Below are 133,937 nucleotides of genomic sequence, written 5' to 3' on the forward strand. Positions count from 1 at the left end.
AGACCATTACTAAGGGTCGCTTGTTATTTTTATGTATTAGGGACAAGTCTAATTGTTAGGACATTTCCCCTGTGATATTAAGCCTTAATCTGTCTCTCTTGATTTTTTCCTATTAGTTAAGTAAAGTTAATTAGCATGGATTAAGCATTAAAATGATATATCACAACTGGTTCAGCCATTCTCCAATTGATAGACATCCCCTCAATTTCCAACTCTTTGCTACCATAAATATTTTTGTACAATAGTTCCTGTTCCTTTTCCTTTGATCTCTTTGGGTACAGACCTAGTGGTGCTATTGCTGGATTAAAAGGCATACATGGTTTTTAGCATAGCTCCAAATTGCTCTCCAGAATTTTTGGATAAGTTCTGAAGACCTTTTAAACAACCTTTCCAAAATCTAACTCCTTTTCAAAATTAAGAAATCAAAGATGAACTCTGTTCTTCCTGAAGGTAAGATGAGAATGATAAAGTCTGAGAATTCACCTTAATCTAATTAAAGTCATTACCTCTCACCAGAGGATCTTACCTGTCGTGGCCAGTGCTTTTGGGGGTGGGAGGGGGAGACTCTCCAGGATATATTTACATTTTTAGTGACTGTTGTTCCATTTGGTAAATCATTATTATAACTGAACTTTCATCTGACTTGTGCAACTATGTTCTATGTGGTATTAAAAACTTTTCAAAGATGGAATGGAGCTTTGATCCTTCTGTTGGAAGGGGAGGAGAGAGGGAGGAATAAGAGATAAGGTAAGGAAGAGAGAAGAGGGGAAGAAGAAAGAGAGCTGGAGAAACAGATCTTTGTATAAAGAGAGAGAAAAAAAACAAAAAATGAAAGAGCGGAGAGAGAAAAAAAGAGATAGAGAGAGAGAAAAAAAGAAAGAGAGGGAGGGAAAAAGAGAGATGGAGAGAGGCAGAGAGACAGAGATGGACAGAGAAACAAAGAGACAGAAAGACAGAAAGACAGACAGACACATACACACACAGCACCAAAAAGACAGAAGACCAAAGAAGAGTAACATTAAAGAATCTAATCAAAAGTTATACAACAAAAAAGAGAAGATGGAGTTGTTCACACAATAAGAGAAAAAGAATGACAGAGGGAAAGTCAGAGGCTTCAGTGGTCCATTGCTGCATGGGGAGAAGGCAAGAAAGGCCTTCAGCACATGGGTGTGGACTTGTAGTGAAGAGTTCTTGGGACAACAAAAGTTGTCCATGATGAATGGGCAAGCACATATGGGTTATGGAAGGAACTCCTGAATTTATGAGATCACAGATCTATTGGGATATTTAGAATATAATATAAAGCAGGTACCATGTTAGGTGCTAGAGAGGCAAAAACAAATACAAAAACAACAAAAGTTTTTTCCCTCAAGCAAATTGTTCCATGGAGGGAGATAAGTATAACAGATGATTGGGGGAATTCCTTAATTTTCTAGTCTGGGGAACTCCTGTGGAGCCAGGCTTTGGTGAGTTGGGTGACATCATAAGGGGAAGGATACTTGGTTCTCTTGCTACAATTCCTAGACTTGACATTGGCCAAATCCTTCACAAAGATGAGCTCAAAGGAAACTGGAAGCTGGCTCTCCTAATCCTTGTAGCCTACAGAATAAGTAATCCTAGCTCAGTTGCCAATTCTTTTTGGTACAGTCTACAGTCATGGAGCCACAAGAAGGCCATCCAAGACCTATTAATTGTTCATGTTCTTAAGCAAGGGATCAGAACACACATGGTCTTCCCCATGGAACAAAAGCATGTTTACCCAGCTCCATGGGAAGTACCCCAGTCCATCATCCCCGTTACATTATTTTTAAAGACAAGTTTATACAAAATACAGACAATATAAACCAGGAGAGGAGAGGCACTAATAGTAGTAACACCTTAGTTTTCCTCCTCTCTACCCTCTCCCTATTACATTTTTCTCAGATTCTAGAATTCCTGGTTTGACGAGGTCTGCATTCTGGGATTCTCTTAGTTGGGGTCCCTTCTTCAGTTTCTGCTCCTCAGTGGTCCTAAATGATAAAACTTCTCATGCTAGGCTAAGTTTTATATCTAAAATCTGTGGGGTAGCAGGTTTTCCCTATTCTTATAGAAGTGGCAGCCTTTCCCCTTTTCTGTCTACCACTTTTTTTCTGACTTAAACTCCCAATGGACTCATAGGATGCTACATTGTCTATTCTTTATTACTAGTTTTTAGGAGCAGAGCCTCCAAGAGCAGAAAAGACAAGTTTTTGAAATCTGGTTCTTACTGATTGCTAGCTTGCTAATAAAGCCCTGCCTCCTCAGCCTTCCATCCCCACACCCAAGTAAGTGTTTCCAGGGCATCCAAGGAGCTGCAAACAGGTGAAGGTCATCTATTACTCACAGATGCACACAAACATCTTCTAAATATTATAAAGATGAAAACTATCTCTCAATGAGAATAGAAAGTCACTGAAGCTTTTTGAGCAGAGGATTATCATGACTAGTCAACAAACAAGAATTTATGCAGTATCTTCAGTGTGCCAGATACTGTGCCAGGTGCTGGGAATAAAAAGATGAAAGTGAAATTTGTCTTTCTCTGTCTCTATCTTTGTCTCTCTCTGCTTATTTCTGTTTCTGTTTCTCTTTCCTTCCTCCTCCCCCCCCTCATTTCTATCTCTCTCTGCCTATTTCTGTCTCTCTTGCCTCTTTATATCTCTCTCTGTCTGTCTCTGTCTCTGTCTCTGTCTCTGTCTCTGTCTCTCTCTCTCTTTCTCTCTCTCGTACCTCCCTCCTTTGCCTATCTCTGTCTCTTTTCTCTCCCTATCTCTCTCTGTCTCTCTTTCTTGACCTCCTCCCTCTTTTCCTCCCTCTCTCCTTTCTTCCCTCCCTTTCTCCCTTCCTCCCCTCTTCTCTTTCCTTCCCTCCCTCCCCTTCTCTGTGTCTGTCTCTCTCTGTCCTCTGTTTATCTGTCTGTCCTGTCTGTCTCCTCTTTATCTACAATGAGACCTTCAATTTATGTCTTTGAGGGGAAGAGAAGAAAGGCCATTGCTGTGTTTATTGTTTCCCTTATCTTTCCAATCTCCAAGAGAAAATATTTTTGTTTACAATTATATTTTATTGACTCAAACTCACCTTGAATGTTTACAAGTCTAGAGGTGTAGGCCCTATAGGAGAGTTTTAGGATACAGACTACCTTCTCTGATCATTCTCAAGAGGAAGATAGGTTTTGCTTAATATAAACTGGCTTTTGTTCCTTTTCCTTTAAATGCTGATTACACAAAAGACCATCACAAATAGTGAATAAAGTCATTGATCCAAGGAAAACAGTGAACAGAAACCAGGGATATTATATAGATTAGAACAAACCAAAAAATACACAATTGTAAAGGAGCTGTTCAACAGGGTGTGATATAAAAAACTTTAACTCAATCACTGAGTGGTTGATCTCACTAAGATGCAATCATTCTCTGTTTTCTTTTCTTTTTTGTATTTCTAAGTTTTCAAAGATTTAATCAGGGAAATGATGGGTCTCCCTTTATAAGTCTACAACTCTGGAGGTTCTCATAGTTATTAAAAATTTGATGTTTTCTTCTCATTACTATCCACAGGGTGTCTTCCAACTATCTCCCTCATGAAGATTTACTGCAGGATTCTCTCAGTCAATGAGGAATTATATTTCCCTACACAAAGTACAAGGCCAACCTTCAGGAAAAACCATCCTGGGTATAGGTGGAAGCACAGTTGTATAGACTTGTACAAAACAGGTACAAAGTAATTTTCAGGTAGAAAGACATTAACGACTGGGGGGGGGCAGTTGCTATCAAAATGGCTTGGTTATAGAAGGTAGTCTTTGGGCTGAATCTTGAAGGAAAGGAGGGATTCTGTGGGAGGAAATGCATTTCACACATAAAGGACAGCCCATACAAAGGGATAGAGATGTAGTGTCATGCATAAGGAACCATCAGAAGAACAGTTTAATTGGACTTTAGAGTATACATAAAAGAATAATGTGTAAAAAGATTAGAAAAGTAGAAGTGGTCAATTTGTGAAGAACTTTAAATGCCAAATGGAGGAATTTATATTTGGTTTTCAAGGTAAAAGAAAGTCACTGAATTTTAGAAAAATTCTTTGGCTCTTTTTTTCTTCTGAGGTAATTGGGGTTAAGTGACTTTCCTAGGGTCACACAGCCAGGATAAGTTAAATGCATGAGGCCACATTTGAACTTAGGTCCTCTTGACTTTAGGGCTGGTGCTATATTCACTGTACCAACTAGCTGCCCCATCTTTGGCTCTTTTATGAAAGATAGATTCAAGAAGGAGAAATTTGAGCAGGATCATCAATTAGAAGGCTATTCTAATGGTACTGTACTAAGATAGTGGCTGTGTGAATGGAGAAAATGAGAGATCTTGCGAAAGAAATAATGACAATCTCTGACAACAGACTGGTTATGTAGGATCAGTGTTAGCGAGGAGTCAAGGATGACAATGAGTCTGGATGACAGAGAGGACGTTGGTGCTCTTGATAGTAACACAAAAGTTGGGATGGGGTCAGACTTTTAGGACAAGGATGGTGAGTTTCATTTTAGGCATGTTGGGTTTGATGCTTATGGAGCATTCACTTCAAGATGTTTCAAATGGTGACATGGATCTGGCGTTCAGGAGAGAGATAAAGTTTAGATAATCATTTGCATAGAGATGAATTGAACTCATGGATGCTAGTGAGATTATCATAGATTATTATATAAAAAAGAGAGCCTAGGAGAGAGCCTTGTGTAACATCTACAACAAATTGGCTTGACCTAGATCAATGGAAGCAAACTCAAATAAAAATTGAATCCCTATGGGTCCCATATTGACTTGGAAAACCACAAATGAATATTATCCACATTTTACTGTATTTTTATTTATTTTGTTAATTACATTTTAATCTGGTTTTGGCCCAATTTTGGAATGGAATGCAGGACAAGGCCTTGAGTTTGACACCTCTGATCTAGGAGATTCTTTTTGTCTCTGTATCCACAGAACTTAGAGTAATGCTTTGAAAATGTTTATTGATTGTGATATTTCATGACAAGAAATCATATAAGATCACTGGAAGAATAGTTATTATTCAGTTTGTCTGATTTTTCATGACTACGTTGAGTTGTCTTGTCAGAAGTACTGGAGCAATTTACCATTTCCTTTTCCAGCTCATTTTACATATGAGGAAACTGAGGCAAATAAGATCAAAGGACTTGTGTGAGGTCAGATTTGAACTCATAAAGATGAGTCTTCCTGATTCAAGACCTGGCACTCTTTTCCCTATTCCATGAAGAATACTTGTGTTAAAAAGATAGGGTTTTGTTTCAGGGAGAAAAATGGACTCATTAAAAGAACTTTTTAATTTCACAAAGACAGTTATCTCATTCTCCTCATCCTTTTAAATTCTGAGCTCAATTTACAGTTTATTGACAATGTTTACCCAAGGCAAAAATACTGATGGAGGAGTTCTACAGTTTGTCCATCCAACTGCATTTTAGACAAGAGATGTTCTTCATTCATTGAGTTTTTTATTCATTCAATTCAATTCAATAATGTATTATGGACTAAGAACTGTGGATAAAAGTCTGATATCTCTGGTGGACAGTTTGTGGTCTTTTGAGTGGTTATGGTATGCTGAGTCTTGAAATAATAAGCAAGATTTTGGCTTTAATCAGAATCATCTGGAGGATCTCATCACTACCAAGGTTAAAGAAGAGATTTTCTGTTGACATCAGTTCATAGCGTGGTATCATCCAGTGCCTCAAATGTAATGTAAGCTCACTTTATATATCTATATCTATATCTATATATGTACATATATATGTATATATATAGATATAGATATATAGATATAGATGTATAGATGAGGTATAGTCTTTTTTCATCTACTTGGTTTTCCCAGTATGACTTGCTAGGTCAATCTCTTTTGAGTCATGTGAATTTCATTAAAAAGACCCTGTAGGGTTCCAGGCTTAAAATTCATGTAGGTTCATCTATAAATAAGATAATCATGGAATCCAATAAGCATCTACCATCTAGCCTATTATATAAAAAGCATGGTTCTAGATGTTGAGGATTCGAAGATAAAAAGGAAATAGTCCCTGCCCTTGAGGAAGTTCCATTCCACTGGGGATTAGGGGAAAGAAAAAGATGACACAATACATATATAAATAATACATTTGTAAGTTTATTCATAAATACAAAGTATACTGAGGACCAAAAGATTAATAAGTGGGAAGCCTTTGCTTAAAAGAAGATAAAGTTCTTGAGATGTAGATATAAGGAAAGAGTATCTTCTAGACCCAGTGAATGGCTTGTACAGATGCACATATGTGGGAAATGGAAAATCAAATTCTGGAAACAGTCAGCAATACAATTTGGCTGGAAAGTAGAATGTGTGAAAGGGAGTAATTTGAGAAGATGCTAGTAAAGTAGGTTGGAACCAGACCGTGAATGGCTTTAAACACCAGACTGAGGAATTTGTGTTTTCTTTTAGAGTCAATAGGTAGCCACTTAGGTTTTTTTGAGCAGAGTAACATGGACAGATCTGTGTCTTTGGAAATGAATCTTAGTATCTGTAAGAAGGATGAATTAGAGAAGGGGGAGAGGAAAAGAAGAGAGATGAATCTGGGGGCTTATTAAAGTACTCCAGACAAGAGATAATAAGTCTTTGAATTAGGGTAGTGGCTGTGACCGGGTGAAGAAGAAAGGAAGAGGGAAAGGAGAGATTGCCAAGATTGAATCGGCAAGTCTAGACAAGTTAGTCAATAAGCCTTTATTAAACTTCTAGGTGCTAAGCACTGTGTTAAGTGCAGCAATTGAAAGCAAGAGAGGAAAGGTTCCTATATTTCCATATTCCAAAATTATAAACTTATATGATTTGAGTGCTTTCAGCAGAAATGGGATGATTAAGAGGGACCCCTTTTGGACATGGTTTTGAGATGCCTGGTGGGACACAGGCTGATTTGAACAAAATTATCTTTGTGATTACTTCTGTTGTAGACTCTTATTTGACATCAATATATGTATGAGAAACATTGTTTGAACATAACATGTAATGGGAAAGCTATTGGGTTTGTTTTTTTTTTTTTTTTTTTTTGGTTTGTTTTTATTCACTCCAGTTGCACAAAAAATGATTTTTTTGGTAATACATGTACTTTTTAAACATATTTTTGTATGATTTATATTGGAAGAGAAAAATCAAAACAAAAGGGAAAAACCATTGACAGAAAAGAAGTGAACATAGCATGTATTGATTTGCATTTAGTCTCCACAGTTCTCTTTCTGGATGAGGATGGTATTTTCCTTCCAAAGTTTATTGCGATTGCCTTGGATTATTGTACCATCATAGAAGTCATCACAATGGCTCCTGGAGAGTTAAGAGTCCAAATGCAGTGATTCCATTGTTGTTATTGATGGGTCTAGATTTCTAAACACAGTCACAGATCCGTCCCATTTCATATTAGTTTGTTGCCAGGTTAATCTACAAATGTTCTTGAAATAATCTGGTTTAGTTGGGTCTCATGTCACGCTTTCCTCAGATTTGTAGCTTTTTACTATTTTGTGGGATAATTCTATTCATGAACTTCTACCATATTACTATTTTGATGGTAATAGTTGAGAGAAAAAGATCAGGCAATGATGTGTTGATGTGCGGAAGTAGACAAAGATCAACACCCTTTCAGAATTCTTTCACCAACACAGTTGATGCTATTTATAGAGGGATTGATAGATGAAATTAAAACAGTTTCTTTACCAGTGTCATTCAAAATTTTTTTTCCATTTGGGGAAGTAGAGCCCTGGGGAGATATTCATCAGCCAGGGTGTATAATGAGTCTCCAAAACTATAATGGATTTCTATCCATAAAGTCTGTGACAGTTGACTCAGTAAGGGAGATAGAAGGCAGATGAAAGAAAATAGTTAATCAGTTAGCAGAAGAATTAAAACTGAAGAATCTTACAAGTTTAAAAGATAGATCTTATCTCAGCTCAAATCTCTGTGCCTTCTGATACAGTCTGGCAGAGAAGTGAATTTCATACCCATTGTCTGAGAAGCCTGAAGCTTTATAGAAACTTTTATATTTTAGATGTCTGCTGTGGTTTTCCACTTGGCAAGGAGATCAAGTATATTCTAGTTAATGCAGTTTGGGAGCTCTTTTGGTTTCCTTCTTGTAATGAGTGTACTGGCTGTATCTTTCCAAGAAGGGGTGATAGAATCAGTATCTTTACATTTATACATTTTCTATTTTTCACAGTTAATAACTTGTTTCACCAATTGTAACTATGGTGAGTCTTCTCATAATTCTATTAATCAGCCTTAATTAAATGCCTACTATGTGCAAGACACTGTGCTAAGCACAGAAAATACAAAGGCAATGCATGAACAATCCCTTTTTTCAATAGGGAATTTACTTTCTACAATTTATTTCAATTTTATATTGCTTTTGACCTTTGTTCTTCCCAATCAATGATCTGATTGCACAAAGGAGCTGATATTGAAGCAACTCCTACATCAAAAGCCAGTTTTTTTTCCCCTGAATGTTAAATAGCCAATTTAAATTTTCTTGAATGGTGTTTATGGCACTTAGCATGCTGACCATTTCCTATTCTCTTCTTAAGGATGGCATACATTACACACTGATGTTAGTCTTGAGGGCATTTTATAAACTTTTAACCACTTTCATTTCTTAACCTTGAATAATATTTTCCACCATATATACATATATTTTTTGCTGCCTTTCAATAGATCCTTCTTCACATTGAAGCAACATGATTTGGAGAATCTTGTCAAGTACCTCCTAAAATTTTTCTACTCTCATCTTCTATAAAAGATGTTGCAACAAAATCTGTTTCATGGTCTCCTTGCCATGTTCATGGGAGTACTGCAAGGCAAGATGACCCAAGTGAGTCACAACATAACATTTTTATTCTTTTGTTCGCTTGCATTTTGTTTTCTTACTCATTTTCTTTCCTTTTTGATCTGATTTTCCTTATTCAGCAAGATAATTGTATAAATGTGTTTATATGTGTTGGATTTAACATATATTTTAACATGTATAACATATATTGGATTGCTTGCCATCTAGGGGAGGGAGTGGAGGAAAGGAGAGGAAAATTTGGAACACAAGGCTATGCGGAGTCAATGGTGAAGGATTATCTGTCCATATATTTTGAAAATAAAAATAACATTTTTTTATTTTTTTTAAATTTTATTTATAAATTTTTTTACAGTACATATGCATGAGTATTTTTTTTTATAACATTATCCCTTGTATTCATTTTTCCACATTATCCCCTTCCTCCCTCTACTCCCTCCCCTAGATGACAGGCAATCCCATACATTTTACATGTGTTACAGTATAACCTAGATACAATATATGTGTGTAAATCCAATTTTCTTGTTGCACATTAAGTATTAGATTCCGAAGGTATAAGTAACCTGGATAGATAGACAGTAGTGCTAACAATTTATACTCATTTCCCAAAATTCCTTCTCTGGGTGTAGCTGATTGTATTCATCATTGATCAACTGGAAGTGAGTTGGATCTTCTTTATGTTGAAGATATCCACTTCCATCAGAATACATCCTCATACAGTATTGTTGTTGAAGTGTATAATGATCTCCTAGTTCTGCTCATTTCACTCAGCATCAGTTGATGTAAGTCTCTCCAAGCCTCTTTGTATTCCTCCTGCTGGTCATTTCTTACAGAGCAATAATATTCCATAACCTTCATATACCATAATTTACCCAACCATTCTCCAATTGATGGACATCCATTCATCTTCCAGTTTCTAGCTACAACAAAAAGGGCTGCCACAAACATTTTAGCATATACAGGTCCCTTTCCCTTCTTTAGTATTTCTTTGGGATATAAGCCCAATAGCAGCAATGCTGGATCAAAGGGTATGCACAGTTTGATAACTTTTTGGGGCATAATTCCAGATTGCTCTCCAGAATGGCTGGATTCTTTCACAACTCCACCAACAATGTATTAGTGTCCAGTTTTCCCACATCCCCTCCAACATTCATCATTATTTGTTCCTGTCATCTTAGCCAATCTGACAGGTGTGCAGTGATATCTTACAGTTATCTTAATTTGCATTTCTCTGATCAGTAGTGATTTGGAACACTCTTTTTTTTAAATTTAATTTTTATTTTATTTTATAATTATAACTTTTTTTTGACAATACATATGCATGGGTAATTTTTTACAACATTATCCCTTGCACTTACTTCTATTCAGATTTTTTCCCTTCCTCCCCCAACCCCCTCCCCCAGATGGCAGGCAGTCTTATACATGTTAAATATATTACAGTATATTCTAGATACAATATATGTGTGTAGAACCGAATTTCTTGTTGCACAGGAAGAATTGGATTCAGAAGGTAAAAATAACAGTTTACACTCATTTCCCAGTGTTCCTTTTCTGGATGTAGCTGATTCTGTCCATCATTAATCAATTGGAATTGGATTAGCTCTTCTCTATGTTGAAGATATCCACTTCCATCAGAACACATCCTCATACAGTATCATTATTGAAGTGCATAATGATCTCCTAGTTCTGCTCATTTCACTCGGCATCAGTTGATGTAAGTCTCTCCAAGCCTCTCTGTATTTCTCCTGTTGGTCATTTCTTACAGAACAATAATATTCCATAACATTCATATACCATAATTTACCCAACCATTCTCCAATTGATGGACATCCATTCATCTTCCAGCTTCTAGCCACTATGAAAAGGGCTGCCACAAACATTTTGGCACATACAGGTCCCTTTCCGCTCTTTAGTATTTCCTTGGGATATAAGCCCAGTAATAGCACTGCTGGGTCAAAGGGTATGCACATTTTGATAACTTTTTGGGCATAGTTCCAGATTGCTCTCCAGAATGGTTGGATTCTTTCACAATTCCACCAACAATGTATCAGTGTCCCAGTTTTCCCACAGCCCCTCCAACATTCATCATTATTTGTTCCTGTCATCTTAGCCAATCTGACAGGTGTGTAATGATATCTCAGAGTTGTCTTAATTTGCATTTCTCTGATCAATAGTGATTTGGAACACTCTTTCATATGAGTGGAAATAGTTTTAATTTCATCATCTGAAAATTGTCTGTTCATATCCTTGACCATTTATCAATTGGAGAATGGCTTGATTTCTTATAAATTAAAGTCAATTCTCTGTATATTTTGGAGATGAGGCCTTTATAAGAACCTTTAACTGTAAAGATGTTTTCCCAATTTGTTACATCCCTTCTAATCTTGTTTGCATTAGTTTTGTTTGTGCAGAAACTTTTTAATTTGGCGTAATCAAAATTTTCTATTTTGTGATCAATAATGGTCTCTAGTTCTCCCTTGGACACAAACTCCTTCCTCCTCCACAGGTCTGAGAGGTAAACCATCCCATGTGGAACACTCTTTCATATGAGTGGATATAATTTCAATTTCATCATCTGAGAATTGCCTGTTCATATCCTTTGACCATAACATTTTTTAAATAAAAAAAATTAAATTTGTTTTAAAAAAAGAGATAATAGGGAGCCAGAAAGATCCCATCCAGCACTCAGTATGTGAAACAAACTTAGCATCAAAGAAAAAAAAAAAGAAAAGATTACCCAAGTGCAGAACAGTGGAAAAAGCATTGGCTCTGGAGTCTGAGAACCTGTGTTCAAATCCTACTTCTGATGCTATGGTAGCTTCATCTGTTAAATAGACCACATGGCCTCTAAGGTTTCTTTCAATCCTAGATCTATGATTTTTTTTTTTTTTTGCTGAGGCAGTTGGGGTTAAGTGACTTTCCCAGGGTCACACAGCTAAGATCTGAGATCACATTTGAACTCGGGGCCTCCTGACTTCAAGGCTGGTGCTCCATCCACTGCGCCACCTAGCCGCCCCATCCTAGATCTATGATTGATGCTCTGTACACATGATAAAATCAACATCTCTATTTACTTATCAAAGGAAAAGCTGAGAACCACCCCCTCCATTTAGTCACAGTGTTTTTAAGACTTCCTAGCTGATCTTTTCCAAACCCTGCTACCTACACTTTGGCCAGCTTCCTCAGCCCTATTCCATTAGCAACTAGATTCTTCTCTAGGGGCCCTGACTTTTGATAGGTAAATTTTTGACCTTATCTTACCAGGAACCAGGCTTCCATATCCTTTCTAGCCATTTCCGAGCTATGTAGCTATGTGTGTACACAACTTCTTCCTGCCCCACTCCAGTTCCCCTTTATATGTTGTTTTTCTCCACTATTACGTAATCTCTTGAAGTTAAAGACGTTCTTTCTTCCTTGTCTTTGCATCCCATGTGCTTGGCGTAATGCCTGGCATTATAATAATAAACTCAGTAAATGATTTTTCACTTCATCCATTCAGTCATAGTGAGATTTTGTTATAGATTTGGTCTGTTTCCTCAGGTTCTGCATTATTTCTTCGGCTATTGTCACTGAGCTGTGCTACTCCAATGGATTTGTGATTTCATTGATTTGGACATTCCCTCAAGTGATACAGATTGCAAAGTATTCATGCTTCATCACCTTAGTCAATAAACACTTATTAAGCACTTAATACATACTAGGTACAGTGCTAAATTCTGAGATACAAAAAAGAAGCAAAAGACAGTTCCTGCCTTCAAGGAGATTTTAATCTAATATAAAGAGGGAGACAGCAGGCAATTGTGTACAAGCTACGCATAGGAAAGCCACAAAAGAGGCAACTAGGTGGTACAGGGGATAGAGGTTGGGTCTGGAATCAAGAAGGCTTGAGTTTAAATCTGACTTCAGACAATTATTAGCTGTGTGATCCTGAGCAAGTTTCTTACTGTTATGTGCCTCAGTTCCCTCATCTATAAAATGGAGATAATAATAGAATCTATCCTCCTAGGACTGTTGAAAGGCTCAATGAAATAATATTTGTAAAATGTTTAGAATAGTGCTTGCCATGGAGTAGGTACAGATAGATAGGATAAATAGATTATATCTATTTATCTATCTCTTTATTATAGTCATCCTCATCTACGACATTTATACAGTACCTACTGTATGCTTGCCACTGTGCTGAGAACTTTAAATATATATAAAGTATTAGAATTAAGAGGAGTTAAGAAAGGCTTCCTTTAGAAGGTGGGATTTTAACTGAGACTTAAAGGAATCCTGGGAAGCCAGGAGGTGGAGATGAAGAAGGAATGTTCTAGGCTTAGGGAATAGTCAGAAAGAATGCCCAGAAAGGAGTTAGGGGGTCTCATTTGTGGAACAACCGGGACTCCAGTCACTAGATTGAAGAGCATGTAGCTGGGAATAAAGATGTAAGAAAACTGGAAATGTAGGAGGGGGCTAAGTTATGAAGGGCTTTGAATGCCAAATGAAATAGTTTATATTTGATCTTGGGAGTAATAAGGGAGCTATTGGGGTGTGGGGGTGAGTGTGATAGAGACAGACAGACAGAGAGACAGAGACAGACAGAGACAGAGAGACACAGTCAGACCTTTACTTTAGATAAAAATCCCTTTGGTGGGTGACTGGAGGATGGAATGGAAGATAGACTTGAGGTAGGCAGACTCACCAGCAGCTATTGCAAGACTCCAGACATGGGCTGCATCAGAGAGTTACAGTATCAGAGAAGAGATGGGGGCACATTGGAGAGATTGTTGAAAATATAAAATCATTAGACCTTGGCAACAGACTGGACATAGGAAGTAAGAGATAGTGAGGAATCCAAGATGACACCTTGGATGGGAACCTGACAAACTAGAAGGATAGTATCCCAACAATAATTGGGAAATTAAAAGGAAAATTCGACTTGGGGGAAAGATAATGAGTTTAAGATGTCTATTGGAATCCAGTTTGAGATGTCTAAAAGGCAGAGATGTGAAGTTGGAGGTCAACAGAGAGAGTGCAACAGAATAGGTAGATATGAGAATCATCAACCCAGAGATAGTAATTAAATCCATGGGTGCCAATAAAATCACCAAGTGAAGTAGTATAGAGTGAGAAGAGGATCCAGGCTGGAACCCTGGGGGGGCACCTTGGGGAGGGACGTTGCTTTCTCCTAACATCATGAGGGTAGCCATAGTGCTTCCAGGCTGCCCATCCATCATCCTTTGTTCCCATCACATGGTCGGCCCACCTGTCTTGTTTGCTCATACATTTTCTGATGACAGATAAAGTAATATTTGCAGATAATATGAAAACATTGGCATTCTTAGCATCCTCTTCCCTTTACTCACTGCTCTGCTACTATCACTGTGGAAATTTAATGAGGTTGCATGGGTATGTGGGATATTTTTCCTCATTTGTTTTGCTTTGATTGCCATGATCAAAGAACTTATCTCTTATCTCTTAGCAGCTCACGTCATGATGATGCTCTCCTAGATGGCACCTAGATGGCATTAAGTCATATTTGGTGGTCATCGTGTGGGAGTCCATTATCCCAGTGCCCTATGTCTTGGTTATATCACATTTTGAAGGGAAGCTAACAAGCTGGAGTATGTTTGGAAATCATGTCACAGAATAATAGCTTTAAAGCTGGAATCCTTCATCTGCAGAAGAGAAGTTTGAGATATGTGTGTGCTAGTCAATGTTTAACAACCAGCTTTCTGGAATAATGTTCCCACAACACACTTAAATTTATTTTGTATTTTTCTTAACATTTTCTCTTTTTCTTTCTTGAATCTAGACAATCAAGAAAATAATCAACCAATGAATGATTTGTGTCATTTGCTGATTTCTGAGGTGTAAATGCTCACATTGAAAATTTAACAATGATTCCCAGTGCCTAGGAAAGAGCTGGCTCCAGTATACCCCTAGATGCAGGGGGAGACATGACAGCCGTCATCCAATAGTTAGGATCAACACACTTGGAACTCAAAAGGAAATCTGAAAGCATCCAGCCCAATCCCGATGCTTCTTAGATGAGGAAAGTGAGCCCAAGTTTTTTTTTTTTTTTTCCTGAAGCAATTGGGGATAAGTGACTTGCCCAGGGTCACCCAGCTAGGAAGTGTTTAGTGTCTGAGGTCAGATTGGAACTCAGATCCTCCTGCCTTCAGGGCTGGTGCTCTACCCACTGCATCACCTTGCTGCCCCTGAGCACAAGGTTTTAAAAGTAATGTGTAACAGAGCTCACATCCCAATTCAGGATGCCTGGCTCCCAGTCCTTGAGGCTCTCTAAACCTTTTTCATATTATTTCTAAACCATTGTCACATCAAAGGTCTGGCAGAAGTAGAAAATCCCTAGGCCTGGGGAGGACCTTAGGATAAGCAGTAAAGTAGGTGATATTTGTCTTTGATGTCCAGTGCTACAAATTATCTCTTGCTAATCTTTCACTTCCAACCTGATGCCTAAAGACTTCATGCTGTTTCTCCTCCTCCTACATCACAGTTTTAACACTTTAAAATAGATGTTGCTCTTTCATCTATTGTATAGATCGAAAGTATAAGAAAATAAAAGTGACTTAGTTAGCCATAAATCAAATTTTCATCTAACAAGGAAACCCCTTTGCAACATTTTCCTACAAATGTTTATTTGGTATTTGCTCAAAGACGACTAGTTTTGGGGAACTCACTCCCTATCTGTAACAGCAATTGGTTTGTCTAATTTTTAGGATTTTCTTTCCATTGAATGCTAAGATAAACCTCTCTGTGCCTCCTACCTATTGCTCCTGATTCTATCTTCTGGGTCAAGAAAACTATGTTCTACCCTTCTATTACATGATAGCCTTTCAAGAGCTTGAAGACAGCTATCATCATCATCATCATCATCATCATCATCATCATCATTCCTATCATTCCCATCACCACCACCACCACCATTACTATTATAATCATCATCTTCATCATCATGTTACTATCAGAACCATAACCACCACCATTATCACCATCATCACTGGCAATACCATCCTCACTGTGATCATCACCATTGTTATCATCACCATTACCATTACTATCATCGTCATAACCATAATGATCATCACCACCACCACTACCATCATCACAGCTAGCATTTAAAGACCTTTGCTTTAGGGAAATCCCTTTGGTGGATGAGCGGAGGATGGAAAGCTACTACTTTAAGATAAGCAAAATGTTTTTACAATTATCATTTTATTTGGTCCTCTCAAAAACCCTGGGAGATGTTAATATGATCCTGACTTGACAGTTGTGGATACTGAGGCACAGAGAGGGTAACTTCCTTGCCTAGGGTTACATACTGTCCCTCCATCATATCTTCTCTCTTTTGCACTAAATATTTCTAGGTCCCTCATTTGCTCTCGGTGTGGCTTGTAACTTGCTCTCCTTCTCATCTTGGTCTTCCTCTTCCTGATGTGTTCCAGTTTGTTGATGTCTTCTTGGAAATGTGACATATAGCCCAAATATATTACTTCATGATGATCTGACCACTAACACAGTGGTATTAATATTTCCTTCATTTTGAATCCTACGATTCTTTGGGTGACTTTTTGTGGTTGTTAGGAAGTTGTCAATATATTGACTCATGTTGGCTTTAAAGCTAGTAAGTGCTTGAGACCCAAATCTTCCTGACTCTGAGTCTAGCACTTACAGATATGTTTTATCCGTGTGTGAAAATCTATCAATCATCAATTGCTAGGAGACACTGAGAGGTAGAACGACTTGCTCAGCAGGTGTCAAAGGAAGAACTGACTCTTTGTGTTCCTGACTCCAAGGCCTTCCCTAGAACTACTCTAAGATGCATCTCATTTTTCACCAAGTAGGTCTTTGGGCAGTCAATCAGCACTGGATGTGCCACAGTGAAGAAGTGCTAGAAACAAAAAGGCAGGCAAAAGCATCTCCATATTCTAAGGGGAAGGTAAGAGACCAAGATCAGGTGATTAAGAGGTCTGAGGCAACACAGAGGAGGATCTTAGGATAACTATATCTATGGCTGGAAGGAACTTCAGATCATCTCGTCCAACTTCTTAATTTAACATAGTGGGAAACTGTCTAGGGAGGTTGTGATTTGTCCTAGATCACATAAGTAGGAAAGCATAAGGCTCTTTGACTTCAGTGCCAATGATTTTCTCACTGTGTTAGGATGCTCTAGGAGGAGACTTAAATGGTGGGAAATTCTAGAGAAGTCTAGGAATATGGGAAGGCCTGAGAATCTAGGGAGCAGGGAGGTAATAGGAAACATAAGGAAGCTGGAGGGATAGAGAAGCAGGAGGAAGACCTTGAAGTATAGAGAGGCTGACATAGTGGTGGGCCTGTTGACATAGGAGAAGCTAGAGAGGGATGACGAGGTTTCAAGAAATAGGCAGGCTGGGGAGATGGAAAAGTTGGGAAAGAGGCTTGAGTAGAATTATTGAGAGACTAAGTGGTGCTACGGAGATCCGGTTTCCTCTCACCCAATCCTAGTGATATCTGGGTATGCATGGTGGTAGAGCCATTAGCTGCTCAAGTTCTTGGGAGACACAGAAATCTAGTTCCTGAGGAAGTGGGTAATGGGGTGGAGAAGGGAAGTTCTGGAAGGAAGAGTATTAGGGGTGGGGAGTAGAAGGGAGTCCAGTGAAAGTATAGTGCAGTCAGTAAGTCAACAAATATTAAGCATCTACTCTGTGCCAGGTACTGTGTTAAGTTCTGAGCATACAAAGAAAGCTAAGAAATACTCCCTGCTCTCAAGGACGTCACAGTCTAATGAGACAGACAACATATAAACAACCATGTAGCACAAGTGATAGGATGAATCGGGTGATCATTGACAGAGAGAAGGCATGAGAATTAAGGGAGATTGGGAAAGGTTTCTTGGGAAGATGGAATTTTAGCTGGCACTTGAAGGAATCCAGGACATGAAGATGAGGGGGGAGAACAAGCCAGGCACGGGGGCAGCTAGAGAAAATGCACAGAATTCAGGGATAGTGTTTTGTGTGAGGAATAGGAGAGGCTAGAACCACTGGATTATGGGGAATGTGGAGGAAGGAAGCCGACTGCAAAGATAGGGGGGCAGATTATGAAAGGCTTTGAATATCAAACAGTAGTTTATATTAGATGCTGGAGTTTATTGAGTAGGACCTGTGTTTTAAGAAGATCCTTTTGACATTTGAGCGCAGGATGGATCGGAATGGGGCCGGCAGCTCAGTAGCAGGCTATTGTCATAGCCCCGGTGTGAGGTGATGAGAAGCTATACCACGGAGGCAGAGAGAAAGGGACATGCTGGATTGGGAATCAGAGAACAGAACCACAGAATCACAAAACCGCAGAGCTGGGAGGGACCTCGGTGGCCGTGTGGTCTAATCTATTCACAAAAGGCAACATCATTATCACATATGTGACAAGTGATCATGCAGTTTCTGCTTGAAGACCTCCAGGAATGGGGAACCCATGACACATCTCTCATTGTTGGGAAGTTTTTTTCTGATGTGGAGCCTAAATTTTCTTTTCTGTTACCTCCACTAATTGATCTCCCTTTCCCAAGTCTCACCTCCCCTTTTTGTGACAGTCCTTCAAATTCTTTTATCTGAGATCATAAGGTCTCCCGAGTCTTCTTGTTTTTGTTAGATTCCCGATTTCTTCCCCCTCAGATGTCATGAACCCAAGCTCCTTCACCATCCTGATCCCTCTCCTTTGGCTGATCTCCATCATATTAATGATCTTCCTACACCCTGTGGCCAGAGCTGGACACAATACTCCATGTGAGATCTGACAAGGGCAGAGCGCAGGGAAATTATCATCTAGGAGTTATGCCCTAGATTCAAATCTTGGCTTTGTCAATTACTACATGTACAACCTCGAGCAAGTCATTAAATTCATTTCTCAGTTGTTAAATGAGAGGATTGGGCTAGATGGTCCCTGAAGTCCTTTCCAGCTACAAATCTATGCTCCTCTTTAAGGGGCGGCTAGGTGCAATAGTAGATAGAATGCCACAGCTTAGTGAGTTCAAATCCAGCCTCAGACATTTACTAGCAGAATGACCCTGGATAAGTGATTTGACTCTGCCTCAGTTTCCTTATCTGTAAAATTAGCTGGAGAAGGAAATGGCAAACTTCCCCAGTATCTTTGCCAAGGAAATTCCAAAATGGGGTCATGGAGAGGCAGACATGACTGAAATGACTCAATAAGCCTTTTTGAATTAACTTTGGAGCTGTAGGCAAGGACCTAGATGGCCAGCAGATGGTGCTCTCCTCTTCCAGTCCACTCTACAGCCTGACCTCTGGAGCAGCCACTGGAGTGATGGAGGGCCAGGGTTTGACCCTCTGGAACCCAAAGGTAGAAAACCACATCTCAGAGCTAGAAAGGACCTTGAAGATCATCCAGCCCAAACTCCCACCGTATTCAACTGAACTGCATTTAAATACAGGAATCCCGATTTTTTGGTCTACTCCCTTTCTTTCCCCTACTTTTTGTGTTAGGTAGCCAGTTACCCACCTTTGTTCTCTGGGGAGCTCACTACCTTAAGAAGCATTTATGGGGTTATGCCCCAGATTCAAATCTTGGCTTTGTCAATTACTACATGTACAACCTCAAGCAAGTCACTAAATTTATTTCTCAGTTGTTAAATGAGAGGATTGGGCTACATGATCCCTGAAGTCCTTTCCAGCCATAAATCCATGCTTCTTCTGATCAAAAGGAAATTTTCCTGGTCAATCTCTCAGAAGGCGGAAATCTACCTCTCAGGGATTTTGGAATGCAACCTCAGGCGAAGTTCCACAGGAAGGAAATTGTACACGAGACTTGAAATGACCTTCCTCCTTGGACCTCACTCGCTTTGTTTTGCTTGCTTATCCTGTGATACTGACTTTAGCAATCTCTGGGGTTGTGCCTTTATTCAACTACAACCTTGATGAGGGTAGGAACTATATCACAGGTATAGTTGCCCCAGCATCTAATGCTACAGCTTTGCATGCGGCTAATGAGTATTCATTGGATGAATAAATTCAGAGCTGGGAGCAAGGCCAGTCTTGTTGCCACTTCTAACACCATCTTCTAGGTAGTGGTGGGATGTGGTACGGTGGACAGAGAAGTGGCTCTGCAAAACTCTTTGATGCATATTAACCTGGGTCACTGTGTCTCCCTTTCCTCATCTATACAATGAAAGATTGAAATGAATGGCTTCTGGGTCCCTTCCTGCTTCAGGACCCTGAAGTAGGGTTCCAGGTGCCTCAATAAGTGTAGCAAAATAAAGATATGTGGACCTGAAATTCCTTTCCCTCTATGGATAAAACCCCTCCAGTCTCTATGTGAGCTTTGGATGCCACATGCCTGTCTTTCTTTCTTGTTGCTGTTGGATGGTCCTCTTGGGATTTATGACGAAGCTTCCAGACACTGAGTTGAGGTCATTTCAGGTAAGTTGCTGATTTGGTCCAGAGGTTGGCTGCTAAGACTTCTACTGACTATTTCTATTATAACTTGGATTCATACAAGTGGCTGTGTGTGTGTGTGTGTGTGTGTGTGTGTGTGTGTGTGTGTGTGTGTGAAGCCTTTCCCCCTAAAGACAGTTCTAAACTCAGTATAGGGCAAAGTGAGCAAAGTCCAGAGGGATTTCTCCAAAAGGAACCCCTTCTGCTTGGGGATCTTGCTAAGTTTATAGTGTGCTCCTGAGCCCATGAATGTAATTGAAATAATTTCATTCCATTAAAGCATGTATTGAGCCCCTGTGTGTTGTCGGGCCCCTGTGCTAAGTGATGGGGACACAAAGAGAGGCTCTCGAGTAGTTTATAATCTGGGACATAAGAATTCCTTGGTGGAGATATCATTGGCAAAGGGAGGTTGATGGAGTAGAAGAATTTGAGCTGATGATGGAGGAGATAGAATCAGGAAGGTGATGGGGGGGTTGGAATTGGTGGGGGGAGATGTGGGAAGGCTTGGGTGGAGGAGTTCCAGGAGAGTAGAGAGAGAAGTCCTCCCAACCTCCCTCAGGGGACTTGATGGCTCTACCAGTAAAAGCTCTCTGTGACAGGGAAGAAGACTAGAACCTGGAGGACTTTGTGGATGTTGCAAAGAGAAAATTTTGGCTCAGTAATGTCAGGAAAATGTCTTAAGGGGCAGAAAAATGGAATGTCCAGCATTGAGAGGGTAGGCCCCAACACTAAGTGATGACTTGTCTCACATGGGTACTGCATAGACCAAGTACAGGGCAGGCTTTTGAGGCCTATCCCAAAAGGGGATCCTTGGCCTCCTGGGCCATCAGTGCTGCAATCCCCCCACACGGGGACTTTTCAATAACCGAGGTACCCGAATTTTCCCTCACTTTCTGAGAAGATTCCAGCTTTTCTAGACGTGAAGTACCACCCATCTTAAGCCATTTGGACACCAGAATTCCCCGGGAAGCCAACTGTAGTATTTCCAGTAATGAGAGAACCAGGATTCCCTGAGACTTGGGGATCAAAATTTCAGAAAGAAATGGCCGTCAACATTTTCAGGGAAGTGCACGTCGCTCACGTTCCTAGAGACAAGAAACCGCCGACTAGATCTGAAACCCCAGGACCTGGGTTGGGACGCCGGGTTCTGACCTTGGCAAAGCCCCTTCCCCTCCGGGTCCCGGTTTCACTCTCCAGAGTGCTCGGGCTGCTCCGGCTGGTCTCTGAGGTGCCTTCCAGGTCCCCGCTGCGTGGAAGTCAGCTCCTTGGGGCACAGCACTGCGTGACTCGGGTCTCGTCGCCCCGGGCCTGGCGGGGGCTGCAGCCGGCACATTGAGTGACAGGTTCTAGCCCTAACTCCAGCGCTGCCCGGGTCCAGCACTCCCAGAGGAGGCGAAGCCCGACAGCTCCTGGCTCCGGGGCGCAGGGCGGGCTGCGCGGCCGGCTGGGAGGGCCGCGCTGCCCGCAGCTCTCGGCAGGGGGCCGCGCTCCCTCATCCATCCCCCTCCTTGGCGTTCCCGCGCTCCCCGCGCTCCCCTCGCTCCCCCCGGCTCTCCCGCCCGCCAACTCGGCTCCTCCCCGGCGGTGGGGGCGGCCCCGGGCCGGCGGCGGCGGCGGCGCACGCTTCCTGCGGGGCGGCGGCTGAGGCTGAAGCTGGCTCTGGGGCTGAGCAAACGACGCGGAGCCCGAACGGGAGCCCGAGCGCAGAGGAGCCCGAGCCGGAGCGGGAGCCGGAGCCGGAGCCGGAGCCGGAGCGCAGCGGATCCCGAGCCCGAGCCCGAGCCCGAGCGCAGCGGAACCCCAGTCGGGAGCCTGAGCCCCCGGAGCCGGGAGCGCGAGCCGAGCCCGCCGCGGCCCCGATCGCGGGCGCCGTAGCCCCCCGCAGCCCCCACGGGCGCCGAGCCGGCCCGCCCTTCCTGCCCGGGCTCTCCCCGCGCGCTCCGCCCCGGGCCGCCCCCGGAGGCGCCTCGGGAACAAAGGCGCCGGACCCGCCCCCGGCCCCCAGCCCCTAGCCCCCGCCCCGCCCCGCCGGGCCCCTAGTCTGCAGCCATGAAGCCGGGGCCGCCGCACCGAGCAGGGGCCGGGGCCGGGGCCGGGGCCGGGAGCGGGAGCGGGAGCGGGGCCGGGGCTGGGACCGGCGCGGGAGCGGGGGCTGGGGCCGGGGCCCGCGGGATGCTGCTGCCGCCGCTGCTGCTGCTGCTCTTGGCGGGACGCGCCGCCGGGGTGAGTGAGAGATGGGAGACCCCTCCCCAGAGTCCCCTCTCCGCCCTCCAAGTGTCTCCCCTCCCCCCTTTCCCTAGTGACTCCCCCTTTTCCCTTCCTCTCGAATCCTCCCCTTCCCCAAATTTCTTCCCTTCCCCCCATCGCAGGTGTCCCCCACCCCCTCTCCCTAAACCTCTGTCCCCGCCTCCCTGTGTCCCCCTTCCTTGTGTCCACCCTTCTCCTCTCCCCAAGTGACGGCTCCCCAAAGGATATCCTCGTCCCTCGCCCCTTCCCCAAATGCCTCGCCTCTGTCGCCCTCTGCCCTGTTCTCTGTCCCCACTCCTCAAGACTCCCTTCTCTCCTCTTCAAATATCCGCTTCCTCCTCCTCATGGTTTCTCCCTGACCCTCTCCCCAGCCCTAGGTCTCCAGTATCCTTTTCTCTGACTGACCCTCTCCCCAGCCTTAGATCTCCAGTATCCTTTTCCCTGACTGACCCCTCCCCAGCCAGCTTCCTTCCTTTCCTTCTCCTCCCCTTCTTCTCCCTCTCCTCCTCCGTGCTCTTCCCCTGCTCTTGACCCTTCTCCCACCTTCCCTCCTGCTGTTCCCCAACCCTTCTTCCTTAGGGCCTCCTCCCCTCTCCTTCCCATCCCCAGATTAGGGCCTGTCTAACACAGTCCTTCCCTCTGGTCCCCCTGCTCTGCTCCCCTTTAGGCATCTGCTCCAGGTGCTTCTGCTTTTGATGAAGGGGACCATTATGACCCTCATTGGTGCCCCTTTTATGCCCCCTCTCCATTCCCCTGTGCCCCTCAAATAGAGGCCCCGCTGGGAGCCAGACCCTGTCCCTGTTTTAGCCACAGCTCTAGGCTTACCAGGGGGGAGAAGGCTGCTGGTGGGTGTGACCACAGTGTTTGGGGAGAGGGGCATCTGGTATTGCTGCTGAGGAGAGTGCCTCTGAATTATGGGTGTGTCCTGGTATCTGTGCCTCTCTGGTCACTGTCCACTTCAGGTGAACAGAAAACACTGGCCTCCGGGGATTTCTTTGTGTTCTCCTTTGGACAAGCTGGTTGCTCACTCTTTGAGGGTCACTTGTGTGACAGCGTTGGGGCATACAGGGTTACTAGGGTCAGATATGAGTGTGATGGTGATGGGCATGTGGGAGATTATAGGAGATGGGGAGCTAGGCAGGGGCGACCCAAGTCTCAGTGATGGTGATTAAGGTGTGTGTGTGTGTGTGTGTGTGTGTGTGTGTGTGTGTGTGTGTGTGTGTGTGAAGGTGACCTGGATGCATGATGGTGAAGGGTGTATGTGTGTAATTGGGCTGTGTGCAAGAGAGTGACGTGAGTATGTAATGTGTATGTATGAGACTATGTCTATATGTGAATGAGAGACTGATGGATGGGTGTGGGTGCCAGTGGCTGTATGGGTGACCACGAGGGATGTGTGTATATGTTGGGGACCTCGGTATGTGTAACTGTGAAGGCTGTGTGTATGCTAGTGCCTGATTGCATGTGCCTGTGAGGGGGGGTACCATGATGGGGGGTGTGAGAGGGACCTGAGTTTATAGGACTGTTCGGGTGATTGTGTCATGTATGCCCACGCATGTGGGCCTGTGAAGCCCAGACTTAGGAGCTTTGTTGGAGGTACAGAGAGAGGTGGCTGAAAACGTCCTGGCCATCGTCTTGGGCCATCTCTTCATTGGGGTAGAGGAGGCTTTGGGGGTGTGGTGGTCCAAGGTCAATCCATCAGAAGGGGCTAGAGACCATAGGTCTCTTTGCTGGACTGTGTATGACTTTTGATATGGGATGGCTTGGAGCTATAAGATCCCCTTGGAGTAAGAGTTAAGATTCACTTTCCCCTCCTCCTCCTCCTCCTCCTTTCCCCCAATTCCAAAGTTATGAAATGCTTTGGGGGGATGGGGCTGACAGTAGTTGCGGGTGTGCTCACACTTCCTTGTGGAGTAAGGAAGGAGGAGTTGAATGGCCTGGGGGATTAGATCTTGTGGAGGCTGTGAAGATGGATGTGTGTTGGTAACTGTGTACGTGTGACCACGAGGGATGTGTGTATATGTTGGTGACCTCGATATAGGTAACTCTGAGGGGTGTGTGTATGATAGTGTCTGGTTGCCCTGGTGGAACAGGCCCACCCGTATGTGGCCGTCCAGATCCTCTTCCCTGACTCCTAAGGGAGGTCAGGGCCATAGGTGGGAGAGGGGGCAGCAATAGGAACAATCCTGTACAAATAAGGGGTACCTAGGAGTTTCAGAAGATCCGGGAGCTACTGTCTGGAGGGACTAAGCAGGAAGGGTCTCGTATTGGTTTAATCCTTGGAAACTGCAATCACTCACTCTCTCCTGTTGGACACTGAGGGCTCATGTCATTTCTTATGACATAGCTGTGAAGTAGGTGGGGCAAGCATTATTAGTAATCTGTGTGGAGAACAGAGACAGCAGGGCACTGTACGTATTGGGCAGATTACTAGAGTCGGAGTCAGGAAGACCTGCCTGACTCATTAGCTGTGGGATCCTAGGCAAGGCAGTTAATACCTCCCCAGCCTCAGTTTGCTCATCTCTAAAATAGGGATAGTAATAGCACCCACTTCCCAGGTAGTTCTGAGAATAAATGAGATAATGTTTGGAAAGCCCTTTGCAAACCTTAAATATTAACTATAATGAGCATGATGTTCTCGGAGTCAGGAAGCTTGAATTCTATACTGATCCAGGGCAAAATCTTTTCTCTTTCCAATTTGGTTTGCTACAGTAAGTATTATGGAGAGCTTCCTGTGTGAGTTGCTGGGACATCCAATATTTAATAATTCGGAGAAGAAATGTGTTTTAGGGAAGTGTTGTTTGGAGTCAGATCTTGGGTTCCGGTCCCAGCCTTGTAACTTATTAATTGTATGAAGTCTCATTAGCTCGGTGGGTTTCTTCTATCTCTAAAATCAGGGGCTTAGGCAAGGTCATCCCCAAGTTTCTTTGAAGCTCTAACTTTGTGACCTCTGGAGGCATCAGGAAAGGTTTCTCACAGAAGGGGGATCTAAAGGACCTTTTAAAGAAGGTAAGGATTCTCAGAGCTGAGAGCCTTATTTCTTCAACCAATAAAAAGAGATACTTATTGGGATTGCTGAGTGATGTGTGGTAGTGGATAGAGCACCAGGTCTTGAGTTCAAATGTGTCTCATGTATTTACTAGCAAGTCAGTTAACCCTGTTTTGCCTCGGTTTCCTCATCTATAAAATGACCTGGAGAAGGAAATAGCAAACCACTCCAGTATCTTTGACAAGAAAACCTTAAATGGGGTCACTAAGGCTCAGGACTGAACCCTAACAAATATTTGCATTCCCTTCCTAGAAGGGCACTTTGCACATATGAAGCTCCTTTGAGTGTGTGCTGTCTCCCTATTTCATAGATGGAAGGGATTTAAGATGGGGCTAGCAGAGAGGGAGCAGGGCTTGCTTTTCCCCTGGGATGCAGATAAGCCTGTATAAGAGGAAGTAAGCCACAGGCAGGATTGCTGTTTGCTTGAAAAAGCACCCTAGCTCAGAGAAAGCTGTAGAATGAATCCTTTCCTTGGGCTTCGTTTAAAGCCTGCATTGGTTTGTATTGATCAGATTTAGGGATCTAAATCTAGATCGCTGGCTGGGTGAGCGAGGAACAGGGTAACTCCTCTGTGCTCCTGGAAGTGGAAGGCAGGCTGGGCTGCCCAGGTGCGTCGTGGTCTCCTACCTGCCTTGGAGGATTGCTCTCAGTGATGAGGGAGAGGAGGTTAGAATTACCGCATCATAGTCTTAGAGTGGGAAGGGAACTGGGAGATCTGAGAGTCCACTGTCTCACCGATATAGGAACCCTTTCTATAGTATCACAGAAAATTGGTTAGCCAGTCAACTAGTATTAAGTGCCTGCTGTGTGCTAGGCACTGTGCTTAGCAATAGGGAAACGGAGTTTCTGCTCTTGGTCTTAGTTTAATGATCATTCTGGCTGTGCTTGAACATTCCAGTGACAGGAAGCTCATTACCTTACAAAACACACAATTCCATTGTTACATAGTTATGATTCAGAAAAGCACTGAGGAGGGAGGGGGGGGGGATTGGTGAATCAGTGGATATTCATAAAGGCATGTTCACAGGATCACAATATTAGGGCTGGAAGGGATACAAGGGTACAGTAAATTAGAATTATGGAGCCATTGGATGATAGATTTAGAGATGGAGTAGAACTCAAAGGTCACCTAAGACTCGAGCTTCTTATGTGGGTCATGACCCATATGGGGTCTTGTAACTGAATGTGGGGAGTTGGGAAATGATGATAATTTATTATCGGTAAATGTGTGGTTTTTATACCTATTTTGTAGACCTCTATGCCTTGGCTCATGTAAAAATTTGTTAGGCAGAAAAAGGGTCGAAAGTGGAAGAAGTTTAAGAAGTCCTGCTCTAGTCCAGTCCCTTCATTTTGCCAATGAGAAAACTCACCTTTGCCGACTTGATACCCAGGTGATTGTAAGCAGCTCACTGGGGGTTTGAACCCAGTGCTCAGTTTCCTTTCCGGCATAGTACCTTACACTGACTTCCCTCACAGAGAGCATTGTCAGAGCTGGAAAGGGCCTCAAAAGTCACCTAACAGTACTCTCATTTTACAGGGGAATAGGAGACCCAGATAAGTGAAGTGACTGGTCAGAGGTCACCCAGGCGTGAAGCAGCAGATCTGGGATTTCTGGGACCATCAGTGGGCTCACCAACCGGTTGGTCAGGAAGTTAGATCAAGGCCAGTTTGGGGATAATAGCTCTCCAGTCCTAGACTCTCTGACCAACAGGCTAGCTCCTCATTCTCCGAAGTGTGAATATCAAAGCTACAAACACATGAAAAGATACCAGGCAACATATTCTAAGTGCTAAAGATGGGAGAGGGGGAGAGGAAGGAGACAGAGACAGAGACAGAGAGACACAAACACATAGAGGCAGAGATAGAGGGAGAAATAGGGAGAGAGACAGAGACAGAAATAGACATACACAGAGATGGAGAGTGTAAAATAGCAGACAGTCATAGAGATAGAAAAAAATAGAGAGACACAGAGACAGACACAGAGACAGAGGGAAAATAGGGAGAGAGAGAGACAAACAGAGAGACACAGAGACAGAGAGAAATAGGGGGAGACAAAGAAAAGAGATACAGAGAGATAGAACGATAGAGATGAAGACAGAAGCAGAGACAGACAGACAGACAGACACACACACACACACAAGAGAAACAGAGCAAACTGGATTAGGAGTCAGTTGACTGATTTAAATCCTGATGTGGGGCAAATCCCTTCTCTCTGGGCCTCAGTTTCCTCATCTGTAAAATAAAGGTTGGGCTTGGCTGCCTTTGAGAGATCAAGCTGGTCAAGGAAAACTTCCTAGAAGAGAAGGAATGAAAAGGACACATCAGCTGAAGCTAGCCAGAGATGAAGGGGAAGGGCTAACAGCTACAAGGGATCCTAGAAGCCATCTAATAATCCAGTCTCTTTCTCCCTATAGATTAGGAAACTCAGGCCCAGCTTTGGGAAAAGGACTTACCTAAGGTCACCCCATCTCAGGCTGGGACCCAGGTCTTCTCAGACCAGATCTGAGGCATTGTGCTAGAAGCGACACAATTCTGGTCGTGGAGTCTGCAAAACCCTGTTTTAAATCCCAAATCTAAGACCACGTGACACTGGGCAGATCCCTGCCTCTCAGAGTCTTTGTCCTACACTGTGAAAAGAAGGAGGCTTGACCAGATGACCTTTAAGATCCTTTCGCCTCCCTGTGATTCTTTGATTTCACCACTCCATCTGCATCCTCCCTACAGCCCTTGCTCACATCCTGCCTGAATGCTTGAATTCTGGAGGCACTTAGAGAGGGGCTGGACTAGTGGCCCCTAAGGTCCTTCCCAGCATGCATTTTCTGTGGTAGAGCTAGCGACTGAAAGGATGGGAACCAATGAGCTCTCCATCACTTGGCTGTGTATTTTTGGAAGAAGTTCCATTACTTCTTGGATGTTTTAGAGAGGATTCATGCAAAAGGTATGGGATGGATTGATATTTCTTACATTTCTAAGATTTTGTGATTCTGTATTAGAACATTCTGTGTTCAAATGACCCTCTCAGTTCTGACATCCCATGTTCTAAGGGCCCTCCCAGCTCTGACCTCCTGGGTTCTAAGGGCCCTCCCAGCTCTGACCTCCCGGGTTCTAAGGGCCCTCCCAGCTCTGACCTCCCGGGTTCTAAGGGCCCTCCCAGCTCTGACCTCCCGGGTTCTAAGGCCCTCCCAGCTCTGACCTCCTGGGTTCTAAGGGCCCTCCCAGCTCTGTCCTCCTGGGTTCTAAGGGCCCTCCCAGCTCTGACCTCCTGGGTTCTAAGGGCCCTCCCAGCTCTGACCTCCTGGGTTCTAAGGGCCCTCCCAGCTCTGACCTCCCGGGTTCTAAGGGTCCTCCCAGCTCTGACCTCCTGGGTTCTAAGGGCCCTCCCAGCTCTGACCTCCTGGGTTCTAAGGGCCCTCCCAGCTCTGACCTCCTGGGTTCCAAGGGCTCTCCCAGCTCTGACCTCCTGGGTTCTAAGGGCCCTCCCAGCTCTGACCTCCTGGGTTCTAAGGGCCCTCCCAGCTCTGACCTCCCGGGTTCTAAGGGCCCTCCCAGCTCTGACCTCCTGGGTTCTAAGGGCCCTCCCAGCTCTGACATCCCGGGTTCTAAGGGCCCTCCCAGCTCTGACATTCTATATTTTTCAAGGCTTCTTCTAAGTGGATAGTCTTTTTATCTCTTAAAATATCTCCAACTTTTGAGAGTTTGTGTTCTAAGATTCCTTCAAGCTCAGTGTTCTATCTTCTGTGGTCCCCTCCCAGCTCATATTTTCCACGTCCCAGCTTTGATAATTATTCTAAGGCCTCTTCTAGGTCTGACGATCTTTTATCTCCTCGAGTCCTCCCCAGCTCAGATTTTCTCTATTTCAAGGGCTCTCTCAGAGGTCTGACTTTCTGTATTTTAAGATTCCTAAGGTTTTTTTTTTCCTGTGTCTACACAAATTCCACTTGTCCTACAAAATCCAACAGTCCATTTATTTCTTGTTTGCTTGCTTGGTCTCTCTGTCAGCCTGCCGGGTCCCAATGAGGTGAGAACTGCGGGATGTCAGGTCTTCTAACTCCAACCTTTCTCAGAACTCACCCAGCACCCTCAGAGTGAGTCACTGAGAGCTCTGTGGGATGGGAAACTTTTGGCTCTTGCTCTGGAAAAACCTGGTAGTTGATGTGTGTATATATGTGTGAATGAATGCTAGGTTGTGTTTGGGAGCCAACCTGGAGGAGGGAAAGGGGTCTTTGGGTTCTGGACCTGGCCCGTCTTTGCTGCGAGGTCACTCTGGGCCTTTGGATCCCTTTGAACTATGAAATCCTCTCTCCCTCTGGGATTCCCAAGCCTTAACCCAACTTTGGATTGCTGCACCTCTCGACCCTCTGCTGTCCAGATTAGGGGGCTTGACTCACACATTACTGAGGACTCATTCCTGGCACCCATGGATTAGGGGGGCTGCTTTTAGAGGGGATAAAGGGAAGATAGACAGAGTCTGGGCCTCTCTCTGGGTTCTAGAAGATGTAGAATGTCCCAAGAGCTTGAGTGGGAGCATCTCTAGTTGCTGTATGTAATTCTTATTCTTTTTTCTTTAAAAGCTTTTATAATTTTAGCCACAACCTATTTTTCTTTTAAAAACTTTTTTATTGATGCTTTAAAAATATCACTGCCTGAATTACGACTTTTCACAACCCTTTTGCCTCCCTGGCAAAAACCAGAATCTGCCCCTCATAACAGATAAGTATAGTCACATGAAACAAATCCATCTGTCTGAAAATGTATACCACATTCTGCACCTGTAGTCTACCACCTCTTTGTTGAGACCTCAAAGGACATTTCACCATCAAGCTTCTGATTGGTCAATGCTTCAATCAGAATTCTGAAGTTTTTCAACTTCCAACTTTATTTTACTTTATTATTTTTTATTTATTTATTACTTTGTTACTTCCTGTTCTTCTCCCTCATGTACTCTTGTGTTCGAGCCCAAACCGGCCTGCTTGCCTACAATATAAACAACATTCCTTCCCCTGCCTCCATGTTTTGTTCCCGGAATGCTCCCCCACGTCCCTTTTGCTTCTTGGAAGCTTCTCCCTGGCTTTCTTCAAGGTCTGTCTCAAGTGCTGCCTCCTATAGGCAGCCTTTCCTGATTTCCCTCAGAAATCAGCAATTTCTACCATTCCTCTTGCCCTGTTATTTTGTGCTGGTTTTGTCTAAATCATGTATGTTTATTCCTCTGTGTACATGCTGTGGAGTGTTTTCATTAGTTCCTTGAGGGCACGGATAGTTTGTTTTTGCATGCTTGGCACACAATAGGTGCTCAATATATGCTTTTTTATATTTATTAAGCATTGCATGTAGGATGAGCTAGGAACTTGGATCTGTTAGTACAGAAGGACTCAAAACAAGTTTCCATTGATCCCAAAGTCAAGCTTACTTTGGCTCTGAGAGTATGTCCAGGGCTCTCTGCCCTATTTCCCCCACCCCTCCCCAATTCCTGTCCCACGTTAAATATTTATTTTCTGTCTGCTGGATGGCCTGCTCCAGGCCAGGGAAGATATTGGCACTATATTCAGGGATCTGTAGGACAGGGGAGTCGATATGCATGAGTGACATGTTACAAGGACAAAAAGTAATCTTTAGCTTCCTCATTGAGGAACAAAGCTCGGGAAGGACGGACGGGGCCTCCTGAAGGCTCCTTCTGAGGGTCAGAGAACTGGGGACAATCAGGCCCTTTAGAGACCAGCTAGACTATCCCCCTGCATCCAGGCAGGATGGTTCCATAGTCAGGGCTTTGGACTGGCTTCAGTTTCCTGCTGCAGGTCAGCCCAGGGGATGCAGCTAGGGGTGCTGGTGCTGGTCTGCTAAGTCAGCCTGGTTTCTAGCTGCATCTAGCTGAATGCTGGGAGGCAAGGAAAGGAAAGAGATGGGCCAAAATGGTTAAAGTAGGCTCTTGGAGGGATGGGAGGTGAGGTGGGGCAGAAAGTGGCTGGCAGGATAGCTTGAGCAAAGTGTGTGTGTGTGTGTGTGTGTGTGTGTGAGAGAGAGATCAGGAGGCTGGTTTGACTGGAGTCCTGAGTTTGAGTAGGAGGAAGAGGATTGGAAGAGAAAGTTGTAGAGAATTTCAGAGATGGAAGTGACCTTAGAACACAGAGCTGGTAGGGCCAGAGTATTAGAGCTGGGAGGGCCCTTAGAACCCAGGAGGTCAGAGCTGGGAGGGCCCTTAGAACCCAGGAGGTCAGAGCTGGGAGGGCCCTTAGAACCCAGGAGGTCAGAGCTGGGAGGGCCCTTAGAACTCAGGAGGTCAGAGCTGGGAGGGCCCTTAGAACCCGGGAGGTCAGAGCTGGGAGGGCCCTTAGAACTCGGGAGGTCAGAGCTGGGAGGGCCCTTAGAACTCGGGAGGTCAGAGCTGGGAGGGCCCTTAGAACCCGGGAGGTCAGAGCTGGGAGGGCCCTTAGAACCCGGGAGGTCAGAGCTGGGAGGGCTCTTAGAACCCGGGAGGTCAGAGCTGGGAGGGCCCTTAGAACCCGGGAGGTCAGAGCTGGGAGGGCCCTTAGAACCCGGGAGGTCAGAGCTGGGAGGGCCCTTAGAACCCGGGATGTCAGAGCTGGGAGGGCCCTTAGAACCCGGGAGGTCAGAGCTGGGAGGGCTCTTAGAACCCGGGAGGTCAGAGCTGGGAGGGCTCTTAGAACCCGGGAGGTCAGAGCTGGGAGGGCCCTTAGAACCCGGGAGGTCAGAGCTGGGAGGGCCCTTAGAACCCGGGAGGTCAGAGCTGGGAGGGCCCTTAGAACCCGGGAGGTCAGAGCTGGGAGGGCCCTTAGAACCCGGGATGTCAGAGCTGGGAGGGCCCTTAGAACCCGGGAGGTCAGAGCTGGGAGGGCCCTTAGAACCCGGGAGGTCAGAGCTGGGAGGGCCCTTAGAACCCGGGAGGTCAGAGCTGGGAGGGCCCTTAGAACCCGGGAGGTCAGAGCTGGGAGGGCCCTTAGAACCCGGGAGGTCAGAGCTGGGAGGGCCCTTAGAACCCGGGAGGTCAGAGCTGGGAGGGCCCTTAGAACCCAGGAGGTCAGAGCTGGGAGGGCCCTTAGAACCCAGGAGGTCAGAGCTGGGAGGGTCCATAAAACCCAGGAAGTCAGAGCTGGGAGGGCCCTTAGAACCCAGGAGGTCAGAATTGGGAGGGCTCTTAGAGCCCAGGATGTCAGAGCTGGGAGGGCCCTTAGAACCCGGGATGTCAGAGCTGGGAGGGCCCTTAGAACCCAGGAGGTCAGAGCTGGGAGGGCCCTTAGAACCCAGGAGGTCAGAGCTGGGAGGGCCCTTAGAACCCAGGAGGTCAGAGCTGGGAGGGCCCTTAGAACCCAGGAGGTCAGAGCTGGGAGGGTCCATAAAACCCAGGAAGTCAGAGCTGGGAGGGCCCTTAGAACCCAGGATGTCAGAATTGGGAGGGCTCTTAGAGCCCAGGATGTCAGAGCTGGGAGGGCCCTTAGAACCCGGGATGTCAGAGCTGGGAAGGCCCTTAGAACCCAGGATGTCAGAATTGGGAGGGCCCTTAGAACCCGGGATGTCAGAGCTGGGAAGGCCCTTAGAACCCAGGATGTCAGAATTGGGAGGGCCCTTAGAGCCCAGGAGGTCAGAGCTGGGAAGGCCCTTAGAACCCAGGATGTCAGAGCTGGGAGGGCCCTTAGAACCCGGGAGGTCAGAGCTGGGAGGGCCCTTAGAACCCAGGAGGTCAGAGCTGGGAAGGCCCTTAGAACCCAGGATGTCAGAGCTGGGAGGGCCCTTAGAACCCGGGAGGTCAGAGCTGGGAGGGCCCTTAGAACCCAGGAGGTCAGAATTGGGAGGGCTCTTAGAGCCCAGGAGGTCAGAGCTGGGAGGGCCCTTAGAACCCGGGAGGTCAGAGCTGGGAGGGCCCTTAGAACCCAGGAGGTCAGAGCTGGGAGGGCCCTTAGAACCCAGGAGGTCAGAGCTGGGAGGGCCCTTAGAACCCAGGAGGTCAGAGCTGGGAGGGTCCATAAAACCCAGGAAGTCAGAGCTGGGAGGGCCCTTAGAACCCAGGATGTCAGAATTGGGAGGGCTCTTAGAGCCCAGGATGTCAGAGCTGGGAGGGCCCTTAGAACCCGGGATGTCAGAGCTGGGAAGGCCCTTAGAACCCAGGATGTCAGAATTGGGAGGGCCCTTAGAACCCGGGATGTCAGAGCTGGGAAGGCCCTTAGAACCCAGGATGTCAGAATTGGGAGGGCCCTTAGAGCCCAGGAGGTCAGAGCTGGGAAGGCCCTTAGAACCCAGGATGTCAGAGCTGGGAGGGCCCTTAGAACCCGGGAGGTCAGAGCTGGGAGGGCCCTTAGAACCCAGGAGGTCAGAGCTGGGAAGGCCCTTAGAACCCAGGATGTCAGAGCTGGGAGGGCCCTTAGAACCCAGGAGGTCAGAATTGGGAGGGCTCTTAGAGCCCAGGATGTCAGAGCTGGGAGGGCTCTTAGAGCCCAGGATGTCAGAGCTGGGAGGGCCTCAGAATGCAGGATGTCAGACTTGGAAGAGATGTTTAGTCTAACCCCCTAATTTTATAGGGTTTTATGATCTAGAGTGGGAAGGACCTTTCTAAGCCACTGAGTCAAGTCCTCTCCTTTTGAATGGGGCTGAGCCTGGTGGGGTTGTAAAGGGCTCCTCATGGCAGCCTGAGTAGTTGGCGTGCCCCTGGGGTGCCTTAGCAGGGGCAGAGGCTGTTCTGGAGGCAGGCTTCTGGGAGGATTTGCTAGGATTCTGGGTAGGTCTGGACTTGTCCTTTTTGCTGCAGGGAGCAGAGTCAAAGGCCGAGGCCCAAGCCACATCTGAGTCCTGCTCGGAGGTCGGCGCCACATGGCCGGGTGGGTGGGGGGTCTGTGGTCTGATGCTCCACTGCCACCTGAGCTCCAGGCTTTCACCCAGAGGTTCTCTTCCCTCTAATTACATGTCTAGAAATGGCTACCCTGGGCCACCCCACACAGGGGAAGGGAATAGTGAGGGGGCAGGGCACCGGGGACCCCAGGCTAGACTGGCTTTAGAGCTACCTCCGGGATGGCGGGTTGTGATACACACAGGAGGGAATCTGGGACTTTGCTCGGAATCTGGAATGAGAGGAGCCAGTTTCTCCCTTGGGAATTTGGTGTTTAATGTCCCTTTTAATTCCTTGGACGTCCTTCTCCAGAAGCTCACCTCTTTCCCTTGTAGCTCCAGCAGCTCTTCTCTGCCCCCTCCCCCACGTGGCCTTGCTGCTTTAGGCCGGGGAAGCCTTCTCCCATTGCAGCTTCACCCCCATAACATTCCTCCCCACATTCTTGGGCTCCACCATTTGAATAATGTTCTCTCTACATTCTCCATCTCTCTGGCAGAGATAAAGCTTCTCCACCCCCCACATTCCCAGACCTTCCCACAGGGAGATCGGGCCCCCAGCTTTTCAGGCTCTCCCACACGGACAATAATATCTCCTCACCCAGCAGCCTCCCTCGCCCACTTCCATGTCCTCCCCTCATTTCCTCTCATTATCCTTCCACCTTACCCAGACCCTTCCTCATTTATAATATGACCCACAAGGACCAGCAGCATGACCCAGTGAGTTGGATGCTAGACTTGGGAGTCAGGACTTGTGTTCAAATCCTGCCTCTGATTCCAAGAAGGTCCTTGGGCCTGGATGGAATGCTCAATGAATGTAAAGCTCTGAACCATCCGAGCTTTAGGTTAATCATATGTAGAAAGAGGATAATAATACTCACAGTGTCTGCCTCCCAGAGGTGTTGGGAGGATAAAATGAGATACTGTTAAAACACTCTGTGAACTTTGACGGGCTCTGGAAATGTCATGCCTTTTTTCAACAAGAGGCAGTGTGGCCCCGATAGAGTTAGGAGGCCCTCGGGGTCACATCTTAGCTTTGAGGCCAGTTGTTGGGGAACTTTTTCACCTCCTGTGTTCTCATCTATAATATGGAGATAATAAGGTGAATACTTGACTCACAGGGTTCTTATGCCTCATTCCGTCAACCAGGATTTATAAGCACCTACTATGTGCCAGGCATTGTATTAGGTTTTGGGACGTGCATATTGATCAGAAAACATTTATAAGGTTTCTACTGTATGTTAATTATTATGTTAGATTTTGGGGGCTGCATATTAATCAGGAAGTATATATATAAGGCACCTACTGTGTTCCAGGTACTGTGCTTGGTTTTGAGTGATACATATCAATCAGGAAGCAGTATAAGGTTTCTACTGTATGTCGATCATTGTGCTAGGTTTTAGAGGATGCATATTAATCAGCAAGGATTTATAAGGCACCTACTATGTTCCAGGTACTGTGCTTGGTTTTGGGTGATACATATCAATCAGAAAGCATTTATAAAGCTTCTACTGTGTGTCAGCCACTGTGCTGGGTTTTGAGGGGGATGCCTATTAATTAGCAAGCATTTATAAGGCACCTGCTGTATGTCAATCATTATTCTGGGGAGAGACATAGCACACATCCTACTCTGTACTAAGTTTGGAGGATACATATCAATCAGCAAGGATTTTTTGGTGCCTACTGTAGGGCACTGTGCTGGAGATGAGGAGAGCACATATCCTTCTGTGTGCCAAGTTTGGGCGATACATTAATCAGCAAGCGTTTATAAGGCACCTAATGTATGTCTGACACTGTGCTGGGAGATGTGGAACATCCTACCATGAGCCTGGGGATAAGCTGGGTGTAAAACTATGACAGGCCAGACTTGGGTTCTACCAGAACAAAGCCTTGCTGACTTCTGAGATGGATGGTACTCTCTGTTGAGACGCTGGGGTCTATGGGTGCCCTATATGACAAGCACATAGCTTTAGGACCAGAAGGGATCTTGAAGACCATGGAGACCAACCATCTCATTCTATAGAGGGAGAAACCGAGGCACAGAGAGTGTATTTGTTTGGGGTTACACAGAAAGATACCCCAGTATCCGGGGTGGGATTGGCCCCCAGATCTGCTTCTCCTGGGCTACCCATCCTCAAAGACCTGGGCTAACTGCCTGGAGCCAGGAGACTAAACTAGTAACTTCTTAGAAGCTTGAAGAAAGCCCCTTTATTATCTTCTAGGTCATCTCTCTGTAGTCTCGAGTTGAAAGATGGGAGAGGGAAGGGACATCTTTGGGTGTTTGGCTTCCCCTGTGTCAACCCCACTTTTCCATTCCTAACTCTCTTAATTACACTCAGAACCTAAAGATAGCATGTTGGGATTATTGGGGGGGGGAAGCCCCTCCCAACAGGAGAACCAGCTGTGTGCATCCCTTTAGGGGAGATAGCCCACAGGGCAGATCCCTTCCCCCAAACCTATAAATATCTCCCAATGTTACCACATTCCTCTTCTTCCCTCAACCCAGAGGGCTAAGCAGAGAACGGCCTGAAACACAGCCTTCTGTAGGCTGGGAGGTGGGGCCTGGTCTTGACCATCAGGGACCTAATCATAGACTATTGGAAAACCACAGGCCCAAGGGATGCTGGGGCTGGTCTGCTCGCTGGACCACAAATGTCAAGGAAAAACAGCTACCACATTAAGGTCTCAATGAGCACCTCCCACACAGTAACCCTGTGTATAGACAAAGAATTACACTGAAGGAAACCGAGGCTCAGAGACGTGATTTGCCCATTGGTCCCACAGCCAGTATTTTTAGGAAAAGTGTTTGACCCCAGGTTTCCTGAAGCTGACTAGTGCTTTTTTGGGGGCACTAGGAAATCTCTGTCCCCACAGACTGGGGGCCTTAGTTTTCTTCCCTCAAGTTGCTTTTGGCTTGATTTTTCACCCAGGACAATCAGGGAGGAGAGAGCACTAGGTTGAAGGCCCTCTCCTCCTCCGCTTCAATCTTTCCGGCCTAGCGTGACGGTTGAGATCTTGGTCCCTTCTTCATTGCCTGAACTGGTTGGGCACCCCAAGCTCCCCTCTCTCCCCTCCGGAGCCTTTGGCCCCGACTGCCAGGCTGGGCCTTAATGAGGGTAATTTAAAAGCAATCAGCTAGGGCAGGAGGGATGTGGAAAATCTAATTGCAAAGCTCTACATAATAGAGATTCTCAGCTTCACATGCAATCTTCCCTCCCTTCTCCTCTACCACGTGTATGGAAATGATCATTTTATTTGGTGTTTATTAAGTCTAAAAAAAATAAAAATAAAAATTCAGTATAAAGTCATTGCAACAAGATGATTGCCAATTCAATTGAGGCTGCCAGGGGGCCAGCGAGTGTTTTTTTCTTTCTAGCCTCCCCTCCCCTCCTCAAGTCCAAGGGCCTGGTTAACTGATCCTAGGGTAGAATGGTGCAGCATGGGGGCTGGGTAGGAAGCAGGGCTCTGGTCCTGGGGGAATTCAAAGCTTCTCTGCTTCCCTTTGGAAACCCAGAGGGAGTGGGCCGTGCCCAGTTCAGGAGCTCTCCCCACCTAGTCTGTCTTCCATTCAGCTACCAAAGTGATCTTCCTACAGTAACCTGAGTGCATCCTTCCCTACTCACTAACCTCTGATGGCTCCCTATTAGCAGCAGCATCAAATGAAAAATCTCCTGGCTTTTAAAGCCAGCTTTTCACAATCCATATGCTCTGGGATCCAGTGACATCAGCTTCCTTGCTGTTCTACACCCAGGATCCTTCACCTCCAGGCTCCAGGCATTGGGACTGGTTTTCCCAGGTCCTGGAATTCTCTCCCACCTTGACTCTGCCCCTGGGTTCCCCGACTTCCTTCAGGTGTCAGCAGAAGCCCCCCCTTCTGCCTGAAGCCTCTCCTCATCTCCCATAATACTGTCTTCTTGTCAGGATTACTTCCAATTTCTATCCCCACTCCCACTCCCACACACTCTGTATGTGTGTATGTGTATATGTATATATATAAACATGTAATATTATATCTACTCCAACATAGTAACTATAACAATAATGATACATAGATTTATATTAATATGTACACACCATATACATGATATATGTATATATAATCATGTAACACTATATATATACATACTATGCACATCTCAGATTATTTTATGTAAATGCATGATAATATAGTGTGAAATATACACAATAAACATGTACATACCATATATAAATATATATGTATATATTATGTATATATATACACATCCGTCTAGCTGTCCATCTCTATCTACCTCTACCTTTCTATATCTATAGCATACAATGTCTTTGGGATTATTTTCAATTTGTTTTACATATATATATATATATATACATGCATAAATAACAAACCACTCCAATATCTTTGCCAAGCAAACCCTATAAGGGGTCAGTATGTGACTGAACAATACTATGATATATATATATAATCATGTAATATGTATGTATACATGTGTTTACACACAACCATTTACATACCATGCGTATGTGTCTGTATGTTATGTATAGTTCTTTATTTTTATATTGTCTCATTCAAATAAGAGTTCCTTTAGAAAGTTCTTTGGGACCTCCTGTTGAAAGGCATTCAGAGCAAGGAGGGGAAGGGATGGGCGTACACTCACTCCTAGATTCGTAGAGTTGGAAGTCACCTCAGAGGGCATCTGATCCTGACACCCTCCAGCCTGTATTTGACCACTTCCAAGAAGGGGAACCCACCCCTCCTTCAATCCTTGAAGGAGCTCACAACTGTTAGGAAGTTCTTCATGACATTAAGTTGCAATCCCCCTTTCTACCATTACAACCCATTGCTTCAAGTTCTGGCCGCAGAAGCTGGGAAGACCAGTCTGAATCCCTTTAGTCCAGAACGTGACAGTGGGGTCAGGTGCCCAACAAGATGAAAGGCTGGATGTAGAACATCATTTCACATTGGATAGATCTTCAGATATTTGAAGGCGGCTCCGCTGGCGTCTCTCTGAAGCTCAGCTCATCTTTTTCCTGGTTAAGCATCCCCCATCTTTTCAGCCAGCCCTCCTGGTCTCCATCCTTACTGTCACAGCTAGCCCTGTTTTCCAGTTTCTGCAACCTGCTCAACAGGCATTGCTTAGAGGGCAACATAGTATTCTGCATGATGTCTTGCCTTCATCCTTCATTTGGAACATTGTTTTTATTAATACCCCTCTGATGAAGTTAGTTTTTGGGCTTCTCTGCTCCATCATTGACTCAATGAGCTTGTGGCTCTCGGGTTTTTTTTTTTCCTCATACGAGCCATTGTCTAGCTATGCTCCCCCCCTTTGTGCTTTACATAGTTGATACTTTGAATGCAGCTGTTTGGTTGATCCAACTTTGTGATCCCATTTGGGGTTTTCTTGACAAAGATACTGAAGTGAGGGCAGCTAGGTGGCCCAGTGGATAGAGCCTTAGCCCTGAAGTCAGAAGGACCTGAATTCAAATTTGGTCTCAGAAATGTAACACTTCCTGTCTGTGTGACCTAGGGCAAGTCACTTAGCCCCAATTGCCTCAGCAAAAAAGAAAAAAAAAAAAGGTACTGAAGTGGTTTGTCATTTCCCTCTCCAGCTTATTTTACAGACGAGGAAAATGAGGCAAACAGAGTAAATGTACATAGGTAGGGAGTACATAAATTCCTAGGGTGACACAGTAAGTGTTTGAAGCCGGATTTGAACTCAGATTCTCCTGACTCCAGGTCAGGCACGCTATGTGCTATAGTATCACCTAATGGCCCCTTACTTACAAAGTAGGTGACCTAGAGGAGGGGAAAAGGAGATTGCTCCCTATAGATGCAATCAGTGCAGAACTCAATATCAGAAAGACCTGAGTTCAAATCTAGCTGTAGTTGCTTAGCTATATGACCCTGAGCAAATTTAACTTTTCTGAGTCTGTTTCTTCATCTATAAAAGGGGGATGAGAACACCATGCATCTTATAGAGATTGTTGTGAGATCCAAATGAGATTATATATCCAAAAGGATTTATAAAACTAGAAGTGCTATGTAAATATTGGTTCTTATCATTAGCCAGAGGAAAGTACTCGAATCATAGAATGTTTGAGCTTGGGAGGGCTCTTAGAATCCAGGATGTCAGAGCTGGGAGGACCCTTAGAACCCAGGAGGTCAGAGCTGGGAGGGCCCTTAGAACCCAGGAGGTCAGAGCTGGGAGGGCCCTTAGAACCCAGGATGTCAGAGCTGGGAGGGCCCTTAGAACCCAGGAGGTCAGAGCTGGGAGGGCCCTTAGAACCCGGGAGGTTAGAACTGGGAGAGCCCTTAGAACCCAGGGGGTCAGAGCTGGGAGAGCCCTTAGAACATGGGATGTCAGAGCTGGGAGGGCCCTTAGAACCCAGGAGGTTAGAGCTGGGAGAGCCCTTAGAACCCAGGAGGTCAGAGCTGGGAGGGCCCTTAGAACCCAGGAGGTCAGAGAGGAGAGGGCCCTTAGAACCCAGGAGGTCAGAGCTGGAGGGGCCTTAGAACTCAGGAGGTCAGAGCTGGGAGGGCCCTTAGAACCCAGGATGTCAGAGCTGGGAGGGCCCTTAGAACCCAGGAGGTCAGAGCTGGGAGGGCCTTAGAACCCAGAGGTCAGAGTTGGGAGGGCCCTTAGAACCCAGAGGTCAGAGTTGGGAGGGCCCTTAGAACCCAGAGGTCAGAGTTGGGAGGGCCTTAGAACCCAGAGGTCAGAGTTGGGAGGGCCCTTAGAACCCAGAGGTCAGAGTTGGGAGGGCCCTTAGAACCCAGAGGTCAGAGCTGGGAGGGCCTTAGAACCCAGAGGTCAGAGTTGGGAGGGCCCTTAGAACCCAGAGGTCAGAGTTGGGAGGGCCCTTAGAACCCAGAGGTCAGAGCTGGGAGGGCCTTAGAACCCAGAGGTCAGAGTTGGGAGGGCCCTTAGAACCCAGAGGTCAGAGTTGGGAGGGCCCTTAGAACCCAGAGGTCAGAGCTGGGAGGGCCTTAGAACCCAGAGGTCAGAGTTGGGAGGGCCCTTAGAACCCAGAGGTCAGAGTTGGGAGGGCCCTTAGAACCCAGAGGTCAGAGTTGGGAGGGCCCTTAGAACTCAGGATATCAGAGCTGGGAGGGCCCTTAGAACCCAGGATGTCAGAACATAGAATGTCATAGATAGAATTTCAGAGAGCATTTTACCCATTCCTTTTCATTTGGCAGCTGAGTTATTTGAGAAGGGAAAAAGGGACTTGTGCAAGATGGCCCAGTGAGAGAGCTGGGATTAGGACTCAGGTTTCTTGATTCCCAGTCTGGAGCATTTAAGGAAGCCTCTTTCATCACCTGGAGCAGATCAGGCCTGAGCTCAGTAGGATTTGGGTAGAAGCCTAAAAAAGCCCGGGGTGGGAGTGGGAGGGGTAAGCAGGAATTTGTATGAGCTCCTTAGGGATGGCCCAGCACCTGACATGAGCTATAGGAAAGCTCATCTTTTTTTTTTTTTTTTCCCCTCTCTGGAGGGAGTCAAGGCCCACAAAGACGATTTCTCCACGGAAGCCTTTGTGTGTGGGAGGGGCAAGAATGTTGGGGGGAGGCAGGGCCCGCCAGGGCTTGGAATTTGTCATCCTCCTGTCTTCCCACCACCTGTTGGACCTCCCTAGAATTTGGCCTTTAGTCACTGTGGAACATGTGGTACTAGCACTGAGAGTGGGCTGGGGGTATACAGCAAATAAATAAGCTGTGGTTTTAGTCCCGGGGGAGCTCCCGGTACGCTGTAAAGTAGAAGGATGAGACCTCTCCCCGTACCGTGGGGCACTCTGGGACCCGAGCATGCCGTGACTTCATTGCTCCTGGGACCAGGCAGGCTTGGTGACACTGCCATTACATCATGCTGTGTTTTCTCAGCTTCTCCTCAGAGCCCACACTCGGGATGCCCTTTGCTCTCCATGCTCCCTGCATGCCTTCTGCTTCCTTCTAGGCCTGGTGCAAACTACCCCCCCTTCAGAAAGCCTTTCCTAACTGTTCCAGTCTTCTCCTGTGTCTCCATCCTGGGCCACTAACACCGACTATGGGTAATTCTCTGGAGCTGGGACTGCCTTATACTTCTTGCTTTATTTTTTTGCCAAGAATTGTGCCCTGAACAGAATATATGCTCAATCAGTATTCCTTTATTTTCCATCATTTTCCCCTTCACTTATTCCTTCTTCCTTCTTCCTCTCCCTTCTCTTTCTCCTCCTTTTCCCTCCTGCTTTGCTCTTCCTTTCTTTTATCCTCTCTTCTTCTTCCCCTCTTTTCCTTCTCCCTCTTCCTCTTCCTTTCATCTCCCCTCCCCCCCCTTTTTAATGAGGCAATTGGGGTTAAGTGACTTGCCCAGAGTCACACAGCTAGGAGGTAATTAAGTATCGAGGCCAGATTTTAACTTGGGTCCTCCTGACTTCAGGGCTGGTGCTCTATCCACTGTGCCACCTAGCCGCTGTTCTCCTTTTTTCCTCTCACCTCCTTCTTTCTCCCTTCTCTCTGTCTCTTTTCCTTTTCTTCCTCTTCTTCCTTTCTCTTCTCCATTCTTCCTCATTTTTCTTCTTTCCTCCTGCTTCTCTCCTTCCCTCTTCCTCTTCTTTCCTCCTTACCTCCTTTTCCTTTTCTCTTTTCTTTTCCCTCTCTCCTCCTTTCCCCCTCCCTCTCTCTTCCCTTTTTTTCTCTCATTTCCCTCCACCTTCTTGCTTTTACCTTCTTCCCCTTCTTCCCTCTTCCTTTCACATCCCCTCTTTCTCTCTCCTCCCTCTTCCTTTCACCTTTTTCCTCTTTCCCTCCCTCCTCTCCCCTTTTCCTTGCCCCCTCCTATTCCTTTTTCTTCTTTTCCTCTTTCACCATCTCTTCCTCCTTCCCAAGCCATTTTCTTGTTTTCCTTCTCCCTCTCGTTCCTCTCTCTTATCAATTTCAATTCAACAGATCCACTAAATTTATATTAGGTACATTGTGTCCTGTGCTAATTGTCGTGAATCTGAAGATAAAAATGTCTTTAATGTCTTAGACTCTTCTAGTCTAGTGGGTGAGGGGAAGAAAAGGAGAGAAGGTGGCGTATGTGCAAATAACTCAGAAGTTAGAAGATGATTATAGCATAGGAAAGACCAAAGAGGTTCCAGAGCTTTGGGAGAGCAGGTTTGCTTCCATTTGGGAGAAGGCAGCATGTCTCCAGCTAACAAATGCAGGGTCAGAAGAACTAGAGTTAAGTCCCAATTTGTTATGTGTGTGATCTTGGGCATATCCCAACCTCCCCGAGCCTTGGTTTCCTCAGATATAAAATGCAGCCCTTAGAATGGTTGACCAGGAAGCCCCCTTCCACAATCCCTCTGATTCTCTGGTCAAGGGAAGGCTTTGTGGAGGTTGGGCCAGATGTGGGCCTTGGCCAAAGGGACCGACTTCCCAGGTTAAGCTGTGGTGTGTGTGTGGGTGTGGGTGCCTTGAGAGGTGATTTGCACAGATGCACACAGTTGGGAAGCTAATGCAGGATGGGACAGTCATCAGCAGGACAGTTTGTCTGGGGTGTAGAGTATTTGAGGGGGATTGGGGGGGGGGGGAGAATGAGACAAGAAAGCAGACTGGAGATGTATATGAAAACCCTTAAAGAGCAAAGGAAGGCGTTTGAACTTGATCCCAGAGGCTGTGGGGAGCCACAGAAGATTTTGGAGCAGGAGACCAACTTAGATTTCAAAAAGACTTGCAAAGAAGGCAGAAACAAAGGGAGCAGGATGATTACAAAAGAATGCCGCAGTCCCGCAAAGCATCCAATAGGCCAAGGCTGTCATAATTTCCAAGGACAACCAAGAGGGCTTCTTCAAAAAGCTGCATTGGAAGTGAAAGACCAAGGAATGGGACCATGAACATGGATGGCAGAGAGGGAAAGGTACTCCAGCTTCCTTTACTGTGCTCTCTCTTTCCATCTTTAGAGAGGCAGAATATTAGAGTGGGTAGAGAGCTGACCTCAGAGCCAAGCCAGGAAGTCCTGAGTCCAAATTTTGACTTTTTTAAGGGTGCAGGAGGCAATCAGAGTTAAATTGCTTTACCTAGGGTCACACAGCTAGTAAGTATCTGAAGCCAGATTTGAACTCCTGGCTTCTGGGATGGTGCTCTATCCACTGTGCCACCTAGCTGCCTCCAAACCGTGACTCTTAACTTACACATTGGCCATGTGACACCTCACAGAGCTTGGAGCAACTTTCTAAGGTTCTTAAGTTGTAGAGCAAATGCCGACTTCATTTTGTCACTGGAATCTCTCTACACAAGTGAAAACACAGGTCCAGCTAGTCCCTATTGCTTTCTCTGCAAAGGAGAATAATCTTTACCTTGGGAGGGGATAAAACAGATATGGTTAATAGGCAGTTGGCTTGCAAGGTAAATTGCAAGGGGCATCTGACTGTTCTCAGTGAATTTGTCACCAGCTCTGAAAGAAGTGGTAGATGAGGCTGCTAAACCACTGTCAGGTCTTGGGAGATTGTAGGGAATGGGAGAGACATTCAAAGGTAGGAGGATGCTCCAGCAAAATGGAAACAGATGGATGCCCCAGTTTTTAGCAAATGGAAGTGATATAAGCCTCAGACTTATAAAGGCTGGTGAGCTTAACCCTAATCTCTGGCAAAATCCTGGAATGTATCATGGAAGAGATGGTTTATTTGCATTTGGAAAATGATGTCGTGGTTACCAGGAGCCAGCTTGGCTTTGTCGAATATGGATCATGGCAGAAGAATCTCATTTTACTTTTTGACAGGCTGCCCAGATTAGTAGACAGAGGAATTCCATAAACACAGGGATTTTAGCGAAGTTGTAACAAAGCAAAGTGGGGCAGATGATGGCAAAATTAGGTGGTTCAGAGTTAACTAGTTAACTAATTAAATAGGCAGACTCAAAAATAGCAGTCATGACTAGTAGCTCAATGTCACCTTGGAAAGTACCTCAGGGATCAGCCCTTAGTCTTGTGTTTTCAGTGACTTGGATGACACCATAGATGATGATGGACTTCTCACGTTTATCCACGAGTAGTAGCAGTAATAGTAGGAATAGGAGCAGAAGTAGCAACAGCAGCAGCAGAAGGAGTAATAATTCTAGGAGTAGCAGTAGCAATGGCAGCAGCAGCAGCAGGAGTACTATAATAGTTGTAATAGTAGTAGTAGCAGCAGAAACAATAGTAGCAGCAATAGTAGCAGCAACAGTAATATAGTAGTAGCAATAATAGTAGGAATAGGAGCAGCAGCAGCAGGATTAATAATCCTAGGAATAGTAGCAGCAGCAGTAGCAATAGTAACTGTTGCAGTAGTAGTATAATAATAGAGGTAATAAAATAGTAGTTGTAGCAGCAGCGGCAGCATTAGCAATAGTAACTGTTGCAGTAATAGTATAATAGTGGTAATAATAGTAGGAGTAGCAGCAGCAGCAACAGTAGTAGCAGCAACAGTAGCAGCAGCAGTAATATAGTAGTAGCAATAATAGTAGGAATAGCAGCAGGAGCATTAGCAATAGTAACTGTTGAAGTAGTAGTATAATAATAGTGGTAATAATAGTAGGAGTAGTAGCAGAAGCAGCAGTAATAGCGGCAGCAGAAGGAGTAGTATAATAGTAGGAGTAGCAGCAGCAATAGGAGTAGTAATAGGAGTAGGAGTAGCAGCTAGCATTTATATCGTACCTATTTGTATGAGGCGACTAGATGGCTCAATGGATAGAACTGGAATCAGTAAGATCTGAGTTCAAATCTGGCCTCAGACACTTACTATCTGTGTGACTTGGACAAGTTATTAAAATATATTTGCTTCAACCTGATGGAGAAGGAAAAGGCAAACCAGGCCAGTGCCTTTGCTAAGAACACCCCATGGACACTTTTGGTGTGCTGTGGGTTTTGAACAACTTCATGTATCAGGTGCTTCTCATTTAATCCTCAGAACAACTCTGGAAGAGGGGTGCAGTTATTATTCTCCCTTTTACATGGAGAAACTGAAGGCAGAGAGCAATTATGTAGTTTACTTAGTGAATGCTGAGGCTGAATTTGAACTCTGGTTCTTCTGACTGCAGCGGGTGGTGATGAAACTAAAGGGGCATCCTAACTAGATAACAGAAGAAGTCTCCCTCCCAAATTTTAACTGAGTTTCCGATCTAGCTCACAGCCCAGTTAGGTCTGCCCTCCACTCTCTCTAGGAATATAATAAGAAATTTAATAAGGATGAATAGAAAGTTCTCGGTTTTTAAGCCAACTTTTGAGATCTAGAATATTTTGTATAGACTTCAGACTTAGTTCTTTGTGTGTGAGTTATGGAAGCTCCTTGAGGGCAGGATCTATGGCGTTTCTCTGGCACATAGTGAGTTCTTCTGCATTGAATAGAAATGAGGCAAGGGAGGAGGGGTGACTACATGTTAATATTTTTGAAAAAAAAAAGTGGGAGTGGGGCTGGATTTAATGACCTCCCATCTTGATGTGTTGTAGTGCACAACTAGGGGATGAAATGGGTGCAAGTGCTCAGGCCTGGGGTCAGGAGGATTGGAGTTGAAATCCAGCCTCAGACACTTCCTAGCTGGGTAACCCTGGGCAAGTCATTTACCTTTGCCTCAGTTTCCTCATCTGTAAAATGAGCTGGAGAAAGAAATGGCAGACCACTCTGGTGTCTTTGCCAAAAAGACAAACAAATCCCAAACGGGATCATGAAGAGTTTGGAAAATGACTGAATAATAATAACAACAACAAATCTCAACATGTGTCAACAGTGTGGTTGGCTGTTATTATTTATTCTCCAAGAAGACCAAAATAGCCTCACTCTGTTGGGGTCAAGGTTCAGTGTCCAACTGTGACCAATCAGGCCAGTAGGAGCTCGGAAGCCTTCACCACGGGTCCGGCACGTACAGTTCTTCTGAACATTAGAAGTAGAGATATCTCTACATTTGTGTGATTTGGCAGCCAATAAGAGTAATGTGATCCCACTGTGTGCTACTGTCTTGCTCAGACTATATCTGGGCAGCAGATTTTAAGAGGGATGTGGACAGGCTGGAGGAGAGCATACTGAGGAGGGGGGTGGCCATCTATCTCTGAGCCTTTGAAGGGCTGTCATAGGGAAGAGGGATCAGGCCGGTTTTCTGTTTTGCCCTAGAGGACAGCGTTAGGAGTGATGGATAGAAAGGCACAAAGAAGAGGATGTAGGCTCCATGTCTGCTAAAGCTGCCTTCTCCACGGAGCTTTTCCCAAGTGGGAGAGGCCGTCTCCGGGGTGGCCCATCCTCCATTGCTGCAGGTCTTTAAGCAAAGTTCCATGGCATAAAGGGGATTCCTCCTCGAGTTGTAGAAGATGGTCTCTGAGGCCCTATCCAACTCTGACACTCTGTGGTTCTGTGATCATTAGAGCAGTGCATTAGGAAGATTAATCTGTCAGTGGTGTGTAGGAGGGAGCCATCGCAGGCAGAGATCTGTTATTAGCCTCTTCTCCCTCCTCCAATTCTCCTCTTTCCTTTTCAGCTCTTCCTCCTCTTCCCTTTCCTCCTCTCTTTTCTTTCTCTGTTCCTTCCTCCACCTGTTTCTCTTTGCCTTTTGATCTTTCTCCTTTCTTCTCTTTCTCTACCCCTTCTTCCTTCTCCTTTATCCCTTCCTTTTTTTCTCCCCCCTCTCCCTCCTCTTTCTGTGACCTTTTATCTACCCCTTATTTCCTTCTCTCTTCATCTCTTCCTTCTTTCCTCTGTTTTTCCCTTCCTTTCTTTGTGCTTCCCCTCTGCATTTCTATCCCTTCTCCTTCTAATTCTCTCTGGAAGGATGGTATGTCTCCTGGCTCAGTTCCTTGTCTGGGCTGAGGCCCTTCCAGTTTACTGGGTTGTTGTGTCTGAACTGAGCTGAGCTGTGCCCAGGGTGTCTGGGTGGGGCAGCCGTGTGGGTTGGGGGCCCCTGCTGGGCTTGGGCATGGCTCCTGTTGCCAAACATGGGGCAGAGCAGGCAGGGGTGGGCCACCCTCTCTATCATAATACCTAGCCTTTGTTAGAAACAAGACCCCAGACTCAATTTCAAAAGCTGTGATGTTTTATTGAAAGAGCGAGAGAGTTTGAAGAATGCAACCTTCAATTCTCATGAGAAGCGGGTACTCCCTTTCAGGGGGGTTTCCGAAGATCTGCTCCCTTCAGAAGGTGAGGGGGTGGCTCTGGCCCCTGCATTCCTTGGGGGAGAGCTCTGGACCTGAAATCAGGAAACCCTGGTTTATTTAGCATGCTGCCCACGTTACCTCCACTCTCAGCTTCTATTATCTCATCGTTAAAACAGGAGAATAATACCTGAGGCTCTTATATCCCTTTGCTAGTCTGGAAGCTATAACTGGGTGGAATTGCTCTGCCCTTCTGCTGTTGGAGCTCTCCAGCTAGGCTGCTCCTTTGGGACTCAAGGAAATGTTTCATATTATCATAAGGACCTTGCTGGAGCCATCTCTGTCCTCCTATCTCACCTTGATTTGGCCCCTGACCTCTGCTCAGGTTGTTTTCCCATCAGGTTTTTCCTTAGTATCACCTCTGTTTGCCTCCGTTTTCTCATCTGTAAAACAAGGATAATAGAACCCATTTTATAGATAAGGAAACTGAAGGTAACAGGTAAAATGACTTGCCCAGAGTCACACAGGTAGTAAAGCCAGATTTCAATTTAAGTCTTCTTAACTCCATCCATTGTAGCTGCCTCTTCAGGCAGTTTTAGCTTTTGAATCCAAGACCTTTCATCCCAGAAATAGCCTCTCCCCCCATTTCCTCAGCCCCACTAGTGCAGTTTCAGAGAATACCAGGATCACCACTCTACCCCATGATGTTTATCTGAGGAGGACTTGGATATGGGAATCATCACCAGGCTAATACCAGTGGCCGGGTCTCATGTCTACAGTGCCTTCCTTGTTCTAGGCTCACAAAGCTTTTTTTTTTTCCTATTCTGCCTGAGGGGAGACCAAGAGTGTTACAGACAGGATTTCTTGTTCTTTCTTCTCCTCTCAGACCCCTGTCCTGTGTGTGTGTGTGTGTGAGAATACATGTGTATATATTTATATTTATTATATATACATAATATAGTTATATGCATAGGTCTAGGAGGTTTTGTGGGTGTGAATGGGTGAGTGTGGCATAGGGCGGCGTGTTTGTGTGCTGTGAGACTTGGTGAGTTTGTATGTGGAGGGACTGTGAGTGTGCCCCGAGAATATGTTTGAGATGGGGAGAGTGTGGATGGGGGACTCTCGTTTTATGTGGAGATGTGGTTGTGTGTGTAGGGGGTAAGGATTCAGTGACTGTGAGAACTGTATGTCGCTTTGGGGAGAGGGGAGAGGTTCAGTGACTGGGTCATTGGGGGGCTGCCCAGATTAGGAGGCCAGACCCCCACGGATGGCTCCTCCCAGGGCCCAAGCTGCCGGGGAGAGGCTCATGTGTGTGCCCGCCTCTGCCCCCATCTGTGCCATCCACAAAAGCTCCCTGAGCCCAGTTCTGTGTGCTTGCTGTATTGGAGAGGTGTTGGGTGGATGGGAAGGATGTAAGCTTGGCCCCAGCCCTTGGGCGAGGAACCCTGCCACCCCAGCCCGAGGCCTCTGTGCAGCCTTCATTCCGCTCCATCGTTCTCTCCCCCATCACACCCCCTAGGGGGCAGAGGAGACTCTGTGGGCTCCCCCATGGCTCCCCGTTTGGGAGACTCAGCCTCTGGCCCCGTGTTCAAAGGCTCTGGCTACATAGGGCCGCATCCCAGCTCTAAGCCTCTCTGCCCACTTCCTCCCTGCTCTAATCCCCAGGAGGCTGATTGAGCCCAGGAATAGGACGGGGGGGGGGGGGGGTCAGAGCTGCTGACCTGGCCTCCTTAGAAGCGATTATCGAGCTCACTGCAAGTAACCAGCGAGAGGGGCCCAGAGTGGTGTCGGGGGCTTCGGACCCCCGAGTCTCTCCATATCCCCCTTTGTGATTCAGCCTGATCTCAGCTCCCAGGAAGCCCACACGAGCTCTGGGGAGGTAGGGTGGGATAGTGGAGAGAGCGCCGGCCTAGAAGTCAGGGGTCCTGGCCCCAGGCCCAACTTTTGTTACTTGTTAACTGTGTGACCTTGGCCACATGGTTTCTCTTTGAATTCCCTTTGAGCAACTCTGTTTGCATTGCCCATCTCCCCCGGTGACTCTAAGGTAAGAGCTGGATTTTGAGGCGGTTTGTGCCAGAGGCCTGGAGGGCTGGGCAAAGGAAGGGGGCGGTAAGAGGGAGTGGTAATCGGAGGGGGACAGTTTTACAGAAGGGCTGCCACCTTGGAGAGGGACCCCTGAGGGCAGGTTTTTTACTCTGGTCCTCTTCCTTCCTAGCGTTTCTGAAAGCTTGCGCTGGATACCACGGGGGAGAGGATACAGTTCCTATTTCTAGAAGGCCCCAGATCTGTCAAAGAGAAACAAATATCAATAATAACACAGGTTAATACCTCCTGGACCAGCTAATCCCCAAGGTTCCTTCCACTTATATTCCTTATTTATTTACTTGTTTTTTGAAAGGCGATTGGGGTTAAGTGCCTTATCCAGGGTCACACTGCTAATAAGCATTAAGTGTCCGAGGCTGCTTTGGAACTCAGATTCTCCCAACTCCAGGGTCCCCGTCTATCCCCTGCACCAATAGCTGCCCCTCCCTTCTACTTCTAAGGGGCCTATGTGATCTCAGGGGAGCCTGACTCCAACTTGTAAGAACTCCCTTACAAGAATTCTTAGGTCTGGGAGATTTCTACCCTCAGCTCTGTCACTATTCGCAGCCTAATCCTGAATGAGTCACTTCTCTTTAGCCTCAGTTTCCTGATCTGTAAAATAAAGGGGTTAGGCTAGATGTAGGGTTCTTAAACTGGGATTCATGCAGAAGTCTCTGGATAGATTTTGAGGAGCTTTTACTACTTTGATATACCTTTCAATATAATTGGCTTCCTTTGTAACCCCACGTTAAGCATTTTAAAACATTGTTCTGAGAATGGGGCGGCAGGATTCACCAGACACTGTCCAAGGGGTCCCCATCACAGGAAAAGCTAAGAACAGGCCCTGCTGGAGATTGCCGGAGGCCTCCTAGGGACTGCTGGCTCTGTCAGAGAGTGTATAGCTTTCTAAGTGCAAAGGGGCCCGAGTTCTAGCAGTGAGACCCATAGGCCGGGAGAAAGCTTCAGATCTCGGGACGAAAAAGCTTATCTACTCCTACCCCTCTTTTATAAACGAGAAGCCCGAGACCCAGGGGCCTTTGGTGTTTCACCTGAGGTTAACACAGGCTTCAAAGTGAGATTGGAACCCAGGTGCTCCAGAGTAGCATCAAACTGCCTGGCAACAGAGCAGCCTGGTCCCACCAAGGGAGGTTATGGAAGCTGCCAGCCTCTGAGATCTTTCCAAAGGAGAGTTAGCCTCCTGCGCCACTCTCTCCTGTTCATCTGGGAAGGCAGGGAGCTGGCTGGAGTCACCTTGGAGTGCTCAGATGGAGCATCCTGCTGAACTGGAGGTCATAAGCCCACCTCTGGGGTATGGACTCAGTGTGTGGGCACATCATGGTCCCCTGCACCTTTCAGTTTCCTTGGCTCCAGAGACTTTTTCCAAGGCCCCTCCCCGCTCTGCCATTCTATGTTCTAAGGCTTCTTCCCTCTCAGTTATTCTATTTCTTATCTCCTTAAGCTTCTTCTATCTCTGATGTTCTCTGTACCAAGCTCCTTCCCAGCTGTAACATTCAATGTTTTGAAGTCTTTTCTTTGCTCTGACATCCCCATGTTCTAAGGGTCCTCCCAGCTCTGACCCCCCGCGTTCTAAGGGCCCTCCCAGCTCTGACCTCCCGGGTTCTAAGGGCCCCTCCCAGCTCTGACCTCCTGGGTTCTAAGGGCCCTCCCAGCTCTGACCTCCTGGGTTCTAAGAGCCCTCCCAGCTCTGACCTCCCGGGTTCTAAGGGCCCTCCCAGCTCTGACCTCCCGGGTTCTAAGGGCCCTCCCAGCTCTGATCTCCCGGGTTCTAAGGGCTCTCCCAGCTCTGACATCCTGGGTTCTAAGGGCCCTCCCAGCTCTGACCTCCCGGGTTCTAAGAGCCCTCCCAGCTCTGACCTCCCGGGTTCTAAGGGCCCTCCCAGCTCTGACCTCCTGGGTTCTAAGGGCCCTCCCAGCTCTGACCTCCCGGGTTCTAAGGGCCCTCCCAGCTCTGACCTCCTGGGTTCTAAGTCCCCTCCCAGCTCTGACCTCCTGGGTTCTAAGGGCCCTCCCAGCTCTGACCTCCTGGGTTCTAAGGGCCCTCCCAGCTCTGACATCCTGGGTTCTAAGGGCCCTCCCAGCTCTGACACCCTGGGTTTCTAAGATCCCTCCCAGCTCTGACCTCCCGGGTTCTAAGGGCCCCTCCCAGCTCTGATCTCCTGGGTTCTAAGGGCCCTCCCGGCTCTGACCTCCCGGGTTCTAAGGGCCCTCCCAGCTCTGACCTCCCGGGTTCTGAGGGCCCTCCCAGCTCTGACCTCCTGGGTTCTGAGGGCCCTCCCAGCTCTGACATCCCGGGTTCTAAGGGCCCTCCCAGCTCTGACCTCCCGGGTTCTAAGGGCCCTCCCAGCTCTGACCTCCTGGGTTCTGAGGGCCCTCCCAGCTCTGACATCCCGGGTTCTAAGGGCCCTCCAGCTCTGACCTCCTGGGTTCTGAGGGCCCTCCCAGCTCAGATATTCTGTGTTCTTTGGCTGTACCAAGGATTGGTGTATGTGTGTGTGTGTGTGTGTGTGTGTGTGTGTGTGTGTGTGTGTGTGTGTATGTGTGGGGGGGTGGGCCCAGTTGGGCCTTTTACCTTCACCACACTGACAGAGGAGGCAGGGATGACCCTGATCATCTTTCCAGACAAACAAAAGCCCATCGGCTCAAGTTCAGAATGGTACCTCAGGGCAGATGGGCCTTTGAGCTGAGAACAGAAAGCAGAGATGGACTTTGGGAATGGTTGCTGAGCAGCAGCCAGGCTAGAGGTCAATGGGGGTGGATCCTGGAACCCTGCAGAAGCAGAGACGCAGGGGCCATGGCAGCGGACAAGGGGGAAGTTGTAAATTTTCCAGAAAAAATGGAGCAAGAGTTGAGTGATTCTTTAAAGCCAAAGGGCCACCCCCCCCCCCCTTGTCTCTCTAGAGTCACTCAGAGGAGATGAGAAGAAAGGCTGAAGAGGCAGCTGAGCAGAATTAGGCAGCTGGATATGTATTATAATGACAACTAGTCAAGGCAACAAGCATTAATTAAGCACCTACTATGTACCAGGCAGTGTGCTAAGCACCCAGGATGCAAAGAAAGGTAATCTTCTGTCCTCAAGGAGCTTCCTATAGCCTAATGGGAGAGACAACATACAAACAGCTCTCATCAAACAAGACTTAGGTGGGATGAACTCTGGAGGAGATCTCAGAGGGAAGGCATTAGGATTCAGGAGAATAGGGACTGACAAGGGAGAGAGGATGATGATGATAAATGACATTTACATAGTGTTTTAAAGATGGCAAAGGGCAACAAGTAGGAATAATGAGAATAGCAACACTTCCTAATGTGTCACATGGGGCAGAGGAAATAGGACGTGGATTCAAATTTAGCCTTTGTCACTAATCCTTGTGTGATCCTCAACTTCTTGGGCCTCAGTTTTCTCTTCTGTAAAATGGGTGTGGGGTGGAACTAGATGGCTCTTGAGGTTGCGCAGCTCCAGACTCAGGAAGTTGTGCTACCTTCATGGCTATTCTCAATAATCTTTACCACAAACCCTGGCAAGTAATAAGAACTGAGGGGACTCTGACTAAAGCTGTCAAAGTGTTTTTCATCTGAATCCTACAAAAAGGTCTTTGAGGTAGTGGCTATGAGTATCTTTACCCCTATTTTGTAGCTAGAGAATTCAGAGAATTCTTCTTGATTACAAATCGGGCCTGATCTTTTCCACTTGGATATTTTCTCCAGAGGCTCTTAAAAAGTTAGCTGACCCAGAGACAGGAAGATGAGAGATTTGCTTGAGCACCTCTTGAATGCCTGAGATTCTGTTATCTTTGATGACCCTGTGAGAGACAGTAGTGTTCTGCCCATTTTTTAGGTAAATAAGCTGAGACCCAGAAAGGCATTAGGGCCCTCCCATCTCTGATCTCCCGGGTTCTAAGGACCCTCCCAGCTCTGACCTCCCGGGTTCTAAGGGCCCTCCCAGCTCTGACCTCCTGGGTTCTAAGGGCCCTCCCAGCTCTGACATCCCAGGTTCTAAGGGCCCTCCCAGCTCTGACATCCCGGGTTCTAAGGGCCCTCCCAGCTCTGACCTCCCGGGTTCTAAGGGCCCTTCCAGCTCTGACCTCCTGGGTTCTAAGGGCCCTCCCAGCTCTGACATCCCAGGTTCTAAGGGCCCTCCCAGCTCTGACATCCCGGGTTCTAAGGGCCCTCCCAGCTCTGACCTCCCGGGTTCTAAGGGCCCTTCCAGCTCTGATCTCCCGGGTTCTAAGGGCCCTCCCAGCTCTGACATCCCGGGTTCTAAGGGCCCTTCCAGCTCTGACCTCCCGGGTTCTAAGGGCCCTCCCAGCTCTGATCCCCTGGGTTCTAAGGGCCCTCCCAGCTCTGACCTCCTGGGTTCTAAGGGCCCTCCCAGCTCTGACATCCCGGGTTCTAAGTTCCCTCCCAGCTCTGACCTCCCGGGTTCTAAGGGCCCTCCCAGCTCTGACCTCCTGGGTTCTAAGGGCCCTCCCAGCTCTGACCTCCTGGGTTCTAAGGACCCTCCCAGCTCTGACCTCCTGGGTTCTAAGGGCCCTCCCAGCTCTGACCTCCTGGGTTCTAAGGCCCCTCCCAGCTCTGACCCCCTGGGTTCTAAGGGCCCTCCCAGCTCTGACCTCCTGGGTTCTAAGGGTCCTCCCAGCTCTGACCTCCTGGGTTCTTAGGGCCCTCCCAGCTCTGACCTCCTGGGTTCTAAGGGTCCTCCCAGCTCTGACCTCCTGGGTTCTTAGGGCCCTCCCAGCTCTGCTGTTTCTCCCTGCTGGGCCCCTGCCATGGGTGAGCCATTGGCCCCCGATGGTCCCAGGCTAGGCCTGACTAAGTCACAAATGATCAGGACACAGAGACCCAGTGATGGTGAAATGGCCCGGGCTCCTCTGGCCTTGGCACTGGGCGGAGGCTGTGCCATGTCCTCATCCCTGTGGTTGGGAGAGTCTATGTTTGGGTGGCCTTAGGAGAGGGCGTGGGCTTCAGCCAGGACACTGGCGTCAGCCCGCAGGCTCCCTGGGCCGGGGGTAGAAATAGGAGACAGAAAAGACTTTTTGGGAGCTTTGGAGGGGGCGGCGGCGGAGTGTCTTGGCATCCCCCCCCCAGGCGCAGGACCAATTTCCTACAATCATAGAGAACCAGAGAGGGACCTCCAAGATCACCTCCCCTACCCCCTGCTGAGATTCTCTGCCTCATCCCGAACAAATATTCTTCCCCTCTTCTCACGAAGACCTCCACTGGGGTCTGGAGAGCCAGGCTTGCCTCAGACCCTCAGAAGCAGAGGGATCTCGGGTTCCTGTTGTCAGGACTCAGGAAGAAACTGAGGCTCAGAGAGACTAGATCTGACCGACTATGGGGTCCCTAGTCTCATGGCCTCCCTTCTGAGGTCCCCTCCCCTCTCCTGGCCTCTCCTCCCCCTCACAATGAAATAAAGACTGGCTCATTTTACAGCAAATGCCAGGCTTCCTCCCGGGTCAGCCAAGGATTACCCTGCCCCAGGCAGGAAGAGGTTTTAGGTAGATTGATTCTCCAGTGGGGGCTCTGGGCCGCTGAGGTGTTGGAGCCATCCCTGACCACTTGAGGTTGTCTTTGGGGACGGCATTCCTGACTGGCCCTTGGCCATTGGCTGTGGGTTTGAGTAATAATTGATCTTAGTTCTAAAACCCTTTTAAAATGCATCCCTCACAACCACACATCACAGTAGGCAGTGCCAGGGCCTCCCTGGACCACTGGTTCAGGCACACTTCATTCCCTGCCGCCACCTTGCCATCCAGACCAGGGACTTTGCTGTGGAGGATTTAACCCTTCCATCTCTGGAACATCAACTCCCCCTCTTCCCCCCCCCCCACATCCCATAAGTGATAGTCTCACCTGGCCCAAGGCTCCAGTCTTGCTTTAGATTCCCTGCCCCTCCTCCACTATTGCATCTGTATATAAAGCCCCTTAATCTGCCTTCAGTTATAGAATCTGATCTCAAATCGGCTGATTCTTCCCTAGCATGGCACCTGGCACATAGTAGGCTGTATATAAACCATAGTGATTACTACTCTTGTGAGGCTTCTGCTGTAATGTCTGGTCCAAGTCTTGCCCTAATCCCTGGGGACATTGGGGATACAAAGATAAATAACAGAACAATCCTGCTCCCAGGTAACGATGGAGGTAGGAGATTAGGAGGACCGGCTAGAAGGCCAACTTGTTGGAACCATAGAGTTTGTGAAAAGGAGTAAGGTGTCCAGTAAGACTGAAATCTGCAAGCCAGATTATGAAGGACTTTCAAAATAAAACAGGATTTATACTTGTTGCTAGTGGTGATGATAGGGAGCCATCAGGATTTATAGAGTAAGGGAGTGACATGGCTGGATGTTTTTTGGAAAATCATTTTGGCAGCTGCCCTGAGGTTGCTGTGGAGAGAGGAGGATGGTGGAAGTGTGGGGAAAAAGACTGAGGAGGGTCTTGGGGGGAGGTAGGATGGAGGAGCAGTGGGAGAATTAGGGATGCGGAGTCAGAAGGCAAAGGAGCAGAGGGGCTCCACTGGGACTCAGCTGGGCCTCCTCTCCTGCCCAGGCTCTCAGTGGGGATATAATTGGGTCGCTTCTATCCCTTTGCTCATGCTCAGCATGTCTCTGCTCTAGGGCATTGCCACCCTATGGTCTCTGTTATCCTTGCTTTTGTGTCTGAGGTTTGTGAGAGTGTGTGTGTGTATGTGTATGTGTAAGAGACAGAGAGACAGAAAGGGGGAGAGACAGAGACAGAGAGAGGGAAAGACAGAGAGAGAGGAAAGAGAGAGAGAGAAGAGAGAGGAAGGAGAGAGAGAAAAGGAAGGAGAGAGAATAGAAGAGAGGAGAGGAGATAGAGAGAAAAGGAAGGAGAGACAGAGAAGAGAGAGGAGAGAGAAAGAGAAAAGAGAAGAGAGAGGAGAGAAGAGGGAGAGAAGAGAGAGGAAGGAGAGAGAGAAGGAAGGAGAGAATAGAAGAGAGAGGAGAGAAAAGAGAGGAGGGAGAGAGAAGGAAGGAAAAAGAGGAGAAAGGAGAGAGGAGAGAAAAAAGGAAGGAGAGGAGAGAAAAAAGGAGAGAGAGGAGAGGAGAGAGAGAAAGAAGAAGGAGAGAGAGAAAAGGAAGGAGAGAGAATAGAAGAGAGGAGAGGAGATAGAGAGAAAAGGAAGGAGAGACAGAGAAGAGAGAGGAGAGAGAAAGAGAAAAGAGAAGAGAGAGGAGAGAAGAGGGAGAGAAGAGAGAGGAAGGAGAGAGAGAAGGAAGGAGAGAATAGAAGAGAGAGGAGAGAAAAGAGAGGAGGGAGAGAGAAGGAAGGAAAAAGAGGAGAGAGGAGAGAAAAAAGGAAGGAGAGGAGAGAAAAAAGGAGAGAGAGGAGAGGAGAGAGAGAAAGAAGGAGAGAGAGAGAAGGAAGGAGAGAATAGAAAAGAGGAGAGGAGAGAGAAAAAAGGAAGGAGAGAAGAGAGAAAAGAGAGGAGAGAAGAGGGAGAGAAGAGAGAGGAAGGAGAGAGAATAGAAAAGAGAGGAGGGGGAGAGAGAGGAGAGAGACAGAGAGAGAGAGAGAGAGGGGAAGGAGAGAGAGGAGAAAGGAGAGACACAGAGAGGAGAGAGAGAGAGAGAGAGAGAGAGAGAGAGAGAGAGAGAGAGAGAGAGAGAGAGAGAGAGAGAGAGAGAGAGAGAGATATGGAGAGATGTGCATTTGTGTGTGGCTGCAGCCGTGAGGGTTTAACTATGCTCTTTGAGAGAGGTCAGCCTGCATTCTCTGGGGTTTCCGAGGAGGAGGATGGCTTGAGGGGTTTATGGCTGACCTGAGATTTTGCAGGGCAGGATTTCCTCTGCATGGGGTGTCAGAGTGAAGAAAGAGGCATTGAGTAGGGAGGATCCAGAGGAGGATCTTCTAGGGGGATAAAGAAGAGAAATCAGAATTCAGGGGGTAGAGTAAGTCCTAGGAAAGGCTTGGAGTCTGTCCCTGCCTCTTCTCCCAAAGACTTCAAGGGCCTTCTGTTCCTAAAGGGCTATAGCCAGACTTGGGGAAATCCCTGGGCTTGGTTAGGTACAGGTCTCAGCGTGCTACGTTTGATTGAGTGAGGCTGTTCATGTTCGGTAATGGGGGATCGTAGATCTTCCTAGCTGGGAAGGACCCTTATAGACCCTAGCTTCTTAAACTGTGGTTCCCAATACCATATGGAATCTCATAACTGACTGTGGGGGTTGCAGAATTATGATTTCTCATCAGTGAATGTTTGATTTTTATATTTTATTTTATTTTATATACCTATATACCTGGTAGGGTCATGGAAAAATTGCTCAGGTGAAAAGGGCTTGTGAGTGGAAAAAAAATTTAAGAAGCTCTGTTATAGACCATCAGCTCTAGTCTCCTGGTTGTATAGATGGGTAAGCTGAGGCTGAGAGATGATAACTGTTAAGTGCTAAGATGGGGTTTGCATGTAGCTTTTTCCAATTCAAGCCTAGAATTGCCTCCATGACACCAGCAGACTGCCTCGTGGTGGGGGGGAGGGGAAGCACAGATGGGAGAGCTAGGGGAGGGTTTTTTCTTCAGTGGGTGCAGCCGGAATGGCAGCAAAACCCTGGATTCCTCCCTGATCTCTGAGTATGTGGGTAGGTTCCCTTTTCCCTGGATGGAGGGAGGAGGGGGTGTCATAGCTTGGTGCTATGGGAACCCGGTCGCCCTTCCGAGGGCGAGGGGACAGAGAGCCTTTGTCTCTCCTGCCTTCCTTGGACATCATTTCTGTCCTCACAGCCGCTTCTCTGCTCCCTTTCAGACCTCGAGGTACAATGATTTCCCTGCCTCAGGACCAGCTAGAGTCAGAAAGGGCTGCAGCTGTTGACTCAGCAAGCTGATTTGCATCAGATTTGCATATTTATGTATACAATTTCCCAAAGCCTCTCTTCTCATTTCTCACCTCTCACCCCCTGGACTCTCCAGCTCTCTTTTTCTTGCCAGCCCGGTTAGTATCAAGGACTCAGAATGTCAGGAATCCAAAGGGTCCTGGGAATATACGGTAGGATGTCAGAGCTGGGAGGGAGTCTTAGAACCCAGGAGGTCAGAGCTGGGAGAGAATCTTAGAACCCAGGAGGTCAGAGCTGGGAGAGCATCTTAGAACCCAGGAGGTCAGAGCTGGGAGAGCATCTTAGAACCCAGGAGGTCAGAGCTGGGAGGGAGTCTTAGAACCCAGGAGGTCAGAGCTGGGAGAGAAACTTAGAACCCAGGAGGTCAGAGCTGGGAGAGCATCTTAGAACCCAGGAGGTCAGAGCTGGGAGAGCATCTTAGAACCCAGGAGGTCAGAGCTGGGAGAGAATCTTAGAACCCAGGAGGTCAGAGCTGGGAGAGCATCTTAGAACCCAGGAGGTCAGAGCTGGGAGAGAATCTTAGAACCCAGGAGGTCAGAGCTGGGAGAGAATCTTAGAACCCAGGAGGTCAGAGCTGGGAGAGCATCTTAGAACCCAGGAGGTCAGAGCTGGGAGAGCATCTTAGAACCCAGGAGGTCAGAGCTGGGAGAGAATCTTAGAACCCAGGAGGTCAGAGCTGGAAAAGGACTCTTAGAAGGTAAAATGTCAGGAATGGAGGGGCCATTAGAAAAGAGAATGTCAGTGCTGGGATGGATGGCCCTTAGGACAGAGAGAGAAACAAAGACAAAACCCCATGGTTATGATCATGTGAGCTGGCTAAATGTCAGTGTCACGCATGGGACTGCTGAAATCGGAAGGAGGGGCTGGTCTGGGGGAAGGAGAATAAACTTGATTGTGCCGAGGGGGTTTTGAATCGCTGAGGGGTATGAGGAGGGGATGCTTCATGAGAGGTGAGAGATGTTCAGCCCGAAGGTTAGCCCTGGAGACACTGATTTGAGAGTCACCCTTATGGATGTGAGAATTGTGGTTTTAGGAATGAGATTGCCAAAGGGAGAGGCTGAGAGAAAAGACCAGAAGACTAAGGGCAGATCTACTGGGTAAATGCATAGTGCAAGGAAAAAAGGGTTGGGTTCAAATCCTGGACTTTTGAATAATTGCATGATGTTGAATAACTGCAAATGACTTAATCTCTCTGGACCGTTTCCTTGTCTGTAAAATGAAGGTGGACTAGATGACCTTGACCTTTAAGGCTTCTTTAGGCTGTAAATCTGTGATCTTCTCCATACCAACATTGAGGTGTTAAATACAGTGAGGATTGTTGACCAGGTAAGAATCTGATGAAAGAGGAAACTGAGGAAGAAAATAGAAGGAATATCAACTAACTAGATTTTTTTTTTTTTGAAGCAATCAGGATTAAGTGATGTGCCCCAGATTCATACAGCTAGTAAGTGTCTAAAGTCAAATTCGAATTCAGTGCTCGCTCTATCCACTGTGCTGCCTGGCTGCTCTGAAGCCAAACTAAATTGTAGACTTAAGGTGAAATATTATTATTTCTTTATATCTTCACCACAAAGCCCTTAATGAATAATTGCTGGCTGATTTATTGATTGAAAGGGAGAGTATCTCCCAGGATGGGATGGTCTTCAGCATGAAAAGTCACAGAGGTAAGGGAGGAGGAGGACTGAAAATTAAAAAGCTATTGGATTAAAATAAGATAAAATAAAAGTTTAGTGCAAAAAAAAAAAAAAAAAAAAAGCTACTAGATTTATTCATTAGGAGCTCATTGGTGACCCTAGAGAGAACACGATTGAGTTATGTAGGTAGATCAAAAGAGACTGATGAGGAAGGGAAGGCAGATGACTTCTTCAAGGTTAGCAATGAAAGGAAAGGAAGAAAAAAGGTAAGACAAGAGCTTTTGTAATTGTCATTTTCAGTCATTTCTAACTTTTCATGACCCCATTTGGGTGGTTTTTTTATTTTGTTTTTTTTTTGGTAGAGATACTGGAGGGGTTGGCCATTTTCTTCTGTTTTCATTTTATAGATGAGGAAACTGAGGCAAATGGAGATAAGTGACTTGCCCAGGATCACACAGTTACTAAGTGCCCAAGGCCAGATTTAGGGGTGGGACAAGAATTTTCTCATCTGAAAGGGTCAAGGGAAGATTTTTTTTTAGGATTGGGGAGAGGATCATGGTTCTACATGGGAAGAGCTCGGTGGTGAGGGAAACAGATGATAGAGGATGAAAAAGATAGGGCATTACTATTAGGTCAAGTGCACATCTAGAGGGACTTACCTTGTGAATAATGGGGAGACCTCTTTCTGATTCAGCCTGTGGTGCTTCCCAAGAGGAAGATGGGGAGCTTTGGGAAGTTGGCAGATTCTGTGTTCCATCTCCCTGTGCTCCAGCCAGATGGGGAAGGATGCTCCTCTGCTCAGTTCTCTCCTCACCCCCCAAACTTTAAATCTTTTTTCCATAGTGCTTTCTTCCATGGGGCCCTCTTATCTAAATCCTCCAATTGGCTCCAATCTCACCAGCTCCAGGAAGCCTGCCCTGATTTCTCTAATCTGGAGAGATTCCTTGACCTAATGTGGTGCTAATCCTCAAGGAGTCAACTTTGGATTTGATTTAATACTGTCTTATCTGATTCTTTTGTTCAACTGAGCAGACCTTTATGCAGCCTTAGTCTCTTGGAATAAATCTGGTTTCCTCTCCAGTAATAATGCCAGTAGATAGTATAGTTAGCAGCTTAGGTTTGCAAAGTTCTTTATATATATATATATATATATATATACACACACACACATATATATATATATCTTATTTAATAATAACAATAATAATAATGGTAATAATTACCTTTTATATAGTGCTTTAAGGTTTGCCAAAAGTAATTTATACAAGTATCAATTCATTTGATCTTCACAACCCTGAAAGGTAGGTGCTGTTATTATTCCCATTTTACAGATGAGGAAACCGAGGCAGGAAGACATGAAATGAATTGCCCAGAATCACACAGTTATGTGTCTAAGGCTGGATTTGGACTTAGCTCTTCCTTTCTCCATGTGTGATGCTCTCTCCACAACGCTACCTAGTAACATTCGACCCTTACAATGACCTCATAAAGTGAGTAGTTTCACCTCCACTTTACAGATGAATAGACTTGAGTCCCAGAGAGCTATCACGACTTGCCCGTGGTCCCATAACTAATGTCAGAGCAGGATTTTTAGCCTATATCTTTCTGATTTGAAGCCCTCTAAATCTTTCTGATCACAATTCACTAAGCCACTTTGTCATCTCTACCTGTGATGTGTAACCTCCTTAAAAGCCTTAATTAAATCTGAACATTCTTCCCGCCATGTATCCACTCAATCAATATTTCCTGAGCTCCTGTTTACTTTGTGCTGGAAACCATGGGGAATCCAGACCCGGTCTCTGCCTTCAAAAAGCTTATTGGGGAATAAGACACACAGACGCAGCTGTGACAGGGAGAAGGGGATCCTTTCTGTAGCAGTGCAAGGAGGAGGTGCAGTCCGTGTGGACACGATGCTTTGGCGGTGGGAGTTGGGAGGAAGGATAGAACAAATCTTCTTGGAAAAGGGAGATGAGGGAAGCCTTCCTGGAGAAGATGGTGTCATGGCAGGGCAGAGATGGAAATGAATGCGTTTCTTTTAGCTGTTAGCTTAGGACTAGATATTCAATATGGATTCACTTATTGATCTGATCCAGGGATTGGATTGTGGCCACATTTCTAGTCGTAGAGGGCCAAACTAAAGACCTCTTGCTTGATTTTGCGATGAGAGGGGCTCATTATTTGTTTCCAGTTGTCTTTTCTTCTCTCCATTCATTCCACGAGCCCATCCCTGGGCCTAGGGCTGGAGCCAGAACTGTTTGAGAGCAGGGCTTTGAGGGCTGGATAGGGTCGCATTGACCTCTAGGGGCTGATATACCCTGGCTGGACCCCAAACCCTGATTTCTTCTTGGAGGATTTAGTGGGGAGGAAGCTGATGGAGAATGTTAGACCCGATAGGGGGAGATGTGTGTGGTCCTTGGCTTTCTCCTCCCCCTTGTTAACAGCAGCTTCTGTGGGCAGAACACTTCTGTATCATTACTGCCACCTGGGAGTGATGTGGGTATGATTAAGATACAGGTGGAATTAATGGGGGATACAGGTGGTGGGGATGGGGGTTAGTATTGGGGGGATGGGGTGATTGGGACATGGACAGTGATGGTGAGGATACAGATGGTGCTGATGGGGGGGTTAGAGGTAGTGGCGATGGGGGTTGGGACGTTGGCATTGGGGGTTAGAGGTAATGGAGATGGTATTATGAGGATACGAGCTTTGAGCATATCTGGGAAGCACTCAGCTCTCAGCTCTGAGCAGCTAGGAACAGCTCAGATAAGTGTTTTCTGTTATTTGAGCCAAAGGGGAAGCTGGGAAGAGGAAGAACCAGTATTTGTATCTGTATGGAAACAGGAGAGAAAAGAGTGGTCTATTTAGGGTCAGCTGATACTGTGGAGGTCCGTGCCAAGTCTTAGCTGGGGCTGTTCCCTGAACCACTTCCCCTCTCTGAGGCCCCCCGGGTGGGGATCTTTGTGACTGCTCTTCCCCTTCTTCCAGGGGCCCTTCTTTTCTCAGATCTTAGGGCTTGAGGGTCTGCTTGGACCAGGGAGCCTTGGAGTTGGCCCTCAGCCTTCGTCCTTAGCAGCAGTCCTTTGGGGAATGGCTCCTTCCCCCCTCCTTCCTCTCATCCCTCCATTCTCAAAGGGCTCACATATCTTCCCCTCATGCTTCTCCTTCCATTCCCAAAGTGCTGGGGAATGGGTTGGGGATAGTGTCTCTTCTCCCCATGTCCTTTACCTCCAAGTCTCTCCAAAGTGGGCCCTCTCAGGATGTCGGCCCCAATGACTTATTTCCTGCTTGGCCTCCAGCTCCTGCCCCAGGAGCCCGGCCCGGGGCTTGCTTCCCTGGGATGTCTGGCAGTGTGGACACATTCTTGGGGCTTCGGATAGGGTCTCTGGGATGGAGCTGATGAGCGTGCAGGGCACTGTGTTCTCACAGGAGGGAGGAGGGGGCACCCGCAGCTGCCTCCGATCAGCAGTGTCTGGCCCAGGAGGCTGAGCCGAAGGCTCCTGGGTGGAATGACCTGTTGTTGTCAATCTGGAGATTTGTAGTGTGATTATGGATTAGAAAGCACGCTGACAATATGGGGACCTGGACTTTTACAAAGTCCTGGTTCTACCAGTGAACTTGCTGTGTGACTGCGGGGAGATGCCCTAAAAGTCTGGGTCCCCATTTGGTAGTTGGTCACAGGCCCTTAACCTCGCTCCCTTTCTCCCTTCTGGATCCAGTGGAATGAGGTCTGGGAGCCCTTTAGTGCAGGAGAAGCAAAGCAACAGGAGAGGAGCTTGGCTGGCTTATCAGTCAGAGGCTTTTGGGCCTAAAGTGGCTGGGCGAGCTGCCCGGGGGTTTGTGGAAGGGGATGAAGGGAAAAGTGGGTCATGCTCTCTAGCTTAGAAGGGCTCTAGCTCAGGTGGCAGATGTGCTTGCGTCACCCCCCTCAATGGCCTCCTATACCACTCCAACTTACCCGAATCATCCTGATTCCCAGACATGGGCACATTGGGCATTGGCCGCTTGTCCAGTGGGGCCCAGGATGGGCTGGGCTAGCACCTTGGAGGCCCTGGCACCAGGGGGCAGCTCTGTGTCTGGCTAGTTGGGGGGAAGAAAGCTCAGCAGAATTAATTATACTTTATTTTATTATGAGTGTTTATGGCATGATTAGCTCTGGGCAGGGGTCCTGGGCTCCAACCAGGTAAAGTAATGAAGCTGTGCATCTCCCCCCTCTTGGTTCTTATTCTTCATTCTTTCAGCTCACATATGATCCTTTGGGCCTCAGTTTCTAAGATTAGAAGATTTACCTCATGGAAAGGTAGCCCCACTTCTGACCAGAAAGCTTTGGGGGTCCTTCCATTCCCAAGTGAGTGGCTAAACTCTCCTATGTGAGTGGTCTCAGGTGGTTCATCTGTAAAACAGGAATAATCATGCTTACCTGGTAAGGATGTTGGAGCATTAAACTTTACAAGGTTGTGCTGGTAAAATGCTTAACAATCAGCTTTCCAAAAAGATATGTCACACTTTCCAATTTAATGTACATTTAATCTCCATGGCTTTGAAATAACAAATAATTAATCAAGCCCTGATTTCTAGTGGATGCCCAAATGTTCATGTGGAAAATTTAACAATTGGCTCCTAGAGCCAACTCCAGATCACCATTGGCTTTTTGACAAGTATACAGTTCTGCATGAAGTATCTAGGCTGATAGAGCACTGGATCTTGGGTGAGGAACACCTCTCAAATCCAGATTTCAATACTTAAGTAATTTTAGCCTTGGATGGATCATTTTGCCTCATTCTGCCTCAATTTCCTCAGCTGTAAAATGGGGATAATAATAGCATTTATCTCTCTTCCTTTCTTCTTTCTTTCTTCCTTCTCTCCTCCCTTCCTTCCTCCAGAGTAACTGGAGGCCTGTCTTCATAGTCAAGGCTATCTGAATTCAAATCCCACTGTCGATGTATGCTAACTGGGGGCCCTGGACAAGTCCCTTACTCACATTGATCTGCAAGACTAGAGGGAGCTTCCTCTCTGGGCCTTCTCATATCAATGAACTCACAAGTCTGGACCAATACCTCCCCCCCAAAAAAAGCACCCCAATGAATAAAAGCAACAGTTGATATTCCTGTAGCACATTGGGGTTTAAGAAGCCTTTTGCATATGTAACAGCCCATGAAGTGGATCCTATGAATATTATTGTCTCAGCTGGGAAGACTGAGGCTCAGCTTGGATCTTTTCAAAATCCCCCAACTCAGAAGGGCAGAACCCAGGCCCCTCTGCTTCAATTCCAGAAGGCAGTGTTTCTACTTTACCTACTTTGGCTAAATATTTTGAATAGGAACCCCAAAGGACCCTGCCCCTCAAACCTGCCCCTGGTGTGCTGTGGGGGGATCTGGGCAAGGAATCAGAACTGCTTGTAACAAGTGAGCTGTCTGTGGTTTCGAGGAGTTACAGACTGCTGGCGTTCTGAATTGGGAGGAGATTTTGCACCCTCTTCTCCTTTCTTTCCTCTGTACCCTTGGGATGGGCCATAGCTCTTCCCTGCCAACCCCTTTTTTGCTTGTCCAAGCAGTTGTGGATCTGGGTGGTATGGAAGGAGGGCATTTCTTGGAGGTCCCACTTGGTTGCCATGGGGACTCCCATTCCCAGAGTCCCCTGGGAACCCATCGAGCCTCCTTGGCAGTGGTGGGAGATTGTGTTTTATTGGAACTTGCTTGTGGGGAGAGAAGGGTGGGGGCAGGCAGGTGGCATGGAGTTGAAAAGAAGGCCAGCCTCCAAGGAGGGGACCTTGTGACCTTGGCCTTGTGTTCTGAGAGGGGGCAGAGGAGATGGGCTGGGCAGTGAGGCCAGGAAGGAAGAGGATGGAACAGGGAAGTTCTTGGCCTCTGCTCTGTCCCTTTGGGACTCCCCAATGTTGAAAAGCAACTAGAGGTGATGGAACCCTGCCAAGATGCATGGGATCTACAGGGAGGTTTTTGGATTGATAACAACAGCAGCTAACATTTGTAAAAACACCTGCTGTGGGCCCGACACTGTGCTCAGAACTTCACAATTGCTATCTCATTTGATCCTTTCAAGTCTGTGAGGTAGGTGCTATTATTATCCCCATTTTACAGATGAGGAAACTGAGGCAGACAGCAGTGAAGTGACCTGCCTAGGACCTCACTGCTGGTAAGTGCCTGAGGCGGGTCTCTCTGACAGCACTCTACCTGATAGCTATATATTAGACATGGAAGCCACCTTAGAGATATTCTGCTCTAACCACTTAACCACCTCATTTTACAGAAAAAGGGAAGGGGACAGAGCCTTAATCCTAGAGAGAAATGCCTTCCTCAGGTCGTGGAACTCGAGACATTTCCAGGTCAGAGTTTAGAACTGGGTTTCCCCAAGACCAGATGTCCTTCTGATAACCTTAGGTTGGTTTCCTGTCAAGGCACATTTGTATTATCTTCCGGGTAGGTGTCCTGGGGTGTTTGCTCACCCAGGAGCCTGCGGACCTGCAGCTACAATGTGGGCGGGTGGGTCTGAGGGTGTCTGTGTCCTGGGGTGTTTGCTCACCCAGGAGCCTGCGGACCTGCAGCTACAATGTGGGCGGGTGGGTCTGAGGGTGTCTGTGTCCTGGGGTGTTTGCTCACCTAGGAGCCTGTGGACCTGCAGCTACAATGTGGGCGGGTGGGTCTGAGGGTGCTGGGTCCTGCTTTCTCTCCGGGCTTATCTCAGGGGAGTACTGAATATATAAGGGTATGGGTCTTTTATGGCGCTCTGTTGCTTCATGCATATTTAGCTTTGTTTCCGGGTGTACCTCCACTGAATGTGTGTGTTGGGTCTTAGCTGTGGAGCTGGAAGCTGATCCCTTGCATTTTACAGATGAGGAAACTGAGGCCCAGAGAGGCCAAGGGGTTTACCTCAGTGCATTTGGATGTTGGGACGTTCAAGTACATACATTAGACGTGAGGGCATCTGGGTCCAGTTTGGGGGGAGCTATGTGTCCCTGTTTATTACTATGCTGTCAGAACTGAATAGGAGAAGCTTTTTTATGAGCTGGGGACTAGGCTGAGCTCCGCAAAGGAAATGGGAGTCAAGCAGAGGTCAGTGGGAATAGGAGCTGGATCCAGCCTCTGCCCTCGGGGCTGAGAGGAAGACAGCATTGTTAGGGGCTGGGGAAGGGTCCTAGGCTCCCCTCTCATTTCTGTAGTTGGTCCCCAGCAGCTGGCCCCAGCTGGCTCCAGACTCCCTGGCACAGTGTTAGAGGACGCTGGGAACACCTTGCAGCTGCTAGTCTCCCCACCCATCTCCCATCACATCGCCAGCAAAATATACCTGCATGGGAGGGGACTACATGGTTTCCAGAGCTAAACCTTCTGATGACTACCCCTTTTTGTGCCTCAGTTTTTTCGCTGTAAAATGGGAAGGTTGCATTGGATCATCTTGGCATTCCTTCTACAAAGGGGTGTGTGTGTGTGTGTGTGTGTACATGTGCCTTAGGGGGAGTAGCTTGTGGACTGACTTCCTCTGGGAGGTGGTGGAAGGGGGGGAACCTCTCTAGGAGAGGGTCTGCTTTAGCCAAGAGGAAGATCCTTCTGCCCTCACCCCACAAGCTCCCTGAACCCCGGTTTCTAAGGGGAGTGGATTAGATAATATTGAACTGAAGGTCCAGCCCTCAATCCCTGGTCCTATGAAGCCTTCCTTCTTACCCAATTCCCTCCTTCCTCTTCCTCTTCTTGAGGAAGGTGGTACAGGCTTCTAAAATAAAACAAAGAACTGAATTCAAATTCAAAGACATTTTCATGTGTGCATATAAAAAAAGAATAATAAAAAAAAAAGCAAAGGAAAGAAAGTTCCTCAAAACTAATGGACACATCCAAAAGTCTAACATTATATTCAGTGTTCCACACCCATGATCCCTGCTTTTGTAAAGAAATAAAGGTCCTTGATTTATTTTTTCTGTTCTTTGGGACCAAGCTTGATCATTTTCGTCTCCTAGAATTCGTTTTCCATTGCTTTAAGTGTGGTTCTTTCTAGTTACATTGTTGTGGTTCTTACTTGGCTCTGTATCAGTTCATAAAGATCTCCCTGGGCTTCTCGATTTCCATCCAATGCATTATTCCTTATGGCACAGTGATATCACATCATATTCCCGTGTTACAGTGTAGCCATTCCCTCATTAACGGGCAGCTATTTTGTGTCTAGTTCATTGTCTGCACAAAAGGTGCTGCTATAAATATCTGCAGTCCTTCCTTCTCCATGGCCACGCTGTATCTTAGTCAAATGGGACCTCCTTGAGGGCAGGGATGGCCCCATTCTTGTATTTCCACCTCCCCAGTGCCCATGACCACGCTTATTATTGTTGGTCGGTTGGGTACAACTCTTCATGACTCCATGGATCCTAGCATGTCAATGGCGAAAGATAATAGAGTGGTTTGGCATTTCTTTCTCTAGGATTAAGTTTTCATTTAAGTTAAAGTGATTTACCCAGGGTTATACAGCTAACTCCAGCTCCAGTTCTTTAACCACCGAGCCACCTATTTGCCCCAAGTCTAGCTGCCATTTTCTTCTCCAGCGCATTTTATGAATGAAGGTAAAGTGACTAGCCCAGGATCACACAGCTGTCTAAGGCTGAATTTGAACTCGGGTTCAAAGAGCTCAGCTCTCTGTTCACTGCCCCACCTGCTACTTAATAAATACTTGTTGATTGAGACTTAGTTTCTTTATCTGTAAAATGGGGACACATCTCACAGGGTTGTTATGACTTTTGAATGATATCATGTTTGTGAAGTGTTTTGCAGACTTCAGAGTATTATATAAATCTCCATCATCATCCTCTTCTAGGTTTGGGGTGAGGATCAGATGAGAGGATATCTGTGAGACTCAGTTTCTTTATCTGTAAAATGGGGACACATCTCACAGGGTTGTTATGACTTTCGAATGATATCATGTTTGTGAAGTGTTTTGCAGACTTCAGAGTATTATATAAATCTCCATCATCATCCTCTTCTAGGTTTGGGGTGAGGATCAGATGAGAGGATGTCTATAAAAGCATTCTGTAAGCTGAGAATCGCTCTGCATGCGGATCAGGAACTATTACTGGAATGATTTTCCCTGCTTTCGCTCAGCACCTGTGTGCCTGGTGGGGGGCGGGGTGGTGTGGGGGCTAGTAGAAGGGGAGCCCCATCTAGGACGGGGACGGGGTTGGGGTGGAGATGGGGAAGGCACTTTAAGCCGGGTCAGACTGACTCAGGCACCAGGTACACCCTGAACTATGAGACGCCCAGTACAGGAGACCTGGAGAGCGAAGTCTATTTCTGTTCTCCAGGAGCTCACACCCCTGCCAGGAGATAAAAAAAAACACAGTGTGCATATGAATTGGAATAATTAAGAACCAAAGTGAATTGTGGGACCCAGCCAGAAGGTGCAGAGGATTTCAGAGAAAAGCTAGATAGGATGATATGAGAGTGTAATCAGAGGAGGCTTCCTGGGGGAGGGGAGCTGAGCTGAGCCTCTGAAAGTAGGGTAGGATTTTAGATACTAAGCAAAGCAGATTACAGGAGCATGTTCTAGGTGATGAACTGTGTGTGAAGGTCCTGCAGGCCAGGAAAGAGAACCCCGTGTCCACATCCTGCTCTGGCCTGTCCTTTGTCCTAAGATTTGAGGTTCTGGGGGAGATGTCTTCTAGCCTGTGTGGGCAAGAGTGGTAGACCGATTTCTGGATTTGGATCTCCAAGTAGGAAGGAAGATTACTTTTAGGGGCAGAGAAGAGAAAGGGTGTATGTGTATTGTGTGTGGGTGTTCAGGTTCTCTTTATTTAAGTGAACATTTCCTCTCTTTCATCAGTGTTCTCTCCCTCTCCAGAAAACACATATCGATCGTCTCTTTGACCCTGGAGGAGATCTGGGTACACAGCCCAGTGGATCAGGATGGGGCTGTGGAGGGCTTTGGGATTTGTCTGTTATATATTTTCAAGGATGAAAGTGTGTAGCACTCTGTCTCTGTCTTCTTTCTCTCTCTGCCTGTTTTTCTGTCTGTCTCTGTCTCTTTCTCTGTCTCTTTCTCTCTCTCTGTTTAGCACAGGTGAGTCTGAGTATTGTATTGGGCCCGCATCCCTAGAAGGATATTTGGTCCATGTGTCTCTATACATTTCTGTGGGTAGCTGTTTTTATATTATGGCTGTGGGGTGTGTATAGAAAGTAGGTCTTTTGGGAGATGTGTTTAAATATGATTTGTGGATAGTATATATCTGGGTTTGTGTAAGGCTGTGTAGAGCTCTGTAGCAGGGTATCTACAGCATGTGAATATTTCCATGTCAAAGATTTGAGCCAGAAAAGAACTTCGAGGTTTTTCCCTCTAGTCCAGTCTTCCCATTTTACAGATGAGCCTGAGGCTCAGAAAGGACATATCTAGGGTCACACAGCTCATAAATAGCATATCCAGCAATCAAACCCAAGTCTACTGACTCCAAAATCAGCGCCCTTTCTAGGGCAGCATGCTGGCTCACAAACAATGGCTCTCTTAAGCTTTGGCTCTGTGCGGGGTACTATGCTGAGGCCTGGGAATACAAATGTGCAGCCCTTTACTAAGGGGCAGGATGCAACCTCCATACAAGTTCGTATCATTGGTCAGTATAGTAATTAGTAATTAGGATAAGTAAATATACAATAACTGCAAAGAGTAAGCATAATTATAAAACATTTGGAAGTAAAAAGTAAGTTAATATGTTTATTTATTTTGTGAAATATTTCCCAATTTCACACAATTTTTTTTAACATTCATTAAATAAAAAAACAACTTTGAGTTCCAAATTTTCTTTCTTTCTCTTCTTCCCCACCCCTTGAGAAGGCAAACAATTAAAAAATATAAAGTTAAATGGTATTAGAAACAAAGAAGAGATCTCTGAAAAATGCTATCAGGAAAGGATAGAAAGGTCACTTGTAGCTCAGAGGTGTCAGCAAAGGCTTAATGGAGGGAGCAGCCATTTACAGAGCTGAGGAGGGAAAAAAAGGATTTCGATTGACCAAATTGATGGAGTCCACTCCAGGCACTGTGGGTCAAGAATAGGGAGCATCATATAATCCATGTAATAGAAACATAGAATACATGAAAAGGGAGTAAGATGAAATCAGATTGGAAAAGTAGGTTGGAGCATTTATTATATACTTATTGTATACCAGGCATTATGCTAAGTAAGCACTTCAGGAACATTACCTCATTTGATTCTCATAACAACTCTGAAAGGTAAGTGCTATGATTATCTTCATTTTACAGTTTAGGGAATTGAGTCAGATTAAGTGACTTGCCAAGACTCACACAACTAGTTAGTGTCAAAGGCTAGATTTGAACTGAGATCTTTCTAATTCCAGATCTAGCACTCTGTCTGCCAGCATACTTAGCTGTCTTAAAATGGGATGCCCTTATATGCTAGGTTTATTTTATTTTAAGGGCATTTTATCCTTTATGCAGTAGGAAGCTACTGAATATTTTTTAGCAAGGGAATGGAACGATAAGACGTACATTGAAAGAATGGTTTTAGTAGCCGTGTAAAGGGTAACCTGCAGAGGGGAAAGATGAAAGGTAGAAAGGGCAGGTATGAGATACTGACAATGATCCAGATGAGAGGTGACAGGATCCTGAATTGGGGCGGTGGAAAAGTGAGGAGAGAGGAAGATAAGGGTAAGAGTAACATACATGTGTGTGTGTGTGTGTGTGTGTGTGAGAGAGAGAGAGAGACAGAGACAGAGACAGAGACAGAGACACAGAGAGAAAAAGAAAGAATGAGAGAGAGACACAAAGAGAGAGAGGGAGGGAGAGGAGAAGAGAGAGAGAGGAAAGGAGAAAGAGAAATAGGGAGAGAGGAAAGTGGTGCACAGAATAACAGAAATGGGGAGTACTGGGAGGAACAACAGGCTTTAGGAGGGAAGTATGCATGCATGATGGCAATTAGGAGTTCCATTTGGGGCACATTGTGTTTGAGAGGCCAGCAGGACATCTCCGTGGAGCTGCCCTGCAATTGCTTGGATGTAAAACTCTAGGGGAGAGATGGCGGTAGGACGTCCAAATTGAAAAGTCATGGGCAGAAGGGTGATAATTGAAGCCATGGGAAGGATGAGATCATCATGGGAGAATGTAAAGAGCAGAGGAAAGAGGGCCAAGGATGAAACATTAGGGCCCCCTGCACACTGATGGATGAATCAACGAAGGATCTTCAGAAGGAACATTCTGATGGGAAGGAGGGAAACAAGAGAGGAGAAATCTCACGTGGAGGAAGGGAAAGAGTGCCCACAGAGGGGGATTGGTGAATACTACACAAAGGTCAAGGAGGACAAGAAAAGACCAATGGATTTAGCAGTGATGAGGTTCCAGAGCAATTCCAGTAGGGTGTTGTGTGTGGTGGGCTGGAAGGCACTTTGCAAGGCGTTGGGGGAGGATCAAAGTGTTTGGTGATCCAAGGTAGGAGATATCCAGTTGAACGATGGATTGAGAGTACAATAGGGTCAAGAAATAGGCAAGACCTAAGCATGGTTAGAAGCACTGGAAAAGGAGCCAATAGAGAGATGAGTTTGAAAACATCAGGATGAATTGATTCAAGGCTGCACTCTGGGAGGCTGCAAATCAATGGGCCACCTTTTCCTTAGAAACTGGAGCGAAGGAAGAGAGGATGGGGTTGTGAAGGCAGGCATTTTGAGGCATGAAACCCAGGCTCTCCCGCTGATGGCCTCATTCTCAGTAAAATAGGTGAGGAGCTCCTCTGCAGAGAGGGGGCTTCGGGTTGGGATGGGGCTTAAGAAGAGAGAACAGCTGTTCTCTGGGGAGTGTTACAGTGAATTAATCAGAAATGAATAAAAGGATTAAGCTTTAGCCTGGAGGGCCCACTTGAAGTTAGATAACGAATTTGTAGTGGACCCCTCTCTATGTGGTTCCCTGAATTCCTTTAAAAGTGTTCAGTAAATGAGAAGTAAAAACAGAGAGGGAATTCCGGTGGGGGGTGGGTCTCAGAATTACCATTTCCCGAGATGTGACTATCTGAAGGGCAGAGGCTCCAGGTTTTCAAGGATGGAAGACACAGGACCTTACTGAACTGGGAAACTCCTCAGGTCTGTGAAGGGAAGAAAGTAAGATCATGGTATGATACGTGTTCACATATATTGTACGTGGCATGCTGAGAAATCTCGGTGTGATTTTAAGTTTCTAGTGCCCTGATATTCGTGAGATGTGGGGGGTGGGTGGGAAATGGTCTGGTTGTTTTTTGGGCAAGGGTCCTACCTAAAGAGCAGAGAGGAACTTTTGGGAGAGGGACAGGTACTCCTGAGACGTTTGGGTATTTATTCAATCCCAGGTGCAAACTAAGTGTAATTTTTTTTTTTTTTTTCCAGTCTATAGTTTGATGGGAACTAGATGCTGACTCTTTAAGCGTGGGAGGAGTTTAAGTGTCTTTCTATCCAGCATATCCCATCCACTGTGAACTTTGGCAGTACCTAATGAAGTAGAGAATATGATCATTTGCAGGGGAGAAAGCCATGATTCTGAAATCACTTTCCCAGTTACATAGGGAGTCAGAGCCTAGACCAGGACCCAGGCTGATGAAGCATACTTTTCACTCTCCAGTCCCAGCCTAGCATCCTGCTTACCTGTCTGATTTCAATGGGAAATCGGAGCCACATCCATCTTGTCTAGTGCCATCTTGTCTAGAGATTGGGGATAGATTAAATGGCTTCATAAGGACCTGAACCTACATTATCCTTTTGGTATAATGTAGTGGAAAGAACACAGTCAACAGCCTAAGGTCAAGAGCCAGCACTAACATTTATTAGTTATATTGATGGAGATTTTCTAGTGAAAGCTGGATGGCCATTCATTGGAGGGATTGCATTTTAACTCTCCTCCAACTTTAGGATCTTCTCATAGGGGAAGGTCTCTGAGCACCTCTGAACCTCAGGATCTTCACGAGTAATGAGAACAGTGAGGTCACACTTCAGAGGCTTGTTGTGGAGGTCAAATGAGAGAATGGATGGAAAGATTCTTGAACACAGCTAATGAGGAGGCTGGACTAGGTGACCGAGGTTCTTTCCAGCTCCGATGGAAGCTCTTTGAAGGCAGAGACTTTTGCTTGGTTTGTATGGTCAGCCCTTAGCACAGGGCCAGCCACACAATCAGTGGTCAATAAATACTCGTTGATGTGCCCAGAAAAATGTGAGCTATTATTTTTAAGTGTCAGGTGGGCCTTTGTTGAACCTGCTACAGGAGGGGATTGTTCTTAGGTTGTAGGAGTTGGCAGGTATGGGCTCTGAATTCCTTTGAAGTATGGACATTCTGTCCTTCTTCCCCACTTTTTTGGCCTGCTGGTGACTTCCCCTAATGATTGGTTATTGGTTCATGTTCCTGTCCCTGGCTATCCATTTTCTCTGATCTTTTTATTTCCCTCTCCTCCATCCACCCCTTTCCCAAGCCCTGGCTGCTTCATACTTTAAGGATGGCTCATTTACCGAGTTACGGCCACTCAGATCGGAATTTGGAAAACCACTGGCACTTCTTGCCTTATTCTGTCTTCATTTGATGGGTGTGTGGGGCTAAATTAAGATGTGTGATCATTCTCTGTTTCACACATACCCAAATGTACATACATAGCTCTCCCCCTCCCCACCCCACCCCTCCCTTTCCTCTGTCCTTCACTTCCTCCTTCTCTCCTTTACCCTTCCCTCTGGGATCAGTCATCCTCTTCTTCTTCTGCTTGTCTCCTCCTCCTCAGTTCTCTCAGACCCTCTCTCTTTCATTCTCCACTTTCCTCCTGCCTCTCACCTTCCTCCATCTCTTTCCTGTTTCCCTCCCTTCCTCTTTTCATCCCTCTGCCAGAGTATCCCAGGATTATGGATCTGGAACTGGAGGGAATCTCCAAGGCCATTAAGTTAAGTCTCCTTTTCATATAGGGAAACTGAGCCCTGAGAAATTGACTTGGCCAAGATCTCTCTCTCTCTCTCTCTCTTTCTCTCTCTCTCTCTCTCTCTCCCTCCCCCCCCCCCTCTCTCTCTCTCCCCTCTTTCTCTCCCTCCCTCATACACACATACACACACATTGCCTGTCTCAGTTTCTTTCTTCCCTGCCTCCTTATCTTCCTCTATTCTCTCACATTCTGTATTCTGTCCCTCTCTCTGCTCCATCTCATGTCTCCCTCCCCTCTCTCTCTTCAGTCCCCATCTTTGCTTTTTGTCATCCTTTGCTTCCTCCCTCCCTTTCTTCTCCCACCCCCCTGTTCTTCTTGGTCCCCTTTGCCTTTCTGTCCCCACCCTCAACTTCTCTAGATCCCCTTCTACCTCACATCTCTCCCTCTTTACTTCTGTTTTTGCTCTTTTCTCTCTTTCTCTCTTCCCCTCCATCTCTCTTCCCCCTTGCCTCATTTTCCTACTGTCTCCTTTCTTGCCCCTGTGTCCCCCACCATCTTGTTTGCCTTTGATGCCTTTGTCCGTTTCTCCTCCTACCCTAGGGTCAGGTGGAGGAGAGGAGAGAGATGTGTGTGTGTCTCTTTGTGACTCTCCCTCTATTCCTCTGACCCAGTTTTGCTTCCATTCCTTTTTCTTTCCTTCTGACCTTCCTCCCTGTTCCTCTCTTTTCTCTGTCCCTCATCCTCTCTTTCTGTCCCCTGGCTCTTGATCTCTCCCTTTTGCATAGTCTCCTTCTCAGCTCTGTGGGGAGTTTCAGCTCCCAGTCATTAGGATGGAGGAGATGGTCGTCATAGCAACTGTTGTCATGTCAGGGGCTACTGGGATGGGGATTAATAGTATCTAGGTGAGAGCTACCTGAGTGGAGACTGATTGATTCATAGGAGGCTTGATGTTTTTCTCTGGTACTCATGACTGTTAAATACCTTCTCTCCCTGCTGCGCCCCACCATCTCTGTCTCTCTCTTCCCCCCTCTCTCCCTCCCTTCTCTCCATCCCTCCTTTTCTTTTTTCCCCTCTCCCTTCTCCCACTTTCTTTTCTCTCTCTCTTCCCTCCCCTTCCTTTCCTCCCTCCTTTTTCTTTTTTTCTCTCCCTTTTTTCTTTCCATCTTTCTTTTTTCTTTCCTCTCCTTTTCTCTCTCATCTATCTTCCCTTTATGTCATTTCCTCCCTTGCTCTCTCCTTTTGTCTCTTACTTCTGTCTCTATTCTGTGTCTTTATCTCTCCTTTCCATTTCTTTTATCTGTTTATCTATCTCTGTTTCTGTCTTTGTCTCCTTCTTTCTTCTCTCTTTTTTTTCTTTCTCTGTTTTTATCTGTCTCTCTTTTGGACTATCTGTCTGATGGGTCTCTCTGTGTTATATACACATGAATACACAGAATGCATATCCCGCTTGATGTATAGAGAGACATCCTGGGTATTCCTCCAAGTATGTATGTATCTTGTTTGCGATTATGAGTTTAGGTTCACTTGTGTGGTACGTGCTTATGGATGTATCTTTGCAAGTCTTTGTTCAGCATTTGTGTATGGGTGTGAATGGGCCTTTATGACTTTATCTTTGTGAGCTTGTGTGTGGCATGTGTAAGTTCATGTTTGTAAATCTGTGTAGGATGTATGTGTTAGAAAGAGACAGACAGTGACAGAGAGAGAAGGGAGAGACAGAGAGAATGATAGAATAAGAGAGAAATAGAGAGGAAAATAGAGAAAGACAAGAGACAGAGTGAAAGAAGGAAGGAGAGAGAGGAGGAAGGAGAAAGAGAGAGAGAAGGAAAGAGTTGCAGAGAAAAATAGAAAGGGACAGAGAGAAGGAAGAAGAGAGACAGAGACAGAGAATGGCAATATGCAGCATGTGTACATCATGGGGAATGTATTTCTTTGTCATGCGCTCTGTGTGTGTGTGTGTGTGTGTGTGTGTGTGTGTGTGTGTAATATGTCTTTATGAGTGTCTGTGTGACTGTGTGCTCTAAATGTAGAAATCCCCCCAAGCACTGATGAATCTGCCCTGTATCTCTCATTGTTAGCCTCTTTCTCCTTCCCTGAGAAAAGAGCTGGGAGATAACCCAGAGCCATGAACTCTGAGTCTTGGTGCTACCTCTGTGGTACCATAGGCAAATCTGTCCCTCTTTTCTCCTCTGTAAATTAGGGGGCTTGGATTAGATCATTTTTGAAACCTCTTCCTGTTCTGACAGGCAAGGCCCCCCCCAGGACTGGCTTTTCCTCTCTCTTACTCCTCAGTTTCAGCATCCCACTCAGACATTAGGTCCAGGACCTCTATTTTAGCATCCTTCTCTGGACATTGGGTCCAGGACCTCTGGTTGGAAAAGGTGTGTGTGGGGAGCCCTCAGAGCACAGGATGATTCAAAAGTGGGAAGTCCCAGTAATCGAAGCAATTAGTCATGGGAGCAATTATGCTAATTGTTCCACTCCATGAGTCACTTCCAGCAAGTAAATACTGATTAATTCATTACTGAGCCTGAGGGAAGGGAGCCGGACTTTTTCTGGGCTAATAGCTTCTTGCCCCTTTGCCCCCAGTAAGGACCCTTTTTCCCACCCCCACTTAGAGCTGGGCTTGGGAGGGTCTTGATTGGCCTTGCTTTGGGGTTCCCCAGCCCCTCAGCTTGGCTCAGAGCCAGCTTCCCTGGATTGGAAACCTTTCCAAAACTCTGGTCTGGCTTCGTGAACACAGAGGCTGAACATTCAAGAGAGATGGGAGGGCTCTTCTTCCTTAGGTTCCTTCTGGGAGTAACATCTTTCAAGAACTGGGAAAAAACCCAACCACTGAAAAATCTCTAAGAATTTTCTACTGGAAGGATCCTTACCGATCACTAAATGGGAGAGGGAGTGAGCAGTGAAAAAAGCCGAAATGAGTAGGGGACTGGGGAGTCCAGCTTAGCCAACTCAGTGAGTGGTACCCCAGTGGGGCTTCTTCCGTTATCCCCAAGGCATCTCTCTGAAGCAGATGAGGGGTTACACTGTTCACTCAGACTCCTATATTCTGCATCTCAAGGGCCATGATCTCAGGCTTCTGAGGTGCCATCTTTTTCTCTTCCCCAATTCTCTCCGTTAGTCAGTGACTGGACCTTCTTCTCTCTCCCTCTGCTGTATCTCTAGGACAGGTGGACTGGGCCACTGGAAAGAGAGACTGATGGTAGAGACAGGGGATCTGGATTCAAATCCCACCCCACCCCTGATGGTTACTTACTAAGTTGGGCCAATGATTTCACTTCCCTGGGTCACGCTTTCCTCCTCTGTGAAGTGAGGGGGGTGGACCAGCTGGCCTCTGAGATTCCTGCCAATTCTAGAGTGATAATCAAATTATAATTTGTTCCCTTCTTTTTCCTGCTGCTGCCACCATCCTACTTTAGGTCCTTATTGCTGAGACCATGAGATCATTGTTGGAGCAGAAAAAAGCCTCTTAAAAGTCACTGAGTCTTCCTCCACCCTCCCCCCCCTCAATTTTTCAGATGGGAATGACTGGTCTAAGATCACAGTAGGTATCTGAGGCAGGATTTGAATTCAGAGCTTCTCATCTCCAAGTCCATGGGTTGTGCAGCTCACATCTTTTCTCCACACTTTGTTTGTCCCCAGTCCGTTCCCTCACATAAATCCAGTTCACTTGCAAGTCATGGCAACACCTTCCTGATGGCACGGTCCCCTTCCAGAACGAAGGACAAAGAACGATCCTTCAGCCAGAGATGGTTCAGGCTGTCTGCTTCCCTTGATGGCAGGCTTATAAATGTTCCTTTCAAAATGAAATGGCCAGAATTGTCTCCCATCCATCCCCCAGGGCTCCAGCTGTGAGAGGGCCAGTGGGAGCTCTGGCAGTGGGGCTGTCACCCACCTGGCCTTGGGCATGAAGGCTGAGCTGGTATGCCTGTTTGGAGCTGCCAAGGAGTGGTCCATGAAGCCCCCCATGACTTTTTTTTTTTTTAACAGGGCCTCTACTTTGGCCATGCTATGCTGCTGCAGGAGCCTTCTTCAAACCCAAGCTTACAGTGGGTCTCTTTAAACAATTTTTATTGGTATCTTTTGTTTTTATGTTATCTTCATTTCAAATGTATGCTATCTCCACTTGGCTAGACATAGAGAGAGAGACTGAGGAGAAAGAGAGAGACATAAACAGATTGAGAGAGAGGGAACGGATGAGAGAGGGAAAGTGGGAAAAATGGGGGGGGGAGAGAGAGAGAGACAGAGACAGAGACAGAGACAGAGAGAGACAGAGAGAGAGAGAGAGAGAGACAGAGAGAGAGAGAGAGGGAGAGAGAGAGAGAGAGAGAGAGAGAGAGAGAGAGAGAGAGAGAGAGAGAGAGAGGAGAAGAAGAAAAAGGAAAAGGAGAAAGAGTAGGGGAAAGAGACACAAAGAGATAGAAAGCAGAAAGACAGACAGAGACATATATAGAGACAGACAGACAGAAAGAGACCAGAGAGACAAATAGAGAGGGAGAGAGATTGAGAGAGGAACTTAAGCAGATTGACCCCCATTCACTGAGCATGGTGGTATAAGCAGTATTCTATGCCCATAATTATAGCTTTCTGCAAGGGAGGGAGGGAGCGGCACTTTCTCTCCTGGATCAGAAGAATCCCCCAGAATCAGTTTTCTGTTGTTTTTTTTTTTTTTTTCCTTTCCATTTCTGTGGATGGAGTCATTGTGTGTGTTGCTTTCCTGTTTCTATTCAGTAAATCACTTCACTAGAGCACAGGATTATAGATCCAGGAGCTTTAAAAAAAGGTGTCAGGGGCTACCCAGTCCCATCCCCTCATTTTATAGATGAAGTGATAAGGGCCCAGGAAAGGCAAAGCGCAAAGTAGTAAGCATGAGAAGCTGTTTTTGAACCTAGGCTCTTTTGTTCACCACTATTTCATTGGGAATAAGTTCAGAACCTAGCAGACAAGCGGAGCATCTGTCTATCATCCTAACCTATTGAGGTATTTTGGTTCCTCAGTCTGTCATCTCAGTGTGCTCCCTATTCTTCCAAACTTTCTATCTTCCAAAATTTGATGAGCCATCTATTCCTTCATTCACATCATTGATGTTAGTGTTGAATAGAATTCAACAAGAGCAGGTCCCTCCACTGGGATCTCTCCAGTTGGACATTGATCTACCCATCACCACTCTTTGGTTGAATTAATTCAGGTAGTCTAAAAATAAATGTGCCTACTATGTGACAGGCCTTGTACGAAGTGTACCTAATCATGCGATTGCCTAACGAACACCTCTATGTCCTGTTTTTTAAAGTCTAATTTTGTCTTATGTAGAATAGATGTCTAAAATAGGGAGACTCATCCTCCTGGGTTCAAATCTGACCTCAGATACTAGCTAGCTGTGTGACCCTGGAAGGCCACTGTTTGCCTCAGTTTCCTCATCTGTAAAATGAGTTGGAGAAAGAAATGACAAAAACTCCCTCTCTATTTGTCTCTCTGGTCTCTTTCTGTCTGTCTGTCTCTATATATGTCTCTGTCTGTCTTTCTGCTTTCTATCTCTTTGTGTCTCTTTGACAACAAAACCCAAATGGGGTCATGGAGAGCCAGATACAGCTGAAATAAATGAGCAATAGCAACAGCAACAGCAACTAGAATAGGTATCATGGTACAGCCCTGACATGCCAGAAAGACCTGGTTTCAAGTGCTGCCTCTGATAGAGACAGTCTGTGGGACTCTGGCCAAGCTATTAACCTATTAGTGTCCGGGGAAACTCTGGGACTACAAGGTGCCAAGCACGTTTGGATTGGGATTGGGAGAAGGAGCTTCTTCACTGGGAGTCCCCAGGGACAAAGTTACCACAGACCGGATGGGCTCAAACTCTGCAGATAAATACAGACTCACCCCAGTTTGCCAGACTCCCCAAGCACAATGACAATTGAGTCTGATGGGACTTGTTGTCCTACACTGTTAGAATTTGCCAGTCACTAAAAGTAAGGAAAGCTGTGTGCTTTAACAAGGCGGTACCCGAGTTATCTTTAACTGAGATTTGTTGCCATTCATTGTTCTCTTCATTTGTGCAGTGGTTGTGAGGGTGACATCTCTTTCTTTTCCTGCTTGTCTGTCTCTGTGTCCCTGTGTCTACTTGTCTCTGAATCTGTCTCTCTGTCAGTCTTTCTGTGTCTCTGAGACGGTCTTTCCTCTGTTTCTATTTCCCTCCTTTCCTGTCCCCCCTTCTTCTGTCTCTTTGTGTGCCTGTCTCCCTCTCTGTTTCCTTCTTTGTCCCCCTTCCTTCTATTTTTCTCTCTTTGTTTTCTTTCCTTTCTCTATCTCTGACACTGTCTCTGTCTCAGTATCTCTCTCTTGCTCTCCGTTTCTCTCTGCTTCTCTTTATCTTTGTCTCTTTTCTTTGTCTCTGTCCGTTGTCTCTCTCTCACGTCTCTCCTTTCTCTGTCCCATCTCTGTCTCATTCTCACTCCCTCTCTCTGTTTCTGTCTCTCTGTCTCTGTCTCTCTTTCTCTTTGTCTCTCTGTTTCTGTCTATCTCCCTCCCATTTCTGACTGTATTTCTTTGTCTTTCTGACTCTATTTCTGTCTCTGTCTCTTTCTCTTTGTTTCTGTGTCTCTCTCCCATCTCCGTGCTTCTCTCTGTGTCTCTACTTTCTCTATCTCTGTTTCTCCCTCCCATCTCTGACTCTGACTCTGTCTCTGTCTCTCTCACTCTCCCATCTCTGTCTCTGCTTCCTTCCTGGTCCCCCCTCCTTCTGTCTCCCTGTGTGGGGGTATCTCCCCTTTTCCCCCTTTCATTCACAAAGAAATAAGTGTCAGACCATCACATGCATTCCCTTCATCGAGGTGTCCTGCACCTTGTGCCCTTCTCCTGTTCTGCCAGTCTAGTTTCTGAGTCCAAAAGGAAAGGAAATGAGGTTAGTCAGGTACAATCCGTTCTTCATGAACCCATACTGGCTCTAAGGGCTTTCAAAAATGTCCAGAGAGCACCCCTTTCATAACAGACTCCAGCCAGTTGCCAGGAATAGAAATCAGGCTATTAGCTCATCGTTTGAAGAGCCCTCCCCCTTCCTCTTTTTGAAAACCAGGCCTCCTTTTGCCCGTCGCCAGACCTACAGTGCCTCGTCTGTTCTCTACAACTTTTCAATGATTGGCAGTGGCTCAGCAGTCACATCCCTTTCTTTCAGTGCCGAGGATTGTCGTCGGCGGAGCTCTTGTGATGTGAAACCTTTTAGGGTATCCGGGTCCTTCTCAGCTCCTCACTCATCCTGGAGAGGTCACTACCCACTTAACCGTGCTTGTTTTGTACTTTGCAGACTGCAGAGAAAACTGCAAAGAGAGAGATGAGAAGGGTTGATTGGGTTTGTGTTTTTGGCTTTCTGGGCTTCTGTTGTTCCTAGCTCTCCCGAGGCAGTGCCTCTGCTTAGATCTTGCTCCCCAGGGAGCTAAAAAAGCCCCAAACTACCAGTCTCATCTTTTGGCTTCCCTTATTTCTACAGGCCTTTCCTCATTCTGGTGACATTCCCGACACGGTTCTTAGGGGGTCCTGGAACACCCTTGTGTCTTTGCATTCAGTACCCTGCCTTTGGGTGTGTGTCTCAGACCCGGAGGTGGGTTCTTGGCGTTCTATGTGTCCACATGAGACTTTCCACACACCTTCTGATACTTCCGCTGCTCTGCCTTCCCTGAACTCAGCCTTGTCTTTCCCAGTTTTTGCATTTATTTCTTCATGAACCTCCACTTTCCACCTGTTGAAATCCTATCCATCCTTCAAGGCCTACTTTAAATGACAAGGCACCTAAACCCAAGCAGAGCTCATTGTCTTCCCCTAAACCCCCCTCCCAGTCCAGCCTCCTCCCTTTGCTGTTACTGCAGAGGGCTGTGCCATCCTTCCAGTCTGTCAGGCTCACAATGGAGGGGTCATCCTGGACTCTTCACTATCTTTCACCTTCCACATCCAAGCCTGTCCAGGTCACCTTTGGAGCATCTCTCCTCTGCACCATCCTGGTGCAGACACTCATCCCCTCACACCTGGCCTGTTGCAATATCCTGCTGGTGGCTCTGCCTGCTTACTCTGATCCATCCTCTAATCGACCATTAAGTTGATTTTCCTAAAGCACAGGTCTGACCATGTCACTCACCTACTCAGTAAACTCCAGTGGCTCCCTATTGCCTCCAAGATCAAATAGAAAATGTTCTACTTGGTATTTCAAAACCCTTTCCCCTTCTCCCTTTCCAGTCTATATTCTCCAGCCCATTGACACTGGACTTCTGGCTGTTCTATGAATGAGACTCTCCAGGCATTTTTTTCTGCCTGTTCCCTATTTCTGGAATGCTCTGTCTTCTTGGCCCTAATGGAAGAGACAACATGCAAATAACGGTCTTCATGGGATAATGAGAGAGAATCCTAGAGGGAGGACACTGATGGAGGTGGGATGTGGTGGGATGGAGTAGAGAAAGGGCCTATTGCAGAAAGTTGGATTTACCTAGGGGAGGAAGAGAGGGGTATGGAGGCATATGGGTGAGAGAGGGACACCTCTTCCATTAAATTTCCTGATTTGCCCTCATCCAGAAGCAATCATTTTTTTGCTTCTTTCCTATCCAGGAATTAAGTGTCAATTATGTGCTAGCTGCTGTCCTAGGTACTAGGGCTCCAAACACAAACAGTGAAACAATTCCTACTTGCAGAGCACTTCCATTCTAATGGGGAAAGTCAGATGCATTAACAAAAAGTAACACACACCAAGAATTACTGCATAGTTAAATAAAGGGTAGTTTGGGAAGGAGGACATGAGCATCTGGAGGCATGTGGAACAGCTAGCAATATATTTTCATTTTCTTCTCCAGATACCAAAACACGAAAGAATTTTACAGTCTTAGCAAGCTGTCAGTAAATTATCGAATGGATGGATCCATGAAAATGTACTCTTTAGTGGGGTAGGGAGGATTTATGACTTAAATAACTACTAATAATTTAGGTAGACTTTATATAGGGGAGGATACCTTGGGCCTTAGCAGGTTGGCCTGGGGGCCATGGCGTGCCCCAGGAGTGGGGGATAAAAAGCTGGGCCTGGACTTGATTCAGATCAAGTTTCAGACACTTAATAGCAGTGTGACCCGGGCAAGTCAGTTAATTGCTGTCTGCCTCATTTTCCCTCACTGTATATTAAGATGAGAGCTCCTCGTTCCCAGGGGTGTTATCAGAATGAGATTTGTAACAGTACTTAGTTTCTGGTACATAGTAGGTTTTATATCAGTGCCGCTTCTTTCCCTTCCATGGGCTATTCCCACTCTTTCACGGAGGACCAAGTATCATGTTTACCAGATGGGTGATGGGACTCTGTCTGGGGCAGGGGCTCGGTCCATTTCGGGGATACCTACCCAGACTGGTGCCAGTCTTAGGGGCTTGTCTGTAGTGGTTAGACTGGTTTACTCTTACCTGGGCCAAGCAGTACGTGACTAGAATAGGGGATTATTCTGTATCCAGGTTCAGCGTGTGGGAGGTAGCGTTGGACACCCAGGGTTTGGGTCTCAGTCTGCGGTGTAGTCAGCAGGAGCCTAGATTTAGAAGAGATCTGCAGAGATCACTGTCCACCCTCTCACTCAGTAGGTGGCCTAGTCCAGGATGTCTTAAACTTTCCCCTTGAGACCTTTTTTCGCCCAAGAATTTTATGTGATCTCAGTTATATAAATAGGTATCGAAATCAAGCATTTACTGATAATAAATCATAATTTTATGATCCTCCCACATTCAGTTCTGAGACCCCCATGGGGTCATGAACCACAGTTTAAAAAGCTGGGACTCTAGTGGATATAGCATTAAAGTTGGCAAGATCTGAGTTCAAATTCCTACCTCAGGCACTCACTCACTGTGACTCTTGACCTCTTTGTGACTCAGTTTCCTTATGTAAAAATGAGAATACTTATAGCATCTACCTAAAAAGTTAGAGAGTGTTACAAACTTTACTGCTCTACCCCCATTTTACAGATGAAAAAACTGAGGCCTTGAGAAAAGTCTAAAAGATTTCTCTTAAGGTTACACAGGCAATGCCAGGTTTGAACTCAAGACTTGTTACCTCCATTCCTCACTGTGTCCTGGGTAATTTTGTGTGTCTCCATGTAAAGCACCCAGTGGAGGGAATCAGTCTCTGTTTAGGGTTAAGGGCTCTCTTAAGGTCTGGTCCAGAGTTATTGCCCATTCTTTGGCTGAGACTTAGACAATGTGATCCGGGCAGAGCAGATTTATTTGTACCCATCGTTAGGGTTCGGTCTTAGTGTGGGGTTGAGGCCTAGACTTTTACCTCAAATTCCTGACTTAGGCTGGATGAGCAGTCAGTGGAAAGACGAGAGCAGGGTGCAGGAGTCCTGACTCCTGGGTTTTCCCCAGCACTGGGCTCTAAGTTCTGTTTCTGGCTTCCCTGGCCTTCCTTCCTTCCTCCTTTCACTTGTCCATAAGCAGTGCCTTTCCCCCAAAATGGGGAGGGACCCATCCAGATGTCCCCATCTGCTGACCACCAATCCAGATATTTCTTGCCTTTTTGGGCAAACTGCCCAGGCTTTGTGCTCTGGCTTCTCGAAGCCGCATCTCAGAGGGCGAGGGGGGCATGGGAAAGCAGCAGCTTCTCTGGAAAGTCCTGAGTCTTGGGTACCGTGAGATCCTTCTGGGAGAAGTGTAGTTTATAGGCAGAGATCCTGGCTGTCCATCTTGTCTCCTCTCGTCTCCTCATCCTTTCCTCTTTCTTCCCTCTCAATAAGATCTATTTCTTTTTTACCCAGCAATCTCTTTCCTTTCAAGCAGTTTTTCCTTTTCAGCTTCCCTCATTATCTATTACTTCCCACCAATCAGCCTTACCCACTGTGCCATTGATGCAGTGCTGCCATGTTTTTCCTAATGGATCTACTCATTATTTCTCACACACAACACACCACTTTCCACCTTTGCGACTTTGAAAGTCTCTCCTCCAGGCCTGAGTACCTCCTCACCCTTTCTCTAGGAATCCTTCACTGCTTTCAAAGCTCACCCAAAGGCTGCCTTCTCTACAGGGCCTTTCTTCATCTCCCTCCACCCTCCCCAGCCCGACCCATCTGCAGTTGTTTGCGCCTCTAAAATTACAATTGTTATAGATTACATGCTACATAGGAAGAAATATTTTACATTTACTTATTTTTTTCCTCATGTGTTTTTTTGCTGCAGTAGACTGCATGCTCTTTGAGAGGAGAAACTGTTTCTTTGTTTTTATCTTTGTAATCCCTGTGCTTAAGGACAGGGATGTGGGACATGTGGTAGGCACTTAGTAAACTGGGTCTTGGAAAGCATGAGCATCTGGGATTCTGTATAATAGGGCGAGGAGAGAATTTAACCCAGTCAGGGATGCCGAGCCATACCTGTGGAGGCCTGGGCTGAACAGTATCCCTGGTATCCTCACCCTGAGTGTGGGGAGGTTTGACAATGGCCCGCCATTCTGGACACCTTGAGATAGAAATGGCTCCAGGCCCTGATTCTTTGCCATAGGTATGTGATTGTGGGCCTCTGATTTTCCTGGATGTCTACCGACTGCCTTGTGCTGAACTCTGTCTGTTTCTCTAGGCTCAGCGATGGCGCAGTGAAAACTTTGAGAGGCCAGTGGACCTGGAGGGATCCGGGGATGATGACTCCTTTCCAGACGATGAGCTAGATGACCATTATTCGGGCTCTGGCTCTGGCTGTAAGTTTAGCCCCTCCTCCTCTTCTTCCTCTTCCTCCCATGGCCACCTTTGGCCTTCCTCCCTCCTTTCCTCTCTCCCTTCTTTCCTTCCTCTCACCCTCCCTCCTTTTCTCCCTTCCTTCCTCTCCCTCCTTCCCCCCCTCTTCCTCCTTTCCTCTTTTCCTCCCTTCCTCCCTTTCTCACTCATTTCTTTCCTCTTTCCTCCCTCCTTCCTTCTCCTTCCTTCCTTCCCTTCCCTCTTTTTCTCTTCCTCTTTCCCTCCCTCTCTTTCTCTCCCTTCTTTCCTTCCTCTTTCTCTCCCTCCTTTCTTTCCTCTCTTTCTCTCTCTCCCTCCCTCTCTTTCTCTCCCTCTCTCCCTCCTTGCCTCTCTTTCTCTTCCTCTTTCCCTCTGTTCTTCTCTCCCTCCTTCTCTCCCTCTCTTTCTCTCTCTTCCTCCCTTCCTCTCTCTTCCCCTTCCTCCCAGTGGGGGCCAGTCCTTCCCAGGAATGCTTTGTCAGCTCCTTGGGCTGGTGGGGACCTTTGGGGAAAGGCCTTATTCCTTTTTCTGTCACATTATCCAAAAGGAGCCTGAATTGCAAGGTGGGTGAGAGAATGGCAGTGCTCCTCTGCTCCACCTCCCACCCCAACAAAATCACAGCTCCCACTAACGCCACAATCTCCCTTCTTTTTCCTTCCTTTCAGACTTTGAGCAGGAATCTGGGATTGAAAAGGCTGTGCGGATAAGTACCAATGTGGCTGTTGCTCTGTCCACCACACCAGCAGTGCTGCCCACCAGTGCCATCCAGCCCATGGGCACCCCCTTTGAGATGCAGCCATCAGAGAGCCCCACTCCCAAGCCTGCCACCACTGTTTTGGCAATGACCAAGGTGTCAGTAGTGCCCACTGCTGCCGCCACCACTGCCACCGTGGCCACAGCTATGGAAGCCGTGACCACCATGGTCCCAGCTGTGGCCACCGAGGCACCAGCCATGGCTACTGAGGCCCCGGCTGTGGCCACTGTGCCTGTTGCCACCACCAACATTGTCCCGACAACCGCTAGCATCCCCACATTCCCCCCATCCACAGTCAGCGTGCCAGTTTCTCACACAACGGCCCTTCCTAAGCTCCCGCCTCCTCCCCCAGCCACAGTGGCTGCTACAGTGGCTGCCACAGTTCAGACCACAGCCCAGGCCACAGCCCCTGCCACACTCACCCTCTCTGCAGTGGCTTCTGACCTGGACACAGAGGCGTCCACCCCAAAGCTGGTGGTCACTGCCACACCGAGCACCTTGCCGAAGCCAGAGACCTCTCAGCCTCCAGGGGTCTTTGAGAAGAGCACCGTAGCTCTGGGATCTGATGCCCTCGTACCCACAGAGGTGCCACAGGTGGGAGAATAGGGCTGGGGACTAGAGTGAAGAAATAGGGAAGTAGAAAAAGCTAAATTTGAGTGAGAATGAGGAATGGGGATGAGCCTGGGATAAGGATGGAAATGGGAGTAAGAATGGTGAGCAGGGAGGGGCTGAGCAAGCAGGTTCTTGTTGGGAAGACAGGACCGTTTTGGGGAATAAGGTGAGAAAGCTGATATTTCTACAACCTCTTCTTTTTTGGGGGGTGGGGTGCTCCTGCCAGTCATCATGGCAGGGCTCTAACAAATGTCTGCTGTTGTCTGCATGGCATTCGCTGCCTGGCCATACATACAGTCCCTACCCATCTTCCTCCTTTCTGTTCTATCCCTATAGACCCCTACTCCAGAGGCCCCAGTGGTTACAAACCGGGAAGTGGAAGCAGAGGTACCATTCCCCAGTGGGGACTCGGAGCCCCCAGAGGAGGGGATCACCCAGCCAGAGCTGGACAATGAAGTAGTGGCCGTGGGTGAAAAGACCACCACGACCTCAGCAGGAGTAAGGCCCAAGGATGACCAGGCTGGGCCGGGCTTGTTTGATAACACCATTGATTTGGGCAACTCAGCAGCCCAGCTGCCTCAGAAGAACATCCTTGAGAGGAAGGAAGTGCTAGTAGGTAAGGCCTGGCTGAGGTCAGGGGAGAGGGGAAGAGGGATAAGAGATGGGGAGGAAAAGGAAGGAAGGATGGAGTTCTTTCTTGTGTCCCCAGGACTTAAAGCCCATAATAAGTGTGTCATTTCATTCATTCATCCATCCATTTATTCATTCTGTTTCCTCACTAGCTCAGGGGTCCCTCTTTAAGCCAGATGTCCCACTTGGGGGGTATAGGAACAATTACCAGAGCCTGGAGTAGGCCCCCCACTTCCCTGTTCCAGAGCCCTGACCACCCAGCCACTTCACTCCAACCTTATGGCCCTAGTCCTAGGCCCTGCTCCTTCACTCCAGCCTCACAGCCCTAGTCCTAGGCCCTGCTCCTTCACTCCAGCCCTACAGCCCTAGTTCTAGGCCCTGCTCCTTCACTCCAGCCCTACGGCCCTAGTCCTAGGCCCTGCTCTTTCACTCCAGCCCCACAGCCCTAGTTCTAGGCCCTGCTCCTTCACTCCAGCCCTACGGCCCTAGTCCTAGGCCCTGCTCTTTCACTCCAGCCCCACAGCCCTAGTCCTAGGCCCTGTTCCTTCACTCCAGCCCCATAGTTCTAGTCCTGGGCCCTGTTCCTTCACTCTAGCCCTAGTCCTAGGCCCTGCTCCTTCACTCCAGCCCCACAGCCCTAGTTCTGAGCCTGCTCCTTTACTCCAGCCCTACGGTCCTAGTCCTAGGCCCTGCTCCTTCACTCCAGCCCTACGGCCCTAGTCCTAGGCCCTGCTCTTTCACTCCAGCCCCACAGCCCTAGTCTTAGGCCCTGTTCCTTCACTCCAGCCCCATAGTTCTAGTCCTGGGCCCTGTTCCTTCACTCTAGCCCTAGTCCTAGGCCCTGCTCCTTCACTCCAGCCCCACAGCCCTAGTTCTGAGCCTGCTCCTTTACTCCAGCCCTACGGTCCTAGTCCTAGGCCCTGCTCTCCTTCACTCCAGCCCCACAGCCCTAGTTCTGAGCCTAGTCCTAGGCCCTGCTCTCCTTCACTCCAGCCCCACAGCCCTAGTTCTGAGCCTGCTCCTTTACTCCAGCCCTATGGCCCTAGTCCTAGGCCCTGCTCCTTCACTCTAGTCCCACAGCCCTAGTCCTAGGCCCTGCTCCTTCACTCCAGCCCCACAGCCCTAGTCCTGGGCCCTGCTCCTTCACTCCAGCTCCATAGTTCTAAGTCCTAGGCCCTGTTCCTTCACTCCAGCCCCACGGCTCTACTCTTGGGCCCTGCTCCTTCACTCCAGCCCCACAGCCCTAGTCGTAGGCCCTGCTCCTTCACTCCAGCTCCATAGTTCTAGTCCTAGGCCCTGTTTCTTCACTCCAGCCCCATAGTTCTAGTCCTAGGCCCTGCTCCTTCACTCCAGGTCTGCAGACCCTAGTCCTAAGCCCTGCTCCTTCCTTCTTCCCTGCAGCGGTGATTGTTGGGGGGGTGGTCGGAGCCCTCTTTGCTGCCTTTTTGGTCACCCTCCTCATCTACCGCATGAAGAAAAAAGACGAAGGGAGCTACACCTTGGAGGAGCCGAAGCAAGCCAGTGTCACGTACCAGAAGCCGGACAAACAGGAGGAATTCTATGCCTAGAGAGACCTCGGGGCCTCCTCTCGCCTCTTCCCTTCCCTCCCTCATCCTTCTCCTTCTCTCCTTCCCCCTTTTTTGCTTACTCCTTGGACAGAACTGTGAGTTTTCTGAATCCCTGTGCCGCACTGGACCCGAGTTACTGCTGGTGCAGGGGACATTGTCCATAAGCCTTTGTGTCTTGCCTCTGGCACTGGGCAGGACCTTCCCCCTCTACAGAACTTTGATCCCCACCCCAGACCCCCCTTATTCCCGGAGGGGATCCGATCAGCAATCCTCTCCACTTTTTAGGCCAGAGCCGGGCTCCAAAGTGGCCTCTGGCCATTCAGGCTGGAGCCCCAGGGACTTTGGGCACCAGATTCCTACCCGTGGGAGAAGTTCAGAGTGAGACAAAACTTTCTTTGGTTGATAAATCAGGGGGCGAGACTTGGGAATCCCTTTCTCCTCTCCCTTGGGCTCTCGATGGCCTTCTCATCGGGACAGGGAGGTTTCTCCTAGACTGGCAGCGGGGCACCTTTTGTCATGGGGCCGTGAACCCTCAGCTTAAGGGTTTTAGGGGCCCATGGCAGCCAATGCCACCTCTTAGGCGGCACTTCTTTTGGCCATGGCAAGTGAGCCCTGTGGTCAGTGCTGGATTGAAGGTAGGGGGAGGAAGGAGAGGAAGAGGGAGAGAGAGTCTGAGTGGAAGAGGGGAGATGGTGGGAGAGGGGAGTGAGTTGGGGAGCCTGTGGGTTCTCCACCCTCCCTTGCCCCTTCCCCCTGCTCCTGGGGCTCTCTCAGACCAAACCTTGAGTTTCCTTCCCTTGCCAGCCAGCATCAGGGTTAACGAGCACGTGGCTTTGCCAAGAGTGCCTGAGAGTGGCTGGCTCAAGCCTTCTCCAGAGGAGGGGGGACATTCTTTCTCTCCCTCCCCTATATCCCTCACCGGACGGAGCACAGACACTCTCTGTGGCTCAAGCTGGGGAGGGTAGGGGGAGTGTCTGGGCAGTTATTTTGCTCAAGGCACGACAGCCACCCAAGGGGTAGTGTTTGCCAGACACGACTTCGTCACCATCAGCCACATATAATCACTCACGCGACCCAGCATGCAGACACTCACCACGAGTCACACACACCAGGCATCCTCTCATGTGTCCCACAGAACTCGCCCCCACACTAGTCACCAACGTAGCCCGAGTATCACCAGCCACGCGTTCTCACTTGCTGTAGCTGGGGGAGCTCCGTGTAAAAGAAAAGAGGAGGGGGCAGTGGGGAAGCCCCAAGGGCTCTCCCTACCTTTGCAGATTATTTGCTCCTTCCCCGCTTGCCAGCGGGAGGAGCTAGGGTGGCTTATGGGATGGAAGAATCCCTTTACAGGCCCGGCTTTAAGGAGGATCCTGTGAATTTGAGAAGCAAAGGGACACTCCTGTTGGGCCCAGGACCCTGATGCCAAGGGCCCTGCTTATGTGGTGGAGCTGTATGTGTGCCTCCGGTCTGCCCGTTCCAGACTCCCTCCCTCATGGACTGGGATGATTCCCGGGAAGGGCTTGGAAATGGGGAAGGAAGGACTTTCACTGAAACTGACTGACTTCCCGGGAATGACTGCAGGCCCTTGACTTCCTACGTGAATCCCAACTCATGGGCTTATGTGTCTGCCAACTCTCGGAAGCCACTTAGTGCCTGCCTGGATAAGTCATGAGCAGCCCCAGCCCTCTGCCCAGACGTAGATGGACATTGGCCTGCCCCTTTGGGGACCCCTGTGGGGAGACTATTGATCATCATCCAAGGCTCCCGAGAGCTTGTGGTTGGTGGAGATTCTGCCAGTAGCGAGCTCCCCGTCTTGCGGGCTCCATTCTTCCTTGCCCCTGTCCCAAGCATCTCCATACTTTTGGACCTTGTTTGTAACTCTGGGAGTCGGTTCCACAGTCATAGACAAAGCTGGGCTATTTAGTTTGTCTTCTGCCTCTTTGAGGGACCTCTCATCTCTTGGGGGCGCCTGCTGTTGGAGACCTTCGTACCTGGACCCCGGGTCCCCGGGGGAGCCACCCAATGCTGAGTGGAATAGCATCCTCACCGTGGACCTCACGCCGAACCAGTCTGTTCCGAGATGGACACCCTCTCCTTCAGAGTCTTGGAGCCTGTTGCTGGCTGTCTCAAACTTGGGGCCATTGGGTTTTTGTTGTGGGAGGAGGGACCAAAAGGAATTCCAGGGATAGAATCCTGGTTTTTGGACTATTTGCTTCCCATTCCCACCCTGACTATGGCACTTATTTCATTCCCCTTGCTTTGTCAGCTCCTCCCAGCCCAAGGTCAGACAGTCAGGACATCCCCTCTGTGAATTGTCAGGTGTGCAGTGGGGGATGGGGAGAGGCTTAGCATTTGTGGGGATGCAAGAGCAAAGAGGATTGTCCAGACCGAGGTCTGGATGGAAACCTGAGTTGCTGGACTAGATCCCAGGAGGGAGGGGTTGGAAGGATCTCGAGATGTTGGTCCCTGCTCCCCATCTCCTCCTGCAGACTCCGTTCTGTAAGCTCCTTTCAGTTACATCCAGGGCCTTCTGCCCACTTGGCACAGGGATTTACCTGATTTCATCAATCTTGTTTCCCCAATCACTCACTTGAAGGGCCATGGTCCCGGGGAGTAGGGGAATCCATGTTGGCAGGCCTTGAGGAAGGGACTGGTGTCTTCTCCAGGATGCTTAGTGGGCCCCATCTTCCTCAGGCTTGGAGCTGCCAGAACACAGCTTAGGGGGAAGTAGACTAAACTTCAGCTTTGGTCCCCATCACCACTGGCTCCCAAGGCTGAATTGACATGTATAGCCTTGTGGCCCAATGGTTGAGGGATGGAAATGGAAAGGGACTCTGAGAAGTAAACAGGAGGTAATTACTTCCAGAAAACTGGTGGGGGGAGTGTGGGAGAGGAGTCAAGCTCCATCGGTGTTCCTTCCCTGGAACCTTCCCCTCCTTTATCTGATCACGAATATGGTATGAATGTCACAGCATCTGTCCTATTGGAACGAATCACCCCATGCCTTGCCCCCATTTCTAGTCAGGGGATTGGCTTGGGAAGGATCTTTGGGGGGTGGGAGGGGAGAAATTATAGGTAACTGGTTGCCAGAATGAGTTATGTCTGTTATTAGGGCAGTTTAGCCAGAGGGAAGTTCATATAGCTGAGGGCTTCCTCTAAGTGAGGAGAGTTGGGGGGTTAGGGATTAGAGGAATCCCCCAAGGAATTGGATGATTAGCTCTACAGCCTCAGTCCTCTCAGGCCCAGGAACAACCCTTTCTGAGGAGGCCATCTTTGCTGACCCATCTCTTCCACTCCTAGGGTATCCTTGGAAACTGAGAGGAAGGGTTCTTAGGGGAGTGTCCAGGAGGAAAGGAAAAGTGGAGGAGAAAGCCGGGCTGGGGAGCCTTGTGGTTAGGAGCTTGGGACCTCTTTGCGGGTCAGCTGGGGATGATTTCAGGGCCTGAGAGATGCTGAGAGGTTAGGTTGGGAGGGCCTCCAGGAAGTAGAAGCAGACATTTCCATCCCTCCTAGACTCAATTATTAGAATGGCAGCTGCTGGAAAGAGCTGCTTTTTGGGAGTGTCCCTCTGCATTTTCTAGATGGCACCTTTCTTTTTCAGGGCATCTCATCCACAATTTCAGGACACATATTCCTCCACTTTCTACAGCCACCCCTTTCTCCTCTCCCCATTCATGGGGCAGTGACCCCAGGCTGCTCTCCTTGTAAATAGGAATTGAAGAAGCCTGTATAGATTTACAAATAGCAAGATCGCCAAAAGACCTGGGGACCGAGGATCTCAGGGTACATGGCCCACTCTGGAGAGCTTCTGAAAGTTCCAGTCTTTAGCGCTCACCCCGAAGAAGCCTCCTGAGCTGGCGCTAGCATCGTGGCCCTCCCCCCAAATAGTGAATGCATGTAAATATTTTAAACAATCAGGAACTGTGTCTCATGCAGAGGACCCCTCTTTGGGGGCTCTCCCTCTACAGAACTACCCCTGGGCCGGGGGCTTGGAGGGGCAATTGTCTGTACATCCAGGTGGAAGAAAGGGGAGAGCAGAAACCCTCCACCCCCTACCCTATCTATATCCCCCCAACCTGTTTAACTGTTTTTGTCCTGAGTTTATGGCCAAAACTTTTGAATAATGAGGGAGAAAGAGACCAAGGGAACACTTCCCCATCATGCAGAGGGGAACTAGTCCAAGCCCTGGGCTCATGGCCCAATCCTGTAATGGTACCATTATTATTATTTTTTAATTCTTTCTGTGTTGTGCCCATTTATAAGAGAAAATAAAATTAAGTCATTGAAAGGATGCTCCCTGACTGGGAGTGGGGTGAGCATCAGAATCATTTCTTCAGGCTTTGACCTCATATCTCCTTGTCAGCCTAACTGGAAGCCACCTCCATGTGCCTCAACTCCTCCCCCTAAGGCAACACCCAGGGACCACCAGTGCCACCTTTGCTTTTAGAAGAGCCTAAGGAGAAAGAAGGGAAATTAATTATCTCCTGAGAACCATGAGGTTCCAAAACCATTTATTAAGCACCAGTTTATTATAGAGTACTCTTTAACTTTCAGGGAAGGGAAAAGATTGGAACATTCCCTTTCCATGGACTTTCATAGTCTACTGGGGGTCTTTGACACTAACTAGAACATAAAACCCGAAAGGTGCAACAAAGGGAAGTGAAGAAAAGCTCATGTTCAACAGCGATCAAGGAAGGCTTCATGGAAGTGTCATTAGAACTGAAGGGTGGGCAGAAAAATCAGGAAACCGAGGCCCAGAGAGGTCACAAAGAGACTTGCCTGAGGGCACATGGACACAGTGGCAGAGCCAGTATTTTAAATCTGGCTCTTTTCACTAAATAACATTGCTTCTATTATCAAAGGCTGGCCAGACAAATGATCTTTTTGGCCAAAGCAAAAATCTCAAAGGTCCTGGGTGGCCTCCACTCCCTCAGCGATGGTGGCAGAGTGGTGGAGAATACAGACAGGAGATCCTAAGCATGGCAGCTTTAAAGCTTTTCTGTAAACTAATGCTTATGTGTGACCTTTGTTTAATGACCAAAAACCTGATACTCTGTTAGAGTAATCTATCCATTGAGATCGAGAAGCAGTGTGCTGTAAAGGAAAGGATGCTAATTTTAGACAAAGGCCAGACCTGGATTCAGATCCTGGTTCTGACACTAACTGTGTGACTCTGGGCAAGTCACTTAACTCACTGAGCCTCGCTCTATAAAGTGGGGATAATCGTATGTGCTGAACAATGCTTTGTAAACCTAAAAGAGCTATATAAATGCAGGTTATTAAGCATACTCATATTAATCTTGCTATAAATAAAATAGATGATATAAGATAGTTACAGTAACTAGTAGAATGGCTTGTAGGTTCTTGGAGAGCTAAATAAAGGAAATGATTTCACAGATTACTTGGTCATCTCACTTTGCAATACTTATGATTAGAATCAGCAAACCAACAGCCGGGAAGAGAAATGCTGCTTATGGAGCACCATCTGTTTCAGGGGTTGAAGAAAGTTCCATGAAGAAGCTGTTGAGATCCTTCCAACAGTTAGCCTGTGCCTTTATACTCAGAACTTCAGGGCAAAGATGAGCCTAGGGGAGAATGATGGAAATAAAGTCAAAAATGTTGGGTTGAGTTGAAAGAATGGAGGAAGGGAAAACATTGTAGATTACTCAGAAGTCCAACAGTTCATGAATACTTTGTTCGAGAGAGTTGGAAAGAAGTGAATGTGATGAGCATCAAGATTTTACACACATACACACACACAGAAATGAAGTTGACTATAAATTAGGAGACAATGCCTGGATAGGGAACTTTTGGTTTCCAACATGGAACCATTTCAAGATCAACTGCATAGGACAAAGCAGAATCAAAGATAAGTCATTGCATGAATTTACAGAAGCTTTTTTTGCTCTGCTTTATCAAGTCATTGGTTCTTTAAAAAGGTGGGAAATGGACAAAAAGAACATGGACTCTGACTTTTGCTGTTTTTAGGTTTTAATTAAGGGATGAGTCACCTTGATGCGGATAAAGGTGCCTTATCTGGAAGGATAGTGGCCAAAAACAACTTCTGAGTATAGAGTACAATCTTATTTATAAAATAATATAAAGATAATCATATATATCACTCCAAAGTATACCTACAAACAGTTAACAGGAAAAACACATTTATGGAGAACTTGATTTTAGATTTAGTTAAATTTGAATCCTCTTGAGAGTTTTCAAAAATTAAAACAGGAAGGATATCAGTAAATAAATGAGAACAGGTGTCTTCCTTTTCTACATCTATATCCTCATCAGTGATAATAGTAGAAACCAATTTGGACTTCACCATGCCTGATTATACTATGTGAAGGAATAGCAATGGCATTAAAAAAAAGCAAATTTAGGATGAATGACTGGATATGATTAAATACAACATAGAATGAAACTATTGCAAATCACTTAATTTTAAAGGTACTTGGATGGAAAAGAGGGGAAGATTCTAAAAGTGGCAAAGCTCAAATCTTTTATTTCCTTCTCTTCCCCTAAAACAATCAGCAACTACCAATCCCATATACTTGCTTTCTCACATATAAAATAAAAAAATTTGATAATGATCTGTACATGCACTGAAAGTAGCATTTCTGAAACTCTGAGAATAGACTCTTTTGTAGTTGATTTTTATGAGGCAGATCATTCCTTAAAACCACCCAACTAACAAATGGGTAGAGAATACAATACCTTGACATTTCTTTCTTGATTTCAAGAGCACTTGACTCAGTAGAGAAAAAAAGAGTATTCTTAAAGCCTCTTCTCAAACTAGGTTTTCCCCATGTAAGATCCTACAACAGAAGACTTAAACAGTATATTCAGTGATCTTATTGGACAATATCAAGTGCTCCTAAGATGTTTGTCAAACATAGAGGATGTTTAGGGATTCATGATTCATGGTGATGTTCTAGTGTTTCTATTTGTAAATTTCATTGTGATAATCACATTGAGTTCTAGAATTTTGGTACATCTCAAATGACAGCCACATGTCTTCAAAAGAGTCAGATAACCCTCCAGACCTGAAATGTAAAGCAGATGAAAAACATGTTACCCAGATAACATAATCTGTTCAATTAGTTCCTTCTTTCCTCCCTCCCCCTCTCTTTTCCTCTCCTCTTTCCTTCCATTTCCTTCCTTTCTTTCTTTCTTCCTTCCTTCCTTCTGCTCCCTCCCTCCCTTCTTTCCCCTTTTCCCTCTTTTGGTGCTACCAAAGAATGATGAGGATCTATATTCATACAGAGGAAGAAATTAGATTGAATCCCATTTGGGAACTTAAGCAATGCTCCTGATGATCTCAAGCTACTTGTATCCCCTCCCCAAATCCATGTTTTTAACACCAAGAAAATGATGTGATTGTTCAATGTGGGTGCCAAGTTGTAGGTAATCCAAGGAAAGATGTGTGGTAGATGGAAGTTAGTAGTAGCATCTTGCTGATGGTGACATATATGGAAGGTAGGTGATATCAAAGACACTACCACCAAAGGAGGTGTGATAGGTAGAGAATCAGGGGTTTAAAATAATTATGTGTTGTCCTGGTGCTCATGGATTAGCAAAGGAAAGGATCCATCTAGAGATCTGTGTGCAAAAGATGAGCAAAAGTTGCACAGTATGAGAAGATGTTGAAAGGTGGCAATATATGCCAGGGGAGGAGCTACTACCCACACTGGTAGGGTCACAAACAATCAGAGTTTAGCTGGTCCTAGCATGCTTTTCTCATCTTGTGAGAAGTGTGAGAGGGGAGACAATGACAATGGGTAAAGAACAGTCAACTTAGAGTCAGATCAAATTCCTGGCCTTGCCACTAATCATCCATGGGATTAAGTCACATAATTTTGCTAAGCCTTAGTTTCCTCATCTGTAGAATGGGGATAATATATCCATTGCCTACCTCATGGTGTTGGTATAGGAAAACTAAACTTAAAACATAAAAACATACAAATATGACTTCATGCACTGTTACAACAAGGTATAATATAATAGAAAAGTCATCTTGTCTCTATTTTTAGGATGAGGAGATGGGTAGTCAAAAAAAGTGACCTCCTTAATAAGAATCAGACAGTTAGTTAATAAGAGTAAGAGCTTTAACTTGAATCCAAGAGAGGAAATGTAGGATGTATGGGGGAGGGGTGTAGCAAGTAGTTTCCTTTTGGGAAGGGAAATTAATGTGAGATAGAATAGCTCCAGACTCACAAGCCTTGGATGCTAGGCAGAAAAGTTTAATAGGTCATAAGGAGCTAATTTAAACAGGAAAATGAGTGGAGAAAATATGACTGGAGAGACTTGAGGAAGATCCATCTGGCACTGGTGTGAGGGAAAGCAGCTATGGCAGAATGAAAGACCATTGGAGAGGCAGTGAAGACTCATGTTCAAGTTTCATTTGTGTACCTGTGCAACCATGGACAAGTCCCTCCACTTCTATTAGTCTCAGTTTCCTGATCTATATAATGAGACTAATAATACTTGTTATACTTACCTCACAGTGTAATTATGAGGATTAAATGAATGTATGTAAAGTGCTTTGTAAACTTTGAAATGTTTTAGGAGTCAAAAGTAGGCTTGGAAGATTGGAAGAGTTAGAAAGTTAAAGACTGTTGCTATGATTCAGGAAAGTGATAATAATAGGAGCCACTATTAAAATACTTTGAGATGCTTGGAAATACAGACCTGATTGGGGAATTGAACATGGAATAAAGGGGGAGAGGGGATAGGATTTTATTTAATTAATGAAATAGAATTATTTAATTTCTAAGTCATAGAGTTTTAGCTTTAAGGGAACTGAGTCACCAAGTCCATCTTCCCATCTGGTATGGGAATCCTTTTTATGTTATACCTGTAGTAATAGAAAGGGTATTAATCTTGGAGTTAGGAGAAACTCAGGTTTAAATCCTGCTTCTGACACTTCCTGGCTGTGTGACTATTGGGAAGTCATTTAACCTTGCTGAGCCTCAGTTTGCTCATCTGTAAAATGGGAAGAGTGTTGCTTGGTTGTTGTGAGGTTCCAGTGAGATCAAATCTATAAAGCACTTTGCAAATCTTAAATCTCTATAAATGTCTATCATTTCCCAGTATTCGCATGGATACCCTCAGTGACTGGAAGCTCATTATCTAAGAATGACCTATCTGGGTCATTCCTTTCTCGTTCTTTCTCATTCTCATTCATAGACAGTGTCTATTTGGTAGTTTTTCTATTGGGTTAAATCTGTCTCCTTTTACCTTCTGCCTTTTGGTTCTAGTTCTTTCTTTTGGACTCTGAAGACAATTGAGTTCTCATAAATCCTCCAGAGGAACATAGTGTTCGTTTCTTCAATCCATTCTCATTATGATATAGTCTCCAGTTCCCTCCCTAGCCCATACACATTTCCTCTGAATTTGCTCCATTTTCTCAAATGTTTTTGCTAAAATATGGTGCCCACAACTGAACCCAGCTCCAGCTGATGTATTCTGCCAATAAGTGAATACAGTGGAATCATCACCTCTCTCACATCATACTTCATTGTCATGTTTGCTTGTGATGTAATGACAAGAGCTATAGACTTGAGGTCAGGAGAAGCCAGCACTGAAATCTTGTCAAATGTGATGCTTGTTAACTATATGGCTACTCATAAGTAGTTATACAGTTAACTTCCTAGAACCTCTGTTTCCTCTTTATTTGGTCAGTCAACTATTGTCTTTCTGTATCTGGTACTGTGCTAAGGACTGGGGAAACAAAAGCAAAAGGCAGACCCTGCCTTCAAGGAGTTTATGGGGGAGACAACAAGTAAATAATTATGTACAAAGTGTTTATAAATGAGATAAATTGGGAATAATCCCAGAGGAAAGCCACTAAGATTAAGGACTAAGGGAAGGCTCCTTGCAAAAGGTAGGTCTCAATTATCAGGATAAGAATTCCCTACTTTAATGTATAATTGAGAATCTTTGTGATGGAGGGGAAAGTGCTGAACTCGGAAATCACAGGTCTTGAGTTCCAAATCTGATTCAGAGATCTGCACAGTCTTGGGCAATTTATCTGACTTTTTATGACCTCAGTTTCCTTTTCTGTAGAGTGAAGGGCTTGGACTAGCCCTTTAAAGTCACTTCCAACTCTAAATAAGCATTCTATTAATCTTAAAGGGTTAGAGAAATGTTACTTTATTATTATTATCTGAATATCATGTAATAGGAGGAACAGAAGACAGAGTCAGAACACTTGTTTTCTGTCTTGGCTCTGACTTTAGATGATTATGAGATCCTTTCTGACTTCCATGGCCTGCTTTTTTCCCCCCACTGTTCAGGGAACAAAATGTTCATGCCTTGGAGTGGCCAATGATCCCAGTTCACAACTTGACCAATGGTAGCACTCCTTAGATCTCAGTAACAAGGGAGAGAGTCTTGCCTGAATTGATGTGCTGAGCTGGCCAGTGGGTCAACTATCATCATATTAAGAACAAAGGTTGAAGACTGAAGAACTAGGGAAGGATTTGTCTGTTCTTTGTGGCTCCACAGGATGCTCTGACGATTCCTTCAATACATTTTATGGAACTTCAGAGTTGGGGAAAAATCTCAAAGTACTGTAATTTAACTAGTAACCCAAACAGGACTATCTGTAGATGTGTGGACAAAATCACATGTATTTAGAAAAGCTGGATTTAAGCTCTGATGTTGCAATGTACGGTGTGCCTTTGGTCAAGACATTTCATCACTCTGACTCTCAAAGTCTCCTCTAAAAAATGAGATAGATGTCCTTCAGATGTAATATTCTTTGAGTTGAAAATGATAACTGGCTATAGGAATATTCAAAGTTGGGGGAGGTTACACAATACTGCCTATGTCAGGTAAGTCACTTAAACTAACTTGGTCTCAGTTTCCTCATTTCTAAAATGAATAGATTGGACAAACTGGTCCCTTCTGACTTTCAATTTACGATCCTGTAATCTGGTGACTTTCTGCAAGACTACTTAGGGAAAGCTGCATAAAGAAGTTTCATTAATAAAATGGGAGATGATAATTACGTTCCTCCTTTAAAGTATTCATAACATTTTGTGATATGGGAGAAAATGCTAACCTTGGAAGTCCCAAGTTCCAGGGGTCTAGTCCTTGCTATGTGACTTTGGGCTGTGATTTGAATATAATTAATATTATGCTCTTAGATTTGCAAAGTGTTTTTATGTTCTCTCATTTGCTTTTCCTCACAGTAACTCTGGGAGATAGGTGCTATAATTATTCCTATTTTACAAATAAAGAAACTGGGACTCAGAGAAGTTAGGTGAGCCACCCCCATTATCCACCAGAACAGGATAGCATTGCTCAGCTTTCCTAGTTTTGAGCTGTAGGGTGTCAAGCAGTGAAGATTGTATAGGATCTGAGACCCCTTCTCATCAGGGGATTATGGGGAGCTTTCATCCCTGATGTGCCTTGGGGAAAGAGCTTGTGGCTCAATCTCTCAATTAAATTGACCTTCATGTGGCCACCAACTCACTTCAAACTGGATACTGTCTTGTTCCCTTATTGTAGCTTGAGCTCTGGCCAAGGGAAAATTGTGAACTGGTCTTTGGACTCCCAGTGGAGGGTGGTGAGTTGTCTACCTCTCCAGTCTCATTATGTAATTGGGTCCCATTTAGTCTTGGATAAGGCTGGTCTTAACTGAGCTTGAGTGGGCCTAGACTCAATGAGGTAAAGCTCACACTGTCTGGAGCTGGGAAAGTCAAACTGGGATCAGGTAGCTTGCTCTTTGCACTTGAGAATTCCTTGAGATATTAGCAGTTTCCCTGATGTGGAAATGTGGGCATTTGACACATGGCTATGTGAACCTGGCAAAGACCATGTCTCTCATGAAAGGATGGAGGCTGGGAAACATATGAGGATAGAGAAGGCACAGGGGAAAGAGGCACAGCTGTGGGTATACAGCTGGCATATGTTACTATCCATCAAGTTTTCTTCCTCTACTTTGGAAAGGCACTTTATAGGAATCAGTAGCATACCACAAAGCCAGTAGCTGGGTCGTCTATATCTCTGCCTGGTTACCCAATTATTGTTGAGTAGAGTGCTCCTAGTACCTAAGGACCTCTGACCTTACCCTCCTGTATAATAGTGGTGTGTCAGTGTGCCCCTCAAAGCATTTGGATCTCATTACCATATCTTATTTTTGTGTTCCCAGGAGAATGGGGACCCTCATGGAAAATTATTTGTTGACCAATGACTGTCTTTGAGCAGCAGGAAGGAATTGGAATACTCACATGGGTTGGTCAGATTATTAGGGGTTATAGTTGTTGATAAGATTTAACTGTCCATCAGACTTTCGGCTTCTTGTCAGAGAATAGTTCAGAGATGCCCCCTATTCTTTAATTATGACAACTGGAGAAGAAGAACTCTTATAAAGAGCGTCTGTCACCAACATTGGCAAGGGCTATATTTTCCATGGTCCATCCTTTTTTTTTTGGGGGGGGGGGTTGAATTCTGGCTCTGCCACCTGTGACTTTTTAAAATTTAATTTATTTTATTAATTTTATAATTATAACATTTTTTGATAGTACATATGCATAGGTAATTTTTTTTTTACAACATTATCCCTTGTACTCCCTTCTGTCCTGAGTTTTTCCCCTCCTTCCCTCCATCCCCTCCCCTAGATGGCAGGCATTCCCATACATATTAAATATCTTATAGTATATCCTAGGTACAATATATATGTGCAGAACCGAATTTTATTGTTGTTGTTGTTGCAAAGGAAGAATTGTATTCAGAAGGTAAAAATAATCTGGGAAGAAAAACAAAAAAAATACTCACAGTTTACACTCATTTCCCAGTGTTCCTTTTCTGGGTGCAGCTGATTCTGTCCATCATTGATCAATTGGAATTGGATTAGCTCTTCTCTATGTTGAAGATATCCACTTCCATCAGAATACATCCTCATACGATCGTTATTGAAGTGTATAGTGATCTCCTGGTTCTGCTCATTTCACTCAGTATCAGTTGATGTTAAGTTTCTCCAAGCCTCTCTGTATTCCTCCTGTTGGTCATTTCTTACAGAACAATAATATTCCATAACATTCATATACCATAATTTACCCAACCATTCTCCAATTGATGGACACCCATTCATTTTCCAGTTTCTAGCCACTATGAAAAGGGCTGCCACAAACATTTTGGCACATACAGGTCCCTTTCCCTTCTTTAGTATTTCCTTGGGATACAAGCCCAGTAGTAGCACTGCTGCATCAAAGGGTATGCACATTTTGATAACTTTTGGGGCATAATTCCAGATTGCTCTCCAGAATGGTTGGATTCTTTCACAACTCCACCAACAATGCATCAGTGTCCCAGTTTTCCCACAGCCCCTCCAACACTCGTCATTATTTGTTCCTGTCATCTTAGCCAATCTGACAGGTGTGTAATGATATCTCAGAGTTGTCTTAATTTGCATTTCTCTGATCAATAGTGATTTGGAACACTCTTTCATATGAGTGGAAATAGTTTTAATTTCATCATCTGAAAACTTTCTGTTCATATCTTTTGATCATTTATCAATTGGAGAATGGCTTGATTTCTTATAAATTAAAGTCAATTCTCTGTATATTTTGGAGATGAGGCCTTTATCAGAACCTTTAACTGTAAAAATGTTTTCCCAATTTGTTACTTCCCTTCTAATTTTGTTTGCATTAGTTTTGTTTGTGCAGAAACTTTTTAATTTGATGTAATCAAAACTTTCTATTTTGTGATCAATAATGATCTTTAGTTCCCCTTTGGACACAAATTCCTTCCTCCTCCACGAGTCTGAGTGGTAAACTATCCTATGTTCCTCTAATTTATTTATGATCTCATTCTTTATGCCTAAATCTTGGACCCATTTTGATCTTTTCTTAGTATGTGGTGTTAAATGTGGGTCCATGCCTAGGTTCTGCCATACTAATTTCCAGTTTTCCCAGCAGTTTTTGTCAAATAATGAATTCTTATCCCAAAAGTTGGGATCTTTGGATTTGTCAAACACTAGATTGCTATTTTTATTCATTATCTTGCCCTGTGACCCTAACTTATTCCACTGATCAACTAGTCTATTTCTGAGCCAATACTAAATGGTTTTGGTGACTGTTGCTTTATAATATAGTTCTAGATCAGGTATAGCTAGACCACCTTAATTTAATTTTTTTTTCATTACTTCCCTTGAAATTCTCGACCTTTTGTTGTTCCATATGAATTCTGTTGTCATTTTTTCTAGGTCATTAAAATAGGTTCTTGGGAGTTTGATTGGTATAGCACTAAATAAATAGATTAGTTTAGGGAGTGTTGCCATCTTATTTATATTTGCTGGGCCTATCCAAGAGCACTCAATGTCTTTCCAATTATTTAAATCTGACTTTATTTTTGTGGCAAGTATTTTATAATTTTGCTCATATAATTCCTGACTTTCCTTTGGTAGATATATCCCCAAATATTTTATACTATCACCAGTTATTTTCAATGGAATTTCTCTTTGTATCGCTTGCTCTTGGATCGTGTTGATAATGTATAAAAATGCTGAGGATTTATATGGATTTATTTTGTATCCTGCAACTTTGCTAAAGATCTGAATTATTTCTAGTAGCTTTTTAGCAGAGTCTTTGGGGTTCTCTAAGTATACCATCATGTCATCTGCAGAGTGATAGTTTGATTTCCTCATTTCCTACTCTAATTCCTTGAATCTCTTTCTTGGCTCTTATTGCCAAGGCTAGAGTTTCTAGTACTATATTGAATAGTAATGGTGATAGTGGGCAACCTTGTTTCACTCCTGATCTTACAGGGAAAGGTTCCAGTTTATCACCATTACATATGATGTTTACTGACGATTTTAAATATATTCTCCTTATTATTTTAAGGAATAGACCATTTATTCCTATACTCTCAAGCATTTTTAGTAGGAATGGATGTTGGATTTTGTCAAATGCTTTTTCTGCATCTATTGAGATGATCATATGGTTTTTATTAATTTGATTATTAATATGGTCAATTATACTAATAGTTTTCCTAATATTAAACCAGCCCTGTGTTCCTGGTATAAATCCTACTTGATCATAGTGTATTATCTTGGAGATGATTTTCTGAAGTCTTTTTGCTAATATCTTATTTAAGATTTTAGCATCAATATTCATTAAGGAGATTGGTCTATAGTTTTCTTTCTCAGTTTTCAATCTACCAGGTCTAGGTATCAGTAGCCATATCTGTGTCATAAAAGGAATTTGGTAGGACTCCTTCAATCCCTATTTTTAAAAATAGTTTATATAGCATTGGAGTTAGTTGTTCTTTAAATGTTTGGTAGAATTCACATGTAAATCCATATGGTCCTGGGGATTTTTTCTTAGGGAGTTGGTTAATAGCTTGTTCTATTTCTTTTTCTGAGATGGGACTATTTAGACTACTTACTTCTTCCTCTGTTAATCTGGGCAAGCTATATTTTTGAAGGTATTCTTCCATTTCATTTAAGTTATCGAATTTATTGGCATAAAGTTGAGCAAAGTACCTCCTAACTATTGTTCTAATTTCCTCTTCATTAGTGGTGAGTTCTCCCTTTTCATTTTCAAGACTAACAATTTGCTTTTTCTTTCTTTTTTAAAATCAGATTTACTAAGGATTTGTCTATTTTGTTGGTTTTTTCATAGAACCAACTCTTAATTTTATTAATTAATTCAATATTTTTTTACTTTCAATTTTATTAATCTCACTTTTTATTTTTAGAATTTCAAGTTTCGTGTTTGTCTGGGGGTTTTTAATTTGTTCCTTTTCTAGCAATTTTAGTTGTAAGCCCAATTCGTTGACCCTTTCTTTCTCTATTTTATGCAAGTAGGCCTCTAGAGATATAAAACTTCCCCTTATTACTGCTTTGGCTGTATCCCACACATTTTGGTATGATGTCTCATTATTGTCATTTTCTTGAGTGAAGTTATTAATTATGTCTATGATTTGCTGTTTTACCCAATCATTCTTTAGTATAAGATTATTTAGTTTCCAATTTTTTTTTGGTCTATTTTCCCCTGGTTTTTTATTAAATGTAATTTAAATTGCATTGTGGTCTGAAAAGGATGCATTTACTATTTCTGCCTTACTGCATTTGATTTTGAGGTTTTTATGTCCTAATATATGATCAATTTTTGTATAGGTTCCATGAACTGCTGAGAAGAAAGTATACTCCTTTCTGTCTCCATTTAGCTTTCGCCAAAGATCTATCATATCAAACTTTTCTAGTATTCTGTTTACCTCTTTGACTTCTTTCTTATTTATTTTGTCATTTGATTTATCTAATTCTGAGAGTGCAAGGTGAGATCTCCCACTATTATAGTTTTGCTGTCTATTTCTTTTTGCATTTCTCTTAATTACTCTTTTAAGAATTTAGATGCTGCACCACTTGGTGTGTATATGTTTAATATTGATACTGCTTCATTATCTATGCTACCCTTTAGCTTAGTTTATATTTTCTAATTCACTAATTTTATTTCTCAATCATTTGATCTCTTTATCCACTCTGGATAACTTCTCCAGACTCTCTTGCCAAGCTTCCCTTTCCTTTTCCCATTTCTCTTCTAGCTCTCTTGTGAGAGCCCTTTTGATTTCCTCTATGAGATTCTTTTGTATTGAGGAGCAGATCATATCCTCCTTAGGGGATTCCTCTGGAGACAATCTGCTTTTAGTCTCCTCAGTGTTTGAAGTCTGCTCTCTCTCCATACAGAAGCTGTCAATGGTTAGAGCCCTTTTGAATTTTTTGTTCATTTTGTCAGAGCGGGAATTGAAGAAAACAAATTGACAAGAGAAATAATTGGTCTGTTTCTGGAGGGTATGGGGCTGGATGGTGTTATGGAGCTTCCTCTACAGAGTGAGGGAGACAGCAGCAAGGCACTAATAGGACAGCAATGGCTGTGCTGTGTCTGCTCTCTGAGGCTCTAAGAACACGCTGAGTCACTCCAGGTGGGGATGGGGGTGGCCGGGTCCCAAAGAGATGTTAGCTTTCCAGGATTTTATTCTTCACCTCTGGTAATTACACCTTCTCTGCTGCTCCTGGCTTGCTGCCAAGATGGAGTATCCACACTGGGGTAAAAATCTTTTTGCAGAAACGGAAGAGATTGTACCCCTCCCCACTCTGGTCTGCAGTGTGAGCTACCTGTCTCGCTCTCGCTGCTTGCCCTCAGTCTGCACCCAGTCTGTTTGACCCTCCCCCAAGCAAACACAGACCTTCTCTGGCAAATTTCAAGGATGTCTTCTGTTGGTGATTATTTGTGGGTTTCTTTTCTGGTCAAGCATTAACTCAGAGGCTTGTCATGAAGTAAGTCCTGAGAGAAAACGTGGAGCTCAAGCAGCTGTCTGCCTCCATGCCACCATCTTGGCCAGAAGTCCCCATGGTCTATCCTTGATATCTAAGGACATATTCACTTATGTAGTTTGGGAATGTTAGCCTTCTTTTCCCACCTTTCCTTCTCATATCTCTATCATGCTTCTTCTAATATTCTCCATTCTCTGATACCATAATTTGGGAGCACTAATGGGAAACCCAATGGCGGTGGTCTTATCTCTTTAACCCCTAGCCCCAGAAGAAATTTAACTCATGCACAAAGACTGGGGGACAGAATCCCTTAGCACCAGATAGGACATTTGTCTAGGCAAGCAACTCTCATCAAAAGAAAAAGGAATATTGCTCTGCACAAGCTGGCTCCTGAGTGGGAATCAGAATTCCTGGGGAACCTTTTGTCCTCTCAGACACACTTTTCCTATTACTTTCCTGATGGGATTCTGAATTATGTCTCTTCCTCCAAATCTATAAACTTATAGACTGTTAGAATTGAAAGGGGCCTTAGATGTAATTTATTTCATCACCTAAGTCTTCTGTGATCCAGAGAGTAAAAGCCCAGAGGGTAGTGTCTTCCCTGAAGTCACATAGCTAGTTAACTAGTGTCAGATCTGGGACTAGATGAGATTTTCTGACTTCTGGTCTAGTCAAGGCTGCTGATCCTGAAATTCTCCATTCCCTTCTCCAAGGTTCCTTTATCTTTACACTCTTATCTCTCTCCTGGCCCCTGACTTACATATTAACGATGCATCACCAAACACACCATCCTATAGCCTGCTTGGGAGCCCTGGGACTTCCTTGTACTTTTCTTTGGAAGCAGGGGATTAGGTGCCAATAATTAGCAGAATCCCTGGAAATATATTGCTCAGGTTCCAAGAGCAGGACCTCCATATTATGTTCTAGTCCTAGGCCAGCCTTCAAGCTAATGTGTCTCTATTTTTCCTTCTTTTGTTTTCCATGTTTCTGCTCCTCTGTCTCTTTTTCCTTCTCCTTTTGCTCTGGTTCTTAGCTGCTCTGTGTTTGTCTCTCCGTCTCACATCCCAATCCCCTTTGGAATCATGTCTTTCTTCACCTCTGCCTATGTGCCTGTCTGCCTCTCCCCTGCCTCCCCCTAACCCTCTATACACCCCCACCCCATCTGGAGAGCTTGACATTTTCCCAGACATTAAGCAGGCAAGATGTGGGGCTCCGGACATTCCACAGTAAACCACAGCAGCCCCTGCTGGGGCCTCCAAAGGGGGTCCAGCCCAGCCGGAAAGGCGGAGCCTGGAATTGGAGACTCCGTTCCAGCCAGACCCCTGAGCTCCCCAGGCCTCAGATTTTCCATCTCATCAGCTGGTGGGCTTGAGCAGGGAGTGAAGGGAGCTCCAGGTGGGAGCTTCTGCTCTTCCCAGCTTGCCATCTCTGGCATTTCCCCTTCATCACCCACAATTGCAACCCCTCTTTCTGAAATTGCAGTTATGGTTCCATCACTTCCTCTCCTTCCCCCCAGAAACTTTGATTAAGAAAGAATAGGAATGAAAATACTATATAAAACAGGGAAACGAGTTTACAGGGCCCAGTTTTTATGAGATGGTCTCTGTTGAAAGGGCCAGAAACCCTCCAGTCCAGGATCCCATCAAGGAAAACCAGGACTGAGTCTCCTCTGAGAATGAAACAATTTCCCAGACTTGGGTAACATAGAAGCAAGAATCCTGACTTCAGAATCCCAGCTCTGACTTCACTTTGTATCAAATAATTTCCCCTGAGCCTCAGTATTTTCCTACATGCAAGAAAAAAACTGGGCTACGTGACCTCTAAGGTGTCTTTCGTTCTGAATTTTGTGATCCTATAAACCTGTGACCTGGTCTCCCTTCTGAATGTGGTCTCTACATATCACCTTGGACCTTGATGCGTACATAGCTACTCAGTAGCTACCCTGACCCTGATTGGTTCTGGCCTGGTCACTGACCTCTAGATGAGACAGGCAGGCAGTCTTATCACTTGCCCAATGGTTCAGGCTGGTCCTGTGTTATTTGTCTGCTAGTTGCCTCCTTCATCTTTTACTCATTTACTCATTTATTTGTTCATTCATTTGTTCATGCATTCACTCAACAAGTATTTATTAAGTACTTACTATGCCAAGTAGTGGAATTAGAAAGATATAAACAAAATAATTCCTGTCTTTAAGGAGCTTATCTTCTATTGGGAGAAACATAGGGACCCATATAAACAAATACAAAAATAGATATAATGTAATTTTCAGTGGAAAAGGGCATTTCTAAGATGAAAGGAAAATCATTAACAATAGAACTATAGCTCCAGAAGGCTACAATGGAAGATGGGACAGAAAGGGCTAAAGAGATAGGACCAGTGGATTTTGGATTAGAAGAGATTTTCGAGATCATCTGGTCCAGTCTATTTTTATAATCGAAAGGGTGGAACCAAGAATTGAAATGATTAGTCACCTAGTTAGTGGAAGAGCTGGGACCAGAACTTAGATTTTAGACTTTAAATAGAAGACAGTGCCTATCCATTCACCTCATGCATTCATTGATTATCTTTGAATCATTTCACAAACAATGAATATCTGCTGTATAGAAGGAGAGGGCAAGGAACATTTGTCCTTCATTCTCAAAGGGGACAATGACATCAGTGAGATGATGCTGTGACTTGCAAATTAATGGGATTTAAGTGAGGGAGGGCTGTACAAAGTGGACCTCCCAAGAATTCTGGGATTATCACCTCCATTTTAGAAAAAAGAAAATTGAGGTAGTCTCAGGGAACACAACTGGTACAGGGAAGGAGTGTCTGAGGGCAAACGAAATCAGGTCTTTCTGATTCTTGGTCTGGCCTAGGAGATGCCATGACTTGCAAATCAATAGAATTTAAGTGAGGGAGGGCTGTGCAAAGTGGACAGTCTCACTTTCTCCATATTTATTAAGTCCCTATTATAGCCAGGCACTGTGCACAAGGGTTAGGTTTGACTGCATGGGACATATACCAAGGTGAGTAAGATGCCGCAACTCAGAAAGTCTCAAAGGAAAAAGGGGGCAGGTAGGTGAGCGATAGGGATAAAAGCTATTTTTCTTCTTCTTTAGTGCACCCCAAGGTCCTTTCCTCACAGTTAGTGGGCAGTGTGAGGATTATTCCCCTCTATAGGTGAGAAAACTGTAGCTCACACTGGTTGTGATTTACTCAGAATCTATGAAAGGGACTAGAACTCTGATTCCCAGTTCAGAGGTCTTGGCACTTCAAATTACATGTTTCTCTATTTTTACTTCCCTTGTTTCCCTCATCCACTTTTTACTCCGCCTCTCATTTGTCATTTTGTTAACCTGAATGGGAATTCCCTTCACTAAGACAAATCTCAACCTTTTGATGCCTGAGTAGGTGATAGTAACATTGAATCATCCATTCTGAGATCACCGAGTCCAGTCTACTTTTTTATTAATGAAGAAATTAAGACCTAGAGATAAAGTGACTTGCCTAATAAGTAATCAATAGCAGAACCAGGATTTGAATTCTAGCCCTCTCCCCATCTATCACTATTTCTACTAAAACCATCAGTGAAAGTCTGAGTAGAAGTTAAATGACTTGCCCACAGTCACACAGCTAATAACTTCCAGAGACAGGATTTGAATTTAGGTCTTCCTAACTACAAGTCTAGTACTCTCCACTGGCTATGCCATGATGGCTTCTCTCCACTAATACCAGTGCTACTGAAGGCGTTACAAAGGGGCAAGAGAGGAGGGTCAGCCTGTGATCTATGTGGTCACCATCCAGGGTTTGGAGGGCAGCTGTTCACCGACCATATCCCTGGACCAAATCCAGCTTCCATGTGCTTTGACCCTACCAGGGGATGTCATAGAAGGTTCTATGTCATAGAACTAGAAGAGATGATTCCCCAATGTTTCTCTACATCTGTTTTGGCAAGGCTGTTGGACTTCTAGCCATCCTTTGCATGGAGCTGTGTACAACAGCCCATTTGTGAGGGAGCTTCCAACCAGAGTGTAAGAAGGGTCCTGAACAAGGCAGGAAAACAGTGGCCTGGGTTTATTATTCCTCTAAAACTATGATATATGGCAGGGCTGCTGAGTGCCTGGAAGTGGAAGGGGTGTCATCAGAGGTCCCATATTCTTCCACCCCCACCTGGAAGCTGAAATGACTGGAGAAGAGAGCCCTTGGAAGCTGCTCGAATCCATTATTTCCTTGTTCTTTTCTTCTTTCTGCCCTAATAATCATCAACTGTTGGTCACCACCATCACCATTTCCATCAAGCCAAGCTGCCAAGCCCTGGTAGAAGAAGTCACAAAGTCTATGGTGACTATAATCTCACCTTGATCACTTACTATGTGATCTTGGGCAAACTGACTTCTCTGGGCCTCAGCGCTCTCTCTCTCTCTCTCTCTCTCTCTCTCTCTCTCTCTCTCTGTCTCTGTCTCTCTCTCTCTCTGTCTCTCTCTCTCTCTCTCTGTCTCTCTCTCTCTCTCTGTCTCTGTCTCTCTCTCTGTCTCTGTCTCTCTCTCTCTCTCTCTCTCTCTCTCTCTCTCTCTCTCTCTATATATATATATATATATATATATATATTTTTTTTTTTTTTTTTTGCTGAGGCAATTGGAGTTAAGTGACTTGCCCAGGGTCACACAGCTAGGAAGTGGTAAGTGTCTGAGGCCAAATTTGGACTTAGATCCTCCTGACTTCAGGACCTGGTGTTCTATCCACTATACCAACTAGCTGTCCTGTAATGTTTGGGCTAGCTTTCTGGAAGTCCTCCAGAAGGGCCTTGGTCTCAGCAGGATAGACACCATGAGAATGGTCAGGAATAGAGTCTAGATTCTTTATTCTGGCCCGGTCTTAACCTTAGTGCAAGAGGCACGAGAGTCACCATGAGACTGATTAAAGATAGACTGTCTATCTTCCAGTCCTTCTTAGCTCTTCTATACCTTATTATCATTACAGCATACTGTAATTATCATTACAGCATGCTGATTATGTATGAATTTAGAGAACCATTACATCACCACATTAAATACTAAGTATATATGTGAATTAGAAACCATTATCTCATCAATTCCATTGAGTTAACACCTTGTTTCAAGTATACTTCTCCAGAGTTCCGGCTCTCTACACTGCCCCCTCAGGTGTCTATTTATAAAATGAAGATTTGGATTAGAAGGCTTTCTCATCTCTTCCAGTTTTAAATATATGATCTAATGTTAACATAATAATTATAAATACTAACTACACAATAATTAACCATGCAATTCATTAATATGTAATAACTGATACTAATACCAATGATGTAATGATTGCTATTCATAATTATATTAAATAATTAGGCAATAATTAGAATTAATGATCATAAAAATGTGATGTTCATATATACTCTAAGGTTTTTAAAGCACTTTACAAATATTATCTCATTTGATCCTCCAAGAATACTGGGATTATCATCTCCATTTTACAAAAAAAGAAACTGAAACAATCTTAGGGGACACACTATATGGGGAAGAAGTGTCTGAGGGCAGACTTGAAATCAGGTCTTTCTGATTCTAGGGCTAGGCCTTTACCCACTGGGGTAGCCAGATATCTCTTAACAACCAACAGCCCTCAATATTGTGTGACAGATCTGAGAGTTGAAGAATCCCCTCTACAATATACCCAAGTGGTCATCCAGTCTCTGCTTCAGTAACTTTAATGTTGACATCCCTGCTATTTTCTGAGACCATTCATACACTTTTCAATATTGCCAGTTGTTCAGATATCTGCATTTCTGCTATTTCCCCCCTTTCTGTTCTCTAGGGCCAGCAGAATAAGCCTAATTTCTGTTCTCTGATACCTGAATCATGATTCTCCCTAAGTCTCCTCCTCTACCCACCTGAATCCTGAAAGCTAAAAATTCCCTGTTCCTTCAATTGCTTTTCACATGGGATGGTCTTCAATTACCTCAACACTCTCATTGTCCTTTTTGGGACAAACTTTGGCTTGTTTTCCCTTAGCATAGTGCCTGACACATAATAGGTGCTTTAAAATGTCTATGAATGATCGATTGATTGAAACCTTGAATTAAATACAATATTCACGTTGAAGGCTTTTATTTCACTATGATTCTTCAGACAAATTATTGTCTAGCAAAGGCTTCTCCATCCTGTATATGCAAAATTGATTTTTAACCCAAATATAGCATGTTACATTTATTCCTTTTAAATTTCAACTTGTTGATTTTATTCTAGTTCATTTCAATTTTTAAAATCTAAGGTCTATCACCAAACATGCTTTTTTGGCTTCATTACTTGCAATTTTGATAAACATGCTCTCTTTGCTCTCATCTAAAAGTCTGATAAAAAGATTGAACTGGGTACACCAAGGACAGATTTCTAGGTTGCTTCATTAGGTACTTTCCAAGTTGACCTCAACTCATTAATCATCACCCTTTCGGTCTGATCATTTACCCAGTTTTGAAATTGACTACGTAGCACATATCTCTCCATCTTGTCCAATTATTTTTTAAACCCTTTGCAATTCTTTTATTCATCTCCTATTAATATTATCCTCTCCATATCTCAATGCCCCATTTCCATCACTACTCCTCACCTCTCCCTCATCTTCTATTTTCCTGAGAATATTGAAGACCTCTATTGAGAGCTTCTACTCCTATGCTTTTTAGCTATGAGCCTCTGGGTAGATCTCTTAACCTCAACATTTCTTGAATAATTCCCCAGGGTTTACTGATGAAGCAAAAAAAATTGTGAAATTAAGTGGAGTTTCTACAGAGGAAATCCCCCTGGGCTGAGATTTTTCCAAATATCATCTCCTGGGTCTTGACATATAATTTAGGCATTCCCGCTTTTTCATCTTCCATCTTTTTTCTCTGTTGGCACCTTCCCCAGGCTCTATAAACAAATCCATCTTCCCTCTATCCTTAAAAAACAACCACCCCATCCTAAACTTCTCTTCATCCTGATACATTGTGAAATGTCATTTTATATATCTTATCCCTTTAATTGTGAATAGTCTAAGTTTGCTGTCTCAATTTCTTCATTGACAATTATTTTCTGCCATTCTGTAAACTCAATTTTTTATTTTATTCACTGAAAAAAATTATTTACAAGGTTATTTCTTAATTAAATCAATGCACAAGTGTTTATTAAGCATTTATTGTGTGTTGGGTCCTGACAATACAAAACCAAAAGTTTGACAGACCCTGCTCTTGGCCAAGCAATACCAAATCTCAAACTATATAACAAAGCAGTGATCATCAAAACAATGTGGTACCAACTAAGAAACAAACAGTGGGTCAGTGGAATAGATTAGATACACAACACAGAGTAGTAACTGACCATATTAAGCTAATGTTCCTAAATGCAAAGATCTAAGTTTTGGGAACAACAAACAACTATATGACAAAAATTGCTGGAAAAATTGGAAAACAATTTGGAAGAAACTGGGCATACACCAGCATCTCACACCATATACCAAGATAAAGTCAAAATGGTTAAATGATTTAGACATAAAGGGTGATATCATAAGAAAATTTATGGTTAAAGTAAGAGTTTATAATCAAACAAGCAATAGAGAGGACTGCAAGAAGAAAAACGCATAATTTTGATTATATGAAATTTAGAAAAAAGTTTTTGGTCTGACAAAATCAATGCAGCCAAAATTAGAAAGAAAGAAGGAGACTGGGAAAACATGTTATAAGTTTCTCTGATAAAGGCCTAAACTCTCAAGTATATAAAGAACTAGCTAAATTCATAAAATAAGAGCCATTCCCCAATTGACAAATTCTCTAGATTACTATTGATTAGAGAAATGCAAATTGAAATAACTTTAAAGTATGGCTTCTCCCCTATCAGATTAGCTAACATAATAGAGAAGGAAAATGGCAAATGTTAGAGGAGATGTGGAAAAACAGGTGTGCTAATGTTTTATTGGTGGTGTTGTAAATTGGTCCAACCATTTTGGAGGATTATTTGGATGATGATCAAAGGGCAATAAAACTATGCATACTCTTTGATCCAGCATCACTACTACTAGGACTGTATTCAAAAGACATCAATGAAAAAAGGACTTCTATGCATAAAAAAGTTTATAGCAGCTTTTTCATTGTGGCTAAGAATTGAAAACTGAGGGGATGTCAATTGGAGAAATGGCTGAAACAAATTGTGGTATATGACTGTAATGTAATTCTATTGTGTTAATAGAATTGATAAACAGGATGGTTTCAGAAAAACTTATATATATGCTTTCCCTGTTTCTCTCTGTCTCTCCTTATTTGTATGTACTGATGAAAAATGAACTGAGGAGAGCTTGTATAACATTGAATATTGTAACCTAATACTATAATGATGATCAATTGTGAAAGACTTAGCTACTCTGATCAGGATAACTCTAAAGAACTTATGATTAAAAATGCTAACGGCCTCCAGAGACAGAACTTTGAGTGCAAATTGAAGCATTTTTTTTTCACTTTATTTTTCTTTTTTCTTTTCCTTCTAACATGGCTAATGTGGAGCTATGTTTTGCATGACTTCATGTGTACAATAGATAGCATGTCACTTGTCTTCTCAATGGGTAGAAAGGGGCAGGGAAGAAGGAATTTGTAACTCAAAATTTTTAAAAAATGAGTGTTAAAAATAAAAAAAATTATCAGTTCTTACAACAAGGTGCTTACATTCATTCTGGGGATATATCATTTATAAGTACTCAGAATAAATGTCTTTAGAATAAATACAATAAATTTATATAGTACATAAATATTTTTACATTTGTATCTATATTTGTTTTATAAAGAAATATATATATTTTTTTGCAAATTATATAAACAAAAAACATACAGAACAAACACAAGATAAAGCCAAAATGACCAAATCTAAAAGATTTTTTTCCATATTTCATCTTTGATCTTTTCATAGCATTTACATGATTGTACATGCCTTTCTCCCTCCTCCCCCACTCCCTTGAATTAAAGAAAATAACCTAAGTAGAATATAGGCTTCTTGAGGACAGGAATGGTTTAATTTCTTTCCCCATTCATATCTATCCTGGGACTTAGCATTTAGTTGGCACATAATAAAAGCTTATTCAATTGCTGCCTTTACTTAGTTCCTGAGACACTTCTTGCTTTTTTTTTTTTTTTTTCATACCTTTTTGAGCATTCCTCTGTCACCTTTACTATTTGTTTGCCTTTTATCTCCCCTCCCCCAATTCTGGGTGTTCTCCAATATTCTCTCTCCAAGCATTCTTTTTATTTTTTCTATATTCTCTTTCTGGTAATCTCCCATGACTACAGTTCTCCCATCATCCACTCCCATGGCTTCAGTATTCATTTTTATGCAATGACATCATTCTCTAATCTACATTCCCATCCCTAAAATCTGCCCTGAACTCAAGGCCAAATCTCTGGTTTCCTATTGGTCATCCTCATTAGTGTGACCAGCCAACATGACCAATACTGAACTCTTCATCTTTCTCCAGAAATCTATACTTCCTCCCAATTTCTCTATTTCTGTAGATAATCCCAATGTATTGAAAGTTTGGAATAATCTTTAGTTCTCTATTTCTTTATCCTCTTCATCCAATCAGTTGCCAAATCCTCTCCATCCTATCTCCAAACATCTCTTTTATCTATTTCCTTCTCTCCACACTCATTATCAACGGTAATGGTATAGGCCCTCATCAGCCCTTGCTGGTCTTAGAGCTTCCAATGGCTTATTCTACTGCTATTCTTTCTTTCTCCCAATGAATATCCTTCAAAAATCATCTTCGTAATGTACAGTTTTGATCATGTCATCTCCCCCACTCAAAAGCCTTTATGATAAAATACTTTGACTTTGACAGTCTGGCTCTCTACCTTTCTTTGATGTACTCTATTATCTAGCTAGATAAGATGACTAGATATTCCCTGCTCCCTGCTTTCTTGGACACCTGTATAATCATTCCGGAGAGTCTCTCCCATGCCCAGAATGCCCTTCCCCTATTTCCTCCCAATTGAAGCGCCTCTTTTCCTTCAAAGGCTTCTCTCTTCCATGAAGTCACCCTTGAACTAACCCCTGCCGCCAGCTGGAATTGATCTTTGATTTTCCACATTTTCTTATAGGTTATTAGGATTTCCTTTTGTGCTGCTCACCTTCTACTTAGTGTCATGGCATTGTTGCCATGGGGTACTGTGACCAGATACCTGACCCTATTTACAGTGAATAGAGTGCCGGGCCTGGAGTCAAGAAACTAAGTTAAACTCCAACCTCAGACACGTACTAATTGTGTGACCCTAAGCAAGTCATTGAATCCTGTGTGCTTCAATTTCCTCATCTGTAAAAGGAGCTGCAGAAGAAATAAGCAAAACCCTCCAGTATTTTTACCAAGGAAATCCCAAATTGGGTCACGAATGGACGTGACTGAAAACAATACATTCAGTAGAAAGGAGCAGGTTCTGTGAGTCATCATTCATCCCCCATTTGCCAAGTGAGCCAACAAACATGAGAGCATCCTCTGAGATATCCACCAAACTTTCTGACCTTCCTGCAGCCTCTTTCCCTTTAACCCCACTCCTTTGTGTGAATGCTGTCTCCTTAATTGAGGGTGCTTATGTGTAGATTTAGCCAATCAAGTCTAAATTCCAGGCCTTATTCTACTAGGAAAATTACTCTCTTCTTGTGTCTCTCCCCATGTGCTTCCTAGTTACTCCGTCTCAATGTGTAGTTAGAAAAATATTTAATTAAAGTAATAAAACATAATAACCAGGATTACCAATGAGAAGTCAGCATTAATTCTCATTTACCCATCCTAGCAACCATCAGCTTTGAACTCCCAAAGCAAAACCATATTGTTCCACTCCAACACTCCCATTCCCAATCCTCCAAGCATAGGGGGAGGGGTTGTAATGTGGGAGCATGGGGGAAGGGCTGGGAAGCAGCTAAGCCTTGGGAGATCAACTTGCCTTCTTCATCTGGCAGTCACTTCCCTTTGCTTAGAAACTCAGCTCACAGCGGGCTCCTGGTCCCACTCTGGGCTTGTTGGCCCCAAACCTCATCACTTCTGCTCTGGCTGCTTGCCCTTGCTTTCAAACTTTACTGTCAGTCTCTCCTTACAGTTCCCTGGGCATATGTAAAAAGGCTTCAGGTTGTGACCTGACAGTCACAAATCTAGCATCCTTAACAGCAGAGGGAGGAGATAGTTGTGCTGGGTCATTCTCACATCCTGTTTCCCCTTCAAAAGTCTTCATCATCTTCTCCCACGTAAGCCAGGCTTCTAAGCATAATTCCTTTGATTCCTGGGACCATCCTCCTCCACTAGCTAGTGAGTATCATGTGGAATTGGAACACAGTCTCCTGATTGCAAATTCAGTATTCCATGATGCTGTGATACATCAGAGAGGAACAAAAGTGGGAACAACGTGAGGTCAGAGAAGGAAGATGGCTTCCAAACATATGCAATGTTTTTTGACAACCTAGGATGGAGTTGAGCTGGCAGAAACTGCACTAAGCCCAGAGGGCTCTTATGTGAAGCACATACCTCATGTTATTAGTATATCAACATTGCAAATGTCATGTTGAGGGGAAGCTAGTGGGTGCAGTGGATAGAGCACCAGTCCTGAAGTCAGAAGGACCTCAGACCCTTAACAGTCCTAACTGTGTGACCCTGGGCAAGTCACATAACCCCAATTGATTCAGCAAAAAACCCATCATGTTGAATCTATGGTTGTTTCAAGTCTTAGACTATGCAATCAGTGGTGGAGAGGTATAGGGTGATCTGTTGCCAGGCCAACAAGGCAGAGATAGACTGCTGCCTAATAATCTTGGATCAGAGAGGCAAGCACAAGGGGAGGTGTTGAAACCATCAGAGATGGACCTGACCCTCTTCAGGTGAGGGAACCCTGCCAGCTTGTCCTGCTCATGAGACCCTGGGACCAGCTAAAAGTGGATGACTGCTAGGTTTTTGGTCTATTGTGTTAATTGAGGAAGAACTGAGATGAGGTACAGTGATGGAAAGAACACCATCTAAAGTCTCTGAATCACCAGTGGCCAATCCTGGCTTCGGAGGACTTGCCCCTTGGCCAAAAGGCTGGTGGGCCAGTTGTGACATGAGCATACATTATCACCCTGAGACCATAAAGGTGGCAGAGGTGGTTGGAAAGTTACATTATCATAATCGGTATCAGTAGCCAGTACTTTTAGGTTTGCAAAATACTTTCCAAACATTTCCACATCTGATCTTCACAATGACCTTGGGAAGTCGGTGTCATTATTATCTCCATTTAACAATTGAGGAAAATGAGGCTGACTTTAAGTGACTTGCTCAGGGTCCATAGCTAATAAGTATCTGAGGCTAATTTGAATTCAGGTCTTCCTAACTCCAAGCCTAGTGCTTATATGTATACATGTTTTTCCTCCCGATAGAATGTCAGGTCACTCAGGGCAGGAGTGTTTTATTTCTCTCTTTGTGTCCTTATTGATTATAATTACCCAACAAGTTGTTTAATTATTTCAGGTTTTTTTTTTGGGGGGGGCAAAGATACTGAAGTGGTTTGCTACTTCCTTCTCCAGCTCATTTGACAGATGAGGAAACTGAGGCAGACAGGGTAAGTGACTTGTTATGTGAGCACACAATTGCTAAGTGTCTGGGGCTAGATTTGATTCAGGTCCTTTTTTTTTATTAATAGTTTTTATTTACCAGATATATGCATGGGTAATTTTACAACATTGACAATTGCCAAATCTTTTGTTCTAATTTTTCCCCTCCTTCCCCCTCCATCCCCCAGATGGCAGGTTGACCAATACATGTTAAATATGTTAAAGTATAAATTAAATACAATATATGTATACATGTCTAAATAGTTATTTTGCTGTACAAAAAGAATTGGACTTTGAAATAATGCACAATTAGCCCGTGAAGGAAATTCAAAATGCAGGTGGACAAAATTAGAGGGATTGGGAATTCTATGTAGTGGTTCATAGTCATCTCCCAGAGTCCTTTCTCTGGGTGTAACTGGTTCAGTTCATTACTGCTCTATTGGAACTGATTTGGTATCTCATTGTTAAAGAGGGCCACGTCCATCAGAATTGATCATCATATAGTATTGTTGTTGAAGTATAGAATGATCTCCTGGTCCTGCTCATTTCACTCAGCATCAGTTCATGTAAGTCTCTGCAGGCCTCTCTGAAATCATCCTGTTGGTTATTTCTTACAGAACAATAATATTCCATAATATTCATATAATTTATTCAGCCATTTTCCAATTGATGGGCATCCACATCGTTTCCAGTTTCCGGCCACTACAAAAGGGCTGCCACAAACATTTCTGCACATACAGGTCCCTTTCCCTTCTTTAAGATCTCTTTGGGATATAAGCCCAGTAGTAACAATGCTGGATGAAAGGGTATGCACAGTTTGATAACTTTTTGAGCATAGTTCCAAATTGCTCTCCAGAATGGCTGGATCCATTCACAACTCCACCAACAATGTATCAGTGTCCCTGTTTTCCCACATCCCCTCCAGCATTGTGCATTATCTTTCCCTGTCATTCTAGCCAATCTGACAGGTGTGTATGGTATGTCAGAGTTGTCTTAATTTGCATTTCTCTGATTAATAATGACTTGGAGCATCTTTTCATATGGCTAAAAATAGTTTCAATTTCTTCATCTGAGAATTAATTGTCTGTTCATATCCTTTGACCATTTATCAATTGGAGAATGGCTTGATTTCTTATATATTAGAGTCAGATCCTTCTTTACTCCAGGTCTTACAATCTACCCACTGGGCCACCCAGCTGCCTACCTGACATGTTATAGGAACTTAATGACAGCTTGTTGATTGGTTGAGAGGGACACAGGAATTTATTAGTCTGGAGCTTGGCAGGGAGAAAATCCTCTTGAAACCTTATTCCTTGGGGAGGATATAGTCCACTTTTGAGGTTATGATCAGGAAACAGCTCAGAGATTATCTAATTCAACCACTGTGGTATGGAAAGAAACTATTAACAGCCCACTTTTTAGAAATAAGGAAACTGTGACAAAGGTTAAATGTCCTGCTGAAGTCACACAACTAGTGCCAGCTCAACCTGAAGCGAGAGAAGAGCTCTGGAATGGAGGGTCCTGCTGCACTTCTTGTCATGTGGGCTGGTCAGGAATAACTAAAATCATCTGACAATCGTCAGAAAGCCACATATTTATTGCCTCCTGCCTCAGTCTCCTCATCTGGCAAATGGAAGTCTTTCTCCCAGAGAACCTATGAGTTTTAATGAGATAAGGAACAGCAAAAGACTTTATATATGTGTTTCGGTTTAAAAAGTACTGGACACAGAGCCAGAGGAAATGATTCAAATCCTGGGGCCTGGAAAGGTAGTAAGGCTTTGGACAAAGGACCACTCAGTTCCTTATTTGTAGAATGAGGAGATTAGTTGAGATGATTTCTAAGGTCCCTTGTAGCTCTAAATCTATGATGTTAAAGAGTCCTCTTTACAACAGAGCCCTTTGAGTGATGGGAAGCTCACTACCTGTAAGACAGCCCCTATTAGCTCTGAGCTGAAGCCTCTTTCCAGCAGCTTGTCCTATCAAGAGAGATCAAAAGAAGGCCATGTTAGCCTGGGCTGAAGGGTGGAGCTGGGCTTCTGGGGTGTGTGTGTGTGTGTGTGTGTGTGTGTGTGTGTGTGTGTGTGTAGAACTGTAACCTTGACCTTGGAACAGAAGTACTGATCCAAAGCCCCTACTGTCCTGGAGGAAGAGAGCCCTTAAGGGATGCATGTCAGAGCTGAGAGGCAGGACAGTGGACTCCACCTGCCTGCAGAGCCAATCACTTTTCTGGGCACAAGAGCTCCTTGGGCTGTAGCCAGCTCGGTGGAGGTCTGGAGTGTGACACACTACAGGCCCCAGCTGGAAGGGATGAAGGGCAGTCCTGGTCTTACTGTGGGCAGGGAAGGCCATCCCTTAGCTTTGGGGCTTGAGATGAGGTGGCCCTAAAGATCTCCCTCCTGCTAGTGATTAGGTCAAGGAAAGGGAGTATTTAGGGGAGAGGAGGAAAGACTCTGGAGAAAAAGGTCTTGGCTCAAGGATAAAAATGATGTGCCAGGTCAAGCCAGGCTTTACAGCGGGAAAACAAATCCACAGCATAAGACAGAAGTCTGTTAAAAACCTTAAAATCTTCTTTTATGTTATTTCATTTTAAAATCACATTACTTTCAGAATATATCCCTTTCCCTTTTCCTTGTTAGCAAACCATCCTCAGGAACAAATATTTTAAGTAGAAAGAAAAAAAAAGCATTTAGTTTAACAATGCAAATCAATGCATCAAAAGTACAGTATTCCATACCCATAGTTCCCCACTTCTTTTTGTTGTTGTTGTTAATTTTTTATTAAAGTTTTTAAATTTTCAAAATATATGCATGCATAAGTTTCAACATTAACCCTTGCAAAACCTTGTGTTCCAATTTTTCTCCCTTCTCCCCACCCCTCCCTCAGACAGCAGACAATCCTATATATGCTGAACACAGTAAAATATATGTTAAATCCAATGGATACCTACATATTTATACAATTATCTTGATGCACAAGAAAAATTAAATCAAAAAGAAAAAATGAGAAAGAAAATAAAATACAAGTGAACAACAACAAAAAGAGTGAAAATGATATATTGTGAACCACACTCATAGTCCTCTCTCTGGGTATAGATGGCTCTCTTCATCACAAAATCATTGGAATTGCTCTGAATCCTCTCATTGTTGAAAAAAGCCACGTCCATCAGAATTGATTCTCGTTTAGTCTTGCTGTGAACAATAATTTCCTGGTTCTGCTCACTTCACTCAGCATCAGTTTACGTAAGTCTCTCCAGGCATCTCTGAAATAATCCTGCTGATCTTTTCTTATAGAACAATAATATTCCATAACATTCATATACCATAAATTATTCAACCATTCTCCAACTGATGGGCAGCCATTCAGCTTCCAATTTCTTGCCACTGCAAAGAGGGCTGCGACAGACATTTTTGCACATGTCCCAACTTCTGCAGTGGCGGGAGGGAGACACATTTTCTCCATTCTTCTCCAGGAGAGAATTGCATAGCTAAGGTACAGAGAAAAAAATGGGGAGAAAACATTATTACGGCATGTGAACTTTGCTTCCTCTTCAATTTTCTGTGGGCCATGACTGCCCCAAAAGAAGATGAGATTGATTTATCCTTCCTTGTGAACCCATGCTGGTTCCCTGTGATCACTGCCTCTCATTCAGAGGGCTGACAAACCATCCCCTTGAAAACCTATCCTAGGCTTTTCACAGTTCACAGGCCGAGAGTTGTCAGAATCCCCCTTTCCCCTTTTAAAGATTAGATCCCAGGTCACTCAGCACCTCCCTTCTTTTGTATGGCTCCTCAGGTATCACTACAGTGGTCCAGCAATTACAGCAGCAGTGTTTACAGTCCCCGGGGAGGCCAATGTCTGGGCCTGGGGACTGGAATTCATTGAAAATCTCTCTCTTCTGCTTATCTGGAGATTCAATTTCCTGTTAATCATTTGTGAACCATTCTTACTTCTGGGCAAAGAAAGAGTCTAGATCAGTAGAAATTAACTTGGCTGAAGGATGGGTAGGGTTGGGTAGCCATAGGCAGGGGCAGGGAACTTCCAAGCAGGAGAACAGCATGAATAAGTGGGAATAGGCTTGGTGTGGGTGAAAAAGAACAAGATGCTGCCTTTTTAAAATTTTTTGTCTCTTTTCCCTCTCCTCCCCCCTTACTGGTCTCTTCTGCACCCTAGCCTTCTCTGTGGCCTCCACACTGGGGGGACAGGAGGAGCCTGGGCCCCCGGCCAGGACTTCCTGGCCCTGGCTCATGGTCCTGGTGGTTTCCTTGGAAACCTCTGGCTAAGAGAGGAAGCAGGCGGGTGGGGGGCTCACAAAAGCTCCTCAGTTGTGCCTGAAGAACTGAGACGTCCAGCGGCCTCCTCCGCTGGAGCCCTGTCAGCAGAGTTTCCTGCAGTCTTTGTCTCCCACCTCCCAGGAGCCCCCACGGTCTGAACTTAGGGATGCTTTGTTGACCATAATGGTCCTGCTGCAGATGTCCCTGACCGAAGTCACTGTGAGTCTGGGTGAGTGAGGGGGGAGGCAGCTTGGGAACACCTGTGACCTTCATGGCAGACGAGGACATTTCTCAGTCTCCCCTTGTTTTAGAAACTGGGAAAAAGCTCCAACTTTTGAGCAAAGAATCTCCTCCCCCCCAAAATGCTGCAAAAGCTGACTTGAGAGGCAGGATTGGCCTTAAATCCAGCAAGCCTGTCCAAAGATCCTCAGTTCACCCCTTGCTGAGGTGCTGGTCTCTGATCCCAGGCTCCCATCTCTCTGTGACTTCCCTGTCCCACTCCTCAGTCCCACGGCCAATCCTGTCCCTGATCCTGCCTGCCTTGTCTGCTGATACCTCCCTCCCCACTCTCCTTTCCTCTCCATCTAAATGAGAATCAGGCAATGAAGCTGATAAGTGGGCAGCTTCCATTCTAGAACTTCTTGTAGAGCCATAAGTCTCATCCTGATCTTTTAGTTTCCTTAACTGTAAAATGGGGATAATAATATTATCTAACTACCCCCCCCAGTTGTGAAGCTCAAATGAGATAATTGTAAAGCACTTAACAGTACTTGGCCCATAGTGGAAGCTATTTCACTCAGGTCTGGGGCTGGTCATTTATATAAGGGCAGGTAGATGGTGCACAGTGGAGACAGCCCTGGGCTGAAAATCAGGAACACTCATCTTCATAAGTTAAGAAATCAAGAACTCTCCACTTCATAAGTTAAAAAATCAAGAACACACATCTTCACAAGTTAAAAAATCAGGAACACTCATCTTCACAAATTAAGAAATCAGGAACACTCATCTTCACAAATTAAGAAATCAGGAACACTCATCTTCACAAGTTAAAAAATCAGGAACACTCATCTTCACAAGTTAAAAAGTCAAGAACACACATCTTCACAAGTTAAAAAAATCAGGAACACTCATCTTCACAAGTTAAAAAGTCAAGAACACACATCTTCACAAGTTAAAAAAATCAGGAACACTCATCTTCACAAATTAAGAAATCAGGAACACTCATCTTCACAAGTTAAAAAATCAAGAACACTCATCTTCACAAGTTAAAAAATCAGGAACACTCATCTTCACAGGTTAAAAAATCAGGAACACTCATCTTCACAAGTTAAAAAATCAAGAACACTCATTTTCACAAGTTAAAAAATCAAGAACACTCATCTTCACAAGTTAAAAGATCAGGAACACTCATCTTCACAGGTTAAAAAATCAGGAACACTCATCTTCACAAGTTAAAAAATCAAGAACTCTCATTTTCACAAGTTAAAAAATCAAGAACACTCATCTTCACAAGTTAAAAGATCAGGAACACTCACTCATCTTCACAAGTTAAAAATCAAGAACTCTCATCTTCATAAGTTAAAAAATCAGGAATACTCATCTTTACAAGTTAAAATATTTGGAACTCTCATCTTCACAAGTTAAAACTCATTGTTACAAGTTAAAAAATCAGGAACACTCACCTTCATAAATTAAAAAATTAGGAACATTCATCTTCACAAGTTAAAAATCTGATCTCTGATTCTTCCTAGCTATATGACCCTAGGCACTTAAGTTTTGCCTCAGTTTCTACTTCTGTCAAATGAAACCTTCAGAAATGCTCAGAAAACTCCAAATGGTATTTTTTGATATATAGCACTTGAAGGTTTACAAAGCATTTTATCTCATTTGAGACTGAGATGTGGGTGCTATTATCAGTTCTATTTTACAGATAAGGAAACTGAGATAGAAGTTAAATAACTTGCTAAGGTCATACAGCTAGAGGTCAGAGAGAAGAGCTCTGAAATAGAGGGTCCTGCTGGAGCTCCTTCCATGTGAAAGAGACCACCAGGTCAGTGCCCCCTTTGTCACCAAATCGCCTTACGCTTATCAGAAAGCAGTGTATTATTTCGGGACCTCAGTCTTATCTGTCAAACGGAAGCTTCTGTCCCAGAGGTACTGTGAGGCTCAAATGGGATAATGAATAGGAAAATGCTTTCTGTATTGTACCCATGTGAGGGAGAATGATCGTTATTAAGAAGAGAGAGGGCTCTGCAGGCGGCAGCTGTGGTTGGGCTGGGAATAGCTCTAGTGGGTGGCCTCCTGGGAGGCTGAGGGATAATGAGTGTTTATGGAGCCTCCTGCCAGGCTGGGGTAGGAGGCAAGGCTGCCCTGGGTCTGAGCCTGAGAGCAATCAGCAACTAGACAGAGGGATGAAAATCAAGGGCTAATTTCATTCTGATGAAATGGCCCCAGACATTCACTCTCTCCCCTTTCCTGCCCCAGTGCAGGGCTCATGGTGGGGTTCCAACATTGTCAACTTAGGCTGGTTCCTCTCCACGGATCCTCCTGGTCTCCAAAGGGGAAGGGGGGGATGGTGATATGGATCCTGTTGTTTATCCCTTTCCGTGGAATTCTGCTGTGTTCCATTCTTCTCCAACTGTCTTCCTGTTCACTTTCTACTCAGTTAAACCTCCCTTCTTTATTATTATTATTATAGCTTTTTATTGACAATCTATGCATGGGTAAATTTTCAGCATTGATCTTTGCAAACACTTCTGTTCCAACTTTTTCCCTCCTTCCCCCCATCCCTTCCCCTCAATGGCAAGTAGAACCATACATGTTAAATATGTTAAAGTATATTAAACCTCCCTTCTAATACATAGAAGGGAGGTTTAACTGACTAAAAACCTCCCTCTATGTAATAGGAGGTTCTCTGAAGCTGATTGTTCTCTGTCAGCCTCTGGATGGATGCAGGTCAAATCCTGCCTCAGACACTCACTAGTTTTATGATCCTGAGTAAATCACTTAAGTTCTGTCTGTCTCAGTTTCCCCATCTGTAAAGTGGGATAATAATAGCCCCTCTCACCCAGGGAGGTTGTTGTGAGAATCAAATGGGATAATATTTGTAAAGTGCTTAGCAAATTTTAGAGCAGGACTTTTAAACTTTTTCCACATGTGATCTCTTTTTGCCCAAGAAATTTTTACATGACTCCAGGTATATAGGTATATCAAATAAATATAGAAATCAAACATTTATCGATAATAAATCATAATTTTGCACTCCCCACATTCAGTTTCAAGACCCCAGTTTAAGAAGCTGGACTTTAAAGCATTATGTAAATGCTGGATTATGTTGATAATTATAGTAGAAGGGAGGAAACAAGCATTTAAATAACTCTGACAATGTGCCAAGCACTGTTAAGTGTTTTATAAATTTTATCTCCTTTGATCTTCACAACAACTCTTGGGAGAGGGGGTAGATAAATGGTATTATTATCCCCATTTTATAAGGAAACTGAGGTAAAGAAATTAAATGACTTACCTGGATCACATAGCTAGTAAATGTCAAAAACTGCTTTTGAACTCAGGTCTTCCAGATTCCAGTCCTCGTGTCTGTCTACAATGCTAACTAGCTGCTTCTAAGAAGACAGCATCATGGTGTCAAAGGCTGTCAGAGTTACAATGCATCTTAGCAATGATAATAGGGAGGCTTCTGTCTCTGTAGGGTAGTTAGGTGATGCAGTGAATAAAGTGCAGGGCTCAAAGTCAGAAAGACTGATCTTCTTGAAGTCAAGGGAAACTTCAGACACTCACTAGTTGTGTGACCCTGGGCAAGTCACTGAATCCCATTTGCCTCAGTTCTTCATCTGTAATATGAGCTAGAGAAGGAAATGGCAAACCATTCCAGTATCTTTGCCAAGAAAACTTCAAATTATGTCACAAAGAGTCAAACACAACTGAAAAAAATAATTGAACAACAGCTGTCTTTCTGGGGAACAGATCCAAGTATTACAGAGCCTTCTGAGAACTGTGGCTACTCTACACGTTTACAATTTACATGGACACAAATGTTACTGCCAGAAGGAAACTAGGAAGCACCACTAAAAATTATGAAATCTTGAGCACAGAACTAAAGAATTAAGGGAATATGTGGTGCTTTCATCATTACTGCTGATTAAAGGTAAAGATCTCAGAAGCAAAAAGAGGATTTAAGAAATGAACAATTGTTAAAGAGTTAAAGAGCTTTAACAATTGTTAAAGCTGTCTGAGAAGAGGGATTTCTGGACCATGGCTTAAAATGTAGGAGTGATAGGTTCCTGGCCAGGGATGGAGGGTACTTGACAAGGGCCAATAAGAATATATTAGTTTAAAGACTAAATAAATTTAGTTGAAAATCAAGGAAGACAAAAACGTTGCTAATATAGCTATGGTGTAGTGGGGCAGTAGAGACATTAGAAGTTCAAAGGAAATGAAATCCAAGAAAGGAGATTATAGACTTAGATATTTCTATACTAGCACATAAAGCATGGGTTACAAAGTGAGTTAAAAGTGATGATGCTAGGGGCCAAATTTGATCACGGGTTAACACTGAAACTGGTGCTATGAAGCCCAAGCATGGCTTGTGACTTTTCATTCCAAAGGAAAAGAAGATATAAAAGGTGATTAGATAGTAGAGGATATTATGCATTTATGAGGGGAAATCCAGGAAACAAAAGGGAGGAGAAAATATGGAGAATCAATGGAATGGAAAATTGAATGAAATGGAAAAAGCAATAATGTCATTGGAATATTTAGACCACCGAGATGGAAAGAGGAAAAATATGAGGAATTTGGAAAACACATACAAGTCTGGAATAGAAATGTAATAGGGTAGTAATGGACATTTTCAATTATCCAGATAACTGCTTGTGATCTGTTTCCTAGTCCCTCTGTTCCAGTCCCCCTTCTCATCAAATTGTTCCAAAGATAGATGAACATTACTGAATGATTAATTAAAAAGTAACTTAGAGAATCTACTGTGCAAATGGGACCAGAGAGTTTCTGTAGCAATGGAAGACCAAGGAGACTCCATCTTTCTCTCATAAGGAAAGATGGAGGAGCAAGCAAAGAAGGAATGTTGATGGAAGGCAGACTATAGTATTGAAGTTAGCAGAGGGGAACGATTATGCAGGAATATCTCCAGGTAAAATGAATTATATTAAATTTAATTCAATGAATATTTATTAAATGGGGGGAAAACAGGGGTAATAATCATTGATTTCAAACAAAGGAAAGATCCAATCACAAGATAGAAATCTGCATTATATATCATCCATATTAATATTGTTTTAGACTATTCAAAACAAGTAGGTAGTGTAAGGTTGTAATATTGCTATGGCATAGAAAATGATGAGTTGGTGGATTTAAAAAAATATGGAAAGACTTGGACCTAAGAAGGATGCTGCTATCTACTTTCAGAGAAGCAGAGGACAAATAAGCATAGTATTCCTTATATAGATATCTATGGATGTATTTGTGTTATGTATATGATTATAGATGTCTATGGATGTGCATGTGTATATGTGTATGTATATATATATATACATGTGTATACATATGTTATATATGCATATATGTATATATACACACATATAAACATATCATGCTTAATTATAGCCTGTTTGGGAGAACTGAGGAAGACGAAAGCAGAAAAAAAGAATAAAGTAAAAAATGCATATAAAAAACCAAAAGAATAACCTACAAGGAAGAAAAGATGGACAGTCATGAATACAATGTGTTCTATTATTATGTATGATTTCTTAAAATGGAAATTAAATGTTATATATTTTGAATCCTCTCTATATTTACTGTGTACATGACAATTTTTTTCTATTTTGGATTTTGTTTTAAATAAAGTATTAAAAGCCTATTTCATACGATATTTTGTTTGAGATGCTAGAGATTAAAAAATTAGATTAGATAGTATCCCTGTCCCTAGAGAATTTGTAAATAAGGAAGGGGGATAGGAATGACAAATGTACAAATATAAATGATAAAGGAGAATATAAGAGAGGTTCAAGGTGTTTTGAGAAATTTCAGTCGGGAGAAATCACACTTCACTTTTCCCAAGAACGTTCTTTCTCCAGGATAAATATCTTTGGTTCCTTCAAGTAAGTTTCATGGTCTTCATACCCTCACCAACCTGGTTGTCCTTTTCTGGGCATTTTTGTCAATATCTTTTCTAAAATGTGGCACCCTGAAGTCAGGAGTAAGCATGGTAGTCCCAATGTGCTATGATTAAAGATGATAATTGCATTATTATCACCTTCATTTTAGATATGATGTCTCTCTTTATTTTAAGGTACAATAGTCATTTCTTGCCTTCAAACAAAAAATATAATTAGCACAAAAGACTCACGAGTGCTCATTAACAAAAAACTTAAGCAAGTAGCAGTAGTATCATAATTACAGTTGTTTCCTGCATTAAAATCTAAAAATGTCAGAAATGGGAGACTTGAATTTATTGGCATTTTACCTTCACTTTGGCACTATGCTCTCTATCTCCCACAAGGATCACATTTTCTGACAATCTAGACCAAGATTCAGGGAACCTCCTTCATCCACGGTCATCTCCTGTTGCCAATCAGTCCCCAAGGGAGCCAGGAATTCTGGGATTCATCCTCACATGGTTGCCTTCAAGGCTGAAAGCAAAGCAGGAAACCACTGATTCAAAGTCAGGTACAGAGTTACTTATGTAGGACGTGTACTGGCTGCCATATATGAACAATTTGAGGTAGAGGCTGGAAGGGTTCTGAGATAATTGTCAGATAGAAAAAGTAAGTTAGCTAGGAAGAAAGTCAGGGCTATTCTCTTTAAGGCCTACTGATTTTCCCTGGCCTACTGAAGGCAACTTTGATGTAACCCATCTCTTCTCTAGCTGTCAAGGTGATATGGGACCAGAGTTTGCTGCATCTTTCCCAAAGTGCTGAGACTTTCAGCACTGACACTATGGCTTTCCAGAAAAGGGCAGGACAAAGATATCGCTGAAGGAATCAGCTCCAGGAATGCTGAATGGGGTGTACTCCAGCCAGGTCTGATTGAAGGAGTTTGCTTTAATTATATCAGTTATCTTCTCCTTTTCACCTTGAACTGCCATGAATTCACAAGGTTGTCTCTAAGGCTGGAGGCATCTATCTCAGGATTAATGTTTGCCTGTGTTTAGGGTAAAAAACAAAGCAGAAAAAGCATCCAGAGACCCAAGGCCAGGCCACAAGGTTGTTATGTGTGAGCTGCTCACCATTTCTGCTGGGCTGAGGAAGGACAATTTATTTATTTATTTTTTTAATAAAGCTTTTTTTTAATTTATTTTCAAAACATATGCACGGATAATTTGATAACATTGACCCTTGCATAGCCTCGTGTTTCAGATTTTCTCCTCCTTCTCCCCACCCTCTCCCTTAAAAGTCAAGCAATCTAATATATGTTAAACATGGTAGAATATATGTTAAATCCAATATGTAAAAAATTATTATGCAATTCTCTTGTTGCATAAGAAAAATCAGATCAAAAAAAGAAAGTACATGAGTAGGAAAACAAAATGCAAGCGAGCAACAACAAAAACAGTGAGAATGTTATGTTGTGATCCACATTCAGTTCCCACAGGAACTGAATAATTAAATACTAGAACAAGCCCAAATCATTGGGTCCCCCAATATTCACCCAGCTAATAAAATCTTTTTCTCTGCTATTGCTCCTTTAATTTGGAGCTCTATTATATAAGCACACATGTATGAACATGTGTATATGTGTATGTAAAAGGGCATGTGTATACATGTGTGTTGGGGGTGGGAAGGCATGCTAGTATTTCTGTGTTTTGAAACAAAAGCTGAGTCTCTGGGGATATGTGGGTTGGGGGTGACCTGGTAGTTTCTACAGGAGGAGTGAAGACAGAAATAAAGAGCCATGAATGTAAATGTAAAGATCTACTCAGGCAGATGTCTTTCTCTTTAGATTTTCCTAAACTTTCCCCTTCCTTTTCAGGGAGAGGCTTGAAGAGTTTTGAAATAAGGGACATGTAGGAAAAGAAGGGTTCCTATATATCTTTTAATAGAGTCATTACTTTTTTTTTGTCTGCAGTGTTGTGACCCTGAACTTCTGGTTTACTAAAACCTGAGATCTTTTCAGATGAATCACTATCTACCTGGACATCTCTTGTCTTATACTTGTAAAGTTGATTTTTTAAAAAATACAACTGTAGGTCTTCCTATGTATTTTAACTGAATTTCTTCTTATTTGATTCAGTCCATCATTTTAGCTTATCAAGATGCTTCTGATATCTAGAAGGTCAGCCAAACCTTCTAGTCTTGTGTCAATACAAGTTATAAAATCATGCTATCGATATCTTCATTCTTTTTTCCATATATTTTTTATTTTTAAAATTTTTTTCTCTTTTTTTCTCCCAGAATATTTTAAAAAGTTTTTTAATTTTTTTATTATTTTTAAAATTAATTTTATAATTATAACTTTTTTTTGACAGTACATATGTATGGGTAATTTTTTACAACATTATCCCTTGTATTCCCTTCTGTTCTGAATTTTCTCCTCCTTCCCTCCACCTCCTCCCCTAGATGGCAGGCATTCCCATACATGTTAAATATGTTATAGTATATCCTAGATACAATATATGTGTGCAGAACCGA

General features: G+C 44.8%; 1 protein-coding gene across 2 annotated transcripts; it reads left to right on the plus strand.

Annotated features, from left to right (window-relative positions):
• Positions 1 to 20,220: 20,220 nt before the first annotated feature.
• SDC3 (syndecan 3) lies at positions 20,221 to 96,542 on the plus strand. Of its 2 annotated transcripts, none has more exons than XM_074305540.1 (5): positions 20,221 to 20,268; positions 87,447 to 87,564; positions 88,246 to 88,928; positions 89,283 to 89,562; positions 90,978 to 96,542. In XM_074305540.1, exons 1-5 carry the CDS (start codon positions 20,230 to 20,232, stop codon positions 91,142 to 91,144), a joined length of 1,287 nt encoding a protein of 428 aa, XP_074161641.1. In that variant the 5' UTR covers positions 20,221 to 20,229; the 3' UTR covers positions 91,145 to 96,542. The 2 variants fall into 2 exon arrangements, with proteins under 2 accessions (XP_074161641.1, XP_074161640.1); XM_074305539.1 differs by lacking the exon at positions 20,221 to 20,268 and adding an exon at positions 22,333 to 22,506.
• Positions 96,543 to 133,937: the final 37,395 nt, after the last annotated feature.

Source organism: Sminthopsis crassicaudata, chromosome 3 (genome assembly GCF_048593235.1).
Source record: "Sminthopsis crassicaudata isolate SCR6 chromosome 3, ASM4859323v1, whole genome shotgun sequence".
Classification (NCBI taxonomy): Eukaryota; Metazoa; Chordata; class Mammalia; order Dasyuromorphia; family Dasyuridae; genus Sminthopsis; species Sminthopsis crassicaudata.

Excerpts from the sequence above, each read along its gene's own strand:
- SDC3 (XM_074305539.1), top strand. The coding sequence starts at position 22,333 with ATGAAGCCGGGGCCGCCGCACCGAGCAGGGGCCGGGGCCGGGGCCGGG. Across the intron at positions 87,565-88,245 it reads TTCGGGCTCTGGCTCTGGCT|ACTTTGAGCAGGAATCTGGG; the intron begins GTAAGTTTAGCC and ends CCTTCCTTTCAG. Across the intron at positions 88,929-89,282 it reads TACCCACAGAGGTGCCACAG|ACCCCTACTCCAGAGGCCCC; the intron begins GTGGGAGAATAG and ends CTATCCCTATAG.